This window comes from Scatophagus argus, chromosome 12, assembly GCF_020382885.2.
Source record: "Scatophagus argus isolate fScaArg1 chromosome 12, fScaArg1.pri, whole genome shotgun sequence".
Lineage (NCBI taxonomy): Eukaryota > Metazoa > Chordata > Actinopteri > Scatophagidae > Scatophagus > Scatophagus argus.
Genome location: NC_058504.1, coordinates 18,007,485 through 18,111,419, shown reverse-complemented (window position 1 = coordinate 18,111,419; position 103,935 = coordinate 18,007,485). Strand labels below are relative to the sequence as shown.

Here is a 103,935-nt window from a genome sequence, read left to right as displayed (position 1 = left end):
ACAAAGATTGAAAGAAGAGAAATAAAAATAGAGGGGTGGGGGGCAGGAATTGAGATCCGCATGCAGAGGGCTCAGAGAACACCTCAGTGAAGAGTCTCTGTGAGATGCTGATAGCTGATCGGTGACAAAACTCCCCTACCCACTTAAAGCTGACACATCGGTGCAACTGTTTCTCTCCACAGCAGGCAGTCAGGGATGATATCAGTGTACCTGAGAGAAACTAAAATACTCCCAGCCCAGTTAGAGCTGACACCAGGAAACAGTCTCCCTCCTCCGCTCCCCTCTGTCTCAACTCGACATTTTTTCTCAGTGGAGATGTCCTCTGACAGAATTCTGTGCTGAAACCACTACACAAGGCTGTTAGCTGAAGATATCCCCTCAGGCTGGAATTTAAGGAGGGAAACGCCTGCTGGTTTGAGTGAATTAAAATGAAGTTGATTTGTAACCTTATCACCAAGCAATTTGCCAATAGTCTTAAAACATGGACATCCTATTTTGCACCATACTTATATTTGAAACTGGGGCAAAAAGCTCTGAGCTGAGCCAGCAAGCCTATGGGATATCCTATCGTAATAGGGGTCTTCTTGAACCCTGAGCCCATCTTCCAGTCTGTCTCTGCTTCTCTCTGCAGGCTCCAGTGATGAAGTGTTCTGGGCCTGCAGTAGTCCAGCAGTGTGCCATGCATGATAAAGAGCAAGAGATTGCGGGGGAAGCCTGGGGAAAGCTGTGCAACCCAGCTGCTGGTACAAAGCTGCAGGCCAGAAGCCATTCTGTAGGCCGGGAGGTGAATAAATGATTTGAATGGCAGTAAAACTTGGATGCAAATACGTTTGGTCTGTAACATAAACACACAGTCGTATGCATGAAATGACATTCATAAACAAAGGTGAGTGCCTGGATTTATCCAGAGATACAAAAGTGATGCAAATGCATGCATGCACACACAAACAGCCATATAACTCTGCATATTGTAAATCCATGCATATTGTCACCCTCATGATGATTTACAAGAGATGAATACTGACAAGAACAGGATACTGAGGGAGAAAAACAACCTGTTTTTATTCTTCTATGACACATCATGTACATTCACAGCTTAACCTCTAACGTATTACATTTACCTGCAAGGCAGGTGCAAGAAGGCACAGAAAGATGTAGTAAAGACAAAAATAAAATACAGTAAAAACATATCTTAAATCAAATTTCCACAGAATCAAAAAGTACACAAATACAAATACATCTGTATAGACTCCACAGAGTTCACTTAATGCCACAGAAAAGAAGCATGTGCACGCACACATGTGTGTGTGTGTGTGTATGTGTAATGTGTCTACTTCAGTCTCAAAGCTCAGAGGATTAAATTAGAGAAGGAGAGGGTCCTTAGTTTCAAATAGGGAAAGGGTGGACCACTTCATGGGTCACACCTCCAGACTCCATCAGCACTCCAGATCTCATTGAGGGGAAGATCTCAAGGGTCTGGGGCGAACGGGATGACCTGAGGTTGGCCTGGGGAGCCCGTGCTGAGACAGACAGACATCTCTGTACAGGGTCAACTGCACTTCTCAAGGGTGTAATTAAAAAGTTAGTGGTGCGATTTCTGCTGTTACTGCAAAATACTGTACAATATGTTGCCTGAGGCAAAAGACATTCAGTTTCTTTCAGTGAATACTTACATTTTGTCTTTTAGAATGTAATAATAATATGAAACAGAAAGTATTTAAATCATCTTATTCTTTATTTGAAGTTGATTTGACTGTTTTCCGATTACAGAGATTGTTAAGTTTCACCAGAAAAAGGACCCCAAAGCAGACACCAGACGACAGGAATAAGTTTATAATAAGTTTTACTGAGAAATGATTTACATGATTTATAGCACCAAATCAAGTTCAATTTCTCTGAGTAGTTCAACAAACAGTCCAGTATTATCGCCAGGCGGTAAGTGAGTGCATGTGGTCAAAGATGAAAAAGTACAAACAGTCCAAACAGAAAATCCACAAAGACACACTGGAGCTGACAGGGCTAACAGGGCAGAACAGAGGCAGTGAACCTGAACAAACATACAAAAAACATGGGTTAGTCAACTTGTCCAAAAAGTGGAAGCAAAAACAAAAGTGATGTGCATAGCACTGAACAAACAGAATGATCCAGGGGCTGTCGGATGGAAAGACCAGTCCTTAAGTAGTAGCAGACAGGGGTGGAATTGATCGGCCAGGATATGGAATAGGTGTGCCGAAGGACAGGTGACTGGAGGAGGACAGGGACCATCCAGCTAAGCTCCAGACTGGCACGGGTAATACACACACCACATACAAACACAGGAGCTAGGAGGAGGGAAAAAATAAGGCAGAAAAAGTACAGGGAGGAGAAAAAGATACAAACAAGGAATAAACAGAAAAATAATCCTCACAGAGATAATATGTTGCATTTCTTTGTACCTTACCTTTGTAATGTATTATTTTAATAATATATAGATTTTGTTAAGTTGTGTCAAACCCAGAGAATTTCATTTTATTCAGAGTGATAGTGTGTTTCATGTAGTCACCTGTCTCTCTCTGCCTGAGTCCCGTTAGATTTCACTGGTGGTTGTTTCACAGTGAAGACAACAATTCCCAAGATTCATGGCATCAAACTCCATCCTGTTATTGTCTTAACTGAGAGACCCCTAGCAGCTGAAGACAGACACCGTCCACTACAGTCCATTCAAGGCAGTTAAACCTAAAGTTTGCGTCAAACAAAATGAAACCATAGCTTTTTGTTAGCCATCATCACCATTTGTATATGTACAGATTACAGCCAGATTGACCACAAAATGCCTTTTAGTTTTTTTTCCTGCCACTTCAGAACATTTTTAGGGCTGTTTAAACAAAATTAGCCAAAATTATCCCTTATTTACAGGACTTATTTAAAGGACTAATCTCACCACTCACATTTATCTTGTTGTCAAATTGATGTTTTGTCTATTTGCATGGGTTTTCTGAACTTGCAGTGTGTTGAGCTCTCTAGGCTACCGCACTATTCTGTATAATGAGTACTTTTACCATTGGTACTATATTTTGATACTAATGCTGATGTTGATGGAATGACGTTAAGGTGGAATGTGAGAAACCTGGTTATTTATTTCTCTGCATGCTGAATCTCACAGTCTTGACATTTCTTAAGGACTATGGCAGCCTAATCCAGCAGCTACCTCAGCAGCAGCAGTGAAAAGTATCTAGAAACATTTACTCAAGTACATTTTTGCAATACTTGAACTTTACTTAAGTACCGATATGTTCATTTTTTGCTTCTTCACTTCTTCTTCTACTCCACTACAGTCATCTGACAGCTCGTAGTTACGAGTTACTACACAGAATATTCATACACAATAATCAGCTCATAAAAAGTGATGCATATTAAACTACACAGTAGTATATCAAGTAGTTAAAAGGAGCTCCATCTCCACCAGATGCAACATTAACAGAAGATCTCCACTGAACTGACATATAAAGGTCAGTTTAATAGTGATGGAGAGTACTAATCAGACACTTAAAACTGTTGAAAAAGGTCTTCTGTGGCTCTGAAGGAGCCTTGTCAAGTCAACATAACTGTGAGGAAGCTGAGCTTGCAGACGAATGAAAAGAGTCTGGTTGCACAATGGGAAATGTAGGTTCCAGGTCCAACTATAAAACAGACTAAATTCAAGCTGTAACAGAAATCTGCTGATCGAAAACCACACACAGGAGGACACACAGCCCAACATTTTCCAAACCATCATATTCTGCTCTGTACTTAGAAGCACTTAAATCCTTTGCTGCATGCATTTTTCTCTTGGCGAGTGTGCAGCAGCTACTTGTGATGGTCACTGAAAAAAAACAAAACTTTTAATTAGTTAATCAAGTCTTAACAGGGAGAATTACAGTAATTGAGAGGATCACATATTGCTCATATTTAGGAAGATTTAATCCTTAAGAGAACATCTGCTATAATATAGAGGAGCTTTCGGCAGCTGTTGATAAACTGCAAGCTGTCAGTCATGTCCTATATGGCATGATTTCCCAGAGGGACAGAGAGAGAGAGGGAGAAAGACAGAGAGTTAATCAAGGGAGTAGTCCTGCAATTAAGCGGCAGTGAAAGTTATGGGATTGTATCTTGAATCCATTCGGCTTGCTTCATGCCTGAGATGAGGGCTTTAAATACACTCTGTTGATTCACAGGCTCAGTGATTAAGCCGGTCATGCTATATAACAACACAATACAGTAGCGTTTTTAAACTGCATTTTCATGTGTTCAAGAAGTACATTCACTGTTTTGTTTTGAAAATTCAGCTTCTGTCATGCATACTGAGATTAAATTCAAATGTTTTGTGATGTTCATCAGCCTCCCCTATGAATAATTCCACAAAGTTCCATTGTGGCTAAGGAAATTCATTCTGATGGGACTGAAGGTTATCCAGATAGATCCGGAGCGTGGCCTCAGTGTATGATTACAAGTTTAGCTGCAATATTGATGTAATCCTCAAAGGGTATTACCCTGTAGCAGCCTACCTGTGGATATGCATCATGGGGCTTTAAATCTGCACCCAATCTCCCACTGTCCTGCCCCTGCAGCTTTTTCTATCAAACGGCAGCTATTTGGCACACTTCTCACGAGGGGGTGCTCCTCTATGCTCTAGCTGCAGTCGGACAGTTGACCCCCTAGCCAAGGTGCCTCTTCTAACAGGTCTCAATGTTTTATTCATGGTACCTGTAGAACACAGTAAACTGCTAGACCAGAGCCAAAACAAAACGGCTCAGTCATCTCAGGAGAACCACTTTTTCCTGTTGAAATAACATACCTCACATCTCTGTTGTGGCAGTGCTGTGATCCTCATGCCACACAACACGCATGCTGTGACGACTAAATCCATTTCACTGGGTGGTTGCAAATAAAAATATTTGAATCTTTCTTTTTTTATTTTTAAATTCTGTTTGACTAAAAATATATTGTTATTTCTTGGATGTTGTCAAGAATAGATTATTTACATATTTCTAAAATAGCCCTGCTATTCTGCAGTTAAGCACTAAGCAAATCAATTAGAACATTTCTGGGTTTCTGGCCTCATGAACTACTTTGTCATTTGAGAACATATATTTGCTTCTTTGGCAAGAATTAGGTAAAACTGATCTCACTATATATGCGTATCTCTCTTTGTTTGTTGTTCTATTGCTATTATTATGTTAAAACCATACAACTGAAGAAATGCAACTTCATTCCCCTGTATGCGAAATACTGTATATGAAGAGAAGTTTACCATCTACCTTGTATATATGGGAAATACAGAGAGCTTTAGTCATTGCATCTGAGCAAGTCTCTGCTCCACTAGCTTCTGTAACTCAGTGTAATCTCTCATCCAACATTCCTTTCCTCTTTCACTCTGAAAGATGCTACAGCATCCGCTGCAGCTCCTGCTATTAGAAACCAAAGCCTTTGTGATTTTAAGAAAAAAACAATTGCTTTACGAACACACAAAAAATAAAAATGCCATGACAAATTGCAAGCACAGCAACACAGGTAAAACTTGTGTCATTATAACTTGGTTTTCACCAAGTTTGTTTTCTCATTTTTTATCAATGATCTCTGTCGCTATCTAAAAATGTTTACAAAGTTTCCTCTTCCCTGTTATTATGTCATGTTATTATTACACTTATCCATGGACCCCTTTTTTCTGTCCATTAAAAAGTGCACAGAAATAGAAAAGTTACCCTTCTTATCTAGACATGTGACAGATATTTGTGGGGTTTTAACTGGTAGTTACAGATTCAGTTTAGCTCTGTAAGGCTGCACCTACCATTAGTTTATCTTAGCTTAGCTGGAAAACATTTTACACTGCTTGTGAAAGGATTAAACAAACATTATATTAGTGAACTTGAGAAGGGCTGGTAGATGTATTTGTTTCCTGATGGTAGAACCAGGGTGTTATTCTGTTTTCCCATCTTCACAATGCTATTTTACTGTTAGCTGTTAGGCAACTCTATTGGGGCTATTTTGGGTGAACTTACTCACTTTAATGAGTTGGTCTACCTTTGGCAAAATATTTGTAGTTGCTTTCCTGCTGAGGGGCCTATTTAAGAGAAGCTTAATGGGCCTACCACGCTCATATCTGTAATAAGGCTTTGTCCAGCAGCTAGTTAACTCACCTTGGCATAGAGACAGGAAACAGCTGCTGCTCCTAGTCAAGAAAAAAGATACATGAAACATCATTCCATGTTAAACCATAACCTTGTTGTTGTTTTTGCTCTTTGGTTTTAGTATGGATCACACAGCCATACAGCCAGACAACCTGTTTCCACTGTTTCCATTACCTGATACTAAGCTAAGCTAATCCACTACTGAATATAGCCTTATATTTGCCAGGCATAAAGTAAGAGTGATATTTATCTTAACTGTTGGCAAGTTAGTGAAAAAACAGGCTTCTCAAATTATTAAACTATTGCTTTGAAAACAGGGCAGCTATAGCCGTTACAAAGAAGAAAGCATGCCTCTTTCACATCTCCAACCCTGATCTTTCAAGACAATCACTGGATTTGAGCCAGTGGCACTTTTGATCACAAAATTTATTCTTTCTCATGGAAAATGCAAGAATATCTCTTGTGATCAGTAACACCCATACGACTGGATCACAGGTGATTAAGCAGAGTGCATAATGCACCTTGTGCGTGACAGCCGCATATTGTGGAATCATTGAAATTGATACAACGTCAATGTTCAGTAATCACAGAGCTCCCTGTCTCTTCTCCTTGATCATTCAGAGTGAATCATAGTCAGTCTTTGATCAGTCTCTGGTGCTGTAACCAGGGACTGACAAAAAGAGACAGGCAGTACCGAGGAGAGGACAGACACAGCCATGTATTTACCCCTGCATTTCAATTTCACTAATGATTATTCACGTCCAGTCACTGTATAACAGCTTGGAGGAAGCCAAGTACTGAGCCTTTATTACAGGAGATCTGAGTGAACATTATTGCTTTTGCTGCATGAAACAAACGCTTCAAGCAATTATAATGATTATCATTATCTGTTGGGAGACATGCTCGATGCAAATTGGTTCTATGTCAGTAATTAAAAGATGCACCCCTTTTTTTAGGAGCAGGGGAGGGGGGTGACTGAAGTTTTCATGGTGCTTTTAAAAATAAAAAGCCTCAGTGACTCTGTGCAGAATTTTAATTTCCAACTCATGCAGAAGAGTTTGACCCCTTCTCTCAAAAGGTTCTACATTTGAATGTTATCACCTTTCACAATAGCTAATTGCATGACAAAAAACAGTAAAAGGGAAATTTTGCAAGCCAATTTAAGTCTTTAAACTTTAAAAGGCTGACCAACACAAGAAATGTATCGTCCAAGTCAGGTCTGAGCTGTGTAATTGTACTTAACATAGTTCTTTTCTTTCTAATTTTCTAATTCATTCTCTGGAAATGGCCCAAGATTGTGTGTGGCAGTGTGTAACAGTTTAATTTCCTCTGCATGTCAGGCCAAGAGAAAGTAGCTGCAGTAAAGCAATGCATCTAAACCATCCCATAGTAGCAACCTTCCAGTTACAGTAATACGACCAGCCAGTCCAGGTGTGAGTTTATGTATACATTAAATTGCACATTAATTTTTACCACCATGCACTGCTCTCAGTGGGGTTTTGCTGTGACAGAATGGGGTTAGGCACAGCATGACCAAAAGGATAGCTACAGTAAAAAGCAATCATAGGAAAGCCTAACAGCAGATGCTGTCATAGAAGACTACTATTTGTTTACATCTGTCCTGTCCTCTTACACAAAAACAGTCCTGTACAAAGTTTCCTTCACTTCATGTGGAATGGAAACTTTTGATGGGATTGTTTCAGAGCATTTTTAAATTTTGGCAGGCAATTATGTTTACCAGGCCAAAATTAGTGCTAAGAATGCCATACTTTTATGCTTCAAAAGTGTACACATACTTAAGAAATGCATATAGTTCTGTCAGTGTTTTGTTTTGATCTTTCTAGTGCTTTTAACACAATCCAGTACAGGCCTTTCCTTCCCAGCCGCAAAAACATGCTGTTTTCATCTCCCATGATAAATTAGGTTTATGACTATCTATCAGCTAGACCAAAATGGTACTGTATATACACAGCCCCCCAAGCACAGCCTATACTGTCCCTGTTTCAATTTAGCTTGTGCACTGCTGACTCTAAATGCAACCAACTTTACAAACTTTCTTTCTTTCTTTCTTTGTACCACTGAGTCTATCTCTATATTTATTTTTTTTAAAGTGCTCTTAAAAATCATTTATAAAGCAGAAGCCTCAGAGTGTCACAGACAAGTGATGGAAAATAAAACTCTTCTAATTACTCTGACAATTTTGAGGTCACAAGTGGAAGTGAGTGGGAAAATCCTTTATCTGCAGGTGAGTATTCTTCATGTGCTTAGAGGGGAAATAATGGCAGAGCTGTAGATGAAAGGAATTACACGCCAGCCATCTCACAGCAGAGAGAGCGAGAGAGAAGGTGATGAAGGTGAAAAGAGAAAAGAAGAGGATTGTAAGATTGATGTGAAGTTGGAGGACAGTAAAGACAGAGTGGGAGTGGAGGAGGTGGGTGGGTTGGTGGGGCTGTTACTTGGGTGCAGGCAGAGGGGGAGGCAGAGAAAGTGTGAATTCATGGGATATTAGATGTCCTGACCTGGCCAGTGGAGGGCGTGAGGATGGATTGGCCACCACGGACCAACTGAGAAAGTAAGAACAAGAGAGACAGAGAGATGGGGTGATGGAGGTGTGGAGGAAAAAGAAGGGAGTAAGGAGAATATCAATGGCCCGACAGAGACACGTATGGATTTCTCTTCCGTCTCTTCAGAGCCTAACTTTACAGCAGTGCAGGAGCGGATCGAATTGGGAGGGAGAGAAAAAGTGCCTGCTGATCCTCCCCAGAGAAATCAACACTTATGCATGAAAAGCTTCTTTGACTGTTAACTTTGTTTCCTTGCTCATTGTTCAATAGAATGCACTTGTTTTTTTCATGTCCTTCTGTTTACAAGTCGGCAATAAAAGCAACATAAGGTGGTGACAGAAAATAATGAATACCACATAAATGATAAAAAGCCAGCCCATGCCTTAGAGTGAACTAATAATAAAAAAGGAAATTTATGAATAAGTGTGGTTATTACAAAGTGCTGCCTTCTGACTATTTGCATAATTCCAATTATTGCACAATGACACAGTTCCTTCCTGATGTGATTTGTGCTGACTGTTAATACCATCAGCATAAACAAAGAAATATCACATTGATTCTCGAGCTGAGTCTGTCAATGTATGCATCAACATCCATATAATGTAAAAAAATGGACGATGGAGAGACAGATGGAGGTTTTCCTCTGGATTGGACTAAAACTGAATAAAACAGAAGATAGCCCATGTCGTGATTATCATCATGATGATGGTCATGTGACTGTTTGTCAGCCACTGTTTCAAAGGTTAAGATTAAAGATTTCATCTTTAAAGCAAAGAGTCAATAAAAATATACTGTGTCATTTCATCATAACTGTCATTTGCAGATGACAAAGCTCCAGAATAGTTGCAAAAAAGATCTTGTAGCAAGATTGTTTTTGTTGTTTCCAAAAAACTCTGAAAACACAGCACGCGTAATAGCTTTTTGGAGCTTTTGAATCTGTCACGATGAAGGTTTTGATATGGTTGAAACTCAGAACAGCTCCTCAAAGGACCTTGTAGTGATAATGTTACTTTGAATACTGTTTCTAAGGTAAACAATAAACTTTAGAAGTTATAGAACAGAACAGATAAAAAATAAATTCTAAAAGAATAGAATAAATTACAAAATAATCTCACCACAAGGTCCTTTTTGAACACACCACATGATTTCCAACATGACTGAAAGCTACTCAATGAATTGGAAAACACTTCTTCTTAACTGCTGCAAGGCTTTCACCCCAAGGCCCATTTATGGTATCTGTTCGTTAGCTTCCGACATATCGTCGTGAAGATCGTGATATATGATCAGTGACCATGGAATGTCAAGCTGTGTGCAAACTTTACTAAACTGTCTGCACTTGCACATGGATTTGTAAACCCTTGGAGGCTTAGGCTATTTTTTGGGCAATTTCACCTTTACTCACAAGTGCCATCTATACATGCTGTGCATTGGATTTTTTCCAATCTAGACTATCTGGATTTGGCATCATTTTATGTGTTAATACTTGCATATATTTTATAAACATTTTTATATAGATAAAAAAAAAATTACATTTTTGCATGTGTCTCACCATGAAAAGCTGCCATCCACACTGAGGGGCTTTGTATAGGAGCAAATTAACCTAATGTGTGGAGAAAACCCACACAGGCACAGGGAGAACATGTAAACTCAGGACCTAGGATTCAAACCTGGAACCCTCTTGCTGTGAGGCGACAGTGCTAACCACTGCACCACCACCACCGCCACCAGTAGACATATCTCTTCATATTTGTGTAGGGAATCTTTCTGTGCCAGATGGGAATTAATACCATTTTTTTCTTTTTTTTTTACTGAAATAAATGTCATTGTTTTATTGTTGATAAAAAAATATGCTTTATTTGAAACAATCATTCAACTTGTACACCTTACACATCTCACAGAACAGAAAATTAGAACAGTGTAGCTGTATCCGTATACTTCTCTCTGCCCTTACTCTGAACTTTCTGTTGTACGACTGTGACCTGACCTGAACGTCAGCTGCGACTGCTTTTGTGCACGCGCATTTACGGCAGCCCACGTGCGCCGGTGACCTCAGCTCTTCGTTTGACAACTCTTGTATCACTGCAAACAGAAGCAACAAGCAAAAAAAAAAAAGTGTTTCTTTATCATTCGAAGTGAGATGCAATGTCAGCCTTATGTTGGACACCATGCAAAAAATTATAATTTCATAACCTGATTATGGACATGTTTTGTCACAGAGAAACACGTGATAGTTTCGGAATCGGTAAGTTCTGTTGCGCCTGGTAGGTAGAAGTGTAAAACAGGTGAGGAAGAAATTAGTGACGGAGTTTTTTTTTCACTTGGAGATCTTTGGGGATGGAGATCTACCATCGTAAAGTTCCGTTTCTGCTCTTTCAGATATGAGTTCCTTATCTGTGCGATCGCAGGTTCGCGTGTAATTCAGACGACAGTGATGGGTGCGCAGAAGAACCAGGGCGCTATGCAGACTGTAACTATGATGAAATTTGAGGTAAATTCAGTTCTTTTTTTCTCTCTCAAACACTTGAACCCACAGACAAGTGCTGACAGGTTGTGCAGTTTCGTGTGATATGCGTTACACCTGCTGTGATGAGTAGCTCGGGAGTAATTCAACAGAGAAGAAGGGCTGTGAATTTGGACGCACTGCGCGTCCTTTGAGCTGTTTTTGTTCCTCATCTGACACGGGGGGGTGGGGGGCATTTTCCAATAGCTATGCAGGTAGTTCCCACTTGCTGAGATTAGATATGTTTAACAGAAACGTCTGTTGCTACCTCAGTGGGTGCTCAGAGCATTAAAAAAAAATTGCATTTCAGAACTTGACCTGGAACAACAATAATTAGAGGGTGGAATGTTATAGTCATTTTGGTGTTTACAATAAGTGTAATGTATGAATTATTGATGTGTTATTGTATTTTTATGTGGATTAGAACTGCTGTGTGTGGCTTAACTGTTTAATTAGTCAGGTGACTGATTGGATACCATATTCACCAAGTCATGGCTGCCAGTGAGTCAGTTTGTGAATTGGTGAAATGACTCTTTAAGCTTTATCTTTTCAGGATAGAATAGAACAGAACAGAGATATGGCCTTTGATCCCCTACAGGGGGGTCGCCTGTGAAGAAGATAATGAGTAAATCAATACGGCTGGTTGTAAAACTCAGGCTAAGTCATGCCTGCTCAGTTGGGGGTAAGCTGTGTCTTATCATCAGCCCTCCAGCACCAGCTGACACCTAACTGCAATGTGTTACATGTGCATGTGTTAGTGTGAGTTTCTCAACCTATGTCACTGTGTGAATTCAAGTACATATGTGCATTTGCAGTGAGGGATATGGAAGGCACTAATATGAGATGAAGGGGTATGTGTGAATTCTTCTCCTGCCACGTCCCTGCTTAAATGCATGACGTCTGCTTGGACAAGGACAGAAGCAGAGCAGTGGGTTCAAATGAAGCCACAGTGCTTTGCTGTGGTAGTCTTGCATGCATAAGGCAATTCTTCCCACTTTGGATATTGAGAGTAAAAACAGTGCTGATCTGTGATTATGGCTTTAAAACAACATTTTCAGAAAATACACTTACTATAGAGTCTGGGAGCTGGCTAAAGTTCCATCTAACTCTTGGCAAGAAAATAAAATATAATATAAATTTAAAATCTATCTCTATTTGATAGAGCTCTGTGTGTGTGGGGTGGGGGCCCAGAGCTACCCTGTCTCAGACATTTGTTTTTGTGCATTTCCTTAGCAGTCAGGGTTACATAGAGAATAACCCTGTGCACCAATTCACATACACATTTTATCTGTGTGCAGTAACATTCGTCATCGAGCTTAAATCACTCCCGAGCAGCATGCGCCGAGCTCCAAATCGAACACAATCATTTGCTCACACTCTTATCAGTAAGAGTTCAGTTAGGGGCTAGGTTCAGTTAAAATATGCTATTTGTCCTTTGGTACACTGGGAAAAAAACAGTTTGACATAATTGGTCATGTTACTTCTTCTTCTTTCTCATTCTATTTGCGTGCTCTTCACAGACAAAACAGTGATTTACCATGTTAAGGTCATAATTGACAGCAAACAAGAGCAGTGAGCAGATTAAAATGCATGGCACAGAAATACTTAAGGTGTTTAAATTTAAGACATATATAACAATACAATCTAAGCTAAGGGAGCAGTGTACAGTAGCTACACAAATGATTGTTTGTGTATTTGATATTTGTGCTGTTTGATCATTTAGTCTGTTTGATTTTCCATTCGTATGAAATCCAGTTAATGACACACTGTTCCAGTTTCAAAGGGAAGACATTTCACGGTTTTGTTCATATATAGAAAAAATATTGCATTTCATTTATAGATTTATAGATTTTTAAAATTAATTTATTATACACATAAGTAATTTATTATACATTTATATTTACAGAACTTCATATCTATTATATGTATTAAAATATACCCTGAGATGTGTTTTTCAAATTGCGGTTCATAACCAAGCCATGAAAAATGCATCACCAACATCATCATCCTGCTTTGGACCCATTTCATATAAGGCAACAAATACTGGAGACCTACATATTTGCTTTATGTTATTCTTGTTCTCTGGTCGCATCAGAGAGATGTCCTGTAAAAATACTTTTAAGAACATTAATAATTCACAACTCTCACAACTCCTCTGTTGGTCCTTATACAATAGGAGAAGAGAAGAGAGGAGGGGAGACCTTGGGTTGGTTATATATTCAGAACAGAGCCTCACTCTAATCCACATACACTCCAGCTCTGTCCCCCATGTGTGCCCTGCCCTTAAGAAGACAAACAATGGATATCCTTCACTCTCCTCTAGATCACCTCTCTCAACACATTATCCTTCATCTTTGGGTCATATTCCCTCTCTTTCTTCATCTCTTTCAAATACACATTTAACCGCATATTTTCATCCTGTCAGTAAAAAAAAAAGAATGTGTTTTGCAAAAAGGCCGCATGAAAAAGATTTCATGCAAAAAAAAGAGAGAGAGGGAGAGAAACCCTGGATCACTTTCTGTTTGTGTAAGAGGGATTTTTAGTTAAGCCCAATTTAACAGTCAGTGAGCTTAAGCAAAGGTGCTCCACACTTTCTATTCTGCAGCATAAACACTCAATATATGCTAAGCCTCATTCTCTTGGTGTGCATAATGCTGCCTGGATCTCACCAAGCTCCCGTGGACCTGCACACATGGCCCTATTCTCCTTACTCCCTCTGCCAATAGCTGCCAAGGCAAATCAATACGTCAATACACATCGCAAATGTTGGGTCTTGACTTTGCAAGGTAATGTCTGCTTGTCTCTGCAATTTCGCTCTGTGCGCAAAAGAAAAAAACAATGTTCCTTCACTCTCCCACGGACATCAGGTGATGAAAAACATCAACATCACAGGTATGTAGTGGCCTCAAATATGACAGGAACATGCTCTCTCTCTCTCTCTCTCTCTCTCTCTCTCTCTCTCTCTCATTCTCTCTATTCATTCTTCACACACTCAACAGAGACTGCTGTGCACAAAACTTCAGTTTTACTTTGCTGTTTCTAAAGTCTGACACCCACAGAGATTGTGATCGGGAATAGAGGGAATACAGTGTTTAAGCACTGTGCTGAGAGGAGTGGGAGGGAAATGCCAAGGAGGAGGAGAAGCGGAGCTCAGCACTAAGAGCCCAGAGACCCCCTGTCTCTCCTAGAGATCGGTTCTACTCTGAAAACTCTATCAACATTTAATCCTGTCTCATAGGGACACACACCCACACAGACACATACAAATGTAAGCACGCAAACACACGTGCGACTGAATTATGCATACACGCACACACTGAGTGCATATTGCACGTAATCACAGCAGCTGCTGGAGCACCCTATCCTCTATGGTAGGACTTGTACTGATGAGTTTAGAAGATTGCTAAATGAAGAATAATGATATTTTTCCACACTTAAAACCATTTTCTTATTATGCACTAGTTCCAGCATGCATATCACAGCTGAGTTGGCTAAGGGACTGATCGCTTGCCAAGAGCGCATGTTGAAAGGAGTCTTTTGCAAAACATATGAACCCTCTCCCAGTAGAGTCCTTGCACAGTACAAAGTATGTGACAGATGAGTAAAGCTGGAACATTCTGAAACATGTTCAAGAGAAAGGCTGCCCTACCTTAATATCTGAATATGCATGAGGTTTTTAAATTAGCAAGCTTTTTTTTCCCACATAAATACATGCGTGCTGCCTCTTCAGTTGTCACACACTGTTCACATACAGCAATCAACAGCTCACAAAAACTTTCAAGCACGTTCAGTTTTCATATTTTATTTATATATAATTTTCTATCATCAAGCACAAGGAGCATGAAGCAAGTTTGATCTGAGTTTTTTGAAAGAGGTTTCATGAATAAGGGCACTAGGGACAGAGCAAAAAACCCTGTCATACACCAACACTGTCTGAAACCCATCAAGGTTGCTTTTTCTCCAGGGATTGTTAGTCACAGCCACTCTCACTGTCTTGTCCTGTTTTGATCCAGGTTTAGCCCTCAACAGCTTTTTGGATGATCAGTGATATCGCTGCAAAAGTTGACTCATGAATAATAACGTTTTCAAGTGAAGGAAATTAATTCTTTGGCACCATGTCAGTACCTACACTTGGAGTAAACACAACATTGACATTTTTCCAATTTTAGGTGAAATTACCATAAAGGAAACTGCTGTTGCTGTTAAAAATTATTGCGAGCTACTCCTACTGGCACCGGCATGACTTACTACTGAGCACAGACACGTCATTCACATAAAAAGAATAAATAATTCGTCCTTGGCAGTTGCTAGGTGCATTGATTTTTGGTCACTAGAAAGCTAAACATCAAAACAAAGTGACACACATGCCGCTGTACGGTGCCCACTTACATCTATCCATGTGACAACTGTAAATCTTTCATTCTTTCTCTTGCTAGCTTGTGAACAAAATATTTTGTTTTTTACCATTTTTGTACCAGCTAGTCCCTAAATTTGTCTGCCTTAGAATATAGTGTTGTGGGTATTGTCAGGTCAAAACAGACAGAATGTTTTTGGCTTTGCTTTGGTAATACTAAATATCCACTGACAGCAGTAACATTACTCCAACAACATAGCTTTCCCTGAAAACACATCGCTTTGTGAATGTGAAAATGCCTTGCACTGAGTTGGAAGCAAAAGAAAATAAAAAATGCAACATAACAAATGTAAAAAAAAAAAAAAAATGAACACCACACTGAAGGAATCGACTTTGAGTTGATTCCAGGCCAGCTATAGCCCTGTAGGTGAAATCCAAGAGTACAAGTTCACAGCCCAAAAGGCTACAAGCCGTGCTCCAACACCATTAGAGACACCTCATGTGAAAACAACAGTAAAATTTTACAATCTTCTTCAGGCTAATATTTCTGAAAAGTAATTTGACATAATTTAATCAGAGATGTGTAAAATTGGGCTTTTCACTACTGTATTCCACTCATTGCTCTCAGGTAAGAACAAACTAATTAATTTAGAATCCATGACAGGCTGTAATTTATTGAGATGAGGTCACACATAACTGTTCTGATCCCCTTTGCCAGTGTACACAATCCAGACTAAGTTGTCAATTAGAGAATCGCAATGCAATGGATACAGGGAGAGAAACCACCTATATACTGTTATAATATACTGTAACAATATACTGTGTCTTTGACTTCCAATCCCTTTCACTTAATTGCTTGATAAATTATTTGTAATTAATCATATTTGGTTTTATAGCCCACCTGTTCTAATGTTTCTCAAGTTAACAAGAACACTCTGACTTGATTCAAGCAGTTAACCTCGGTTTTAGTGTACCTACATAACATGTAGGGAAAACTGGATTTGTGGTTAGGGCCATGAGTGTCTCCCAGTGTTTCCCGGGCACGACTCCAGCGCTGACAATATTAGCAAATGGATGAACGGATGGATCGGCAAGGAATTTTGTACTAGCGTTCACGGTGCCTAAAGAAAGAATTCTGCAGTCTTTGATGATCCCCCAATGTTTCTCTAACAGCACCAAAAGGTTGACCTTTGTGGTTAAAAATGAAGCATCTCAACAATTGCAGGATGGATTGCTTTGACATTTAGATATTAAAATTGTCAGTTGTTAGTCAGAATAGGAAGATGAACACGATATACCTGTGAAACATCAGTATGTCAGTAATGCCAGTGTGAGCATGGTAGCATTCTATTGGTAGTGTTTTGTTGAAAGCGCAGCCTCAAAGTTGTGCATTTTATATCATTATGAATAGAACAGCTTCTGGGCTGGTTGGACTCTTTAGGAAATGGTGATGGACATTTTTCACCCTTACCTGACATTTTAGACTGAAGAATAAAGCATTCAAATATAAACATTAGCCTCTATTTAAAATTATATCAAATGCAAAAAAGTATGTCTATCTTTGCCTATTTTTAAATCTTAGATGATGTTTTAGTAGTATCAAAATAATTTTTCTGTTAATCAGCTGATTAACTGATTAATTTCTTCAACAATTAACAGAATTATTCAGCCAATAACAACTAATCACTCACTATAATGCATGGTTCTCCTGTTAACGCTACTGGTTCTTTCCAATTTGCATTTATCCAACTGAGACTGGCCGATATATTCAAATCAAATCATGAATATATGGTGGTGTTTTTCAAATGATACTTGCTCGTATACAAAAATAACTGAAGACATTAAGGCAGCAACAATAAACAGTGCAAAATGGAGATACATTAGACTGTCCTCACGTATATCCACTGAAAACATAAAAGGAATAATTGAATGGTCGTCATAGCAGTAGACAGTTTACAGTGGCCCTGGGGGAAGATGACACACCAGGGGAGCGGAGACACAAGTGTTTTGATTAGTATTACTAATTATCTTCAGACCGTTAGCAAAGAAGAGAGAGCATTAAGTTAAATGGCCTGCTCCAAATTCTCTTTCTTTCAGCAACATAAATAGCCAGCGACGAATCAGATCTCTGTCTCCTTCTTGTTCCCTCTCCCTGTGACTCCCAGCTTATTCCTCTCCTTTGAGGAGACCAAAATGAGTCAAGAACTTGTTCATTACAATGAAACCAGGCAACATTAAATAGTTCTATTAAATCAGTCCTTTGTCAGATGAGACATCTTCAATACATGGTAACACCCACCCACCCATACACACACACACACACACAGGTCTCTGCAGACAAGTGAAAAGATTCCAGCTCTGCTGTCACACTTAGATGATAATTATAGTATATGTTGTCACAGTGTGTGCATCCTGCATGGCAAAACACAAATGTGCCATATGCAGATTGGCCAGTTTAACAGGCTGAGGATAAATCAACATTTAGTGTGCACGAACGCTGGGGAAATATTTATCCTGGAGGACAAACGATGTGTGTGACAAAGCAGCCATATTGGGAGAAGTAAATAAGGCAGATTAACCGTTCTGGTGTTCTGGTGATGTTGTGTTCCCAGACATGTTCTGTTAGGACAGATGGAAGCAGTGAGAGATGCAACCCTTATTGTTACCCTCACAGGCTGGGCAAAGCCGCGTTAGAATTAATCAAATGAAAATAATCTCAGTGTGAGGACTGCATGATTACTTACTGAGCGACAACCTAAAATGAGAACTAACAGGTCTTCAGCTTGAGGCTGGACCATGGAGGATGATCAGCCTCTTTTAACTTCTGGTCTTTGATATCACCAGAATTTTTTTTTTCTCTTTTTTCTTTTGTAATGTTATCACTCAGGTCAGTAATGCCTTTTCCCTCTAGTATCAGCATCATCACTCTCCCATACAGGCGTTTTTACACCCCTCTGCCACTGTTCACTTTAACTCCCCGATCATAGCCTGTCAACAAAATTGTGTGCTTTTCTTTTTTTTCTCTTGAACAAGACAGTCTTGATATTGATCCGTCAATCCATTGGTAAGGTCTAGCCAGTCCAGTGAAAGGTCAGAAAACAGACTCTATATTCCTTTTCAGTAGCAACCACCACAAGTCACCCACATGTAATACTGTGTGCTGCATTATCCATCTTGATGAAAAGACACGAGGCCATCTTTCATCTAACCTGAGAAATGTTGTCTCATTCACTTGGAACTCACTGCTGGTCGAAGCTGTTTGTGTTAGCCGTCTTTTGGAAATTTCAAGCTGTTATAAGCAGCATGTTCCATGAGGGATTATCAAAAAATGAAAGAGTTGAAAATGATCCAGTGACATTTACTTTTTAAGCATTCGTGGTACATGACTTTTTATTGGATTGCATTGATTATCTTTTTAGACTGTGAGGCAGAGTGATAAAAACATCACACTGTTGCTAAGTGAAAATCATATATTTCCCATAAGAAATAATGTGCATGCAGTCTTTTAAACTCTAACAGCATTTACCTCCTGGCACAGATCAGACTGAAACATCGAGACACAGATCAGTCGAGGAGTCTCTGGGGAAAAACTCACTGTTCATCTCACTCTCAATAATAATAACGCAAGCATGCCTACAGACTTGAATATGTAGAGATAGCACACTATCATTTTTCTCTCTCTTTTTTTTTTCAACTCTGTTTTCTTCATTTGTCCATGTGTATTTATGGTTGTTTTATCTATATACATTGTATACAGTGTCCCTATGTGTTCCTCTGCTTATTTACACTGCATAATTAATCTGAAATGACTCGGAGACATTGCAATTACAATCATTATTACCATGAAAACAATCTCTGTGTATATTCACACACCAGAAGGACCCATCTAATTGAATCTATTTCCTTTGCAGATGATGGATTCACCTTCTGTCACGGTGGATGTCGTCTGACTTCCATGTTGTGGAAATACGGTTTTATTTTCTGACTTATCTCGGCTGCCTCTACCTCATCTGCTCTTGGTTCCCTTTGCATTATCCTCTCCCTCTCTCTCTCTCTCTCTCCCTCCCTCTCCTTCTGACTATCTCACTAACATTAGCACCACCAGCAGAGAAATGATGGTAATTGGCCATTTTGGGCTTGGACAGCTGCTAACATGAAAGCGAAAGTGGCCTCAGCTTGGAGTGCTGGGCTCTAACCTCTTCAACAGTTTCCCCCTAATAACCAGGATGTCTCTTTTCCATCACATACTCTGTCCTCTCCATAAGCACGCACAAATAAATGAATGTGCAATCCAAGTAAGCCGGATAAACACATATTGGACACACAGACACACACATACACTGTCTTTACTGATTTCACCTCATCTTGACTGATTGGAATTTAAAGCGGAGATATACGTATGTCTCCCATAGAGAGATTAAAAATCCTCTTATCTTGCTTCTGAAGGCAAGGACGATGTGCTTCACTGAATAAGAAATGAGAAAGTTCCTCCTGACTTGTAGCTTTTAATTTAAAACAAGCCATTACCTGACATGTATCAATTAGGCATCCTAGGATTCTGTGGAATTGGCCTGCAAAAGTGTGAGGTCTTCTTTTTTTTTTTTTCCTTACCGGGCCTCTTTGCAAATGTGCAAAGCAAATGAAATCATCCCACAGTGTTACAGTGGAAAATCATGAAATTGAATAGAGTGATTCTACTATTCTGCAGAACATCCCGAGGCTTGGTACCTTGTAACAGAGATCCAATCGATGCCTGTAGCTTTAATCACATCTAACTTTAATGCTAGCCACATCTCCGAGGTCTAATTCTTTACTTTCACACCAAATTACTTTTTAGCCCAAGGCACATTTTCTCAAAAAAATGTATCTGTGGTCACAGCTTGAGCAGCATGACCATGGTCCATTGATTGACACGCGGCTAAAGGCTTAGTCCCAGTGGAGAGGAATCCTGGGAACACATATGGCTGGTTTCCATTGGAATTACTGCACATGTAACTACACCTTCATCATGGAGAGAGGAGCCTGAAGCCTAAGGATAACCCTGTCATTAATACTGGACCTGACTTCAGACCAGTGCAGGGAGCAGTCAGAGCCCTTGATCTGTTTTGGAAGCAGATTTCTGGAAGCTATATAACAGCAAACAATAATTAAATGAGAGACTGAACCAAACCTCCGAACTGCAGTAGTTAATTAAAATTCTCATAGCAAATTTGGCCAATTTCATTTCATCATTTTAGATCAATTCCTCCGGTTTCACTCTATCAGTTTGATTCCCCTGAAACTTGGATTGCTTGTGTGGTATTACTCCTGAAATAGACAATATTCTCAAATGTGCGCTGTATCTGATTTTTTAATAATACAGGATTGTCTTGTAATCCACTATTCCACTGGCAAGATGCATGTGTGTCCTTTGAAAAAGCCAGATTGCCATCATGTGGCAGAGAAACTTAACTGCACATTGGTGCACAGAAAGTTTGATACCCAACTTAGACTGTTAACATGTAGAGTGACGGCATGTTTAATGGACAAAGAGCATTCCCTACAGAAGTTCCTTTGTGTATTTTCCACATCAAATTAGTGAAAAAACATGTGGAAAAAAATATAAATAAATAAAGAGAACTATTTCACATATTTCCACTAGATGTCTCCCTTCACCCAAGTGGATTTCTGCCTTTGATTATGTGGCAAGTCTTACAACCTCTACATGCTGTTAAGTTACAATTTACAGAGGATCTGTGTATGTGCATGTGTGTATTTCAACTGACCAAGGGCTGTTCAGAGGGCGGGACCAACAAATGCATGCATACTCCAAAATAGTGTCTGTTTTGTTTAATTTTGTCATTAAAAAAAACAATACATAACACACATGGACATACAGAAATACAAAATGAAATGATTTAGCATGTAACACAAACTTTGTGTAAAAGAACTTATTAGTGGTACATGACAATAACAAAGTCTTGCCATTAAGACATCTTACACAAATGACCTGCTAAATACAAAATAAATGATGAATAATGTCTAATCATTTTAATGATTTAAAATGTCCTTTGATAAGTTGGTTCTTTTATTGTAAATATATATATAACAAATTGTTTTAGTTTGCTCAGTGTTAAAGAGGCCATGGTAATGATCTTAAATGCTGAGTCAGCTGTTGTGCAGAAATGTCTTGTGTTTTTTGTAATTTCAGGGTTTTGAGTGCTCATTTAGAATATTAAAGCACAATGTACACTTCGAAAATCACAGCCTCACTCAGTCTTTTGCTCTTTGTCTTGCTGATAAGACAAAGGATGTGTAGGAATGAAGGAACGGAATGGGAAGACAGATGCACACTCGCCATGCATATCCCTCCTCCTCTAACTAGGACATGATAAAGGGTCTGCAGTGAGGACTCTGAGATAGAGAGAGGATGGAGGGAGGGATTATATCCACTGACAATTAATAGGCATAATAATGGGGATATTACTTAATCTCCAGTAAATACAGAGCTGGTCAAGCCATTATTGTCATAGCACAACCAGCACAGAGGACATTAACCAGAGACAATGATGTGGTCAGAGGTCAACATTCATCAAGGAGATAAAACAGACAACTCTAAAAGAACTTCCTCAATGGCAAATCAGTGAGTGAGAAGAATGCTGGCTTACTATGAACACTACTTTCTGTGTGCTATCTGGACTTATATCTAAACTGTTTACGCGACTCAGTAATATTGACACATTGTGCTGAAAACACACAGGACAATCTGCAATGTTCCATCTCCTTTTGTTCTACTCTGTTTAATAACCCTCCTCTGCTGATCGTGATCCCATCCTTTATCACAAGTTCCCCTGGGTTTTCCCAGTCACAAACTTTCCTCTGCAAAGTGGAAGCATCCCAATGAGCAGACGTGGTGTTTTGTGTACCCAGGCTGCCTTTCTCTTACTGCTGCTGACCCACAAACACAGCCAAGTCCAGCTCAGCCCAAGGCCCATACAGCAAGATACAGAGCCAGATAAACAATCACACAGATACAGAACTGGTATAAACATCTGCTCGATCACACTTCTGACAAGATGTGAACAAAGGCAAACTAAAAACAACTACTGTATAAAATAGGCGTGCTTAAAAGCCAATAATATTACAAAAATTTTAAAAATTAACTCATAAATGTTAACAAAATCAGTCAAAACAAGAGCGTTTTATGTGTTTTAAGACGTTCTTTCCGGAGTGTTGATTCTGATTTGAATTCCTAAAAAATCTGCTGTTTCCTCCCTTGGTCTGGAACAGGAAGTAGAACCGTGGTTGTCTTCCGCCCGTCTTGTTTAAAGGAACCCCCCTTCCTGTTTTCAGATTCATCCCGATAATGGCTGAAAGTCCCCAGCTGAAAGCTTCACACAAATGCACTTGCACACATGCACACACGCACAGACACACAGACACACACACACACACACACACTTCCCCTGTCCTGTCCCTCTCGTTCTTTCTTCCTCTACTTGTTTCTGTTTCTGCCTCACACTGCTTCGAAGATGGCTGCTTGACAAGTCATTTAGTGACACGTTCCCATCAACAACCACAATCAGATTTTTTTCACACATTCCAGGTGACCATGTGTGTGCCATATGAACTGCTACATATGTGTGTGTGTGGGAGTCCAAACTGATTGATTATCCCCAAACTGATTGCAGTTAAGATCAAAGTGTCTGTGAACTGTGAGGATGGGCTCAAATGCGTTTGTGTGTGTGTGTGTGTGTTTATAGGGTCGTGCCATGTGCAGCCAGGCCAGAAAAGTATGCAGGTCAGTGCAGAGGGAATGTCAGGAATGCCAGTGTAATTCAAACTCTCTTCTAGCACTGGAGACAGCTACTACCTGGGCATTTTGTTCCAAAAGTCGGTAGACATGTTAATCTGTGTGTGTGGCAGTGAGCAGCACACTTTAACATGCCAGTAGAGTATGAGGAAATATACATGCTCCCTACATCCTCAGCATCTTAACTCAGCAATCTCCCCATCGAAGGGAAAGAAGCCTCTGCATTCCCAAACACCTGTACTTAAAACAAAGTTTGACTGAACTCCCAGCTGCTCTCATGGGTTACACCTCCTGAATCCAGTTCCCAGGCTTCAGTAAGCCTTTCATTTGATATCACAACATATCTGCCCCTACACCCCTAGCCCTCCCCTCCTCCCTGTCTGGCCAGCTTTTTCAGCCTGTTTTCACTCAGCAGCTTTGACAAAGACTGGCGAAATAATTACAGCTGGGCCTAAACTCAACAAGTGTTTGTCTCCAGTAATCTCAACCAAACCCACCAGCAGGGACCGTGTCATAGGAAGAGGAGGAAGAGGTCGATTGTTCTGAAAATGAGAAGCCCATGACATCATTTCAAAGAGCTCTGTTTAGAGTGTTCAACACTGGCAGTAAATAGGCACCAATGTCAACGCAGCGTAATGTACACAGCTCGCCAAACGTCAACAAAACTTATCATTTCAGACACAGGCCCAGGTGGTAGAGTCTATAAATCTCTCATCTGTCTCCCTCCATTCATCACCCTCTTTGTCTTTTCCCCTCATGTTTTCTGTCATTTATACAAAAAGTTGTTTGGATGAATTTATTTCTCAAGGTTAGTTTTATGTCTGTATAAAGTCAGATCTGAGCTGAAACATTTGGCATGTTTAAGAGCTTTGAGTCAGGATGTCTGATGGGAGGGACAACAGGATGACTGCTTGCGGTTGTGAGGAAGTGAGTGAGTAAGGGGAGGGATGGGAAGAAGAGAGGGAATGGCTACAAAGGAGAGAAACAAATAGTAAGTCAAAGCAAAAGTATGTAGAAAAATAAGAGCACAAACAGGCAAAGGCAAAACATAAAAACCTAAAATAGATAAATATAGGTTACTGCGTCTATATAAATAAATTTTAAAAAAGCACATTCAGTCTACAAATGTACTAAACATGTTCCATCAGAGGAGAGGTCATTTGAAGATGAGATTTCTGTAATGTGCAGTGACAGTTGCCGATGAGTTATGGGGGAAGTGTAGCGTGTAAATCACCATGTTGCCACTGCTACATGTTGCTTAAAGCCGCTGCGGGGAAAGGGCCAGGGAAAGGAGAGCGTCTCCTCGGGCAGGCAAGGGAAGCATGGACACATAGAGATATTTACATACAGTCAGACAGACTTCCTGGCATTGTCAGCCTGAGAGCGTTGATGTCAGATCCACTCCTTCCTGTGCAGAAGGGAGAATGCAATGACAATGGGCCCAAAACAGGACAAAGAGGAAATGTTTAAATTTAGGCCCCTTCTTCCACCATCTCCTCTTTCACGGCTGTGCAGCTCTGGAGCTGTTTAGTTTTTCTGAATTCTTTCAGTGCCCCCCCATCCCTGAGCTCCCTCTCCCCCATTGTGTCATTTCAATAGAAGGATTTTCACATTCAACGCAAATCCCAAAGGAGGATCATTCAGTGAGACCAGAGTTCAGTCAATCACTTGTTTTCACTGATGTTCCTATTAGAAATCATAAGTGCTTCCTTATAAATCCATCCTACAAATAAATTAAATGACTAAAAACGTATACTTAAAAAACGTATGCTATGAGTTTAGGATTTTAATGAACTGAATAATGAAAAGAGGATTAAAAGCACAATAAACATCAAGTAGTTAATAAAATGTAAGCTATATAGCCAATAAACAAAACCTAACTCAGCTATAAATCTGCCGTTTATTACAACACTTTGAATTAAATTGTGCAGTGGATTTTCACGCGTTTCTGGGTGTGTGTTGGTATGTGTGTGTGTGTGTGTGTGTGTTGGTATGTATGTGTGTGTGTGTGTGTGTGTGTGTTGCTCTGTCTGCGTGAGAGCTTTATCACAAATCAGAGTGTCGGCGTCTGCTGGAGCTTACAGGGCAAGAGTTCACCGGTCTGTCGCTAACTCGGAGAGTTTCTCTCGGTTTGATAAAAGCGGACGGAGTTTAGAGGCAAGAACCAAAACAAGGGATCTTTAAAGGAGTCGCTGCCCGAAACATGACTTCAGTGTTACTCGTGGATATGGTCTAAATTAAGCCGTGAAAGTACTCTGGATACGTTCAGCCGGTGTTTAAGGCGGTGTTTCCATTGATTTTTAGGACAGCAGCAACGATGCCCTTTTAAACAAACGGACGTTTCCTGTGGGTAAGTTAATATCATTAACAGCGACATGTAAGTGGAAAGAAAAGCTGCAGTTTGTTTTTCGCGGGTATATCTTCAATGCAAGTTTCAAAAGTTAATAGTCAAGTTTAATTTACGGTATATTAGGCAAACGGTTTGAAGACGCGTTAACGCTAAACCAAATAGCTGCGACGTGAATGTCAGTTTTATTGACGCCATATTAAAATTACTTTCAGACGTCCAGCCCAACATAAAGTTACCCTGTTAGCTAAGTATAAACCGTCAGTTTTAGCTAGTTTACGTTAGAGTTGCCAGTCACTTTTAGTTTTGTTACAATGTATGGAAGCCAAAAACAACGACAAAAGTTTTTCTAACGTGTGTTTTAGTATTTTATGGGATTCTAACTACCAGGCTTTATAACGATTGAACAAAATCATATTAACGTCACCAGAATAACTGTATACTAGTAGTCAAGTACCTTAAAGAGTCATTTTATGTTTAAAAGTACTTACCGATTGAAGGCAGTGCATGTAAACTGCCAAGTTGTACATTTTTAATTAACTGAGTACTGTCTTTAGATAGTGTTCTTATCACTAAAAGAAGCGTACAAATTAAATTTTGACATTTTGCAAAAAGGCCATTTTAAGTGAAACACGTCTTTGGTGATGATCTCATGTACCAACAAAAGATCTAATGCTGGAGGCCCCAATTACGGAAGAAGCTTGTGTACATTAAAGGGATTATGAAATGAGGGTAATTAACATGTGGTAGTGTAGCACTTGCCCAGCATCTTCTTCTTCTTTCCGCTTTAGAGAGAGCTGATCAGAGCTATGATGATGTCACAGCTGAAGCAGGCCTGAAATAACCAGACGTGTGTTTCCATGACAACACAGCCTCCTGGTTTAAATGGTGGACAGGGGACTGTGTCTCAAATAATTGCTTTGGATAATGTGGACCACATATGGGGGGCGGTGGGTGTTTGTGACTCTTGACACATGGTACGGAAGCCCTTGTCTGAGAATCACAAAATGAGACCCTCTAAGGCTCTCACTGTGTTTTAGTGTTTAAGTAGCACTACATATCTGTTATTCTTGAACGTGACCTCCTTTGTAGAAAAAAAAAAAATACAGCAGACCCTCCACTGAGAATATTTTATATGTTACATCTTGCATTTGTGGCATTCATCTCCAGGCATTTTCAGCATGTTAAGACACAAAAGACATGAAAAGTCATGAAAACTTTAATGACAAAACTTGTCTTTAAAAATGTGGTTTTGTTCCTCCAGGTATTTGAGAGAGAGAAAAAGAGAGAGAGGCCTGAGACATGATGTACATTGGAGCTGATAGCTGACACTGTAGAATGAGAGAGAATGGAACAGACAGACAACCCTGCCCCTGAGAGCAACAACCCTAATGGGTTTGTCAACCGAGTGTTTAATGTTTCTCTGGATGTGGAGAATGAGACCAGCAGTGTTTATATTCAGGAGACTGCACCAGGGCTTGCTGAGGGGCAGGGAGAGACCCAGGCTGTCTCTCCTCAGACCCCTGTCAAGGACAGACAGGAGGTCAATCGGAGGCCCCGTGCCACAGGGGGAATCTGGAAGATCTTGAACCGAAAAAGAGCTGTCTCAGAGTTGGAGCGCAGGCCCCACTCCATGATCCTGCCCGGAGAGGCTTCCATCCCTAAACTCTCATTTGCTGACAAAGTTCGCTCCTTCAAGAAGCTCAAATCTCCCTCTGTGTTTAGAGGGAAGACAGGGAAATTGTCCTCTTCCAAGTTCAGCAGCTCCTTAGTCGATGAGGAATCTTTCTGCCGTGACATTGGCACTCCTCAGCAGTCCAGTAGGGGCACACTTAAACACCGTGGCAAGAGACACTCATATGCTGGCTACACAGCAGAATTTGACTGCTCCTTTGAAGACCTTGATCTTACAGCTCCTATAGATGGTCACCAAAATGCTGCAACAGGAGAGACTGTGACTCAGAATGGTTGTAAACCACCAGAAAGAGTTTGCTATACTAAAAGAAGCCACAGCAATTCAACCAACTGTAACAAAACAGCTGCAGGCAGCGAAGAGCATAGCAATAAAGGCAACTCAAGCACGCACCAGGGTAGAGGAAGGAGGCACAAAGATGTCTGGAGTTACCTGAGGAGGATTTCCCTTTTGGGGAAGGCCAGTCCTGTCTACTCAGACAGGAGCTTTGACTCCGAGCTTCACTCTTTGGACAAGACCATGGACTCAGACTACGGCTCTGTAGACTTTGAGAGTGTCAGAGACTTTCAGCCTCCACCCCCAAAACACTCTGACACCAAGGGACACTTTGGTGGTCTCTTCAAGTTTTTCAACAGTGTAGCAGAGACAGCCAGAAAATGGCGGACAACAACACACTCTTTTTCTCCTCCAGAAGGAGAGAGGAGTCAGATGAGCTCCCCTCGGGCCCAACAGCGCACAGTGGACAGTATTCACAGTGTGTCCCTGACACTCCATAGTGATGGACTTCCAAAATCCCTGCCTATTCCGTCATCACCAGTGACCGCTAAATCCTCACACTCCAGTAGCTTTGACAGCGAGGCTGTCGCACCTGTGACAGGTGGACGATCTCCTAAGGTTGTCCTGAAAGCCTTTAGGGAATACCCAGGATCTCCTGGTGTCAATGGCCTGCAGAGTTCTCATGGCACAGATGAGCATATAGACAGAGAGACAAACCACAGGTCTGCAGCCATAGTAGAGAATCACATCACCCAGTCAGGTCCAAACACAAAGACTAAAATAGAAGCAGAGGTTGAAATGGATCCATTAAACTCCCTCTGTCAAGAGCAAAAGGTAGAGGGGCAGACAGGAAATGAGCAGGATTCCAGGGATGTTCCACCAGACTCTCACCAGATACAGGAAGTTAATGTCCAATCACAACAAGGTGATAAAGAGAGCACAACCAATAGCATACCAGCATCCAATTCCACAGAGGAAATATTTAAGGTATGTGACTTTAAATACAAAATGAGCTGTGTTAATTACCAGTCACTGAATTTAACAATTGCACTTTTTAAAGACATCTGTAATTTTTGTTGCTAAAGTACAACAACATTTTCATGTATGTGTCTTGCATTTATGCCGTAACCACATTTCATTGCAGGCTTTTTCCACGTAATTAACGCAGCCAAAGGCATGCATCATGTATTTACTGCTTAAAATATCATTGATGTAACTGTTTTAACCAGGGCCATTCTTTTGCTTTCTAAAATCATCAGTAACAATCCAGAATGTAAATAGAATCAAAGCCGTTACTCATTCCTTCATGTTCTAAGTCCTAGGTGTGGTTCATTAACTGTCAGGGAGAAACAAAAACAGTCAAACCTGTGAGGACTTGACTTATTCTACACCTACTCTACAGTTGTCCTTTTGCCCCATCTGTTGGAGAGAGGGGGAAACAGTCAATAATTACAATGGTGGATAACATCAGGTTAAAGGAACTTGTCTTTTCCTGCTTAGCCAGGTAACTGTAGCAGGCAAGGAAACCCTATTTCCCATAAAACTGACCACATGTGACTGTGGTACATGCCCTACAGCTCTGTGACGTCTGCACTTCATGACGGCACCCTTCTCTTCTCAATCCAGTGGAGGCATTAGTCACCCCCCTTCTAGTCACACCAACGAGTCAGGACATGTTAGCCCCAGCTCCTAATGACAAAATGAGATGTGACATCTCAATACTCAGCACACTTTCGTAGTGGTTTGTTATGGAAGGGCAAGGGCTCAGGGAATCTGAGTCTTGGGAAGGGTGTTAATATGCAGTGCTATGATTATTTAGGAGAAAAAAAACGAGTGAAGGAAAGTCCTGTAATCATCAACTGTCCACTAAATCCACTTGTCTTTTGTTTTTTATTCTTCTTAGAAATTTTACTGCCATTAAGAGAGAGTCTTAACACTTTCAGCTAGCTATTGTTGCATTGCAATTTATTAGCTAATTAATTAGTCCATGGTCAATAAAATCTTCTAAAATGAATTATGAGGTGTATTTTGTTGAATCTAGAGAGGCGTTCCTCCTAACTCTCTATACAAGAAATGCATTGTTGCACCTTCATCTGGGCCAAACTGCTGAGTATCTGTGCCAATCACAGCTGTGTGAGCAGATTGCCAGCCAGACAAGCTGCAGTGTAAGACAGCCGTGCCTAGCCATGCCCCACTCTAGCACAGAGAAGACCTCTGTACCTCACAAGCCCCTGCGGCTTCGTCCTCGCCCGGCCTCGGCTGTACTGGACCAGTGGAGGCCCAACCCCGACCGAGAACTCTACAGCCATTATAGTGAGGTTGGCTCACTGTGCAGACGGAGACGCAGACCTGCTCCCACCATACAGTACTCTCCGGGGCAGAGACTCTCCAGACGCTCCAGGCCTTGCTCTGTCATAGAGACCAGTGTTACTAGGGAGGCACAGTCCATGGAGCTACACCACAGAGTAAGACATCAAATGACAAACGCAGGCATTTATGTATACCTTCACTGAAAGTAAACTTTGGCAGAAAATGTCAAGTAAGCAGTCCCATAAATATCCAAGTAAACTTTTACTGTAAGTAAATATATGTGTGTATATATCCTATATTATAATGTTGCAAAAATGAAAGCAGTAAAACAGAGTGTCACTAGTACTCTCCACCAACTCACTGATAAATATAATCCAAGCTCAAAGTGAATCAAAAACACACCACAGACTTTGAAGGGCAGCCCAGTACTAACCCGGTATTTATACACCACTCACTGTTAGCTGCAACAATTCATGCATGCGCTGCCCCATTTATAGGGGCCTGTATTTCTGGATGCTGCTTTTCCACTCCCTCTCTTTCTCTTTTTCCCTCTTGCCCTTCCTGTCTCTTTCTTTCTTTGTGGCTTCTCTTTCTCTCTCCCTCACCCTCAGTCTTTTTCTGTGGCCAATTTTCTGCCTCATCGCTTCCATAAGCTCTACCTCTCATTGCCCTAACACAGAGTCAGTTCATTTTAACCTGAGAGACCGCCCAGTTGGCATGATGTATAGTCTCTCATGGCTTGCTGCAGGGCATGCACACTGACTAGTACACCAAAATAGACTTGCTGAATGTGAAATACTTTAATTGTATGCAAAAAAAGGGGACAAGGCAGAAAAGAAGATTTTTTTAACATGAAGGGAAATATGTGTGTTCAGCCTTGTGTGTGTGCATCAAAGTAACTCTGTATGGAATATAGGAGATGCCCTAACTACTCAGTACCCTCTAGGCCTTGTCTCGCCCCCTGGGTGTGTCACCGCTAGAGCCCCCACTCAGGGTGTCTCTCCAGCGGTGCCGCTCCCTGCCGCTCACCCCCAGCACTCTCACTGCCCTGGCTCTGCTCCTGCCTCAGTCAGGTACCATTGCGTATTTTTATTTAACATCAATATGCAGACTGTTCATTGACGTGTATTTGTGGAATTGATCGTCCGTTTGCCTGTCTGTCTAAAATGTCTGTCCTCTAGACATGGGTCAGTCGTCATCGTCAGTGCGTCTGCGGTCTGGAGGCTCTGGTAGCTGCAGGAGGAGGAGGCTGTTAAGACCTGGCTCAGAACCACTGCAGGTCAACATTGTAAGTCCAACACAAACCCGCGTAAAGACACATACGTTAATACAGATTGACCTAGTCACAACTTTTACCCCATTAGGCTTTCAGCGCTCTCAGAGGGATCAATGAAAAGCACCAATTGTACAAATTTATAACAAATAATGTCTATCTGATGCTAAATGCCTCTGCACACACACATCTGTATCACACCGAGTTTGTTCACCTGTCACATATAGTATGAGCAGATGTAGATGAGATAATAGATAAAACGGAGTAGGAGGATGACTGATAAATAACCTTTCACTGATACTCGTAATATGGAGATGACAGAGCACTGGTCAATGTTTCATCAGATAATGAAGGAACTGAGCCGTGAAGATGGTGGCCGTGTGGATTAATGTCATCCAGTACTCTTAGGCCATTACTCATCCTGAATTGGGCATCCAGTGTTTCAGATGTATTTCAGTCTGAAGGGAACACGTGCGGACAGAATTTCACAGCAGAAACAGGAATGATGTTAAATCTTTTTCATATACCTGGTGTGCCAGACTCTTTGAGAAATGTAACAAGTCTTTGTGAGTTGTGTAAATTAGCTTCAGAGTAAATCGAAGTAATAGTGCTGAGGAGGTGAAATCATTCATTTCAGAATCAGTGCTTTGATGTGCAACTGGCCTTAGGGGGGATCTACTGAAAGGGGATGCAGAGTTTCTCTGAAACATCCTGATGGGTTAGTGAACATTTGTTGAGCTGTGAACAACATCTATACCTACATAACTGCAATGCAGTAGGCTCAACATTGTTTTATCATAGGACAATACTGAATTGAATCTCAAATCTAAACTGAGTCCCACTTGCAAAGTTTCTTTTTTTTTTGGTTATTGATGAAGACATGTTTAATGATAGATGCCCTCTAAAATTTTATTGTAATATAATACATACCTTATTCATTTGCATTCAGTATTAAAAATGTATTTCCCCACTAAAATATGCAGGAAATATATATTTAATGTAATTTAAGAATTATGAGCGTGTGCAATTAGAGTCAGACTATTTACATGGAGACAGAAAATAACAACAACATTGGCAGTAACATAAACAGTTCCTTTTCATGAGATATCTGTCTGCTCAACTGCTGAAGTGCCAGGCTTTCGGTTCTGGCATGCCTTTGCATTGAAGTTTAGTAAACTGTGTCTTTGAGGGAGTAATACAACTGCATTTAGGCTTTGATTATAACTTTTTCTTGCTCGTCTAAATAGTGTTTGTGAGCCAGTGCACGTTGTTGCCATGACACTCGCTGGCTCCTGTTCATCTTCTTGCTTCTATCTTTAGGCATCCTTTTTAAGGGTGAGCTAAATAGAGAAAGTGTGTGGGTGAGAGAGAGAGAAAAATGGGTGGGAGAGAAACAGAGAGAGGAAGAGAGATGCTCCCTTTGTATGTGCACTTTTGTGTTGTGGCCCTCCCCTTGGCATAGGGAACGTGGACTCATAACACTGGAAATGTCTTGTGTGTGTTTCAATGGTGAGGGAAGTTCATTTGCAGCGGGCTCAAATGCTGGGATTTATGACTGCATTTTGACTTACAAACTGTATATACTGTATACATACTGTATATGAACAATATGACATAACATGGTAACGCAGCTGTAGTGCAGTCACATGGATGGATGATGCTTCAACATTAAATCTTTGTGTTACTGTCTTATTTCTGGTAAGTCACACATTTTTTTATTTGGTATGGCTCTTATGTGGGTATTGCATCTGATGTTTTTGATACAGTGGAGTGCATGTTACAGTCTTCCTGTTAGGATGACTACCGGAGCCTAGAGGCCGCAGGCAGAAAGAAAGGCTTCTCACTGCAGTGGATTAACTGCTAATGCTGACGCCTCTCTTCTCCCTTTCATTTAAACGGATTTCTCCCACAGTCACTGCCCTCTCCTCTCCTGTCCTCTCTTCTCCTCTCCAAACACTTTGGCTTTGCAATTCCTATGCAGATGAGAGGACATTTTCTTGTGTGTTACTAATGCTGTGCCTGATGCTCTGCTGACGACTTGTCAGAAAGGGGGATTGTCTTATTAAGGACTTCACACAGATTAAATTTTTCAACAGAAATCTCATATGATTAAGTTAGGGCTAACCTAGGTCTGTCTGGTCATAATCATATTATGCAATGCTGTCTATTATGAATGCATGAGTCAGCAGGCAGTGGCTTGTTGGGAAAATAGTAGGACAGTGATGGAAAAGGACATAACTGAGTTGAAAAACTACTAATTCACATACTTTTATATGCATGCGGGGGGGAGCACCAGCACTTACATTCATTTAACTACATACGTGTTTGTGTCTGCCTCCTAGGCCTCAGCCCCTATGATACACACACTGACACACACACACACGCTCTTCACATGCTCTCCTGATGTATTCAGAATTCATCTGTCAGCGTACATGAGTCATTGCATTGACGACCTCATTATTTGGTGAGGAATGAATAGCACCAGCTAGTGATATCGTTGTTAAACACACAGTGAATGTGTGGCATTTGCTTCACCCCGGGCTTTATTTTAGAGCCCTGTGAGACAAACCACGGGAATAGGTCTTCCTCAAAATAACTGCGTGCATGTACAGTCCGCAGTCTGAGCCATGGGCGACCTAGAATCTTTTATCAGTGTTCATTCAACATCGTCCCCCTGCCAAGTTACAGGCATGTATCCGCTGTGACTTACTGCAGCTACCAGCTAATGCTGTTTTGTAAGATGCAGTGGGCTCTGATAAATAGTAGTGGCGCTGACTGCATCTAAGCAGGTGGTTGTGTCAGAGCCTCCCTAGGCTGTTTCTTCCAAAGAATAGGTTTCTGTCTGACAGGTGTGTGCACGTGTGTTGTTGTTGTTGTTGCTGTATGCACAGGCTCAATGCTTATGTGGTGTGTGTGTATTTTTGCTTGTGTTTGAGAGAGGGAGACAGCTAGGCTCAGGGCCTTTTTTCTTATATAACAGTTGAGAGGGTTTCCTTTGCTCCCTGCAAAAGCCATTTCTGCTTTTATTTCAGATGACTGAATGTTCCCAGGGACTGGAAGAACAGTGCTGTGTATTAATTCTCTTACTCACTGGTGTATCCTGTTTTACAGTATCTCCACATCCATATTTTGTCAGATCATGCATGCCTGTGCATGCACAGATGTGTTTGTGCTTTCTTGGAGCACATTCTGCTTTGTATCTCATCAGTGCCAGTGTATATACCTTTCCATCATCACACTGCCTCACACAATAGGGCAGTGGGAACATATTGGTGGATGGTTTCTGTAATGTCACAGCATGCAGTGATTCTTGTTATGAGAGTTTTTAAGGCCTTAGGCACCATGGTGCTTGTTATCCTGCATCAGCTGTATCATTTGTGATGACTTTTCCAGGCTCATAAGGTGATTTTACCCACAGTCATCAGCCTCTACTGTTTGTGTTACAATGTTTATTTTTCTGCCCATTTGACAGGTTTATATAAGAGTAAAGACTTTTTTTTTGGTCTTAAGTCAACACAGAAGAATGACACCTTGTGTTGGGTAATATGATGATCCCTCATTATCTTACTGCACCATCTTAAAGCAGACAGCCCACAGGCTAAGATTTTTTATCAGTTGCCTTTCACAGAGAGATTTTTGTGTGTGTGTTATTTCCACTTTAGAGAAATATAAATATAACTGACTCAGCTTGACTTGAGTACAAACAAAAACACTTAATTATTCTGTTATGGTTATGGTAGAATTTTACAGGGCTAGAAGTGCTTCATTTTTTTCAATATCAACTCTGTCTTGCATCTCCATTAGGCCAAATCCTTCCACACAGGACATCTAATAACCTAAATGGTAGATTGCCATTAAATTTTAGTATCAGGAGTTCATGAAGTACAAAACGTATCGATGAACTGTTCTTTGATATGTATATATATTACATATTGTTATTATATTTATGGTCAGCTTCAATTCCTACCCAAAATATTCTACATATTTTGCCAATGGGGCCAACCAATTGAGAAAACTACGCTGGTAAGAGTTGCTTTTTCAACATATAGACTAATGTCCAGTGGCTGCTCTATTCAAAACATCTTGTTTTTATAAATTTAAAACTAGATAATGGATGTGATCTAAATATATTTTAATTGAGTATTTGTACCTTGAATAAAATATATAGCTCCAGCTCTGGTCACTTTGTTCCCGCCCTAAAATAATGAGACAGAAGCTAAGCGCATGTACTGTGTTCTGCTAGTTAGAATGTATCCTGCAGGCCTCTATGAAAGATGGGCTGGATTTTTCTGGCAGCTGCCACTTCTTGTGTACATTATTTAGCTTAACTTTCTGCCTCTGACCTCCCTGGCTCCCTGCTACACCACATGCGGCGTCAGAGAAAACCCTCCATCACATACACATGTTATGCAACCCCCTTGCTCCTTGTACTTGTTCCTCATTCTCCCTCTCCTTCCACCTCCCTCTATTCCTGGCCTCAGAGCTCTTCTCCCCTACCCTCCATCACATCCATGTCTGTTTTTTCCTCTTCTCAGATCAAGTTTTCTCTTCCCCGCTGTTTTTTCCTTGCTCTCTCACCTCATCTCCCCGATTTGCTCTGTCCCATTCCCCCCTCCAGGCATGTGAATACACCTGCTTCCTGCAACCTGTTTCGTGTGTGTTTATGATTATGAGAATGTGCAAGTCTTTATGTGCAGCCATGCCTTTGTACAGTCATATATTTTACATGGCAAGCATGTGAGTGAATGTTTTACAGGACAGCACTAGATTAGGTGAGGTCTGTTGAGTCTTTGATGGTAGGAATTGACCCATCAACAGGAAGTAAGCTGCTGAGAAACACAGAATGTCAAATAACCCTGCACCCAAATATCGTTTCACTGCAGAGTTTTGCATTTCAATCCGATGTTCTGCTTTTGAACTCTTGTGGTGCGGAAGCAATGAGAATGTAAAATGATTTTAGCTCAGAGGACAGGTGGAGCTGTAGATTTTCTTATCCCAACCCACCTCCATTTACAGTGGCACCAAGTGAGCACGGTTGATTTGAGTAGGTTAGTAAGTTGTTTATTGCGAAACACAGCATTCTGCTGTCTCTCAGATGATGTGACTAGCCTCATCAGTTATGTTCTAATTCCAAAGAGAAACAGTGCAGATATCCGAGAAACATTTCATGCAAATGCAGTAGCCATAAAACTCTGGATGGATGGGAATGCATTACTGCCCTAACCCCCCAGTGTTTTGGCCAGCAGGTGGTTGACAGTGCTCTGATGAGTGATGACAGTAGTGAACACGCTCAGTGCACACAACCAGCATAGTAGAAGTACAGTAAACAGTGCTGGCTAGGACAACCAACCAAATCCTAGTAAAGCTCATTTGATTTTATACCGCAGCAGGGCTCAAATGACCAGTCTTTGCAGCTTATTTAAGTGCAAACTGCCACGGCCAGTGAACAGAAACATAAATAAATAACAGTCTGTAGTTTCAGCAGTGTTCCTTAATGCCTCATCTTTGTTGCAGTTTTTAAAAAGCTACAATGCTGTCTTTGGGGAGCTTGTTACCGTGTCTGTTAGCAGAGACACTGGTTCTCCTCTCTGGGAAATTTTACAGAAATTTCAGACACACTATACCTTCACTGAAGAGTGGAGGGCTTTAAGGATTTCAGTTTGAAAATGCCCTGAATTTTAGTAATTTAATGCATCTTCTGCTTTTAAATAAATCAAGGAGGTTTCTTCATGAAGAGTTAAGATGAAAAATGGTAATGAAATCAAAACAGTAGCAGTGAACAATTAATCTAGATGAAATACTTACAGTAAAGCTAAAAATATGTTATTATATCAGTATATATCACTCAATTTTACCTATTACCCATTTCAACAAGTTCAGTATGTGGGTAAATACACTTATTGAATTGCTGAGTTAGTTAGCACAGTTGATAAAGCGTTCATGTTTGTAGTATAAATATGAAGTTACAGCCAGGAGTTGCTTAGCTTAACTTTGCATAAACACTGGAGAAAAAACTAGCCTGGCTCTCTTCTTAAGATAAAATCCACTTACCGGCACCTCTAACCCCTCATAAAACAACCATGCTGATTTAAAACTTTGGTTGGTTTTATTGAGTTCTTAGTATTATATGCGTTCAGCCATTAGTGCCAAAGTTAACCTAAATACAATTATCAAAGTAGCCTAGTAATGAGTTTCTGTCACAGAAGTGTGGAAAACATATGAGACGTGTATTAGGTTAAATTCATATTTTATGTTCTCCCTCTGCAAGCTTGTCTTCAAAAGCCTGTGTTTATCCCACGGGAAACTTTATATACCCTAAATTATGGTAGTGTTTATATAAAAACGTGTCTGTTCTTTTCCTGCTTGAACTGTACAATGTTATGCAGACTCATGTTCCATAGTCTCCAGAACACACAGGTGTTACACAGGTTTGTCAGTAAATATTAATAAATTTTTCCGATCCTATGGCTACGTCATGGATGAGTTAGAAGCTGTTAGGTCTAAGACTGTTGACTGTGATATCACTTGTGATGTTTTCAGCCCTAATTTCTCCACCCTACTTGGCACAAACTACCTCTTTTATCTCGTCCAACTCTTAGTGTTACTTAAAATTCTCTATGCACTGACCCGCTGACTTGCCTTTACACTAACAACCAAATTGAGCTGAACGAATAAACAGCTGATGTCTGAACAATGGTGACAAAACTATGTTCAGGAAAAGTCCAGTGATTTATTTTTAGGATGCTTTGTGGCTGGAAGGCCTGGGAGGAAGCAGGAAGTCGGTGTGGTTGTCATGGGGATGGGAGGGGAACAAAAGAATTGGAGCAGACTGAAGGGGAAATGGGCGTGGTGGGCTTTGCCTCCCATTAGCCAAATACCTACTGGCCACAAACAGATTCATTTGCTTGCACTGAAATACATAGTCTTTTTCAAGGAAAGACTTTGCACAGAAAGAGATGAAGAGAATATCATGACTTAAACTTAAGTTTGGTTCATGTGATTCTTACTGGTGCTGGATTTCAAGTAATACTGAATAAACAGGGAATATTTTCACAGTCTTTCATCTAAAGGTATGAGGTGCAAACCATGTTCCTCATCTGACTTTCAGAGTAGCTGTGATGCCAATATTGTAACCACATGGTTCCACCAAGAACCACTGCCTTAAGTAGCAGAACTTACTGCCTACATCCTACCAGGATACTACTGACTGTTATGAGGAAATATTTTTATAGAATATTTATTGACAATTCTGAATTTGGAATTGTGTTCTGTGGCAATAGTATAATTACATCATGCTTTTTCAGCAGCATTGCATCAGCATTGTTCAAGGAAGGTGTCAAGGATGTGCCTAGTACTCACATCTATTTGGGATATTCATGGACATGATAGTGAGGCCACTCAAGGTCTGGAAAGAGTCCAGTTGATGAACTCAGTGATTTGCAGATGATCTTTTCCCGTTGGCTTAATTAGACTAAGGTATCCAGTGTGCACTGCAGAAGTTCTCTCACTGGGAAAGATGTCGCAATCAAGTGGGGAGTGGGCAGCTGCTTCTCTGGAAGGGGTTCAGGTTCATTTTCACAAGTGAGGTTGATGTGTGAGATGTGTCATTTTGGCACAGTGGGTGCACTAACAGAGACATCAGACCCCGGTGACAAAGAGAGTACATTACAGTGTTTGTGAGTTTTGGAAAGTGACAGAAAGTCTATGATTTCAAATACCTAAAGAAATTAGAAATTTCTATGCAAGATTAGTAAAAGATAAGTTCACTTTTTCTATCTAAATGCAGTACTCACATGTCCGTATGTGTAATGAAAGAGTCTGCTTTTGAGACATCCAGTCTCAAAGCCATTTCAACATAAGAAATGCAAAGTAAGTTAAGATTTTCCAGCAGTCTTAGTTTGCATGAACTCTGGCATGTCAGATTTGTTTTATGATGAACATGAAAATGAATGAAATGAACAGTTACATAAAATGTATTAAATTTGTTTTCTGGTGAAATGGAAGTTATCACAGTATTGACATGTATGATTCCAGTGAAAATCATACATTTTTCACTTTAACTTTTACAGAACAGTACAGAGGAGTGATAGAGGGTGTCATATGCTGCAGCAGCAATAAATTTAATCACCAGCACTTGAATATAAATGTTGCTGCAAAATTATTGTCAGCAGTTCAGTGTCTGACCAAATATGAAAATAGGTCACAATCTCCCTTCTGTTCCTGAGTTATGTGGTTGAGTAATGGGCTGAAATGTTTCCCCCCCAGGACATTGTGATGTCACAGCGAAGTTGACCTTTGACCTTTTTGGATATGAAATGTCATTAAGTCATCATTTTATTCTAGTAGACATTTGTGTGACATTTTCTCATGTATAAGTGTGTATGGATTCTTTAGTTGGGACCTAGAACATGTTCTTTGAGGTTACAGTGACCATGACCTTTGACCTTTGTCCACCAAAAACTAATCAGTTCATCCTTGAGTCTTAGTTAACATTGTTGCAAATTTTGAATAAGCTCAGTTGAGGTGGGTTGTGTATTTACAAAGGCAATTCCGCTTGATGGTACAGTACACGTTACCAACTACAATGTGACAAAATGGCGATGGAGAAATTGATGGCTGGATGGCATAATTCCATCCTAGATGGAAAAGAATCCACACTGTCAAAATGTCATCTCTGTTTATTAAATCTTTATCTTCATCTACGAGACACTGAAGGGCTTGGTGGAAGCTTACGTATTTTATTTTGACATACATGAATATCTGCACAATGCAGTGCAAAACCCAGTGATGTAATCATCTTGTTATAAATGCATTAATTTTTTGTTGAAACTGTCTTAAAAATGTGTTGCCCTACCAGTTCTGTGTGTGTATATGCCATTTCTATGCTTTATACACCATATAGTCAAAAGTATTGGGACACCTGACCGTTACACCAACAGGGACTTTAATGACATCACATTCTACACACACAGAGAGCTTTGGAGCTAGAACAGATTCCAGTCTTCTGGGAAGGCTTTTGTGTGAGATTTCTGTGGTAATTTTTGCCCATCCATGCAGTAGAGCATTTGTGAGGTCAGACCCTGATGTTGGACCAGAAGGTCTGGCTCGCAATCTCTGTTCCAGTTCATCCTAAAGGTGTTGGATGGGGTTGAGGTCAGGACTCTGTGTGGGCCAGTCAAGTTCTTCCACACCAAACTCATCCAACCATGTCTTTATGGAGCTTTGCTTTGTGCACTGGGTCACTCACAGTCATAGAAAAGGACCTTCCCCAAACTGTTGCCACAAAGTTGGAAGCATAGCATTGTGCAAAATGTCTTGGTATGCTGAAGCATTAAGATTTCCCTTCACTGGAAGTCAGGGGCCCAAACCAACTCCTGAAAAACAGCCATGTACTACATCTGAATTAAATAAAAAAGAGGTGTGTCCCAGTACTTTTGTCTATGTAGTGTAGATCATGAAGACCACAAGATGTACAGTGCATCTGGAAAGTATGCACACTGCTTCGCTTTTGTCATTATGGTGCAATTTGTGTAGAATTTTGAGGGAAAAATGAATTTAATCCATTTTGGAATGAGACTGTAACATGACAAAATGTGGAAAAAGCGAAGCGGTGTGAATGCTTCACGGATGCACTGTAGCTGAAATTGTTGAAAAGTGTCCAATAGGAGCTTTTCATGTTAGTTGGTGAAAAAATGGACACATTTAAAGCAGTCAAATCCCAGTTATACTCTAATAGTACAAATCCTTCATAGTAATGACAGTCCTGAAAATGATGTGAGTCATAGAAATGAACTGTAACATTATGTAATTTGCATACAAAACATTTAAGTTTAGGCATATTTGATAAGTGATTGTCTGCTGGCCTGGGAGATATTCCACCAGTTTTACAAACTCTCCCTCTCTTTTGTATATGTATGAGTAAATTAGCATTGGTGTCTGTGCAGATTTAGACTTTCAGATGTGACCTTTGTTGTCTAAATGTCAGCGACATTGGAGAGGGAACCCACAGAGGTGGGGTGGGCTTATGTAATCTACTCACTCTGCGTTTCACACACACAAGCGCACACACGCACACATACACGCACACACAGAGCAGAAAAAAATCTTGTTTGAGGACGGTTGTCATCTCAGCTGTGATGCCTCTTACAGCTGAAAGCCTGGCTTTCAGGAGCCATTGCTTTTATCACCATGCATGTGCAGAAAGTGCCCTGGAAATTATTTATGGTTTTAAAAATACTGATACAGTGCACTCCTTTGGTGTTATCCTTTTAAACTTATTCTGAGGTCTTTTGATCCCAGAGCTCTCAGCTGAATGTGAAGACCGACTGTAATTTGAAGAAGGGTTTTTGTTTCTGTGCATGTGTCAGATGGTTGCTTTGGGAGTGCTGAGACTGAGCTGAACTGATTCTCCTATATGAATTCATTCATTCATTCATGATCATGTTGTGCTGTCTTTATAATCTGCCAACAATGAAAAGTGTGTAGACACCAGGACAAGAGCTGCGGGCTGGGATGCACTCATGTTATACAGTGTTCACCTCAAGTACTGCTGTCAACATGGAGGCCAAAAAAATGATGAGCGTGCCAATGGCAAACACGTGCATCAGATGAGAACTGGAATCCTTGTGTCCTGTCACTCCCAGCACCCGTTACATGAAGCCTTAAAGAAATACTGCACTGAAAACACTCGCCTCCTGCAGGTTTGAAAAGTGGTTCTGAAACATTTGCAGCTTGCTCCTTTGTGGAGAACATCAGCTGTGGAAGAGAACACTTGTGAAGCACAGCTCGCTTCTCTGGTATGCCATCCATATGGTTCGTATGTTTTAAATAGTTTTTAAATCAACCTGCAGCTACACTTGTCTATGTTGGTTCTGAGTGTAAAAGACTAACTGGCAGCAACAGCAATGTGTTTATTTAGCCATATGTCTGTGCAGATGTGACAGTTTGGAGCTTGTTAATCAAATGGAATGGCAGCTTCAGGAATGGTTTGAGAGGTTTCTACTACCATTTTGATACCTTTTTGTCACCATGAAGCTGAGTTGATTAATTCAAGGAAATAATGGTGTTGCATCTCATCAGTTATATTGATTGTAACAGTTTTGGGGTGGGGGTGTTTGAATTGTTACTCTGTTCTACAGTTGCTTCTTTTGTAAGACTACATCATAATGTCTTTCTGGGCATAAGGTGTTATATGATTACTACAGTATCCCACATCACTTTTCCTGGGGGCTTGGAAATGAGATTTACCATAAATACTGGACACACCTCAGTGCTTCTGAATATCTTTTCCTGTTCTACAAATTAATGGAATTGTAATGTTTGCTCTGGTTAGAAGACTGCACACACCCTCTAGTTGAGGTTTTGAACTGTATGTTTCAGCTTTTAACCATGTTTTTTGTACCTTTATGTATTTGGAGTAGGTTTTCTAAACCCCAGTGGGCCCTGCTTCACATTCACAGACTTAACACACGGTTGCTTGTGCAACCACAGTCTGATTTGTGGGACACTGAGTAGCTTGTCTAAGAGCAATTGTAGGTTAACATAACACATCTTTAGCAGGAAGCCTGCTTTACAGACTGGGGATATGGAGTTTGGAAGGTCTTGGTGTTTACCAGTGCAGAGGGTCCAACTCTTTTTCTGCAAGTACTAAATTGTAGGATTCCTTAAATAACATAATTACATAATAACAATGTAATAATTAATGTTAAATGTAATATTACTGTAATCGCGAAGTATTCGTTTTTTGTGCTGAGTTACAGTATAAACCTCTTGATGCTGTCAGAACAGTATTAAGTTATGGGTAGGTGGACAATCTGCAGAGATTCTCCAGAACTTTTTGTATTTTCTATGCCTCTTAATGCCCACATGTGAATTTAGCAAATGAAATTTCACATTTTTGCAGTGAATTTCTTCCTTCCTTCCTTCCTTAATGCATTAATACCACTTAACCCCAGTAAATGAAACTGTAAAACTGGGCTACATCACAGTCTTTGGGGGACACATTATTTTATAAATGAAACAGAAGCATAATATTTGTAAGCCTATAGGGTCTGGCCTAAAAGGGGAACAATTTCCTGCCATGTCTCTGGCCAAATCACATCACTTTTTTTCCTAATCCTGTTGTGACATTCTAACTCAATTTGGTCCAGAACTCTTTTTTTTCTTTTTTTTTAGCATTTTAGAAAACGTAGTTTATTAAAGTAAAACCAGTAAAAGAGTTAAACTAAGTTTTCATGAAACATTTTGCATCTTGTAGAGATGAATGGCGGTGGATTGCAGTGCAGCAGGGGGATAACACAATGCGTGAACGTGGCTGATAATCAGATCAGCTGGGCACATTGTATCTGATTGATGCGTGGTCACAGACGAAGTGGCAGAAAAGGCTGACATTATGCCAATAAAATTATAATATGGTGATCACTTTGAGGAACGTGCATCCGTTATTCTGACATTTATTCTCCTTCATCAAGAGCTGTTAATGATAAATGATAAATCATCAGGGCACCGTGATATTTTTAGATGGGCTGGGAGATGAATGAGGTTATGATTCTGGCCTCTGTGGTCGATGTAGTCCGCGAGGGGCTGGCTGTGCCCCTCCTCTCCGCCTGTAGGTGATGGCTGTGCCCGTAGTCCAGCAGTGGAGCGCTGATCAGTATTAATACAGGACCGCCTCTCAGCCTGACGGCCGATCTTTCTGCGGTCCCCACTCACCGGAAGGCAGCTCGGCAGCTGCGAACAGCCTGCGCACAGCCGCTCTCTTCTTTGCTTTGAAAATCTATTGGCCTGAGAGTCGGGGGAGAGGCGAAACACCGGCAGGTGTTGACTAGCGGGGAGAAATCGAGGTGCAGACTGATGACGATGATGATGGTGAGGATGATGCATCTCTTCCCGTGCCTTTATGAATTACATCGCCTAATGTGAAGAGGCGTAGGGTCATCTTTTTTTTCATTTCTTGCCTAACTGTAATAGTGGATTCCTCGGTCGCTTTTGAGGCTACGTGTCTTGACGGGAGAGCTGAATATCGCCCGTCACTGAGAGCGCATCTCAGCATCGGCCCGCAGCGCTGCGCCATGGCCTTGGATGTCCAGACTTGCGCGGTGTTTACGGTGATCGCGGTTCTGGTGCTTGTGAACGTGCTGTTGATGTTCTTCCTCGGTACACGTTAATGGATCTGCGCTTGGGGCCCGGTTCGCAGCGCACCACACTTTCACACAGGAGAGGAGAGAAAGGCAGTGCGCGTTGGTCGAGAGCGGGGACACCCGGCGCTCCATCACGGCTACGCGTTGAAATGAATGACGTTGGTACAACATAATGTATTTCTGTTTTCCCCCTCCCCAATCCTTCGTTATGTCTTGTGTCCTCTCACCGTTTGTGATAGCTAGTGTTGTCTGGTGGTGGTCGTAGTTGTGCGGATTCAGATTTGTGATGCTCTTACCTTTTCTGTGGCAACTGGAAATTCATATCCCCTGTATATAAACATGTCCCTCCCTCCACGTCGATCTCCCTCTCTCCTCCATGTTGTATATCGTGCATTATGCGCATGGATTAAATTTAGTCTGCAATAATGTGATTTTTAGATGAAAAAATTAATCTGGTGGGATTTTTAATAACAGCCTACTGCTGCATCTGGGCTTGTTTTCCTATTGTGATCCACTGTAGCCACATCCACAATATGGCAGCTAATAGCTGAGCAGTGATGTCTCCACTAAAGCAAATGTGATGTTTGTAGCAAATAGACATGCAAGTGAGAGGTTAGTACTGCTGATCAGACAGGAACATTGTAATCTCAGCTGAACAGTAACCATCAGCAGGCAGGGCTAGGCCTAATAAAGGAGGGCCTCCGTCACTCCAGGTTTCCCCCATTTTAGATGAAGCTTAACTCAGCTCCCATTTCATAGCCCACAATATTCACAGTTCTCCTGTTTGCAACATTTGATTGTGGCACCTGTTCCTGAAGCCCACATTTTATTAAACCTGGTCACAGAATCACGACTAATAATAATAATAAAAAAATCAATGTATGTGCATATTTGATAAAGATGTAGTGTCCTCCATGTGAAAAGTAATGTCAGATGGAAAATTAAATGCCTCTTTCCTTTTTTCCCCACATGCAGTGGCATAATCTAATAAAGGATTGGAGGCAGGTGTCATGAATGTTGAATGAATGTCAGAAATAGATATGCTAAAAGCCTATCCCAGAGCCGTTCATGACAGTCCTATTAATAGAGATGGTAGGCTGGCCACATTTTTTGAAGATACTGCATGTGCTCTCTCACACTCATGGTTAAGTGCTGTGTTTTCTGTGTACCTCTAGTTAAGTGGCAAGTGTTGTACTGTAGGTGCAGAAAGAAATTTTTGGTAGCCATCTGTTATGAACACAGATACCTTCATCACATGCCACAGCATGTGGGCCAGCGTTTTCATCACTGTGGTGCAACAGAAACCTCCTTACTGGTGGGGAGCCCCACAGGACTATAAACAGCATCCAAATATGGTACTCTGTAGTGGTTATGGCTCTGTTAGTTAGCAGTGATCGCAGGGTGCTACTTGTATGTTCACATGTAAGCATGTTAAGTTGTATGTGTATGTGAGTGTATGTGTGCGAAATAGCCCGGGTGGGTGTTATCTGTAGTTCCTCTTTGAGTCTGAGTCGTACACACGTCCCAAATGCTAACACATTTGCAGTCCCCCTGGGGCAGGTGCCTTCTAATAGAGTTCTGTTAAATGCTGTGCAGTCAGAAGTGTCATTGTTGTGTGTGAGAGCAAGACAGCAGTGTGTGTGTGTGTGTGAGAGAGAGATAGAGAGAAAGAGAGAGAGAGGATGTGTGTGTATTTCTCACCGGTTTTAGGCAGAGCATCTTTGATTGGCTCCCAGACTCAGGGTATAAGTGTATTACATAACAGGGTTGGCAGACACAGGGAGGACGGACCGTGAGACTCGCTCGTTGCGTCGGAAAGAGAAGCCTCTTTCTGGAATACAGCACCTTGTTACTCGACATCGCAGGCTCTGTTCTTAAGGAGGACCATCACCTCTACCGCTTGCCAAAAGAGATTTGATTATCATGATTGTATGAATCGGACTTCTCCATGCATACACTCTCTGAACAGTTACATGCCACAAACATGGTAAGGCTGGCTAAAGACGTGCGTGTGGGTTTATGTGTGTGTGTGTTCGCTCAGGGATGCTGTAGGTGCTTTGGTGCAGATGTGCTATGGCTAGAGATAGAGGAGGATGTTGGAATGCAGTGAAGCTGCCAGTGCAGTGAATGCTGATGTGTTGTGCTGCAAAGATGATATAAGCGAGGGAATCGACTTTCTCTTCTTGCATATTTCCTTGTCAGTTTTCATGTCTGTGCTTGAACAGGAAACAGAAAGCATTGTAATATACGTCTATGTATAGGGATTGATCTCCTCTGCATTCATTTCCGTTGACCCAAATACAGGTTCTGCGGTTTAAAGACTGCTGTTTCACCCTGTGATCTTTGATGCTGTAACTGCAGTGTAACCATAATGATGACATTGGTCATCACAGCTGGTAGACACATAGGTAATGATGAGTGTTGTGGCAAGACTTCTCTGTGTTTGTGTCTGTGCATGTTTGCTGTGTACTATTTGATCAAGCTAGGTATGAGGTTGTGCTAAGACAGGAATTGGTAAGATTGATTATGTAATGCTTTTAATTTATTCAGACATGTAGGGGGAAAAGGGTGCAATGTATTGAAGAGGGAAGCGCTGATCTCATTAGGGAGATGGAGGAATGAGAAGATGGGGAAGGAGAAAAGTGAGCAGGGAGGAACATTGGCTGTGAATGGATCTCTGTCTCTCTCCCTTGTTTTTTTCTGTCTGTTGCCTGTATTACAACAGATTGATAGGGGCTGGAGAGATTGTACTTGAAGTGAATGGGGCTGAAAATGGTGGTGCTGGAGGTGGAATTTGGGGGTGGGTTGGTGGGGGGTAGGATTAGGCCAAGCAGACATTACAGCGAAGGAACAAGAAGCAAGCCTAACCTTAATGCCAGTGCTCATCTGCTCTGTGATTCCTCTCAGCCAGAGGTCCTGATGTCAGCTAGCCATTCCTGTCCTTTTCCTAAATTCAACAATCATATTTTAAAACCTTTTTGAGCACCATTCATTGGTCCTGTTTCCATGGCAGCATGACACATGTTTTTGCGGTAATCCTCTTCTCTTCCTGTAGCAGAGAGCTTTGAGATATAGGCTGGAGCTATTGTTATCCCAGCTCCCAGACCAGTGTGGTACCTGATTGAGTCAGCCTATTCAGTGACAGCTTTGAATGAAAACCTGCGTGCAAGGCCTTTGCTACATGACTTTATTTTACATTGACATGGGAATGATCATGTTACTGGATTCTCTAATGTGATTAGTTTGTCATTTAATGTGTAATAACAGGGTGATGTGGCATCTATTCAGTGGCCATGCTTGACACAGACACTTGTACCTAAATTTGGAAATATTCTGGTGCATCCTGAAGTGTCCTTGCCTCATCCTGTCATCTTGTCAATAGCAGTGAAGCATCCTCATCTGTCACCATGACGACGGCTGTTCTTTCCCCTCCAGGCATGAACGTCCCTCCCTGTGTTTACTCCTCTGCCCTGATTGGCTTATATTCCCTGTAGCAGTCTCTGTGAATCGTCAGGGAAGTAGACTTGTCCACAGGTTTGAAGGGGAAACGTAACTGCTGACTCTGAGAGCTTGGATTCTCATAGGGGGTTTGGTTGCCTACAAACAAACACACACACACACACAGGATCTGCTGTTTCTCACGAACATTTCTTACAAAAATTTTCTCCATTTAGAAAATGTAAGTTGCTGAATATTAATATGCACAAACTGTAATGCAAATACAGAAGTAATTTAATGTCCATCCATGTGACATCCCTGTCTTCAGGCCATTGATAACTCCTTACCTAGAGCCTAAGCAGCTCCTGTCAGGCTTGGTTAGCGCTGGCTGCTCTGCCTGCAGCCCCAGGGACTGGATGCATGGTTAGCTCTGGACTGGAGAATGCTGATGAGCACTACTTTGGAGTGAGCAATAGGAACAATCAGTTGGAGCTGTCTCACAGATGCGTAAAGGGGTTTCACGTACATAAAGCTAAAAGTGTGGCAGCCTGTGTGCATGTATGTATGTGCACATCTCAAGGCAACAAAGCTAAGTCCTCAGTGTGATGGATGGTGAGGCTGCAAGGTAGATGGATGATGGCAGACTCAGGTCTTCTCAGGAACGTTGTCCGCTGTCTCTTGTCCTTTAATGAGAACAACCTTTAGCCTCTCCCCAATCCCCCAAAGAATACTGATCACCTCACAGGCTCCCATTCCCTGACGACCATGCCCAGTGCATGCACACAAAATGATTCTCTATTCATGTGCATGCACAAATTTTAAACATTTCGTTGTCGCATAGTGTATACATTATTTATGCATGATGCTAAAATCAATGCAAAAGATTCGATGAGTCATCCTTCCATGTTTTGTCAAAGGCCATGCTGCAGATAAAATAACATGACATGGTGACAACATGAAGGAAGGGAGATTATCCCTTCACATTTGTTTGCTCCTCAGAATTTATATTACATGAACACATGTAATTATTCTAATGTTATAATGGGCCAATTACTGTCCCTGTGTGGAGACTGGTGCTGTGCTTCTTAATGCTGTGTTGTTTCTCTACTAATGGCTCTGCCTTTTTTTATGTTGTTGTGTTTTGTTGTGTTGTACTGTTTTCTGCGTCGGCTATTGTGTTGTTCTATTTGCAATCCCTTAGCTGCCAGTGGGCCCTGGCTTTGAGGGTGTGTTTTCGCATCCATTAGTAGTCTGAGTGGGTTAAGCAACAAGGATTCACGCAAATCGAGACCAAAATGAGGCTGCGTACTGAATTACAATCACTTTCAAATTTGATTTACATGCTGTTTTAGATCAAGTGGATCCACATTTATTGGTCAGTGTCTGCAGTGTTGTCCATGATGTCCATGAAGCGTTGCTTCCACAGCATGGCTTCATGTAATGAGACTAAAGCATAAGAAGACAATGTCTGTCCCTCTGATTTCTCCAGTTGATAAGTGGAGGTTCAATCGTCAATGCTGAGGCGGTATGGGACCATGTGACCATGGCGGACCGGGAGTTGGCGTTTAAGGCCGGTGACGTCATCAAGGTGTTGGATGCCTCCAACAAGGACTGGTGGTGGGGCCAAATTGATGAGGAGGAAGGATGGTTCCCTGCCAGCTTTGTACGGGTGAGTTAGCTCCAGCCATGGCTGGCCAGCGACCATAGACACAACACACACCCACACACATACAGAAACGAAGGCACATGAACATATGCACACAAGCTGAGAAATACCCAGAGGAAGGTGCACATGCACCAGAATTTTTACATATACACAAAAACACAAGCACAAAATACACACTGATATGCTTGTTCCGTAGATGCACACAGGTGAATAATGTTATACTTGAATAATACATAACACTCAAGAGATCAGAGAACAGCTAGCTAAGTGCCTTTATCGTTTGTTGAGGGACAATGAAACACAGACGCTGATGAACCGTTCTTTTAGTTTGACATTACCTTCAACTCCTACCCTTGAAATCCATTTAAATATGCAATGACCTCACTATACATCACATATGTCAAACTGGTCCACAGGAGTGCCGGTGTGGCTGCAGGTTTTTGTGCCAACTAACCAAGAGCACACCGTTTGACCAATCAACTGTCTGAAGACGTTGATCAGTTGATTAAATGAGTCAAGTCTGGTGTGCTGCTACTTGGTTGGAAAGAAAACCTGCAGCCACACCGGCCCTCCTGTGGACCAGTTTGACATGCCTGCTATACATCATGATTATATAATCTCACCCACATCTGAGCACAACTAAACCCAACACAAAGATCTGATGCAGCTCTGTATGTTATGCCACAATTCTTTTACATTATTACTGAAGGAACAATTAGCATCCTTTTTGTAGGTAGAGGCTTCAGACAGCAGAGTACCCCCACCCTCTACCCCCACACACACTCCTCATGGCCATTCCCACTTGTCCACCCTTCCATATTCACTCCTGAGAGGGCAGGGCAGACAGGCTGACTGACTGTCAACCAAAAAGTATCTCTCTGTTCTGTCATTCTCTCTCTCCAAGGTGGAACCCCACCCTCCTCAGCCCCAAACAAAACAGGTTTTCTATATCAACCCCATAGCAACTCCACGGTTCCAAAACACCACGTCAAAGGTGCGTTTCCCAGCTTCATCTACCCATCCAGCCTGCCCGCCCACCCGCCCGCTCCAGTCTGTCCACACAACGTACCCTCGACATTACCAAACATTAACAATCCCATGATGTTCTCCCATCATCCTCTGCGGGGTCGATAGAGAGGCAGAACTGATGAGTCAAAAGTAAAATAACGTTAAATGACCTGTACTCAAATTCTACAAATGGATTCATATAGAAAGAGATGGATTTGGGAATCATTATTCCTCTTTCTTCTATTTTAAATATTGATTATTTTTACCATGCTCTATTTACTATTGACTCTGACTATTTCTCAGTCTTAATGCTGCACTAGTAAGTTCTCGTCTGCAGTCAGTGCTCTACCACCCGTCACGCTGCTTGTCTGTGGGGCTGCATTTCCCATCTTGTGTTTGGCATTGTACCCGTCGGTTCTTTAATGTTCTCTTGGCAAACTGTGTGTCATCAGGTGTTGGCTGCTGGACATTTGAAACCACGCTCACTTGGCCCTTTTTGTGAGCGAGAGTGGAATACACTATGTATTTGGATCTGAGTGTGTGTGTGTGTGCTGGTGTGTGAGGAAATTGCGAGGTTGTGTGCAAGTGTATTTGCATGCATATGTGCAAGGGGAAGAATTACTTGAGTCACACACAGAGCTGAAGTTGGGTAAAAGAGGCTTTCTAAAACTCTGGAGTCTTTGGCAGTTTGTCCCTCACCTTTCTGACATGTTGGACTAATAGTCTTACTCTCAGAACTACCAGAGGCCCCTAACATGAAGCTCTGTGTGTGTGAGATTGTGCTCATGTGTATGTAGGGTGTGTGTGTATGTGTGCGTGTGTGAGTGAATGTGTGTGTGTGCATTCATGCTCGTGAGGAGTGAGTAGTGAGTTTGTGATATGAATACCCATATTTGTCTGTTAACCAATACTTTATTCATCAGCTTTATACACTTAACGCTGAGCACATTTTTTATTCAAGGGTGTGTGTGTGTGTGTGACTCTGTGTATGTGTGAATGTTTGCACTCAGCTGTGGGTGAACCAGGAGGACGGGGGAGCAGAACCAGCCGAGGGAACCAGCGAGGTGCAGAACGGGCACCTGGACCCAACCAATGACTGCCTCTGTTTGGGCTCGCCCCTCCAGAACCGAGACCAGATGAGAGCTAATGTCATCAATGAGATCATGAGCACAGAGAGACACTACATCAAACACCTCAAGGATATCTGTGAGGTAAGAAACATCTATAGACCTCCACCAGAACACACACACACACACTGCTGTTAAATGCCAGAGAGATAATGGGAAAGGTAAATGATAAAGAAATTGATCAACTGAAACATGAAGGAGAGAGGAAGCAGCCCTTTTATTTTCTGCAGAAAGGCCTATGATTCCTAACACTCCCACATTCACACTTTTATGCAAGACATATTTTTTTGGTTTTTTTTGTCAGCTGTGTACAGTAGTGGCAGGTCACACACTTGAAGTGATCTCGTCCAGATTAAATTATTATGAATCATACCAACGTGACAAGCTAGAATTCACACCTAATAAGATTAATCACTTTGTCAGTTGTTACATTTGTATGTTGATGAGTCTTTTATAAAGAATCAAAGCCTTAAAACAAATTTTATTTTTAATCTAACAATCTTTAGAATGAAACCTTTTCATATATGAACCGTTTCGTTCCTAAAATCTGTGATTTCTGTCATGCTGCTTTTAATGTAGAATTTTTTTTTAAAGTTAGTTTATTACGGTGATGTCGAAATAAAATAGACCTGTCTAGAAGGAAGAGAAGCAGCCCAGGATCGGTTGTGTGTCCTTTTCAGTCCTTTCATTCTCTTGAATCGCTGACTAAGGTGTTTGCCTCTCTTGTTCACCCTCTTAGCTCCAAGCTGGGCTAACTTAGCTCTTATTTCAACTCTCTTCCCTCTCGTTTTGGGCCACTCGCATCAATTGCAGTTGTGTTTTCTTGGGGTGGACTGGCTGGTGATTGTCTCAAGGTCTGCTTCACTAAATGCAATCCCTGCACTTTTCCAATGCTGATGATTTCTCTTGTAGGCTATAGGCACCTGGCCTAATTTAACTCTGACCCAGCCATGGTACCAACCTTAACAACAAAATGTAATGTCAAAATTAAAAATTGTAAAGAAATAATCCTCCTGGTTCCATTCAACTGACTAATGTACTAGTCACTGCAAAACTTTGAACGGGAGGATGTAACTAATTGCTCTTCTGGTCTGCGTGCCCTAAATCATTTCATCTGATTTCTCAGAGAATTCGCCCCAGTGGCAAGCATCTAGAATAAATATGCAGAAACAGCTAGTCTTCTCCCTAATGCTCTTGTTTGTTTGTGTAGGTGATATAGAGGCATCAGTATTAAGTAGATGCTGTTTGTAACTGGTTAAAAGTTAAGGTTAAGGTTAAACATTTTTTTAGTTGTGTACTCACATCATCCCAAATGTTTCTAATGTACAAACTAAGAGAAGTGTGTGAGTTAATTCAGGGTAACGGTCCAATTTTAAAACATAACCTCATCACATCAGATGGGTTATCATCAGCGAACGTGATTGTTTAACAATGAAGACAACAACTCCCATGAACCCATACCACTTGCGTATTTTGTTTGCTTTTTACAGAGAGATGTCTAGTGGCAGAAATTACATACTGTTCACTTAAGGATTTAGTAATTCTTATTAGAAGAAAAGTTTGCTGTTTAATCCCTGTACACATGAAGTCAAAAGGGTTAGGGTAAGGGGGTTTGGGTTATTGTTTGGGTTAGCTGTTGATATTTTCCTGGTTCTTCAGGGAGCATGAAATTAGTGGCTGTTGCTAGTCCCTAAAAGGGCTATCGTAGATGACCTCGATTAAAACCAGTTTTAACTTATTATTTGCTTCGAATTTGACTAGAAACAAAACAAAAAAGACTTATCATTTGTGTTTCAATAGAGAGAATTGTGGGTAGTGGAGTGTGGAATAGCAAAAAGCTACCTCTTACAGCAAATCTTTTCCCAAAGTGCCAAAGCTTCAGGGCATTTAATTAACCACAAGAACAGAACTGACAAATTGGGGCCACAGTACAACCTACACAAAATTCTCTCTGACTCTACAGAAGCTTCTAAGCGTCTAAGGAGTCAAAGTTCATTTTGATTCCTATAAATTAAATCTAAGCAGTGACTTCACATGTTTATTACTAAGAACTGTGACGTGACAAGCTAAGGCCTCTTCTGTAGCCTTTTCTGACTCACAGCCTTGCAGCCATGTCACAAGTCAGGTCCTGCTGCTTAAACTGTACCATTTTTGAAAGCCCAAAGTAGTTGTGACCCATATTGTTGCAGGGATACCTGCGCCAGTGCAGAAAGCGCGTGGACATGTTCAATGACGACCAGCTGAAAGTCATCTTTGGGAACATTGAGGACATCTACCGTTTTCAGATGGGCTTTGTTAGAGACTTGGAGAAACAGTACAACACAGAGGAACCCCACCTCTCTGAAATCGGACCATGCTTTTTAGAACACGTGAGTTCAAACAGTGTTTTCAATGTTTTTAACACACTTTGATTGAGTTAGTGTTTTTTAAAGCAAACAAACTCATACACACTGCCCACTCTCAAGAATTGGCACTCCTCTCTGGATCACGTTTTATTAAAAAGAGGATTCATTACATATTGTCTTCCCTAATCATGTCTCATCTTTCTGTTCTTTCATTCTACAGCAAGATGGTTTTTGGATCTATTCAGAATACTGTAACAACCACTTGGATGCCTGTATGGAGCTGAGCAAACTGATGAGGGATGGTAGATACCAGCACTTCTTTGAGGCCTGTCGCCTCCTCCAGCAAATGATTGACATTGCCATAGACGGTTTCTTGCTCACGCCTGTCCAGAAAATCTGCAAATATCCGCTCCAGTTGGCTGAGCTTCTCAAATACACGGCACAGGAGCACAGGTACTCAATGCTGCGGGCAGGGTCATTATTTAATCTGCTGATTGAGTGGCTTTTTGATGGTAGCTCATTTGTTTCTAAAAAGAAGGCATTACTGATGCATCGTTGTGTTCTGGGTGCATTGTGTTGCAATTCAGCTGTTGCAGGTGTTTATTCTACTGAAATGATAATTATCCACTTATGAACTGAAACAAATATTGTTTTGTGCTGTTTTACCAGCTTTTGGTGAAAGTTTTGTAGGAAAACGTTTCATCAAATGTGTGCTACAGTACTACTGTTAATAACCATGTTGAATTATTTTAATAGATGGGCATAGGGTCATTGCATAGGACTCTGGATATAAATAGATTTGCAGATTAAATATGACTTGGCATGTATACAAGCATCAACATTCTGTATGCTCTGCCCGCACAGCACGGAAGCACAGTACACAATCTAAACATTTGCAGATGTGCACGGGGCACACACGAGAGCATCCAGATGTGCAAACTCATGCATGCAAACCCACAGAAAAATGGTGTAAGTGATTCAGCGTGTCTCAGCCAGCTCCAGGTCATTCACAAACCATGCGTTCTCAGCCAGAGAGGGACAGGTGCCAGCTCTGCCAGCTCTGCCTGCCAGATCACAGTGTTTGGAGCTGTGGAGAATCTGCCAGATATAGGCCTGCTCTCTGTTACACACACCCACAGCGCTGTCACACACACACGCATTATCTTCCAAAGTGAGGATTGGATCCATAGCACATCTAAGCCAGAGGGATAAATCCAGCTCAGTTAGCATAGATGCAGTCACAGTTAACTCTGGATAGAGAAGATGCCTGATTAAAATTAAATAGCACTGCGTTCTTTTGACTATGTTCTTGTAGACTTACGGCTGATCTGTGAGTTTATATCGGCAGTCTTTTAAAAGGCTAATCTGTGTCATTCTCCACTACCACATTACGCGTCTTGTTGAAGCAAACAGTCTCCAAGAACCATAACTTTATGTGTACACTGTGTCCATAGTGACTATCGATACGTGGCAGCAGCACTGGCAGTAATGCGGAACGTCACTCAGCAGATCAATGAGAGGAAGAGGAGGCTGGAGAACATTGACAAGATCGCCCAGTGGCAAGCCTCTGTTCTGGACTGGGAGGTATGTGTAATTACCAAGCATTTGATGTTGTTTTCCTGGCAAAATCTGCTCTGGTCTGTTTGAACCATCTGCTTAATCACAGATTCCGTCTGTGATTAAAATTTTACTTTTTTATTTTACTTTATATATTTGTCACTAATGTACAGTTTTATTGTATAAACTTTGTGAAGACATCACATTTTGAGCTTATGTATGTTTAAACTTATTATTATTATTAAAATTTTTAAATTAAAAAGTGTCAGACATAGTCATAAAAAGGAAAGAACACATCCTGAAAATATCTATTTTGTGTTTCAATATACTTTGGAAAAAACACTCATTTAATCTCGTAAATGTTTGTATTTTAATAAAGCAAAAAGGACATCATCTCGTGTTTCACTTTCACACCTAGACGTAACCCTGCATTAGAGGACTGACTGTCCAATGTGTTTCACCATTTCAACATTATTTAAAGGAGCAGTGCAGTAATTTAGTATTTCCCTTTCATAACTTCAGGAGGTCTGTAAGAGACAATTAAATGTCAAATCTGTCAGCCAGCCATTTCCTGGTTTGTAAAGCAGGCTTTATGACAAAAAAATGTTATTTTCACAACTGTTTTTACAGCCCGAGGACTACTAACAAGGACTGAAATTGACTGTATTGTAAGATGAGTTAGTGAGGCTTTTTGTAGCCTTCAAAATTGCATTACATGTTTCTGTCTTTTCAGTATCTTGTTCATTTACAAATTGCATATGAGTGTGTGTGTGTGTCTGTCTGTCTAGGGGGATGATATTTTGGACAGGAGCTCGGAGCTCATCTACACTGGGGAGTTGTCATGGATCTATCAGCCGTATGGACGTAGTCAGCAACGAGTGTTCTTCCTCTTTGATCACCAGCTGGTCCTCTGTAAGAAGGTAGGCTCTCACACATTCTTCCTTTCTATCAGCTGAAAGCAAGCTGACAAGCTGAAACACACCCAAAGCCTGTGTTCTTGAAACTTGTGTATTGAGGAGCTGGTGGCAAAGATGCTTGAAGACAATATGACTTCATCTTCAACCTTACTCAAGAGCTGCAAATAGATGACATAATACCATATGAGACGCACCAGCCCCCAGTGAAGATACATTCAAATCCTCAGCACCTTTCACAAAATGGAGCTGTGGTAGTTTGGGCTGTAATGCACCGAGGCTGTGCTCTCCTGTCAGACGGATGTTCACGCTCGGCTGGGCTCTACAATGCGTGTGCACAGAAACACACGCACAAATGGAGACAGACATTTACACACAAACACACACGGGGGCTGAATAAGTGCGTCATCACACACACGTGTACACACAGGAGAACAATAATTTCACCATTATACAGCCAAAGACACACACACAGAAAAGACTAACAATAGACATGTTGTCTTTCTGTTTTTCTATCCTTCCCTCTGTCCTTGTCCTCCCCCCCTCTTTTATCATTCTTGAACATTTCTTAACACCAGAACTGATCACCAGTGTTTTGGCAGATCACTTGTTTGTTAACTGTTCTGATCCACTAAGTAAATTTGCTCAAAAACGCAGCAAATTATAAATTCTAGTCTTTGTTCTACGCATCCTTCTCCAGCATCCTCAGTACAACATGTGTAATGGCAGGCCTCAGGCTGTGTAAGCAACATGTTGCAGGTAGTCTTCCATCTTTTCCTCTCATCTCTTCCTTATTAGTGCTCGGATGCAGATTTGTCTCTGCACGCTTATGAAAAAAGATGTCTGTTCTTTATTGTCTTGTTTTACCTTCCTTGACCTTCTCGCATGAGTGGATTCCAGTGACCACTTTTCCTTTTTGTGGTGTTCTCATTCCTGTAAATTGTTTGATCTTGTGGTATTTTGATGATTAATTATGTCTTATGTGACAGTAAACATGTAAATATGCAATAGTTTTTGCTATGCAGACTCTCTATAATCAGTGTGGATGCAATGTTGATATGCCAAAAAGCTGTCTAAATAAGGCCTCAGGCATTATGGTTACTAGTGGTGTTAGACTGCCAGAAGTCAACACAATATAAGAAATACAGTGCAGTCCAAAAGAGCTGCGATAATAATTATATTAACTCATCAGTCAACAAGCAGAAAATTATTCTGAAACAATTTAGATAATTTATCATTTTCAGATGTTTTAAAAACAAAATAGGTCCTTAAGGTCCAAAATTAACACCTGCCAAGCGCTAAATGCCTGCAGATTTTTTTTATTTGGCAAGTATTTAGCGGAAGAAGATGGATGGATGGATGGAAGTATTTGGCAGTCACACTGGTTTTACTAACGGCTGCGCCGTCTTTAGCCACTGTCCATGTTGGAGTTTGACACACACACACACAGAAAGGGACTTCATAGTGTTTTCAGGCGCACCTTCTAACCTGCGACATTTTGTATTGCAAAGCGTATGGTTGCCGACAAGGATTTCATGGTGCATTCAAGAACACCTTATAAACTCCGAAAAAAACTGTGAAATAGCCAAAGGGGTTGTTTAAAATGAGTCCATCCATCCATCCGTCCATCCATCCATTTTCCATTTATCCGTCAGGGTCGTGGGGGAGCTGGAGCCTATCCCATCTGACTACAGGCGAGAGGCAGGGTTTACCCTGGACTGGTCACCAGTCAATCGCAGGGCTAACACACAAAGACAGACGAACATTCACGCACATGCTCACATCTAGAGACAATGTAGAGTAGCCAATTAACCTAACATGCATGTCTTTGAAGTTGTGGGAGAAAGCCGGAGTACCTGAAGAAAACTCACGCAGGCACAGGGAGAACATGCAAACTCCATGAACCTGGAAATCTCTAGCTATGAGGCAACAGTGCTAACCACTGCACCACCGTGCCGCCCTTTAAAATGAGTCATTTTCAAAATCTTTTTATTTTTAAATTCATTCATTAAATTCATTTAAAATTTAAAATCCATGACCATTCATTTCAACAATGACCAATTTTACAAACTCTTTAAAAATCCAAATCAAATTGTTATTAGCAAATTCCACAATATTTGTGTGCAACAGGTTTCTAACAACCAATTTTTAGTTATTTTTCAATAGTGAAGTCATACTTCAAAGTCAAACATGCCTGCATTTTGATGGGTAAAAATATGCTTGGATGGTGGATTTTTTTCATCTTGCAATTAACTTGGCTGGTGAGTCAAGAAGCTAATTTTGGACGCTGCTTCAGCTTCTCAAATGTAAACACATACAGATTTGCATAGTACATTAATAGTTTATACAACTGAAGCGGAGATATCTTTGGATTTTGAGCTGTTAGTTTGATAAAACAATAAATAAAGTAAAAATAAAGTAATCCTCTGGCACTCTGGGAAACTGTGTTGGGCAAAAGATTGAGACAAGTGTCTTAAAATTTTAGAAAATGTCTAAATATCTTTCTGACACAAACTGTCATCACAAACTAACCACCAAATATAGAACTGTTGTCGGATGGTTGTACATTAGATTGCACTGGTGTAAACTATTAAGTGTGCTTGCCATTGTTGAAATACTATTTTCTACATTTTATGATATCGAGTGCAGAAAAATTTGGCATTCTGCAATGTGTGTGGAAGGTGTTTATATGTTTGGGCAGCAGATGGAAAGGGTTGCATAAGACAGATTCTTAGGATACCAAGGGAAGGATGCTTGTTGACATTGCTATGATTCAGCGCACAAGCATACACACATTAACAAACCCTCTCTCCTCCTCTTTCCCAGGATCTGATACGCCGGGACATCCTGTATTATAAGGGCCGCATCGACATGGATCGCTACGAGGTGCGGGACGCCATAGACGGACGTGACGATGACTTTAATGTCAGTGTGAAGAACGCCTTCAAATTGTGCAACAAAGACAGTGAGGAGATCCACATCTTCCTGGCCAAGAAGCCAGAGGAGAAGATCCGCTGGCTCAGGGCCTTCCACGAGGAGAGGAAGATGGTGCAGGAGGATGAGAAAATCGGTTAGTCACACACTTCCCAGTTTGGAAAGCATTAGTTTCATTTACAATGGGCTATGGGGCTTCAGTTACATGTTGTATTTTCTGGGACAGACTGGCTGACAGAAGGACTTCAGGTCTGGACTGCAGGCGGACCAGTCTAGTACCCGTACTCTTTTGCTATGAAGCCATACTGTTGTAATGAATACAGAATGTGGCTTTATATTGTCTTCCTGATATAAGCCAGGACGTCCCTTTAAAAAGACACTAATCAAATGTAAATATAAATGGACATACGCTTCTCCAAAGCCTGTCTGTAGCCTGCCTTTCAACCTTAATGGTACCTTCACAGATGTGCAAGCAGCAAGGATTTTGGCTGGCTTTGCGGTGGTAACAGTCTAGAGGGTCCTTTTCCTCTTTGTTGATTTCAGATAAGGCTCAAATAGGTCTGCAGCATTTCTATATGTTGTTGATATATGGTTTTTGCTTTGGATGGTAGTCTTAACTTGCATTTGTAGTTGTAGTTTGTAGTTTGACAAAATGTGTTTACTGACAAAACACATATAATAATATCCTTTATTCAGTCATCGGTTTTTAAGGCAGTGCTACCTGAGGGATTGAAGGTCATTCAGAGTTGGTTTTCGACTTTTCCCCTTACGTGCAGAGATTTTTCCAGATTCTCTGAATCTTTTAAGGATGTTCTTGATCATGGGCAAATCTCTAACTCTCTGCTGGATGCGGTTTTTCAGTGATGAACCTTGTAACATCCTTGCTTGTATGGTTGTCCCTTTTATACCCAATCATGGTACTATCACCTGTTGTTTACCTATGGAATGTTCCAACCAGGTGTTTCAGAGCATTCCACAACTTTCCCAGTCTTTTTGTTGCTCCTGTCCCAATTTGTTTGAAATGAGTTGCTGGCATCCAATTCAGAATAAGCAGATATTTACAAAAATTAATTAATTTGATATGGTAAAGAATTAAAAATATTGTCTTTGCACTGTTTTCAACTCAGTAGTTGTCAAACAAAATCGGCAAACTATCAGTTTCTCTTTTATTTACATTTTACACAGAGTGTCAACTTTTTCTGAATGACTGTTGTATTTGTATATTGGGATAAATTATGGCCTTGTTGTAAAAAGCTAAATCTGTAGAGCTGTAAGGCAGCTTTTTGTGGTTTATTACATCTTATTTTCACATGCATTACAATCTTTGTTTGTGACATACAATGTTGTTTGTTGTTTAGGTTTTGAGATCTCTGAGTACCAGAAGCGACAGGCGGCCATGACAGTGAGAAAGGTGACCAAACAGAAAGGTGAGGCAACAAGAAGATATCAGGTGATTTCCCTTTTCTTTTCCTCGCTGGTGTGCTCTGTCTTCTCATCGCTGTTTACTCTTCCCTTAACCTGCTCTCTTTTTTTACATTCTACACCTTTTTGCCTACTTTATGCCTACTTTGTTTATGAATGGACTTAGAGTATCTGTGTACTAGTACTGTACAAGTAAGCTAGAAATGTCAAATGGATTCATGTCTTCTCTCTTCATTACACTCAATATTTTTCCAATGAGTAAAATGTCTGTCAGCCCATACATGAGGATGACTTGATATGAGTTAAAGCAGCTGTTAAGCATCAATGAAAAGACAGAGGGCTGTTTGCATGAAGTATTGAGTTTGAAGGGGGATATCAGTGGTCATGACATGTGAGTCCTGTGTCACGCTTCTCTTGAAAACATGTAATACCTCAGACAGCTGTTTGCATTTTTTCCTTTACTGAGTTAGGGTGGTTGTTGGTGCTTATCACCTCTGCTTATATCCAGATTGTCATAGTATGCCCACAACAAAAGTCACCAAAGGTCGGGCCTTTGGGGTTGATGCGTATTTGCCATATGTATGTCTGGTGAACAAGCTTAAACCAGTTAAATTTCACGCAAATAAACTAAACTGGCATTTGTCAGGTGTAGGAGGAGGGGGTTAGCAGCGTGCTAGCATTAATCACGCCAAATTTAGTAGGGGGAGGCGTGGGAAAAAAAACAGCTGTTTGTTCTCTCTCTCTCTCTCTCTCTCTCTCTCTGTCTCTCTCTCTCTCATTTCACAGCACAGACTTACTTACGTGTGGGGCTTGCAGTAATGATATTCCCAAATATTAAGACAACAAAAAGCTTAAATTATTAAACCACATGCCATGTCATGTGGCATACATAAAATTCACACACTTCAGATGTCACTCCTTTCACTTTTTTTCTCTCTCTTTCTCACTCCCTTTTTAACTCTTTTAACTTGTGCCTCGTGCATTAATGGCAGAGCATTAGTAATAGGAAGATGCGCTTTTCATTTATGCTGCTTGGGGAATTCTGCAGACAATTGAATTAATATTTTCCTCTTTAAAGAGGTACCATTTCACCCACCTGCCTCCCATCGACTGATAATCAGAAATTTTTTATGACGTGTGGGCCCGTCTGGCCCACAGATTATCCGTGGTGTGATAACTGCACTTGAAATGTATAGCTACCAGTCATTCTTTCTCAAGGCACTCTAGTCCACTGTCGTATTTTTAATTATTATTTTGACGTTAAACAAGAAGAATTAGTAGAATAAAATTTAAGTTGAATTGTTCTTGTGAAAAATAGAAACACAGTGTTTCATTAAGTCCTGATGGACTGTGGAGCCACTGCACCTCTATTTACAGGCTCAGTGCGAGATGCTGCTGAGGCTATACCTAGAGGTATAGAGAGAGAAGTTTTGTATACTGGTCCAGTCTGGTATTTGACTTTATTGTTACACTGGCCCAACTTTAGTGTACATGTGTAGTTTATATGTATTGGTAGATTTGTAGAACAAGAAGACTTTACCTTACACTGTGTACTCTTGAACTCAGGAGTAAGTACTCGGTACTTTGTCTTATTTTGTGATTTAACATTTGGATTGCTTTTAAACCCAGATATGCCAAAATACTGTGAACTGCTAATGGCTACCAACTATCTCAGTAACAGGAAAAAATGTCAAGCAAGTTATTCAAGAGTGCTTTTTCCTGACAAATCATCAGACACAGGACCCACATGTCCAAAACTGCTGGCATCATCCTTTAAGATTTAGCCATTTTAGTGCGAGGCTAGATGTTTGTATATTTACCATTACTGATGTTCTTGTTATTGCCAGTTTCACAATAAGCATGACCATCCATAAAGGTATTAATTAACCAATGACCACTGCTGGAATGTTCTCTCTGACATTAGGATCCCTGTAGATGTCTGTCAGAAGTAAATGTTGTGTGTTTCTAAGTGCTGTATGTGTACATGGCTGGCACAAGGTGAAGTACTCTCTTGAATTTCAGATTCATTTATAGATTTCATCTTGAGAAAGAGGGCCATGTTGTATGGACATGGTTTGAAAATGATAAAGGTATATGCCTTAGAGTTCTCCTTAGAGCTAGCACAATAAGATGCCATGGCAACTGCTGAGCAGCATTGGAAGCTGTTGTGATTAATGTTGGCATTGGAGCATGCAGTCACAGTCCAATCCTGTTTACAAGCATTCTTTTTACTATCCAAGATAAACAGGTTCCACTAACACAAATAGATCAAACCTGTTTAACTAAAACAGTGTTTGGCCCAATACCCCTCATAAAAGACATCTTTGCATTTTTTTCCTAAGATGCCATGGCAACTTTTGAATATTTCATCTCCAAATATTGATTGTACCTAATTTTTAATTGCACTAGCATAGTTGTTATGCTTGTAGACCATAGCTAAATGACATTGTAGACTGTAGTTAAATGCATATTAACAGCTTTCTGTTGGCTCTATTTTTGTTCTCAAGTGTCCAGGGTGCTATTCAAACAAATGTGCTGTCAACAAACACGGATGAACAATGTCCCTTGTCCAAATGCCTGGTTTCATCACCGTATCAGACGTAATCCGCTGGTTCTCTTGTTTGCCTGCTACAGAGTTTGATTGAATAGCATCTTTAGTCTCCCTTGTGTCATTGCTAGAGCTGAATTCCAAGTTTATTCCAATTCAGCTGTCATCATATGATCATAGTGTCTCATATTTCAGGTTTGATATATAGGAATGTTAGCACTGAAGGCCCATTTCGTGTCTATGTGCCTGTTTTATTTGGAAGCATGACTTGGTGTTGTGTTGTTGTGTTGTTTCAGATACATTACTGACAGTGTTTCCTGTTTGCTATCCATCTCCCTTCTTCTTCTCTTTTGCTTTGTGCCTTGCACTGCCTCCTTGTCCCCTTCCCCTTTACACCCTCTTCCTGCTCTTTTTGCACCTGCCTTCCTAGGTGTAAACAGGTGCACGCCCCCCTCATACCCGCCCCCCCAGGACCCCCTCAGTGCAGGGCAGTATGAGGTAACGGAGGACATGGCACAAGGAGAGGTTTTTGAATTCAGTCAATCCAAAAGAGGCCAGGCTCCTTTCTGGCAGAATTTTAGTAGATTAGCTCCATTTAAGAAATAGAGACACACAGACTCTTCTGAAGGACCAGCTATTTTTCTTAGAAGCACTAAACACTGGATGATCATGTCCCATGATGAAGAAAAATATGAAAAAATACACACATACACGAGAGACTTTGAAGTTTAGGACCAATGTTAATATAGAGTGTGACTGGAAGCGGCAAGAGGACTGAAGACTTGAGAAATTGAGAAAAAAAAATCAAACTTTACACTTCATATATGTTAGTAACGTTCTTAGTTATCATGCTTCTCCAGCTGAGTCGACTGTCATGAACTCTTTCCCTCGGATTTACGTCATCTGAATGTCCTGGAGTTATTGAGATTGTTCTATTATTTCATTTTGAATTCATCATCTGGAACGCACCACGAGCCCAAACGAGAGCATTCCTACTAGTATGATTGTGTCCAGCGGCTGAGATCTTGCAGTGCTGCTATGTGAGGTCGCCTGTTGCATTCTTCTGAATGTGAGGTTGAATAATGACAGGCCTCAGCTACTGGCTGTGGTCATCAGAAGGACCAGCAAAGCTCCACTCTCGGCACCAAACCAGAGTCCAGTCTGCTGCTGATCACAGACCAGTCAGGCCATCTCTGCTCCGCTGATGTCTACGTCTGGATCTCCCCCTCACTCACAGTGCTCCATTTTCCCTTTTCTAGCTGTTTGCATATAGTAGCCCTCTCTTCACCAAGTCTGATGTTCACAGTGTTTCTCTCACTCTCTCTTAACATCCCTCTTCTTGTCCTCTCTATCTCTCTACCCACCTGCTCAGCCTCTGTGAGTCAGTGGCTCTCAGAGCAAGAGCTTCATTCTCTTGGAAACCTGCCATTGGCCGCGATATGATGGATCAGGGAACAAATCCATAGCCGGAACATCAATAGAATATTCCCATCCTTTCACCAACCACTTTTGACAGGGTATTCATAACCAATCATGCCGAGGGGCTGTGGGTTGCAGTTGACAGAGGGCTTGCCACTCAGATGAAACAGCTGGGAGCAGGAGATAGGCAGGCTACAGTCCACCTGCCTTGTGTCAGCACCCCTCCCCACTGTCCCCAGAGACCACCCCTGTAGCACTGTGCTGGCAGCTCACTGGGTGTTTGGAAAGAGCACAGCCTACCTCCAGAAATCCGCCGAGAGCTAAAAGTGAAGTTGATGCATTGGCCAAGGTCTAAAATGATATCTCTTTTACAAGTCAGCTGTAAAACAAAAAATTAAATAAATAAAAAAGAGGACTTCTTCAGTTCTTTAGTTAACTTATTGATTATTGGGTATTCACTAACATTGTGAAAAGCACAGCCCATATTCAATCTGAAGAACACTTTTTCTCTCATTTGAGAGGGAGTGACCCAAGCATATGGTGCCACAGTGTGAAAAATGAGAAAGAACCCTAACTAGCACAAGGGGTAATGGTCCAAAAGAGGAGAAATTCAAAATGAACAGGACAACCATATTGGCTGGTTGCGAGTCAGTACTGAAAGAGAGCACACTGCAGAAGTGTGAGCCAGCACTATAAGGAGACAAAGAGGTGAACATAATCTGTAGCATGCAAATGTCCTCTGACAGATTCATGTATGTAAAAACTCCAGTTTCAAACTCTTGGCACTCCGTTGTTTTCCAAATCTGATCCATGTTTTGGCAGTTAGCTCAGTACTGTTAAGTGGTTTACAGAGGACTGTGGCCTGATCAGATTAATTTGATTAGTTTCAACAATGAATTGATGTGTTAGAGAAGAGATGATCTGCTGAGGAGGAACAACTGATTTACGTGCATCATGAAAGTGTATTCTTTTCTACAGTTAGAATGTAAGTGACTCATCTGTCCTTGGTTTGTGATCAGATTTTGACCCCAGATGCAGAAATACATTTTGTGTTGAATTATTTCACCTGATGGACAGTACATATACAGTATGACAACTTGTGCAATGTGATATATCATCATATATCTTCACTATTCACAACAACATGATATGAAAGCGTTATATATTGTTCTTTGTCATTTGTTTGCCTTCTTATAGGCCTTATAACCTATTGGAAAAAAAGACCTTAGAACTGCTTTGTATGTTGTGTAATTTATGTTTTGTTTCAGTAAAGAAAGTTGAGAAACGGGTGAGTTGGCTGCTGGTGTCTGTAGAGATGGCTCCCAGTGAGATTGTTGTGGAAGATAACTCCCTGGTCTTGCACAGCAAAAAGATATGGTTCCCAGGCCATGATAACCTCAGGTCCTGTGCCACACCCACCCCCTTCTCCCTCGCTCCCACTCCCCTACTCCACAGCACCACCAGTACCAACATACAAACACAAGTATGCAGGAAAACACACGCATCCACACACTCACAGGCACACACACAAACACATAATCATGCGCACTTGCTGGCCCGTTCTGCTGCGGAGAAGAGAGATGCTATCTAACAGTGCCTTCCAGCATTCCACTAGTGATTATCTATTCAGTTTCACAGGCAGATTTGAATTAGTCATGTATTTTCCCTTCAACGTGGGACTTGCATATCTCCCTCTCTCTATCTCTCTCTCTCTCTTGCTCTCTCTCTCTCATACACACTGGGAATTTCCTTGTTCCACAGTGCATCCACTCGGACAGAGGTCAGGCCTTTTCCATATGAGTAGATACTGTGCTGTCTGACTGAAACATTTAAAACACCTTATTATATTATGTCACACTTACATAGCAGTAATTTTATTGCACAACAAAGAGTTAATTATAATTTCAGATGTTTAGAAACTACATAGAATTCCTTTATTGTTATCTATTCAACGTGCTGAAAGATGGTTTAATTTGAATATCTAGTAGGAAACAGTTAGGTTTCACATTTCAATGTGTATTATTAACAGTGAGTTATGAATCAAAAGAAGAGTCATCTATTTTACCTTTATCAGCTACACACTGTAAATACTGTAAAAAGAACAGATCATATATTTGGATATTGGTATTTTGCGTTGGAGACGAATGTTGTTCCAGTTCTAGCGTGCGGTAGACCTCAGTACCAGGTAAATGCATGCTTGTGGCATCCAATATTTTGCATGAGACTTAAGACAACTCTTAACAGATTGTTTAGTTTCATTTAACTTCCAATGGGATTTTTTTCCACAATGCGGAACCACTCATATGTGAACCCATACCATCTCACTAAAGGGAGTTCTTTTCTCTGTCCACCCGTCTCCTGCTCACTACACATTACAGTTGTAGCTTGTGTTTTTATTTATTGTCAAGGAGAGGGGAACATCTTTCCTCACGCTGAATCAAAGACTGAGCTGCTGATAGCTAAAACAAAAGGCACTGATGCTCTCTTTGCCCAGATATAATGGGTACTATAAACTGTAATGTTGTAAGTTTTAAATCTTGATTTGTTTTTTTTGACTCCAGCCTACACTGTCATGGTCCAAACTGCTGTTATCTTTTTTTGTTTGGTTGTTTTTTGTTTTGGTTTTGTTTTTTTTATTTTTGTTTTTTTTTTTGAGGGGGGTGGGGGGGGGGGCGGGTTGGAATGCCATCAACTGCTGAGGCAAAACGGGTATAATTTTTCTATGACAACAGAGAACCAAATAGGAGTAAGCACTGATCAAGGGTGTTTGTGTATAGATTTGTAGCCAAGCAGAAGAGCTGAATAAATGCGAAACCTCTCGGGATGAGCTAAAAATAAACATAATCCTGAAGCCACACACACACACACAGAGTACTTCATTGCAATTCATATCATGCTCTTGTTTCTACTTAAGAAATGGTTCTTTGAAGTACAATGACTTGACAGTACAAATTAACTCCTCACTTGTATTTATTGAATGCAGTATTAAATAGTATACTTTTGGATGTATATTGGTTTGATTTTCTCGTTTAATTATCATCCTGACTTTATACTGAGAGCTGAGGGGACAGCCTTTTGTGCAGCTGAAGATTTTCTCACTCTCTCTGGCCACAAAAGCAAGACAGCCGAGTTAGCAGCCTGTCAATCGGATGCATCAGAGGTTGCTCAGATTCATGTAATTCCTTTTAGTCCGGCGTGTACATGAGACACATTCACTCACATTTAGCATAGCAACATCTTCAGTAGGAACTCCTTGCAGTTGGTTATGCAGTCCTGTGTTGTTTCAGAATAGTCAGGGTACAACAGTCTTCAATGAGCCATATATTGATGTGGTGTTCAGTGACAACAATGTTAACAGAAGACTGACATCCCACTTTTGGAATCTACCCATTGTATATTACCATCTAGTTTGAGGTCTGGATTTTTGCCTATCACAGAAAAATTTATTCACAGTATCCGTTTCCTTTGTCACCATATGCAAACATTTGTCATTTTCTTTCTTGCTGGCCTTTTTGAGTTTGATTATTTGCTGTAGAGATGAAAAACCTGAAAAATAATGCCTATTCAATCCAGAAACTGTGAATGGGAGAGTGGAGATGTCAGCTGTATGTACATTATATGTTTTGATGTAATCAGAAGCACTGGGAATATGTTGTACTTTGCTGTAAAAATAAATCCATATCTGATATAGCTGTACTTTTGTTGAAAATAAAACCTCTGCAGAACTTGCGTGTTAAAGGCTCAATGTGTGAGTGAGAACATTGTGCTGGAGTTTCCTGTAGTGTGACATCATTTCCTGTTTGTAGGCCTTGTTCCCAACAGCTGACTCATTAACTCCTGGATGTACTACAGAAGGAAGATAGAACAGCGTACAAACAAGAGATAATAACATTATCAGGAAGGTATTCACAAGTCACAAAAGCAAAATTTCAACAAACCTCCAACCTAAAACTGTAGGCTGCATGTAACTATGCTGCAATCAATATGTAATGAGACTTGATGAGACTGCAAGTATATTCTCCCAGTTGGCCTTTCTGAAGTGTAGATCATTCCGCTTCCTAATGTTTTGAAGTTACAAGATTGTTTCTTAGACGGGATCTAAAACACTCTGGTGTGCTACAGATACTATGTCTGTGTGTGTCTCTCCAGATGGGTGTGGATGTCTAAACCAGTGAAGGGAGACTATCTTTGATTGTGTGTTGTCACCTGTGAAAAAGACAGCTAAAGGTGACACAAAGAGGTATTAACAGAGAAGCCTCATGTGTAACAGAGCTCTAAGCAGTGTTACTGTGGTCTCTAGTGGTCAATCACGGCATTACACAAATGCACTTCCCAAGGACAAGGCAGTTTCCAACATGGCGTCTGTTGGGGAACATCTTTCTGTGTTTGACAAAGACACTTTAATGAGCTTTGTTGAGCTGAAATGTCTGTTTAAACTTGATCTATTGGTAGCCACAAACATTAATCTGAATGCATAAATGATAGAAACAAGAATTTACAGCACTGAGACAATGGAGTGACCTCTAAATATATACATGTCACATGGAGCTTGGCTGTGCGAGTGTCCGTTATCTTGTTCTACTCTGGGAAAATCTTATGGAAAATCAATGATCCAGTCATGTGAGTACAGCAATAAGATTAAAAAAAAAAATCATTGGCCATATATTCTGATGCTACCGTGAGCATCATATCAGTTCAGAGGTGTCGTGCTTCAGGTAGTTCCTCAGGATGAGAGGAATGTCCAAACCGTCAATGGATGGCTCCTTGTCTGCAAGGGGGAGGCATCTTCGTATCGCTAGCCGAGTCTGTGACATGAGTGTTTTTGGGCAAACTGGAGCAGAAACAAAAGGTGAATCAAAATGAGCACTTTGAATCATTCACACACTTGAGTGTTGTCTGAACTAATCAGTGTCTCACCTCTCTCTTTGAGCAGCAGAACCAGGGCTTCGTTCTGCTTCGTAGTCTTGTCAATGATCAGAGTAGGCAGATACACATCTGCTCCAAAGTCTATGAGAAGCTGGATGTACTCCACTCCGCAGCCATAACGGAGACACACCTCCAGAACTGTCTTTGGCTGCTTGATCCTGGCCAGCATCTTCTCATCTGTGCAGTTGTAGTTGGGGTTGGCTCCGTGGAGAAGGAGCAGTTTAAAGCAGTCCAGGTGTCCATAAACAGCAGAGATATAAAGGGGCCCCCTGCAGGCTGTGGCATTGGAAGCCCACTCTGGGACTTTGGGTCTGACATCCACCTCGGCTCCGTACTTCAGCAGTTCTCGGAGCACGTCTACGTCGCCTTCCCGGGCAGCAGTCAGCACTGGGGAGCAATTGTTGTACTGACTGCCATTAGGATCGGCTCCGGCCTTCAGCAGGGCAGCCACACAGTCCAGATGTTTTCCACTGACAGCTGTGAACAGGGGCGTCTGGGCCTTCACGTCTAGACTGTCGATCTGGAGTCAGACACAGCAGTACATCAACATGTTGTGACACACTGCAGTTTGTTAATCCAAAAAGTTGAGTGATTTTTGTGAGTGAATGTGTCAAAGCTAACACAACGCTGACATATTCTCACCTAGTGTATGAGTTAGCAGAGAATTTTATAGTATTTACACACCCTGAAGACATTAGACATTCATTTATTTACTTCATGATTTAAAAGCCAGTATTCCTTCTCCTCTTAGGTACCATAAATTGGGTTCATTGTGCTGAAAACAGGTGCTTCCTGCTTCTGGAAACAACACTGATGACAGCAGAGTTTGAAACAAAGAGCTGGAAGACGCTAAATGATTCAGTGAAACTGAGGTGAATCTGAATGATAATTTTGTGTGAGCTTGCAGCAAAGCCTTTGATATTGCACTGAGCCACCATCATTATCATAAAAATATCGATTAGTGCAGCTTTAATGCTATTAAGTCCAAAATGTTGTGAAAATCTTACTTCTTACACTGCTCAGACAGTGCTGTAGCTTCTCACCCGTAATCTCGCCATTCCCTTCTAAAAGTTATATAAGAAAATGCTCTCTCCTCATCTCACCTCTGCTCCATGCTCCAACAACACCTCCAAGCACCTCAGGTGTCCCAGAGCAGCAGCAGTGCGCAAGGGAGTTACTGGGACCCCCCACCCACTTCGAGCATTGATAGACCTCCTGCAGCTCTCCTGAGACAGAAGCTCGGACAGCAGAGTCACGTTGTCGCTGCTCACGGCGTTGTTCAAGGCCTGACAGTGCTCATTGTCCTCATCCTCCTCCTTAGGCTGCAGCAGGGAGAAGATCTTAGAAATGTCCATCAAACTCATGTTGACAGCTTGGCGCTGAACCATAATTTAACTCCAGGCTGATGCAGGCCAAAGCTCTTCAATCTGCAATGACAAAAAATGGCAATGGAAGATGGCAATGCACCCAAACACATACACAGCTGACATAGTCTTGTCATATTGGGTTGTTTTTGCTGGGCATGAATTTTATTTCAACATAACAAATATGTACAGGAAAGTAAAAGTAATAAAACATTTCTTACCCTAAGCATACAGTGCTACCATAAGCCAATGCACTTTGTTGACAAGACACAGTGAATGTATATAAGACAAATCAGAGTAATAAAATGTGGATGTTTCAAAGCCATACATGAGTGCATTTTACTCACAGACATAAAAAGCAAATGCTTTTCTAGTAAAGGTCCACATCATTTGCTCAGTAGAAAAAAGGTTACATGGTTTGCTTGAACAGCAGCAAACTGGACAGCAGTGAGACACTTACGTCATCTAGGTACTTGCTGGTGTTATTTCCAAAGACATTAGAGGAGCAGAGAAGTTAAACCCCATAGTAATGAGTCACATGGAAGAAGAGCAACGTCCAAGAAGGAGTGTGATGCTTCCACAGGAGCTGTAAGTTGTGAAAAGTGCAGTATGGTTTGTGTGTGTGTGTGTGCGTGTGTGTGTGTGTGTGCATGTTCACTCCTTTCTGGGGGGTGGGGGCTAATTTTAGGCCACAGATGGGCCTGGCTAAACTTCCATTCTTGGAGAGCACAGGCTCAGGTTTATAATTAGAAAGGTGATACAAGTGTGACATTCGCTGTCTCCTGAGTAAAAACAAATATGAGATGGAGATGGCTGTGTCTATGTCTCACACAGAGTGGCATATTTTAAGGTTCCAATTTTTGCTTCAGCTTGTCAAACGAGTATGAAAAGAAATTGTTGACAGAAGTGCATTGTTCAGTTTCACTTTGTGACAATAAAACCAACTGGTCAATGAGAAAGGCAGTTAGTTGGCTGTTTGCATCATGATATCACCTTGTTTCTCTGATTCACACCAAGGCAGCCGTTTTAGTAAGTGTCAGCTGCATGACTGTCAGAAGTTTTAGGGGGGCAGGCAGTCAGCTGTTCCTCTGCCAAACCGACCCGTGTCTTCACACTGTCCCATGTTTAGAAGGGAGGCTGTCACACACCACATTCTTTCAGCAGATGGCACAAGAGCCCAGATTCCTGGCATTGTAGAAACGCATGAAGAAATTTTATACATTAATTTGAGCACACAGACACTGTACAATCAAATGTAGGTAGATTTGTTTTTAATGTAAACTACCTGAATCCTGACAGAAAAACAGCAAACAAAATAAGATCATTAGCCATTGCAATACGGTAAGAATAAATCATGTGTTGTGTTTAAATTGTAATATTATAGATCAACCATCAAGAATCGAAACAATATCATATACATCTTCTGAAATAATAAATCCACAAAATTTATTTTTTCTTTATTTATGGTCATGTTCTCAGGAAGCCATTGCACTGATGATGAGCTAAAGTGATATTGTGGAAGAACTGACACAACTGAACACCTAATCGATGACAAATGTTCATTAACATAAATTTATTTAAAATTTCTATACCCTCTTCTGTAAAGGAAAAAATAGTACAGAATATTTTATAGTACAGATATTTTTTGTATAATTATCTAATTATGTCTAATTAATTACATAACTTGTTTCTATCATCTTTGTATATAACATTTTGTGTTTGGTTTTGCACATTTGAATTAATTATGAGCATATCCCTGGCCTTGTCCTTTCCCTGTCGACCACCAGGTGGCGATAGCAACGCGCCGATTACAGGAAAGGCAGCTTGTAATGAACCTTAAAAGAAGAGGACAAACGGTCTCGAGAGAACAAATCGCGTGTTTGGCATTTGTTCTTAATCCATCATTAAATCCCTTATTTTTCTAGCAGAAAAGGGTTCGTTACGACACCAAAAAGCCCCACAGCTTTACAGGTTACAAAACTGGAGTAAACGTTTGCGTCAGTTATAGTTTGCACTCATCCTGATATGGTATTGGTATAACCGATCAGATACAAATAATAACGTATTCCCTGGTGCTGTATTTTGTACGGGATGGAGGAGGAGGAAGCCCGAAGAAACTACTGCAGGAGAATGATTTCTCTTGTCCGGAGCAAACGGCAGCATCTTGAGGGCTCAGAAGAGGAAACGAAGATAACACGAGAGAGAAACCAGATCTCTCTCAGTTTCAAGTCATGTCAAGGTCCCGAAGTCCAGCCTGTCCCCGCTCAACTCGTTTCAGTGCTGAGGCTCAAAACCTTCGAGGAGGAGATGAGACGGGTTAGGAGGCATTTGTTTGACTTGGACTTAGTTTTGCCTTAATGTTATGATCATGTTTGCAGCAAAAACAAACAAAAAAAAAGAACGCCTTATTACCTTATTTCTGTATTAGTTATTTTCATGTGTTCTCGTTTGGCAGGCTGCTGAAGTGGAGCTCCATGACCCTGCTGTCTGCAGTGTGTGTGAACGGGAACAGGCTTCTCTGGCCTTGAAGAGTTTTATCAGACGGAAGAAGACACAACTGCAGTTCCAAACACTGCAGATGAGACAAAACACGCGCTTGAGCTATGAGTGAGTTTATGGACAGACAAAGCCGTATGTCTCGAACCAGTCTGAGAAGTTTCTTCCACCACTGATTATTAAGAGGATTAAAACTTTTCTCTTGGCTATAGGGGTGTGCACAGTGGGGGAGTGTGTGCACAATCACCAAAAGCCCTTCGATGGTGCCCCTCCCTGGATTTGGGAGGAACTACTTGGTGTACACATACGGGTCACAGCAACCTGTGGTTGCCATAGCAACGACTAAGGAACGTGAAGTTGCCCAGGCAACAGATGAAATGAGGGGTTACCTTGACAAAAACACTACAGGAACTCATTTATCAAGACCTTACTGTCCTTTTTCAGACAGATAGCTGCAGACATGACAGCCCCAGTACTGATACAATGAAAGGGACAATGTTGTGAAGGAGTCAAACATATTTCTTCCTCTTTATTATTATCATGATTATTATTATACATAATAATAATAAACTCACCCATTTGCCCAGTAAACACTGATTCATATGCTGATGGCTTTGTCTTCAGTTACTCTGCTTGGCTGCAGCTGTGTTTATGTTCGCACTGCTAAGTAACAAACAAATGTCTAGCTTTTGTTGTGAGTGTAAAAAAGGACAAGCTAACAAGGTTAGTACAAAACAGCCATTTATTTTATTATCACTGTATTAAAGTTAAACACACAACACTATTCAGAGCAAGTGAGTCTGGCCTTTTTTTTCTCCAGTCTGGTCACCTGAACACTGTAAACATTAAAACAACAATGTTTAATTTAACATTGCAATTTAACATATTCAAATTTTATATTGGCACAAAAAATACACAACAGACAGCCATGGAAGCATGCATGCATTGCAAAAAAAATGTAAAAAAATGAAAGAACAGTACATTATCTAAGGCAATACATGATAGCAACATGGGTAGAATTGTTTTACTAAGTTCCTGTTTGCATTATTGCAGTTATATGTTTAGGGACTAGTAAACCTACTATAGAAGTCATACAATTACATATAAACACACCCAAAGCACTGATAAAAACAAACAACAGAATGACATTACCAGATCTTGATCAATTGTTTCCAGTTTATGAAAAATGTACGAAGACGACTTGATAAGGTGGGGACAGTTTGTGGAAATTGTCCTGAAGCACAGATCTGCTACTTCAGCCATATGTTTAAAGTACATGGCTGACCTTAGATCAGTGCATTGGGCCAGGTCCCTTTAAACTGTACTTCAGCTGAAAGTAAAGTTCAATCTACTCATCTGGCTTCCTCTTGGGCTTCTTTGGGTTGCGGGAACGGCTCTTGGCCTTACACAATGGACAGATGGGAGCATTACGATGAATCTGCTGGTGGCAGGACAAGCAAGCCTAGAAAGGGGGGAGGTGAAAGAAATTTAGAGTAATATTAATAATATGTCCTTCAAGCTTTGCTGCACAGATAAGTAAGTAAGTGCCGGGGTGCCGGGTTGCATTTGGACGGCATCTGGATGGGTCTGCATGAGCTTTAATCTTTTATTTATTTAATTTAGGTTGGTTTGTGGCTTTGTTTCTGACAATTTCTTCCAAATCACATACAAATAGGAGCCAATTATATATTGGAAAATGCTTTTTCATTGTTCAGAAATAAGCTACAAGGTGCAATGTAATTAATTGACCTATGCCTTAATGGGAAACGGCTGTTCTATTATCAGGTCAGGCCATCCACCGACTGTTCAGATTAGAAAAAAATAGATATACTGCTATTTTAGTACTAACAGTATTACCTTCATAGGAGGGGGTTGCTGTCTGAAGGTGGCTGTTTGGCGTGCATCCTGCTTCCTGGACACCTGCAGCTGCTGTGCTGCTGCCGCAGCGGCAGCAAGGGATTCTGGGATCGCAGGCTCATGCGGTTCCTTTTGCCACTCTGCTTTTTGCTTCTCAAAGTAACTGTTCAAAGCAAATAAAGAGAGAATACTGGCTAGGATGATTCTTAGAGTTCATAAATCATATTACAGGTAAGATGATCTCATCTACTGTTGTTGTGTAGTGGATACATGGAGTGGCAAAACCAACTACAAATACACGTGAATTGGAGAAAATTTTAGTCAATCTCACACATTTTTATGTGCAAAAGTGCAGTCATTGTGAAAGTGTTTGTCTGCATGCATGTCAATGTCTGTGTGTGTGTGTGTGGTCAGGGAAGGGCTGGGAAAGAAACTCAGCCTTGAACTTTTCACCTGACTGGCCCATTTCCAAAAGTGTGAAAAAAAAACAAACCAAAGCATGATATCCCGTTTCTTAAAGCTCTCCAGTTTCTCTCAAAATAGGTTTGTGATAAAGTATTCACAGAAAAAAATTAATGGATTGTATTTCCTGTAACCATAATCCACCAAAGCTTCAAACACACAAATTTCAGTTAGTAGTGTACAGACTCAAAAGTCACTGTTTAATATCTACCTTGGTTTTAGGGTCACGGTTTAGTATGTTTTCGATACAGCAGAGAAAAACAAATAATATTTTATCATTTATCATGAAAAAAACAGTTAATGTTTTTAATGATGGTTTGCTTGTTTCGCCACCATTTAACAATAAAAAACATAATTTGCAACAATTTAGCTGTTTGTTTAGCCTAGATCTTCCCACTACTCAGAGTGGGGGAGAAAGAGAAGAGAGAAAGAAGCGTCCTGCTGCTCCCACCAGCTGTATCAGCACCTAGGTGAGCAACATGGAATTGTTTCACGCTTTTTTGTCACGCTCAAACTAGCTGCATGAACAATGCGGGTGTGGCGCAGAGCCACCTGCTTTTCTTTGTAGTGCCCAAGTTAATATGTTAGACCAAACACACAAAGCAATGTGACCTCAGTAGCGCCTAGAGACCTCAAATCCAGCCTATTATTCTCAGTATAAATAGACCTCAAAACGATCTGTTGACAGTCATATTGACATCATCCAGCGTTTCACTGCAATTTCACTTCCTATATCTGTAGAATATTCTACAGAAATTTAAAAAAAAACATCAGGTGCGGAGACTGGCTCTCATAATGGCGCAGGTATTAAAAAAATCTTGACCCATGCATCACTGCCCCCTACAGTTAATGTAAGTTTTTATGATGCGGATTCTGTCATTCTTGTTATCATGTAAATTAATGTGGTACATTTTAGCCTGATAGAGGTGAGCACGCTACACCTCAGTAATATCAAAAACTTGAACTAAAATACTGCTTCGCCTCACCTTATAAGATAATTACAGCCAGTACCATTTGTGTCTGGTAAAATGATCCCACTTTGCTGGCACCAAGATATGTAAGCGATCTTCCCCAGACATCATCATAAATCTCTTCCTCTGTGTTCTAAGAAAACATTTGTCTTTGTACAAAAAAATCCCAAGAATGATCAGCCCCAAATTTCTATAGTATCTCATAAGTATCTCATAAACTCAGGGAACCTCAAGGAGCGCAACACCAAAAAAGAATAGAGAGAAGACCACCTGGCCCAAAATGAACTCATCATCTACCACACAGTGCACAGCTGAACTGAGAAGCCAGTCTGATAACAATAATCTCAGCGTGCAGAGCTGCAGCAGCACACTTTCGCAGAACTAAAGTTCTTAATTTGTAAAGAAAATTTGCAGAATATAAACTGTCCTAACCAAACAAGGGGAAATGTTACAATTCATTTTGAAATTCTACAATATGTTCTCTCTGGTTAGCAAACCTTCCCAAATTGAAGATGAGCAAGATCGTCACATCTCGACAGCCGTGCCTGTACAGCAAATTTTATAGTGTTGAATCAACTCTGAGTCAGTTCTAACACTATGCTGGTATTTATTTTGTCCCAGTCTTTGCAGAGATAATTTAACACTTCCTAAAGTGTCAGTGTTAAAAGAACTATACAGAGTTAAAAATGAACTCTGTGTAACACCAGAGATAGAAATCCATGAAGATGCATTAGGAGAGGTGTGGTTTCATAACTCTGTGGAAGCTGAGTCCCAAACGCTGCTCAATGACACCAACTCCTTACACTTCTGAGTTAAATCAACTTTTAACAGTGCCATTTCAACTCTATATTATAACACTTTTGCTTAACACCGGAAAATTAACTCACAGAATTTTGCTGTGTGTGAGTGACGGACCAGCTCAACAACTGACAGAATCATTGCTGGTGGACTACTCTATATATTGGTCTGTCCAATGAATGAAAAGAAAAATCTTAGATCAAAAGTCTCTTTCTACAACTGTCCTAACATACATTTGAAAACACAAACGTCATCCTTGGCCTTGTTAAACACCACTGGCCATAAATAAACTAGTCATGAGGGCCCCAGGCCAGTGGCACACTGTTCTGTATTTAGAGCTTGATAAAGCCATGCACTGGGCTTGCCACCACATTTTGCAGTTTCCTACCCAGCAAAATGTCTAATATCCAGCAACTACTGAATTGTCCCTAGCTATCATTTTATTAATATCTTTTGATTAAAACAATGTAAATATAACCACTGTTGTCCAATAGAGTCCAGCCTCCCTAACCAAATATCACAAACAGGATTGGCTCTGCTGTTTCTTACATATGATATACACAACATATGAGAGACTGTAGTGAGGAAGAAACCATGCCTATACTAATAGTTCATGTGTGTGACCATTAAAGTTGGTTCATTTACTAGGCAACTGTGTGTAGCTGCGACACAAAGTTTTCATAGATTCAGCATTCGCTATGCCTGAGTAGCTAGCCAGATTTCACTTTCAAGGTGTAATTCACTGAAAGAAAAAATATACTTTCTGATAATACTGATAATATCAAGAGTCAGCAATAATGGTAGTAATAATACCAAACTGAGCCATAAATGTTTTCCTCACTGTTCACATCGCATGCAAAAATTTGCTATTTTGAACTGTGAAAGAGGAACCCTGACTCTGCAGTTGCTCAGACAAAGAAGGAGATGCAGGTGGAGAGGCAGGCTCACAGGTGAGGTTGAATAATACCTTTGTGATGTGTTAGTTCAGTTTTTAGATTTGTTACTTATGATCCATATGGCAATCATTATTGTGTCTCATTTCATAAGGTGAGCTGACTCATCCTCTCAGTCAGGCAAGATCAGCACTTTCATCTGTAAAGAACTACTTTAAAAAGTACCACCTTGATGGTGGTCACACCTCTGCCTTAGATAATACACTCATAACACCCCACTTCAGGATTGGCTCACACTACATGTTCCTGCAGTTGCCACTAATCTTGGACAGACAACTTAAACTAGATACACTGACATCAATGGGGCGATTTAAAAATTTGATGAGAGGTTTTACTGACTTTATATGTGACCGTTTTACTTCACATTATTGTATGTATTATTTTATTCTCTTTTATACCTCATTTTAATTGCTGTACCCATTACCAACATTACCAAGGATGTTTTGGATTTTCATGCTGCTGTATATACAAATGGATTTTGTTATGATTTTGTTATTATTATGTAATGATAACTGGCATTATCATTACAGCTAATATTATTTTCATTTTATTCATCTTTATTTTATTTAGTTTTTACTCTATACTCAGGTCTGGCTTCCAAATGAGATCTCGAGCAACACTGTGGCCATAAAAGCCTGCTCAACATTCCATAAAGATCAGTAACTAGATATTCAATTTATCTGGGTTCCTCAGACCACTGATGGCCATAAGATCCACCTCACAGAGTCTTAGCTGTCTAAATCCCAGTATGTTGTCTACACTTCTTGTCATAAAAAAAAAAATATGACAACACTCTGACCAGAAGGCAGGGAACTGCCATTTGTCCTTGACATTTGAGAGATCTGATCTGACCATCTGATCCAAAACTTCTCCACAAGGCAGTAAACCCATGTCCTCATGACTTACAACTGCCTGCCATTTCAACAGCTACCATCAAAGACTTCAGTCATGCTGCTAGACCAGCCAATAAAATACCTCACTGTCATAATCTTTGCTATCCCCCACCACCCAACATATCTGTCATTAAAATTATTGTTCGACATGTACCATGTACCATTGCTCAATGTTGCATTACTCTGGAGATTTAAATATCCACAATGATGTGGCATCAAATGGTTTTGTGACCGACTTACATCTTCATGTAGCAACCAAAGTGCTCTCTGTCCTGTACATATACATACATACACACGAACATACATACATTACATATATATGTATATATACAGTACATATATATATGTGTGTATATATATCTATATATATAGATATATATGTGTGTGTGTGCGTGTATGTATGTGTGTATATGTGGACTTGTTTCATCCATTCTTTCCACTGCTCAAAGTCTTGATAAAATGTATCTTTTTTTAATCAAACATAATATCATATGTTAACAAGGTTAAAAACAAATTTCCTAATTTGAATTCTGATGCCTATAAACTGCTCCAGCACGACGCTCTAACAGATGCTCTTGTCATGATCATAAATTATATTTCGCTGAGTGCTGTTGCAGCCTGATGCTGCTGCTGCCACTTGGTTGCTTTTCAGTGGTTGAATCTTGATTAATAGACTGAAGCAATGAATTAGTCTTTAAAGATCCAGTGTGCAGGATTTAGGGGCAGGAACTGAATACAATATTCATAATTAAGTTTTCATTTGCATATAATGATCTGAATCATAGAATGTTGGTTTTTTCATTGCCTTCAAATGAGCCTTTCATATCTCCAGAGAGAGCGGGTCCTCTTCCGCTGAATCCGCAATGTTTCACTGCCATATTTCCACAGTAGCCCACAATGGACAATCCAAACACTGGCCCTAGAGAGTGCCTTTTGTGTTTTTAGCGGACACCGTAAGATAGGGTGAGATGAGGGGTGTTCGGTTTCTTGCAATCTAAAGCCATACCACTGGGTACAACTAAATTGTACACACTGGACCTTTAAAGGACTGTGCTGAAGTGGTTCTATTTGACTTGGTGGGGCCCGATTCCATTGTATTAGCTACATTATATGTACTTGTGGCATATAAGTAAACCAAATTTACTAATCTACCCACCTGCAACTACAACTTACCTTTGGAACACTATGTCGCTACACGCTGAAACAGCATGTGTTACTACAATCAGAAGGATTGTACACAAATGTACCTTGACAGTGACAAAAGAATATTTAGTCTTGTGCTGTATTTTCTTCCAATTTGTACTTTGCACTTGTGAATTACTGTGTAGGATTTTGGTTGAAAAACACAATAGCATTTAAGTTAAAATGAAAACTGCTCAGTGTATGCTTAACTACCGTACAAGAAAATCGCATTTCATATGTAGTCAAACATATTTTCTGAAGTTTTCTGATCTACAGTATTTGTGAATAATTGGCTGTAAAAACCAGTGTGATAAGAACATTTTAGGAAACTGTTTGTTTTTGTGTGTATACTGACTCCAGAGAGAGCTTCTCCTCCTCTTCATTCAGGTTCGGGAGTCTGTGTAGGCCTAAAGTCATCCTGAGTGCATCGACATGCTCCTTCAGAGGTTTGTACTCATCATGCAGGCGGCGAGTGGTTTCTAGCAGCTTATTCAGGTCATTCTCTGACTGCTTGATGGTGCTCTCCATCTAAGGGGAAAGGATTGAGTATTTCAGAAATGCATTTATAATATATTCAGTATGAGTTATCTGTGGCTGTACCTAGTCATTTTATCTGTTATAATGAAAATAATATAGGCACTTTAATTGCATTCACTATATCTCTATTATGTGCTGTGGGTCAAACATTGCAATTCTCAATGCTGCTGATAAACTGTACTCTCCTGAAGGCTGAAATGAGATTTCAGTAACACTTCCTCTATAGAAGGAACCTATTCTAGTCACTCACCACATTGATATCAGCATGGATGAGCCGCAGCTCCTCCACATGTGCCATTTTCTCTTGCAGAAGCAGATCCATCTCTTGTTTGTACTCTTTCAGATGCTTCTCCTCAGACTCCAGAGCTTCAAACTCAATCTTAAGACGAGACTTGATCTTCTGCATCTGGACAGTCTTGTTCCTGCAGCCAGTGGCACAGACAAAAGGCACCAACTGTCAGGTTATTTCCCACACAGACGCAAAAAGAGAGACTCAACAAGATCTACAACACAAGACGTTATTTTTCATGTCGTACAGTGCACTGAATTTGTGTAGAATTACAAATGACTTAACAAATGTTTTATATTGATTTAAAGCTGAATGACAAACTACTACAGCCATGAATTATTGTACTAAGTGCAATAGAATGTGTGTATTTGTTACACAGTTATTAAGCATGGCTACAAAGAGCCATGCTTAATAAGAAGATACCAGGACAAACAAACACCATTTTGCCTGCGGTGTTCTGTGGACTAATGACAGGCCGATAAGCTTGCTAGCCAAGTTGCTAGCTTACCCACAGCAATAATTAGCAGTGCACATCTGGCATTTTGCGGATACACATCTGGAATGGTGATGTGTGTGTGTGTGATCTGAACACGTATTATAAGTACAGCCTATTTTTATATTTGTCAAGTGCTGATTGTGTGCCAACCACGTAGGAAACTATCTAAAACTAGCATAGCAAAACATATTAAAGGCAAGCTTCGCAGCAGACAGGCTAATTTTAGCTAGCTCAGTAACAAAAGCGAAGCCGGGGGGCTTATTCGCGGCCGGCTAACGTTAGCTAATTCTTCTCGGTACGTGTCAAACTGATGGCAAACCATTGCTTTAATTGCGCTTCCGAGTCTTACCGTATTTCCAAGATGTTTTCCAATTTGCACATTATTTCTTGTTCGTCCGCCATGGTTTGGCAATCCCTTGTCGTTCCCTTGGCCAGCTCAGCTACCCGTAGGGCCACGGTGGTCGCCTTGTTGATAAAAACACAATAGCCGATGTGAACGCGCACACGAACGCGCGCGCAATGTGAAACCTTGGCGACGTGTAATGAGTACACTGCACTTCCATGAGCTCTGCCTCACGCAGCCTGTTTTTGAACCGAAATACAAAGTGTCCAGTTCCCCTTTAGCCAGCTTTTAATGACGGGATGGAAACGAACTCACTCCACATTAACATTAAATATTAAAGAAATTCTCACAGTCTCACTGAAGACTTCTCAAAAATAAGAAGAAACAGGTTAAGAACACCTAAAAATGCAATATCAACAGACAGTTTCTGTCTACTTAGTTACAACTTCAGCCACCAAGGATGCATTGTCTATTCAAGTATTTAGATCAGATGACTTCAATAAAAGCAGCAATCCCACAAAAATAAATGTTCAAATATATATACAATATATATACAAATATATATATACAAATATATGTTCAAAACCATGTTCAAATTCAAAACATTCAAGAGCTTAAAATATTCTAAAACAGTCCAAAGTAGGCTAAAAGTAGGCCTACTTCCGATGTAGAATAGCTCTTGTCAGCGCTATATAATATTAATACATTATTGTATTATTATTATTATTACAGACGTTTTGAGCAGCATTTTAAGCTCGAGGTGGAGCCAACTGAAGCTATTTCACACAGCTCACTATTAAGCAGGTTATTCTAAAGTAGAGTATTGAATGATATCTGATTTATTCAGAATATTAATCTGTAAAGCTAAAGGGAATACTTTTTTAAAATTAACAATGTACTCTGAAAATTGTAATATGTTTATATCTGAAATGCAGTGAAGTAGAAGTAACATAAAATCGACCCAAGTAACTTGTAACATACAAGTACTTAAGATAAGAGATAAGATGAGACTTTACTGATTTTATTAAGTGTCCTACAGTACTTGAATAAATGTACTTATTTATGTTCCGCCACTGTATAGAGGACATGTCCACAGTATTTTTGAGGGGCAGTTTGGAGATGTGAAAATAATTATCATTTCATGATTTAAAATGACTACTTTTAGACTTGGTGCTTTTGAGAGTTATGGGATACATAAGTGAATAAACATACTGATTTAGTGATTGCTCTCATGAGGATTTATTTGGCTGGCTATGGTCCCGTCAGCCCCCACAAACACAACACACCACCACACCAACCCCCTAAATCACTGAATGCCATAACAACATATGCTTAAAAAAAAAAAACTGGAAAGATTATTAGATTAGTAGAATATACTGGTGCCCTCACTGCTGCTGGCACATTCGGTGCTGCTGAATTACTGTTGATTTGTGTCTCACTATAAATAGATTTGGGAGACAAAGAGCCTGGGTCCTAGATGAGTGATACACAGTCAAAACCTAATTAATAAAAGAAAACTTCACAGAAGATGAAGGTTGCCTCTCTACAACAAGTGGGCCCCGGGCTGCCATTGGATTAGGCAGAGAGAAGTACTTGGGAACAATACAATGGTCTATTCTCATTCAGTATAATCCTTGTAGGTATTGCAAGCAGTTTCATATGACTCCACAGAGAAAAGGCTACTACAAGCACCTCTCTGAAGAAGTGTTTCGGTTACAGATTAAAAAACCGCAAATGTCAACTGTAAGTAGCTACCTTTCATATTTTTATATTTTCATTGTCACTGTGTCACATTTAGGTGAAATGTTTAAATTGCAAATTTCGTGAACCAGCTCTGTAATGTCTACAAGAAGGCTTTAGTTGGTAGTAAACTTAAGAATTAATGTAGAGGAAAATCTATGATGATATTTTGCCCAGTTGTCAGATGTTTTTATAATCTGTTGTGTGTTTGTCTTCCTTATTGTGTGTTGTCACATTATCTACATAAACAAAACTGTAGCAAAGTTAAACTTGTTTTTGTTTTCATGAATGTTCATTGAAACAGTCAGTTCAGTAAGGTTTAAAACTGTATATTATTATTAATATTATTATGTTATTATAGATATTAATGAAAGCCTGCCTCGCTAAATCTCAGAGGTTTTTTTTAAAAAAAAAATGGAGCAAACCATTTTCTTCTATGCTTCTTTTTTCTATTTTATAAGTCTTAATCAGCAACTGCAGATATGTGTCTTTAGTTTGATGCTAATATGCAAGATTAACGCTAAATGGGTGTTACTGTTTTGACCCAGTCGTTAATGCTTATGCATCATGGAATGAACCCCCATGTTCTCAGTTAAGTCTAAAATATACTGTGGGCTTCATTTTTTGATTGTAGTCCCCACCAACCTCTTGCGATTGGATGCTCCTGGTTGAACAGAAGAATGTAAGGAATCCTCTTTTTGGTCATTTTGCTGTCAAAGAACCAACAAATTGTTTCAAAGAACAAACAAAATTATGACAGATCTTTTTCACACAGTTGTCACTCTGCATTGTCCTTGATGCTTCCCCAGTGACACAGATGAATGTGCAGCAGGGATCTTTTCCTCCTGTATCTCAGTGTCAGTGTTTTCTCTGGCAGATAAATGTCCGCGTTACAAGCATGGATGCTGAGCTGGAGTTTGCTATCCTGCCCAGCACAACTGGCAAACAGCTTTTTGACCAGGTACACTGTGCATTACAATCAAACAGGTGCTTTGACCGACAATCGTGTGACAATGTTACTGTTTAATATGTTTAGATAGTGAAGACAATTGGGCTGCGAGAAACCTGGTTCTTTGGCCTCCAGTACCAGGACAGCAAGGGATTCTCCACCTGGCTGAAGTTGAACAAGAGGGTGAGGAGAATGTTTGTGTGCCAACTTTACATCTCTTGATAACAAAACTTGACTCCCTTGACACGAGGATTTAAATGAAGATGTAATCATGGTTGTGGCTTTTTTAATGCTACTGTTTCACCCCATTGAGGCTAATTAGTACGTTTCTTCATTCCGGCATCCCTCTGCTGGTGGATGCCAATCCCAGGTGACAGCTCAAGATGTGAAGAGGGACAACCCTCTGTTGATCAAGTTCAGGGCCAAGTTTTACCCTGAGGATGTCGCAGAAGAACTGATCCAGGAGGCAACACAGCGCCTCTTCTTTCTACAGGTGAATGATAAGTGCATGCACATTGACACTTTTAAAGGGAATCAAGTTTTAAATTTGCACGCCTAAAACATGGGATTATGGTGATGGGCTTTCCTAATTATTCTTATTCAGTTTCTTATTAGTTTCTTGTATTTGCACGCCATGCGAATGATCCAGGTCCATCAATCATCTATTGATTTATTTAGCATGTCTCAAGAGATAAATTAATGGGTTAAGGACAATAAATTCATATTAAATGGATATCGTAACATAAACAATGCTGTCATATGCAAGTGTGGTGCCCCCAGATGCAAAGTTAAATAATGAATCTCAGACAAAACAAAATACTGAACCCAACTTAACGACTAGTGGGAGTGTGATGACTCTTGAGGATTACATTAATCTTCATGGGTTTTCCATAAGGGAGTACAGGCAAAAAATGAATCCAGGTACACTAAATAAACACCAGAACACATACAGTTTATTGTTGCGTGAGTCACATTAATATTATGTATCATCATGTATGATACCTTTACACAGAGAGCAACATCAAACATTAGGAATTCATGTGTTAAAGCAGATTTGTCTGATTTTTTTTCCTGTGTTTTAGGTAAAAGAGAGCATCATAAATGATGACATATACTGCCCACCTGAGACTGCGGTGCTCTTGGCCTCTTATGCTGTTCAGGTCAAACACGGGGACTACAGGAAAGACTATCACGTACCCGGATACCTAGCAAGGGATAAGCTGCTGCCACATAGGTACTGGGTCCTATGGATATCAGCGTTAACCAAAATTCAAGTTAAGTCCGAGTTCACTCACATGAATTCTATCTGGTGTTTCCTCTTTACTAATAAATTCAGGGTTCTGGAGCAGCACAAGCTGAATAAGAATCAGTGGGAGGAAAGAATCCAGGTGTGGCATCAGGAGCACAAGGGAATGCTGAGGTACCACAGTCTTACTACAAAAAGTTATTAATGCATTTTTTTTTTTTTTTGCTAACTGGTATTTGGTATAAAACTGATATAAATTGCTCCTCACCACAGAGAAGATGCCATGGTGGAGTACCTGAAGATAGCCCAGGATCTCGAGATGTATGGGGTCAACTACTTTAACATCAAGAACAAAAAAGGATCAGAGCTCTGGCTGGGAGTGGACGCACTGGGGCTGAACATCTATGACAAAAATGACAGGTAAGATCGCCATTTAAAATGTTGTTTAAAGTTGTTGTGAATCAATGTATGCTTACTGTTGTATGTTATTTTTAACATTTGTTCGGGGCATGGTTCTAGAGATGGTAATGTTGGTCAGTCTTTTAGGCAATCAGCCATATCTCAATATCTCAACTATGAAAATGATTAAAGACATTCATGTTTCCCCAGTGGATGAATCTACCGACTTTGGTGATCTCCTGATTTTTCTATTATCACAGCAAGGTTTTGTTTTTTAGTGAAATATCTCAAAAATTATTGGATGGATCTTCAGAAATTGCAGTACAGATATTCATAGTCCCCAGAGGATGAATCCTAATGAACTGTGCTCCCCAAACTTTTCCTCTAGTGCCATCAACAGGTCACAGTTCTCACTCATGCAGCAAAATATCTCTACATGTAGATATTTATGATTTTTGGACTTTTTCTCTCGCACTACCATCAGGTTGACATTTTTAGTTCAGAGTGATAAGTGTTGACTGGGGGGAACTTCAAACAACCAAGTTCCCCCCAAGAATGACTTTGCTGATCCCTTAAAGATCCCCTCCAGACATGGCTTAAACTCAGATTCAAGGTGAGCATAGAGAAACTTTTCCCCTCAGCAGATGAATGTGAAAACAGCTTTCTGCTCATTGGAGGTCAAACATCCAAATTAAGGACCAATAACCAAAACTCATTTTTAGTAGGGGACTGAAGCTTCACATCTACAGCTATCATCTGGTTTGGTTTATTAAAACACCTGTAAAATAATGATTGCTCATCAGCCATGTTTGTTGTGTTTAGTGCTAATTCGCAAGTTCTAGCAAGCTAACGCACTAACCTAAGATGGTGAACATGATGAACACGAGTAGCATACTGTATACTGTATATACATTGTCACTGCGTTACTCTAACTATACCACTGACTATGCCAATACCAATGTATTACAGGATGACTCCAAAGATTGGCTTCCCCTGGAGTGAGATCAGAAATATTTCCTTCAATGATAAGAAGTTTGTCATCAAACCAATCGACAAGAAAGCCCCGGTATGCAAAAGTCATTATCAGATATTAGCAGGAAATGCAGTACACATGATCACTGCTGCCTGACCATATTAAAAAGGATTAATAAATAATAGAAAATATGCTATTTTTCCTACGTACTTAAAATCAGACATTCTGGGTGCCTTTTGTGCCGCTTCATGGTGTGTTGAGCTTATCTTAGTTCTTCATTCACAGATTCTTGTGGATGGGATTGAGAGCTGCTCCTTCTCTAGATCTTAAGGTTTAATATGTAGTACTCATCATCTCAGTATTATAATGAAAACATTTTTACAACTTCATACAAGATCCTGCAAGTATGTGATGTTATGATCTTTTCGTATTTATTCACTGTGACTGTAAACAGGAGGTGTGAGAGAACCCAACATCTTTGTTTTGTTGAAATTACTAATTTTGCAATGCATAAACTAGCACAAGTGGTGTAATGAGAGCAGCTGCTACTTGAGCTCATTCACAAACGCAAATTTAGACTCATACTTCAATTCGGCTTCTGACTGCAAACATAGATTTTAGAAAGGCATTCAAAATTCCAAAACTAATAAGATTCTCCGAAACAAAACTATCCCTTTGGATTATTTAAACCCAGGCTTAAGTGTAAAACAGATCTGAGGTGCTGAGGTATGTCATAAATCTGGGGCGATCACTGAGTGCTAATATTTGTGTTAAAGGACTTTGTTTTCTACGTACCTCGTCTTCGCATCAACAAGCGTATCCTGGCCTTGTGTATGGGCAATCATGACCTGTACATGCGCAGACGTAAGCCCGACACCATTGAGGTGCAGCAGATGAAGGCCCAGGCCAGGGAGGAGAAGAACAAGAGGCAGATGGAGAGGTAAGGAAAGAGGAGAGGAGCTAATGAAGGTTTGCTTGCTTTTTTTTTTTAGAGTTTAGAGTTTACAGTGTGTTCTCTCTGCTTTAAGAAAGAACTGTCAAGAGATATAGTTTTGTTGTCAGATGTGTATTTATGCACAATTCTCCTGTCAGGGCTCTGCTCGAAAGTGAGAAAAAAAAGCGAGAAAATGCTGAGAAGGAAACAGAGAAGATTGCTCGTGAGACCATGGAGCTGATGGAGAGATTGAGACAGATTGAAGAGCAGACAAAGAGAGCACAAGATGGTCTGACAACTTTCTGACTACAAATGTTTTGCAACTTGAGTTTTGTTTTTTCTGTTTAAGAAAATTAAAAGAATGGCTTAGGACTATTCAGTATTTGTGCTTTTAGGATATCTACAAAGCTTACACTATGTGAACACGTGTGGATGCACAATGTGCATGTGTGTTTCAGAGCTGGAGGAGCAGACTCGCAGGGCTCTTGAGTTAGAGAAGGAGAGGACAATAGCCCAAGAGGAGGCTGAGCGCCTGGACAGGGAACGCAGAACTGCAGTGGAGGCTAAAGCAGCCCTGCTGTACCATTCTGAAACCCAGATCAAGAACCAGGAAAGCCTGGTACTCACACACATCTGCATGTTGACTTTAACTGACTCGAGATTAACCTGAAGAAATGCAAATATAAGGTGCATTTTCTCTAAACCTACAAACTGAAATGTTTGTTGCATTAAGTACAAACAAGGCCGGTAAGTTATTTATGTCATAAAGTTCAAATTCAGCTTCATAGTATATTTTAAATGGTTAACATTTTTAACTGATTTAATTTAAAATGTAGTTTACCCAAACCATGGTGCTGCATATGACGGTATCCATGCACACGCAGACACACACACGCACATTGTCTTTGACATAGATGTGCACCCGCAGACGGAGCATCGTGACCTGAGATCAGGAGCACTCTTAACTCTCATCCAATTTGTGTGTATGTGTGTATAGGCCTCTGAGCTGGCAGAGCTTACCTCTAAGATCTCACAGCTGGAAGACGCCAAGAAGAAAAAAGACGAGGAGGCAAAGAGATGGCAGAAAAGGGTGAGAATTAATGAAGGAAGAAAGCATGAGAGAGATAAAGGATGAATCAAACATGAGCAAAGAGGGATGTCTGACACTACTAAGTGTTAGGAAGGAGGTACAATGGAAGTGATACGTCAGTCACAGACAAGTATATCACTACTAGACTGTCAAACTGTAATTCGCTGCAATGTTACATTCAACAGACTTCATCCCGGTGAACCCTTCCAGCAATATATTACATACATATAAAAATTTTATCCAAGATTTACCCAAATTGTTACAGAACTCATTGCCTACAAATAAGGAGTGCTGGTCTGAACTTGCATGTTGTCTTCACATTATTTAGTAATACTGCTGTTAGTGTTTTGTAATGACCATGAGTGACCACTGCACGCAATGATGAATGACCCTTTAAACAGTACTAAAATGTATGTTAAAGTGGCAGATGTCACCACAGACTACCCACTTATCTTTTACTCCACAAAGGTATCTTCATTTATTACAACGTTGCAGTATGGTGTTCCTATACAAGCCCCATTTTTCAAATCATGATGATCCTTTAAACCAATCTTACAGGCTGCTTTAATTAAAAAGCACTTCACTGCAAGTCTTGTGTGTTGACAGGCAATCGTAGTAGAAGCTGATCTGGAGCGAACCAAAGAAGAGCTGAAGACTAAACTCATGGGTGTCCACATCCAGGATTCGGTCCACACTCATATGCATGAGCACGACGAGACGGATGAGAGCAGCGCAGAAGCGAGCGCTGAGCTGACTTCTCCAGGCATGGTCCGAGATCGCAGCGAGGAGGAAAGAGTAACAGAGGCCCAGAAGAACCAGAGGCTGCAGAAAAACCTCAAGGTAAGGTTAAGTGAATATATTCAAATTTCTCTTACCAGCCCTCAGGTTAGAGCTTAAGACATTATAATAAGAAATAACGCAGACAGATGGATCAGTCCTTCAGTGCTCTAATTTAGTGGTTTTAGGTTCATTAAATAATGCACTCTGAAATTTAAGAACCACCTTGTTGAGCCCATTTCATCATTGCCTGAACCTGCATTTACTCTAATGGCAACCAGATGATAATTGCAACAAATCAAAATCACGTTGAAATGAGCGTCCAAATTCTCCCTCAAAATATATTTTAAGTATTTTACATTACATATGCAGCATATAGTAATGGGACACACCTCTTTATTATTTAATTCAGGTGTAGTATGCAGCTGTTTATCAGGAGTTGGGTTCAGGCCCTTACTTCCAGTGAAGGGAAATCTTAATACTTCAGCATACCAAGACATTATGGTTAATGCTATGCTTCCAACTTTGTGGCAACAGTTTGGGGAAGGTCCTTTTCTATTCCAGCCTGAAAGTGACCCAGTGCACAAAGCAAAGCTCCATAAAGACATGGTTGGATGAGTTTGGTGTGGAAGAACTTGACTGGCCCACACAGAGTCCTGACCTCAACCCCATCCAACACCTTTGGGATGAACTGGAACAGAGATTGTGAGCCAGGCCTCTTTGTCCAACATCAGTGTCTGACCTCAGTATTGCTGCACTGCATGGATGAGCAAAATTTCCCACAGAAACAAAATCTCAAAATATTGTGGAAAGCCTTTCCAGAGCTGCGGAAGCTGTTACAGCTGCAAAGGTGGACCAACTCCATATTATTGTCTCTGTATTTAGAATAAAATGTCCTTGTCCCTGGTGTCCCAGGGCTTTAGTCTACATAGTGTACATGTGCTACGATGCTACCAGCATGGCTCTATGGCATTGTCAGCCTGTTGGCCCTACTGTAATATCTCCACAATCGTTGGATCAAAGTTTTTCACAGACATTCATGGTCTTCAGAGGACATCTCCTAACGACTTTGGTGATCCCCTGACTTTTGATTTAGCATCACTTTTGTTTTTTAGTGGTCTTAAAAAGATTGAGATCCATGTCCCCCAAGGATGAATCCAAATGACTTTAGTGTTCTCCTGACCTTCATTTATTTTATTTCCCCCAGGGATCAATAAAGTATTCTCATTTAGAACATATTAGACTTAATAAATCTGACATGTGTCTTAGCGTTGCACATTAAGCCACAGTTGATGCCACTTCCTTGTCCCACCCCAGTGTAAGGTTTGAAAGGGGCTTTTTATTGCTGTTGTGTAGTTAAGGATTTTTAAAGTGTTTTGGTACATTCATTATGTTGTCTGTTGACATAGTCATATGGAGGTCTTGACTCTTCTGTAAAGCTGGCGGCTTAATTGCCACCAAAAATCGTGTTTCACCAAGAACTAAGTGCACTCTGCATAATTAAATGTTGTTGCAGGTACATTATCATTCTGTTGTTTTCATTCAAGTAGCAATCTCATGCAGACCATTCAAACCTATTACAAATGAAATAAAATAGGTCTTTATCGCACAACCAAAACAAGATATGATGTTGCACTGAGGACTCAACACAGAAATGAACTTAATAACTATGGACAATAGATAACAATGTCTTCAGCTGGGGGTTGAGGGGAGTACAGGATTGAGGTGAGAGTTGTGGGTTCTGAATAGCCTCCTAAAGAGTCTCAGGGAAGAGAATTTCATTCACTGCCTCCTGTTTGTGTTATTTTTCAGTTCCTGAGCACTGAGCTGGCTGGAGCTGTAGATGAGAGCAAAAAGACCCCCAATGACCTGATCCACGCTGAGAATGTGAAGGCAGGCCGTGACAAATACAAGACCCTACGTCAGATTCGTCAGGGCAACACCAAACAACGCATCGATGAATTTGAGTCCATGTGAGAGAGGCTGCTGTGGATTCACTCAGAGTGAAGACAAGATAAGAATAGATGACAAAATCAGACGCACTGAGAGATTATAAAAGAGTAGGTGGAGAGTACAGGATAGGTAGAAATTAGCCTGACATAACAGAGTGAATATGATGGTAAATTATATTGTTACTGTGCTTCGATGCCTTTAAGGTCCATGATTTTAATGCCATTTCATCTGGAAATAAGTCAGTGCAGAAAAGTACATTTTTAATTTCATTGGAAGAAAAAAAAAACACATTAACTGTCCACTTCTGTGTTGTGAGACAAATATGTATGTCTTTCATGAAAAATGTAAATTGTATTACACACACTTGAATCTCAACATGCCAACTACGGAAAACCCTCTGAATATTGATTAATGAACACAAGGACATTTAAAACACTTGTTATCCTTCCATTTAAATGTTAATTCCCCTATTCTTCATTACCAAAATAAAACACACAGAAACCCTGTGTGTTTTGTGTGTGCATCATCACCTTCAATATGTGTAATGACTAAGCTGTTCAGCACAGAAACACATGAGCTATGATCAAAAATAAACCTTATTATCACCTTCAATTAGATGTCTATCCAATATTAAGCCTAGAAAACTGAAAATGAAAATGAAAAAATCTCCTCCTCACTCCTGTAAGACAACCCATACTGCAAAAATGAACAAGCAATAACCTTGTTCTTTTTTTATAATTCTTGATAGCAGAAATTAATGTGCCTGAGTTAATAGAAATGTAATTGGTTTTATTTTGATTGTGTTTCTCCGGCTGTGTGTGGCGTCAGTAGCTCACCCTTGTCTTGTTGCTGACTACCCCATTCATCAGGCTGTCCAAAAATAAACACATGAAAATACAGAGGGACTATTTGACCCTATATTGACCATCCCAGTAAAAGATATATTTCCCATTTTGTTTGTGAATATCTTGTGTTGTCTTTTGGACAACTTTTACCTTTTTTTTTCTTGGAAAATGAAGCTGTTAAAATAATTCATAGTTGAAGTAAATTCAAACCAAAATAAAAATAATACTAACAACATCATGAACATACGTGGCAGCTTTCATTGTGGATGGATCTGAGACAGCAGCCTGTAACACCCTACGTTAATATGTCGATATACGCTGGTCCTTTTAATCCTCGCTATCCTCGCGAGACCTGGGGTTACGCTTTGCAGCCAAATAACGGGAGGCACGACGCTGGGATATCAGTTTAGATAATAAGTTACATTCAGGGTTGTTGTTCAGTATGTTAGCCGGTTGACATGCCAAAGTACAAAGTCCTCCTGCGTGGTTTCTAATAGATACTTCTAAAAGGCATGCAAATGGAATCCAGTGAAATAGCGTAATGCACTCGCAGGAAACGATTGGCCACTTCTGAAAAGTTCGGCAGCCCATCGCCCGCGGAACAGATGAACGGGACGTCCCTTCCTTTTAGAAGCTCACGTCAACGATTGTCCTAAATTTCCCATCCGCTGAGGCATATGACCGGAGTCTCACGGAGTAGGCGTTTTCTCGCCTGTAAAGTGTTGTTTTTCTCCCTGCAAACTGACGCACAGCGTAAAACTGCTTAACTGCGCCGACTGAAGATGGCCTTTCACTCGAGCTTGTCTGTTTTGGAAGAGACGTCAGACTCTTTCATAGTAAACGAGCGGGATCCGTCGGATGCCACGGGCACCTGTGCTTGCCCGACTACTGCTGAGCTCAGTAAGGCAGTGTCGGTGTCCTTGGGTTTGGATACGGTTTCTCCTCCGCTCAACAACATTAACCAGTGCTCTTCCAGCAGCACCTTTACAGACTTCGACCCCACGGTGAACAGTTCTCGTGGAGCGCCGGAGTTTGGAACCGCTCGAAATATGACCTCAGAAGGCAGCAGGGTTCTGCTCAACGACTCTAACCTAAGAGAGGACGACTCTGGGGAGGTATGGCATGACTCTCAGCGAGTGAGCTGCATGGACCTGCTGCGATCGAGCGACATGGACACCGCGCAGACCATGACGCGCGGCCAGGTGATATCCAGATATGTCCGCAAGGATTCAGACTTATTTATGAACGCGGTGGTAGCGCAGTCCGCGACCTTTCAGGTGGACGAGCTCTTACCTTTGAAATCGCACCCCGCTTATTCTGCCAATCCAAACATATACCGAGATGCCCCGAGTGTGTGGTGTGCATACAGCGGACAGTCCGAGCCAGCGAGAGGCGGAACTGGCGGACACACTTTGTTGGCTAAATACTGTAGTTGTGGGCAAGTCTCTAATGGATCCAGTCAGGAGTGCCACTGTGTCTGGTACAAAAAGGGTGAGCAAGGTCGTAAAGGTGGCACGCGAGCAGCAATGGCACAAGAATATGGTCAAGTGGAAAGTTACCAAAGTGCGGTCCCGCGGGGTCATGCCACTTTTCCCACGATCAAGACCGAACCTTCAGTTTGGGTGGATTGCGTAGATCGTAATTTCAGGTAAGTAACACATTTAACAACGATATGTTCTGTTCTTATTTGCTTTGCATTAACATCCTGCCAAGAGATAATCTGGTGTTCTTTCCTGACATTCATTCGGTGTAATCTTATTTTAATCTTAATCAGAAGCACCTGTCTATGTCGAGTGACCATCCTTCAATCTACCGATCTACAGTTAGTCTGACTGTTGGGTTTGGTCCTTTTCATTTATTTTTTAAAGGTTCTACAAATTTGCATCATTAAATCCATTAGTTTAAAGCTGCCAAATCTTGTTTGATAACATTTCTTCAGCACACATTTGGACTTGACAAAGCGCAACATAAATAAATGAAATGCAATAAACATAATTATTGTGTATTGTTATTTGTAAGTCCTTGTTGGTGCTTGTGGACTCACACTCGGTTCATCTGCAGAGGCAGCTGGGCACCAGTGTGAAATCACTCCAACGGGCTGGCTCACATGCTCCTCTTGGCCTTGACTGTTTGGTGTTTCACCATGTAGCTAAACTGAATCAGAGTTCGCTCTATTCCTAACTTTTCACAACTGTCCTCGTTTATTATTTATTTATTTATTTTTTTTACTGTGACTCACTACACAAAATATAAGTTAATGTAGCAGTGTCACTGTAAACAGGAGATACAGCAGCTGTTACTAAATGAAAGGAAGCTGCAGGTTTCCCAACTGATTCCTTAAAAAAAAGGGTTCTCCTTTTTTATTCCGAGGTTTGCTTGCCTTTTAGATGACTTTACTTGTTGTCGTATAATTACTCTTGACAGGGAAATCTCCTGTTATAATTTGATTGGATTTAGAGCATTAGTGCCCCAGACAGCCTAACACTCTTTGTGAGCTGACCTAGATCTGATATTAGCATGTCTTGTTTGGCTATCTGTTTTTATTTTTCAAGGATATTGTAGCTGTAGAGTATTTTGAAAACATGTAGGAGCTGTGCCCTATTTTGAATCCTTTGAGAACAGTTCTTTGGTGTATATATATATATATATATATATATTTTTTATTTTTTTTTTACCTGTGTGTGTATATACAGGCATGAGGATTTGTTTCCCAGTGTGTACCTATCAGACAGAAGAGTGTGTCAGGTGTGTGGTGACGATGCCTCCGGCTGTCACTATGGAGCAGTCACCTGTGGCAGCTGCAAAGTATTCTTCAAGAGGGCTGCTGCAGGTGGGTGTGACAAGCGAACACACACACACACACACAAGCACGCAACACACACTATTGCTATTCCCCTCATTTAATTTCTTCCACCCCCTCACTTGTTCATGCAGGCAGGGCACAGTGACCCAACATAATTACGCCAACTTATTTGTTATCAGCAAACACCCACACATCGTTGTCATGGGTGGAAGCGTAGGAATTGTTGAACGTGCTCCCTCATCCCTCAGGACTTTTGTGTGTCACCAGGTAAGCAGAACCACCTGTGCGCCAGCCGGAACGACTGCACCATTGACAAACTGAGGCGGAAAAACTGTGCCTCATGTCGTTTAAAGAGATGCTTCATGTCAGGAATGAGCCTTAAAGGTGAGGTACTAAAATAAGAACAGAGTGAGAGATAGAGAGGGGAAAGTATGTGGGGTGTGTAGTTTGCAAAGCAGGGTCAAGGTAGCCAGATACCATACATGCACTGGATCAGAACTTGGTAATCAAATGTTCCAGTATAAATGCAGTGTAACAAATGTATTTCAGCAAAGGCCAAAACATTGTTTTTGCCTAGTGGCCAGTGATCAAGAATTTTTCTCCACGTAGCTATAATAAGGAGCAGCTTTGTGCGCTGATAAAACCCTTTGTAGTACTATATACTTGCATTATATTAATTCCTGATTTGTCGAGATACCCTCTCGTGCTGTAATCAGACAAAACATTTTGAAATGGAAGCTTCTCATCTCCTCTTACCCTTTTGTCTTCTGCCTCTCTCTGGTGATTCTAGGTCGCAGGCTGAAGGGAGCCGGGCAGTCGAGGAGCGGAGAGGAGGAACAACTTCTGGCTCCCTGGGGGACTGGGGAACAAGGGGAAAGGGCCGCAAAGAAAGACGTCATCTTGGAGCACGGAAGTGTGGCTGCCAGGTCTCAAAGTGAGGATTAATCTCAAATACAGTTTTCCGTAAAATATTATTCTTCTGGTCTGTGCATCACTGAGCCTGTTCAGACGTGGTATTAATATCCACCCTGTTAGATCCTATCACAAGTGGACAGCTGTAACTCCAGGTATGAGTGCACCCAAGACGCGTTTGAGAGTCACTTAGTCACTTAGACTAGATTTCAGAGGTAGTTTAGGCCAGATATGACCACATTCTCTGAACAGTGTGTACACAAACCTGGGACAAACTGAAGCACACAGCCTACTCAACTGACGTCCCCTGTCAAACAACAAGGAGCCAAAACTAAACCCAGCATGTTTAATGAATTACACGCTGTTTGATTTCCATTTGGCTCACTGTTATGCAAATACCATGTTTGGGTTCTCGTACCTGCTAAGGTAAGCAGCAGATCTTTGTGAATGTTTCAACTGATGTCTCCGTTCAACTAGTAACTGTAGTGTCCCCAGATTTCCTTAAAAGTTGGGTTGGGTCAGGAGAAGCGGCTAATTCTTAATCATGTGTGCCTTCTTGTAAATTCAGCATTTTATATATATATATATTAGGTTGTTTCTTTCCCTGTGGAAAGTGTCAGTCTGTCTGTGAATGGTTTAAAGTCTGTTTTAGCTGCCAACATGAAGCAGCTGTTTGAACACAGCTGTGTTTCAATAGATTTCACCATTTACACTAAATTTATGAAAGAAGACAAAATATTATTGATGGTAAACCTTAATACAAATCCATATAATACAAATAAATATTAACTAATATAGGCTATTTGAATCGTGATTCAAATAGCATATTTATTTTCATATAGAGTAGGGAGGTGAGATCCAATCACAAGAGGTCGCTGGAGATACAGTGACACACTGTAATGGTAAAGTGTGACCTGACAGACTCACTTGTGATCAGATGAACCAGGACTGATGTTAACAACAGCCCTGAACAGTTTCATTCGGTCTCTGTGTCCTTTGCAGCATCTCAAGCCCTGGCTCTCAGCATCCCGCCAGCCCTGCGCTCCTGCCTGTCCCTGCTCAATGTCTTGCAGACCATTGAGCCAGCTGTGGTCAATGCTGGACATGACCATGCCCAGCCAGACAGCCCTGCATCCTTGCTCACCAGTCTCAATGAACTGGGGGAAAGACAGCTGGTGACCGTTGTGCGCTGGGCCAAGGCAATACCAGGTAATCTCATCCGAGCCAAGGTGACACACTACAGTCCATGTCACATGCAGGTGTTTGTGCCAAGAATGTCTACACTCAATCGCTGCAACAGTTATTTCAGGATTAAAGAAATGCGAGACAAACTATTTGTCATGAAGCCAAGCAAAACATGGCAAGGCCAAACTTAAAGTGAGCAAGAGAGTTGACAACACTGTAATAAAAATATAATAATGCTGTGAAAGATATATCAGGCAAAAAGAAGCCTTACACAAGCTATTAGGAGAAGTATATAATATGTCTTAGGCCTCTAGACCTTACCAGAATTTTATTCCAATTAAACATTGGTAGTGGAGCGTACAGTCCCGATCAATGCAAACCAGCCTGTTCAAATATTAACCACTAGAGGGGGATATGTTCATATCTAAGCCAAAAGTGGCAGGCTCAAAATGGCCAGCAGTGCATTGATACTGTGACATCCCAGTTGTTGTTAGTTTGAAGTCTTCGCATTTAGCTGACATATGAAATGTTATTTTCTCATATTCCTACAAGCAGATCTGTGATAAAATCTGTTTGTGACAGGTTTCCGTGACTTGCACGTAGATGATCAGATGTCAGTGATTCAGTTGTCGTGGATGGGAGTGATGGTGTTCGCTCTGGGTTGGAGGTCCTACACACTTACTAACAGCTCCATGCTCTACTTTGCTCCAGACCTGATCTTCAATGAGTAAGTCATAAAAAAAAAATCACTTTGCCAACTTCTGAGTTCTAACGATGAAGTGTTTGAACTAAACAAAGTTAATAGAAGTTTGTCAAACCTGGCTCAGTCTCTTTTTCTCAAAGAAAGAAAGTTTGTTTTGGCCCAATCAGTCATAATAATCATTGTGACATTGAATGTGTTGGAATATCTTGAGATTTCAACTGTCATCATGGTTGGAAATAAAGGCACAGTGGAATACAGGCTTCAGAGGAAGATTTTTTAAAAAACACACACGATGAATGTTTTTTAGGTGAGACAGTAAACAAGTCTGTTCTGTTCTCACCACTTCTTTTGCATCTGATACGCGTGGCCGCAGAGGGATCACCTCAGATGATTTATTCCGTTTCATCTTTAGGAAACCATCGTTAGAACTGCTACAGCATTGAGTTGTTTCTTTTTTCACTTTGATAAGTTTGCGTTCACAGTACAGCTTCCTCCAGCCTCTGTGGACACATTTCTGACACTTTAACACCCGCCTTTTGTCTATACTTTGTACTTAACTTTGTACTTAACTTAAACTTAAATCAAATGCCTGTAAAGCAAATCAACATACCCGATGAACAATTTCACCTCTATTTATCAGTAAATCCTTTTTCAGTGTTGCGCACAATGCTAAAACAAGTCCCAAGCCCTCAGAGCAACTTTCACTTGGCTGGTGTTTCGTGCAAAATTAGCAAAGCGCTCGTTCTGTCTGCATTAGACCTCTGTCACTCTATCGGGCTGCTTCTGGCCTGCATGGTAATAGATACACCTGCCCTTGTTGGCGACCCTCATTTTTCACTGTCTCTGTCATTCTCTTTTTCCATTACCCAACTCACTCATTTTTCTCACCTCTACTGCTTTTTCCTCTTTTTCACTCGCTCTCGCTTCTGCCACCATTAATTGTCTTCCACCTCCCTGCTTACCTCCCTGCCTGACCCTCTCTTGGCTTCTCACTCCTCCTTTTGTCACACTATGTGCTCCTTGTCCTTCCTCTCACTCCTTCCCCCTTTTTTCTTTTTTTTTTTTTTTTTCTTCACAGCGAGCGGATGCAGGTGTCCAGTATGTATGAACACTGCGTGAGGATGAAGCTGCTCTCCCAACGGTTCTGCATGCTGAAGGTCACCCAGGAGGAGTTCCTCTGCATGAAGGCACTGGTCCTTTTCAGCATCTGTGAGTCTGCTGGGACCATGACTGAAATAATAAGTTTAATGTCAGCTCAGCAAGTGAAATATGACTACGACAGAATGCAGCCTTGCTTCAGAGAGCTGATGGGATGGTTAAAGTCTGTGAGAGTTATTCTTGTGTTCTGACATTGCGGTCACAGTGCCAGTGGAGGGCCTGAAGAGCCAGCGTTGTTTTGATGAACTGCGGACCTCCTACATCAAGGAGCTGGACCGCCTGGCCAGCCAACGCGGAGAGACCACCCGTACACAGAGACTGTTTCAGCTCACGCAGCTGCTGGACTACCTCCAGTCGGTAATAAACGCAAATTCTGCTTAACTCTTATGTATAAATGCTACTTTAGGCACTGTCATACATTTGCATGAAAAAGTAGATCAGAGTGTGCTCCCCACATAAGCACATGTTGTATTTGGGTTTTAGCAGTATAGTGTTAACTTATTAACTATTCAGGCTACATCAATACTTTTGGATCATTTCATGGCTGGATTACTTCAACTGAGCCTATCAGTTATTACAATTAAATTTTATGCTGTGGTATTTTATTTAAGTTACAGATTAACTTAAAGACAACCAGCTGTAAAAGTAAAGCAAAAGTCATAAGCTCTCAAATGACAATCAAGGGTTCACCATCAATTAATGTAAATCCCAAGCGAAGGTTAAATACAAACTAAGGGGTCAGACGTATAGTTTAATTATTATACGAACCAACATGGTTACTTTGGAGAGGTATAGAGGAGTTTCTAAACAGATTTTATTCCTCCAGGAGAAATCTGGGGCAAAATAAAGCTATAACAGATTCACCAAGTTTTGTTTTTGAATGAGAGTGTAAATAATTTACACCTGTATTTTATTGGTACACCAGTTGGATACACCAAGGTACACCGTGGATAGTTGCCTCACCAACATTTAACAGACTCACCTGCGTGATGGTCAGGTGCCTGAAAAAGTTAAGTTTGACTCTTATGAAGGCTATTGTACAACCACATGATGAATGCTGTTTTTTTCATTTTTTATACCCAGTGGCTCAATTATATTTTATTTTCTTAAATGGTTTGATTTTTGTTCAGCTGTGAGAGAGTATGACATATAAAACCATAAACGCTTTCACTGAAAGAAAACAGCAGCTATATAATGAAGAGAACTTTAAAGAAACCCTACAAGGTGTGTAGGTGTAGGTAATGGTGAGGATTATAGTGAAATATGTCTTATTTACTGATTTGAAATATGTATTTTAATTTGGTCAATGGAGATGTGACTGAAGACTCTTGGTAGAAATGCAACCACTAGAGGGTGTAAATCTTCTGCTTTACTCTTTAGCGCTAAGAGAGCTCATAGATGTTGAAATGAAACTTTTGACATCAGTGATTGCGGCGTGAAGAGCCGTAAACTTTTCTGCTGCAGCAGTTTTCAGCCTCATGTCTTTCACTGTGGGTTTACCCTTAAAGGCTTAGCTTTGTCCGTGTCCCGCTCACATCTCAGATCTCTTAATGCCTTACGAGCTAGAGGCCAGCCAGGGATTGTCTGGCAGGTTCCTTTAGGCAGAAAACCAGAGCTGATCAAGACTTTGCAGTTCAGACCCCTTTCAGCTTTACCCCTGCCTGTGGAGCTTAGGGCGCCACAACAAGTGTCATCTCTTTAAATCACCTCACAGAGCCCAAAGACAGGCTTCAGTGCCACATGTTATTTCCTCGTTCATCTGCTGGCTTTATTCTTTTTTCACTGCTGCACACATTAAAGCATCTGATTTTTGTTATTAATAATGCCACGTGTGATCTTTCTTCCTCTCTCTCTCTCTCTCTCTCTCTCTCTCTCTCTCTCTCTCTCTGACCTTTTTCTGTTATTCTCAGATTGTGAAGAAGTTACACCAGTTCACCTATGAACTGTTTATCCAAGCTCAGTCCCTGCAGACGCGTGTCAACTTCCCAGAGATGATCTCAGAGATTGTGAGCGTTCATGTGCCCAAGATCCTCACAGGCATGGTCAAGCCCATTCTTTTTCACAATACAGCCTAGAGGAGAGTCTCTTTGATTGTCCTGTATGTCACTTGAGCTCCGGTACCCTGTCCTTTGGCCATTTCTGGTTAGCTTGAAATGGCTATAGAGAGTTTCTGAATTTATGGTGGGAAAGTAGAAGCTCCTTTTCGCCTATAAGGTGAAAATGGGGCATGTCGAGGCTATTAGCAGCCGAAGGGCATACAGCACTTTCTTTTATTCTTGTAATTGTGTCTCCTCTCTTCTTCTTATTGCCTGTTACCTGTATCATGCACATCCAGTGTTTCTGGAGCAGACTAAAGAACATTTAGCATGCATTCCTCTGCACAAGCTCATGAACTGGCAGTCACCTTGCATGTAGACTTCTTCACATTGATAACATGACAGCATGTCATTTTGAGAGGTAAGACAGTAATGACAACAGGGTTCCCACGGTCATGACAAGTTTTGAACTCATACAAGTTCAAAACCTTGTTTTTCAGACCTGTAAAGAGTCACAGACTTCAGAAAAATCCTTGAAAGTTTTGGAAAGTTTTGTGAAATGAAATTAACTGTTACAATAAGCTTCCACTGATAACCTTCCCTGTAATGTAACGTAAAGACAAATGTATTTTCTGTAGCTGGTGACGTGACGTCGCTGTGTGTCGATGTGTGCCAGTGTTTTCTTTGTTATCACGTACGTCTCTCCATATGACAGCTAACCGAAGTTGCGTTTGTATAGAGTTAAAATTTCATAGGTTTGAGAAAAAAAAGCCGCTTCGACATTAGCTATGTAGGAGCTGAAGTTTTCCATCAACACATTGAGCAAACATTACTGTGTGTCACATTAAGAGGCTTCATTGCAACTCTGTGTTTGTTCACACTGAAGTGATTGCTTGTCCGAGCCATGTGAGAGTTTGGCATTAATCAAACTAAATTACATTAATTACAAGTCTGAGCAAATAAAGTGCCTTTAACAGCACAGAAGCCAATGCCTTACGAAACAACACAAAGTACATAACGTGGACATTTTAAAGCCGCCTTCCTGAAATGTAATGTTAGCTATCGCTAACTTCATAGCATTTCACAATTCGGCTCATAGCAAGAGGGTTCCAGGTTCGAATCCCGGTCTGGGCCCTTCTGTGTGGAGTTTGCATGTTCTCCCTGTGCCTGCGTGGGTTTTCTCCGGGTTCTCCGGCTTCCTCCCACAATACCAAAAACATGCACATTAGGTTTATTGGCTACTCTACATTGCTCCTAGGTGTGAGTGTGAGAGTGTGTGGTTGTCTGTCTTTGTGTGTCGGCCCTGCGATTGACTGGCGACCAGTCCAGGGTGAACCCCGCCTCTCGCCCGCAGCTGGGATAGGCTCCAGCTCCCCCGTGACCCTGACGGATAAGCGGTATAGAAAATGGATGGATGGTTTGTCGTGGTGGAAAGCACGAATTTGAGGTGCTTCCGTAGACCACAGAAGAAAATGCTGTACTTTTTACTCCACTAAGTTTATTCGAAAACATTAGTTTCTGGTTACTTTGCAGCTTCACATCAATAAATTTGGAGATTCGATACGGCTTTACTGGTATCCACTACCCAGCAGTATGTAAAGTAATATATGAAATAAATGTTGGAGTAAGGATGATATCTGAATGCTATCAATATCTGCACAAAACAAATATTTCTGTCGATTTGACGGACCAATAAGATTTTGCGCACGAACTAAATAGTTTCCTTATTTTCCCCACTGAATGTGTACATTTTGATTAATAGATGTAATCATAAATACTTGTATCCAGACATTAGTTTGTAAATGCATTAAGAATGCACAGAGAGTACAGTTAGTCTGATTTTCCTTTTTGCTTGAAAACCAGTGTCAGGGTGACACAAGTGCTTGTAAAGCT

The 103,935-nt window shown here is 40.7% G+C and overlaps 5 protein-coding genes and 1 long non-coding RNA gene across 20 annotated transcripts; 4 read left to right on the top strand and 2 right to left on the bottom strand.

Annotated features, from left to right (window-relative positions):
- Positions 1-10,640: 10,640 nt before the first annotated feature.
- LOC124068571 lies at positions 10,641-12,390 on the top strand. The gene is made up of 3 exons (XR_006844939.1): positions 10,641-10,952; positions 11,087-11,198; positions 12,026-12,390. It is a non-coding gene; the product is annotated as an uncharacterized LOC124068571 (long non-coding RNA).
- A 12,981-nt stretch (positions 12,391-25,371) lies between these two features.
- Positions 25,372-66,061, top strand: LOC124068348 (rho guanine nucleotide exchange factor 9). 11 transcript variants are annotated; one of them, XM_046406530.1, is made up of 16 exons: positions 25,372-25,706; positions 26,968-28,659; positions 29,802-30,137; positions 30,929-31,055; positions 31,164-31,270; positions 49,322-49,501; positions 50,403-50,492; positions 51,517-51,717; positions 53,823-54,002; positions 54,199-54,431; positions 55,433-55,562; positions 56,324-56,455; positions 59,276-59,519; positions 60,742-60,810; positions 62,828-62,895; positions 63,784-63,889. In XM_046406530.1, exons 2-16 carry the CDS (start codon positions 27,052-27,054, stop codon positions 63,787-63,789), a joined length of 3,711 nt encoding a protein of 1,236 aa, XP_046262486.1. In that variant the 5' UTR covers positions 25,372-25,706; positions 26,968-27,051; the 3' UTR covers positions 63,790-63,889. The 11 variants fall into 11 exon arrangements, with proteins under 11 accessions (XP_046262486.1, XP_046262483.1, XP_046262482.1 ...); XM_046406527.1 differs by lacking the exon at positions 62,828-62,895 and adding an exon at positions 26,495-26,680 and having other exon boundaries at positions 25,373-25,706; positions 63,784-66,061; XM_046406526.1 differs by lacking the exon at positions 62,828-62,895 and having other exon boundaries at positions 25,373-25,706; positions 63,784-66,061.
- Positions 66,062-68,584: 2,523 nt separating this feature from the next.
- On the bottom strand, positions 68,585-72,283 carry LOC124068345 (ankyrin repeat and SOCS box protein 12-like). The gene is made up of 4 exons (XM_046406524.1): positions 71,523-72,283; positions 70,802-71,125; positions 69,690-70,218; positions 68,585-69,603 (listed from the first exon to the last, which is right to left on the bottom strand). The coding sequence occupies exons 2-4, from the start codon at positions 71,084-71,086 to the stop codon at positions 69,458-69,460; spliced, it is 960 nt and encodes a 319-aa protein (XP_046262480.1). The 5' UTR covers positions 71,087-71,125; positions 71,523-72,283; the 3' UTR covers positions 68,585-69,457.
- A 2,003-nt stretch (positions 72,284-74,286) lies between these two features.
- Positions 74,287-82,553, bottom strand: zc4h2 (zinc finger, C4H2 domain containing). The gene is made up of 5 exons (XM_046406525.1): positions 82,346-82,553; positions 81,462-81,633; positions 81,030-81,202; positions 75,416-75,578; positions 74,287-75,020 (listed from the first exon to the last, which is right to left on the bottom strand). The coding sequence occupies exons 1-5, from the start codon at positions 82,396-82,398 to the stop codon at positions 74,907-74,909; spliced, it is 675 nt and encodes a 224-aa protein (XP_046262481.1). The 5' UTR covers positions 82,399-82,553; the 3' UTR covers positions 74,287-74,906.
- On the top strand, positions 81,141-92,736 carry LOC124068344 (moesin-like). Of its 3 annotated transcripts, XM_046406521.1 has the most exons (16): positions 81,141-81,672; positions 83,980-84,082; positions 84,714-84,761; positions 84,957-85,040; positions 85,116-85,211; positions 85,399-85,521; positions 86,111-86,262; positions 86,365-86,448; positions 86,548-86,694; positions 87,643-87,739; positions 88,423-88,586; positions 88,739-88,869; positions 89,039-89,199; positions 89,578-89,670; positions 90,277-90,510; positions 92,260-92,736. In XM_046406521.1, the coding sequence occupies exons 2-16, from the start codon at positions 83,999-84,001 to the stop codon at positions 92,422-92,424; spliced, it is 1,863 nt and encodes a 620-aa protein (XP_046262477.1). In that variant the 5' UTR covers positions 81,141-81,672; positions 83,980-83,998; the 3' UTR covers positions 92,425-92,736. The 3 variants fall into 3 exon arrangements, with proteins under 3 accessions (XP_046262477.1, XP_046262478.1, XP_046262479.1); XM_046406522.1 differs by lacking the exon at positions 81,141-81,672 and having other exon boundaries at positions 82,914-84,082; XM_046406523.1 differs by lacking the exons at positions 81,141-81,672; positions 83,980-84,082; positions 84,714-84,761; ... (1 more) ...; positions 85,399-85,521; positions 86,111-86,262 and having other exon boundaries at positions 84,982-85,040.
- Positions 92,737-92,822: 86 nt separating this feature from the next.
- LOC124068343 (androgen receptor-like) lies at positions 92,823-103,260 on the top strand. Of its 3 annotated transcripts, none has more exons than XM_046406519.1 (9): positions 92,824-94,893; positions 95,939-96,075; positions 96,316-96,432; positions 96,839-96,982; positions 97,963-98,169; positions 98,728-98,872; positions 99,927-100,057; positions 100,212-100,363; positions 100,932-101,867. In XM_046406519.1, the coding sequence occupies exons 1-9, from the start codon at positions 94,028-94,030 to the stop codon at positions 100,977-100,979; spliced, it is 1,947 nt and encodes a 648-aa protein (XP_046262475.1). In that variant the 5' UTR covers positions 92,824-94,027; the 3' UTR covers positions 100,980-101,867. The 3 variants fall into 3 exon arrangements, with proteins under 3 accessions (XP_046262476.1, XP_046262475.1, XP_046262474.1); XM_046406518.1 differs by lacking the exon at positions 100,932-101,867 and adding an exon at positions 101,917-103,260 and having other exon boundaries at positions 92,828-94,893; XM_046406520.1 differs by lacking the exons at positions 99,927-100,057; positions 100,212-100,363; positions 100,932-101,867 and adding an exon at positions 99,446-99,911 and having other exon boundaries at positions 92,823-94,893.
- The last annotated feature ends 675 nt before the right edge of the window (positions 103,261-103,935 follow it).

Excerpts from the sequence above, each read along its gene's own strand:
- LOC124068348 (XM_046406526.1), top strand. The coding sequence starts at position 27,052 with ATGGAACAGACAGACAACCCTGCCCCTGAGAGCAACAACCCTAATGGG. Across the intron at positions 54,003-54,198 it reads GACCATGCTTTTTAGAACAC|CAAGATGGTTTTTGGATCTA; the intron begins GTGAGTTCAAAC and ends TTCATTCTACAG. Across the intron at positions 60,811-63,783 it reads AAAGGTGACCAAACAGAAAG|GTGTAAACAGGTGCACGCCC; the intron begins GTGAGGCAACAA and ends CTGCCTTCCTAG.
- LOC124068345 (XM_046406524.1), bottom strand. The coding sequence starts at position 71,086 with ATGGTTCAGCGCCAAGCTGTCAACATGAGTTTGATGGACATTTCTAAG. Across the intron at positions 70,219-70,801 it reads TGTTGGAGCATGGAGCAGAG|ATCGACAGTCTAGACGTGAA; the intron begins GTGAGATGAGGA and ends GTCTGACTCCAG. Across the intron at positions 69,604-69,689 it reads TCTGCTGCTCAAAGAGAGAG|TTTGCCCAAAAACACTCATG; the intron begins GTGAGACACTGA and ends TTTCTGCTCCAG.
- zc4h2 (XM_046406525.1), bottom strand. The coding sequence starts at position 82,398 with ATGGCGGACGAACAAGAAATAATGTGCAAATTGGAAAACATCTTGGAA. Across the intron at positions 81,634-82,345 it reads GAAAACATCTTGGAAATACG|GAACAAGACTGTCCAGATGC; the intron begins GTAAGACTCGGA and ends CACTGGCTGCAG. Across the intron at positions 75,579-81,029 it reads GAGGAGAAGCTCTCTCTGGA|TTACTTTGAGAAGCAAAAAG; the intron begins GTCAGTATACAC and ends TGCTTTGAACAG.
- LOC124068344 (XM_046406521.1), top strand. The coding sequence starts at position 83,999 with ATGACTCCACAGAGAAAAGGCTACTACAAGCACCTCTCTGAAGAAGTG. Across the intron at positions 87,740-88,422 it reads CAATCGACAAGAAAGCCCCG|GACTTTGTTTTCTACGTACC; the intron begins GTATGCAAAAGT and ends TTTGTGTTAAAG. Across the intron at positions 89,671-90,276 it reads CAAAGAGATGGCAGAAAAGG|GCAATCGTAGTAGAAGCTGA; the intron begins GTGAGAATTAAT and ends GTGTGTTGACAG.
- LOC124068343 (XM_046406518.1), top strand. The coding sequence starts at position 94,028 with ATGGCCTTTCACTCGAGCTTGTCTGTTTTGGAAGAGACGTCAGACTCT. Across the intron at positions 96,076-96,315 it reads CTTCAAGAGGGCTGCTGCAG|GTAAGCAGAACCACCTGTGC; the intron begins GTGGGTGTGACA and ends GTGTGTCACCAG. Across the intron at positions 96,983-97,962 it reads TGTGGCTGCCAGGTCTCAAA|CATCTCAAGCCCTGGCTCTC; the intron begins GTGAGGATTAAT and ends TGTCCTTTGCAG.